The following is a 138,009-nucleotide window of genomic DNA, read 5'->3' as shown; positions in this document are numbered from 1 at the left end:
GGAGTACCGCGTGCTTGAACTCCTGGATCCATATGTGGTTCAGCTCCAGAGCCGCCTCGAACTGGGCGAACCATGCGCCGACGTAGCTGGACGAGAACGGCGGCAGTGGTGGGTCGAACTGCGGCTCCGGCCAGTGAGGTATGGCAGCGTGTCGCTCGGGAAAAGGCGTGCTCCACCGGGTCACCACTACGGCGGCCGTAGGAGCCGTGCCGTCGTTCCCTACTCAGAAGGGCAAAGCGGTGAGCCGAGCGGCGGCTGCGGTGAGCCGAGCGGCGGCTGCGATGACCAGCGTGGCTGGCTTCTAAAACGACACTGCGCATGCCGAGCTTGCGCCTCGATCACGCGCTGTGCATCTTTATTTTTCACTTCTTTGACAGCCGGCGCGAGAGCGCTTACCAAAACGCCCCGCGTTGCGGCCGTCGGTGGGCGCTACAAAGCAGTAATTAAAAAATAGCTAATTGGAATTAATAAACTGTATAGTATCAACATAAAAATTACTGGCAGCTACTCTACTCAACTGTGAACAATATGCATTTGGTTATCGTTGTGTAGAATGGCCTGTCCTTTTTAAACAATGTGATTCATGATAGCTGGGACACCCTGTATATGCCCTCTTACAGCATCCACGGCCACCATTTCGTTGCCACCATGTGGTACTATAGCATGATAGAAATTATTGCAACAATGAAAATACCCTCCCCTTTGCTACGTGCTCATTTGTTGAAAAGGCTTAACCGTCTGTAGCAGACGACATAGCTCGTTCGTTGCTGTATTCCATTTGCTAGGGCCACAAGACACGCAGCTGCCGCGCTATAGCTGCGCTCTGCACTCGCACGTGATGATGAGACTGATTGGCATCCCATCTGAAATGGGGCGGTAACAAATAGTCACCAAGCCTGCTCAATTTTATCAGAGATGCTGTACGTGTTTTTCATTCTAGCATTTTTGTATACATCTCCGTAATTTTTTATTTCTTTTTTCCCCCCATAAGACCTCTTGTACCGCTACCCATGCGTAACCATAGGCGCCGACTACGGGGGGGGCTGAGGGCCCCCCCGCCCCTAAAATGTCATTACCGGAGCTACCCACATACCTTGAGGATTCTCTTGCGGTGCCTCCACATTTTCACTTTTGTTGTGGCTAAAAGCTTACGGCACCATTGTTCGCGCGGACGTGCACGGCTTTTAATTTATACTTTCGCTTTATTTCGGCAAATTCTGACAATAGGAGGACAAGCGCATTAGAATCACCATCGGCGGCTACCTCATCCGTGTTTCCTCACTTTAACATTTTTTTTTAAATTTCCCCTGAGAACACCACGCACAGACACAATATATTTAAATATATACAAAGGACAAAATTTATTATATTTTTTAAAGAGAAGGAGGTATCCAACTAAATGGATAGCCTATACCTAGAAAATGAATATGTTTATGTATGTTCACCTCACTTCAAATTACTTTGCGTGCATTTGACCCTGAATTCACCTGCAGACTTCAGTGACCCCTTCGGTAGAGTCTTCTATCAACGGCGTGTGAAAAGCACGGGAGTGATATGTGTCTCAATGTTGATTCTCTTTCCAGTAGACAATGCTAACGACTGCCGACAAAATAAAAGAAAAAAAAAAAGCTCTTCTAATTATTTACAACTTTTACGCGTTAGGGATGGAAACATCGCTTCTTGCATGCAGAGGCCATAAATACGGGGTGTTTCAGCAAACACTTTCAAAAAAAATTTTAAAGGTTGCCTGTGGCAGATAGCACAATTCTAGTTCATGAGCTGGTCTACTCGAAGAGGTGGACGTTACTTGCACAAAAAATTGAAATGCATAATCGACTAATTAAAAAAATCACCAATTAGGTTTTTAACATAGTAACTTATGGCCCGTGTTGCAATTTACAAATTCTAGCCGTGGAATTCGCAAGGCGGATGCTCTAGGAACTAATTCTCAGGATGGCACCAGTTTCGAGATAATTCCCGAACATTGTGGAGAAATGCATTGGCGTTCCAGTTACTTTTGCGCTTACCCGCCGTGGTTGTTTAGTGGATATATGGTGTTGACTGCTAAGCATGAGGTGGCGGGATCAAATCACGGCCACGGCGGCTGCATTTCGATGGGGCGAAATGCTAGAACACCCGTATACTTAGATTTAGGTGCACCTTAAAGAACCCCAGGTGGTCTAAATTATTCCAGAGTCCTCCACTACGGCATGCCTCATAATCAGATCGTGGTTCTGGCACGTAAAATCCCATAATTTGTTCTTTTCATACTTTTGTGCTTTGATGCATAAAACGACGTTTTGTTGAGAAAGTGACTGGCACGCCAATGTATTTCTCCGCAAAGTTAGAGAATTAATATCTCGACACTGGTGTTTGCCTGAGAATTAGTTCAAAGTGGATCCGCACTCCACGGCTAGAATTTGTAAATTGCAACGTGGGCCATAAGATAATTAGCTAAAAAACTAATTGGTTAATTTTGTATAATTAGTCGATTATTCATTTCATTTTTTTTTGTACAAGTAATGCCCGCCTCTTCGAGTAGACGAGCTCATGAACTAGAATTGTACTATCTGCCACAGGCCACCTTTAAAAATTTTGGAAACTGTTCGCTGAAACACCTTAATTGTATATAGAATTCACTCAGTAACCGAAATGATGCCAAGCCGGATTCACTCAAAATGAGAATAAATAGAAGTCTAGAAGTCGTGCGCAGCAGAGCTTACACTCGGACTCAAAAGTACTAAAAAAATAAAAGAGTGCAGTTTGGCCGGGAAGGCGAAGCAGTATTAGTGATAGCGAAGTAGAAGACAATTACACGAAGGAAGATTCTTACCGTGTAAATCCGTGTAAGGATCGCACCCGTGTAAGCTCCGCACCCATAACTTGACAGCCAATATTAAAAAAAAAAAGACATCCAACTGAGGAGCAATCGCGTCCCGTGCGTTCATTCTGATCGGGCTCAACAGCGAATTGTCGCGCGCAGCGTACTTTCGCGCGTCGCTACTGGATGTCGAGAGGAGGCGATCGCGGAGGTTTACGGCGGATTTCATACGCGTAGTTGGAAAAATGAGGTCACATGGCCCGGTCCCATGAAAGGCTCGTCAAAATCGCGACGGAAAAGTGTGGCCCTTACACGAGTTATAGTGGTCATATAAATTGTAGTAAACATTCACCTAAAGTTAAAATAGTAAGCATAGTGGACATAGTGGACATATGAGCATGGACCATGTAAACCTGTAAATACCTCACTGGATGACCTCGAGCACTCGCTTTTACAAAGCAAGCATTGTGAAGAACGCCGGCAGCGGAGGCAAATGGTTCGTACAGCCGCGCGATTCACTGCAACTCCGAAAATTAGATTCATCATCATTATCTGTCTATTTTTATGTCCTCTACTGACGACCTCTGTGAGTGATCTGCGATGACCTCTGTCTCTTAACTCTGCAACACTAGGGGCGCAGAAAAACAGCCCAGCAAGGAAGACAGCAGGCATGAAGTTAGCAGCCATCCCTGGTTGCCCTTTATCATTGCATCCACCAACGATTACCAACAATTAGATATGGCACGCGGGCCCCATAAGCGTCAGCCGCGCACAGTCATTCACAGCTACGGCAGGGCTAGAGGAGAAGACGCGTGCTCTCCGTCCCATTCGCGTTTGATTACGTGACCTACAACTAACTCGAATATTGAGCGCGTGGGAAATAATGCCCATCAAGCCGCCAACCTTTTCGGCTCCCTGTTACGTGCTTTTTCCCGCACCCACAGGCCCACAGGGTATGGGCCGCTCATGTATATGGCTTTTGGATTTATTGCGGAACATCACGGCGACGATAACCGCGACAATTTGCCTGAAGTGTCGATTTAATTGCTTTCGCCATAAAGCTAGAAACAGAAAATTGTTAGCAGAGGGTGTATATATATATATATATATATATATATATATATATATATATACACATGGGTAGGTTTCAGAAAGCTGGTCGGGCACCAGCCCCCCCCCCCCCCCCCTGGAAAAATGAAAACTTTCCGCCTATGCCTGTAACGGATTCGGTCGTACCCATCTCTTCCACGCTTTTTTTTTTCACCAATACTTTGAACGTTTTTTGCTTATCTCGACTGCTGACCAGTTGATGCTTCTGTCCATTTTAAATCCAAGCACTTCGGGAAGGTCTACGTTACCTACGGATATGACTGGGTGAATCCCTTCGCATTCCATTAGGATGTGCTGAGTGGTCTCCGGTTTTGTGCTACATCATTCACACGCTTCATCTTGTTGCGAATACAGTCAACGTCCGATTTTTCGGACTCCCTAGGGGCCGCGAAAGCGTCCGAAAAATTGGGCAGTCCGAAAAAACGAATGCAGGCAGAGTCAGCGCCGTTGCTAACAGCGGCAAATTGTTTTAATGAAAAACACGGCACCGAACACACAGAAGCTTGGTACCGAACGTCGAAGTAGCTAGGCCTAGCGTTGCCGCGGTGGTGGCTACGGCTGCCAGCGGATCTGCGTGCGACAGCGCCGGTTCGAGGAGGTGAGATAATCAAAATGGCGGTGGTGGTGGCTACTGTCACAAAGAAAAAACGCGTATTCCAAGCGCGCGCCGCGTGTCACGCAAGCCAGCGAAAGAACACGCCGGCCCCGCGGCAACTTCAACAGAGGGGGAGAGCGCATACATCTCAAACAGCAACGCCTAGACGTCTAGAAGAGCATCGACGAAGCGACGTTAACCGGAGAGAGAGAGAGCACGCGCGCGCCGAGACACCTTCTCACCCGGCGAGTCGAGAGAGATTGCTACAGCGTGAGCGTGCGCCAACGGGATGAGCCTTCACCCCCCCTCGACAATGCTTCGACGGCGGCGGTCGAAGGTACGAGAAAACACTAGAAGTTTCCCAGGCTTTGGCCATGCTACGAGATCACGACACCGATAGGAAAGTTCGAGAACGCCTGTGGAAGCTATATAACCGCCGTGCGAGAATCAGGAGTGGAGTTCAGTCCGCACCGGCGAAGTGATGTAACGTGAAGAGCGAGCGTCTGTGGAAGAAGGGGATTCCCCGGCAAGCTAGTCGACGAGTTCATCGAGCGTCTGCATTTCCGGAAGAAGTTCCTTCTTCGAGATTTGCCCCGAGCTACGCCGAGATCGTCTGACCAGACCAACAGGGGTGAATACGATTGGACACTTAGTGTTCCTATTCATTTTGTAATTTACGTGTTGGACTCTTAGTGCTTGTCGTGAATTATTTTCTTGTGTTGGTTAATACCCATCTGAATTGTATTGTGTTGTGTCTAGCCTAAGTGTGCAAGTGTGTGTGTAACTGCCTTGTGTGAACAAAATATTTTGTTGTGTTTTGACAACTTTGGGCTCTGACTCGGTCTTTGGACAGCAACCGGCGTTCTCTGGCGCACCAGAGGGCCCATTCTTAATTGACCTTGCTTTCATGGGATTATTTTCGGAAGCTGATAAATCGGCTTTGGAATTTGGTCCGGCGTCTGCGCCTCGTTCACGGGGTCGGTGACAGCTACGATTAATGCCGTTTCGGACCTGTGGTAATGGCAAAAAGTCCGGTATATCGGACAGCGAAGGTTTCTTGCGCCCGAAATTTCAGACGTTCTCATGCATTGACTCTATGGGGTACGTGCCACGAAGGCGTCCGAATTATCAGGCATGTCCGAAAAATCGGGCGTCCGGAAAATCAGTCGTTGACTCTATTTGCTCCGGTGTGTATTTCTCCTTGGGCAACCAGCTCGAGCCTCGCATATAGCAGGCACTGCCTTTTGTGTTATCGTACAGTGTAGTTTTCATCTACACTACAGCTATAAACATGTCTTCGTTTAGGTGGGTGGAGCTACACTTTTTCTACACCAAGCAAAATAAACACGGCGACTTTCTACGCTAGCCACACTCGTATACGTGTAGCCAGTGTAGGTAAAAGTTGTGGACATCTAAGCACTTCTTAAGAGTTTGAGCGGTACCTCGAGTTTTGCGCTGCAAGTAATGTTTTCGAGTTTTGCTACGGGGTGCGTTATACCGGTCACGTACACGGCACTTTCGATCGCGATTGAGCCTGATCCGGATCGAAAGTCTCGTCCACGATTGGCTCCATTCCGCAGATTAAGCACAGAAGCCAATCGCGACCGAGAATTCGATCCGGATCGATCGCGATCAAAAGAGCGCCGTGAGACACCCGTATTACGGGCGTTACGATTAAATTGACGCAATTTTCTTTGTTCTTTTTTCTTTCTTTTTTTTTCTGCGCGACGAACGGCGCGCGCAGCAATTAAGCCCATTGGGGGTGAGTGAAATACGGACCGCGCATGGTGTACAGACGCTGGCTTTCTCGTGGAATGCGCCATTTGATGCTTTCGCATTAAAAAAAAGCCCTATTGGTTGCATAGAGGTAACTAATACAAGCTGGTAGTCGCAACCTATTGACCCTTTTCGCGGAGCAGTTTGCTCTAGAGGAACGAGATGGCGCCTTCGGCGGCGCGCCATACGTTGCCTCAGCCAATGTGCACGAATACGAAACCACTAGTGCTTCTGCCCTGCTACTCAGTGGCACACCGACGGGGGCGGGGGAGGCGTCGGGTGTTGTAACCCCCCCACGCGTCTAGCCCCAGCAGTCCAACGTGTACCTTCAGTGCTCTGTGTGCATTGTCATGACAATTCAGGAGGTGGCTCGAGGTCGAATTTTCCTGATTAACGAAAACACTATCATTCTCTTGTATTTATTCATTCACTCTTAAATTACTTTGCGGGAAACGCTTAAGAAATAAACATCGTCATCATCCTTGGTGTCATTATTATTATAATCATTAGGCATTTTATTTGTTGTTGGGTTCCTCTGGCTAAAGCAAGGAAATTGCATATTATGCAAAGTGCTTGCTTCCCCCCCCCCCCACAAAAATTCAACCCCCCCTCCCCCCGGCAGAGGTCCTGGGTGCGCTACTGCTGCTACTGTTCGATCAGTTGCTGGAAATGTAAGTGGGTGTTCGCTAATGAGCTGTGCCCAATTCATGCTGCAAAATACGTAACGATAAAGGGAAGACGTGTGTGGTAGTTAGCTGCAAAAATAGTGATTCGCATATTAAGGAATCGAATCAACCTGTGGCGCCGCTGCTACGTAAGGACTAGTACTGCCTCTGTTGCCGGCCCTTTGCGATGAACGGCTTTCCTCGATGTTAAAAAAAGATAATTCATCCGCCAGCACTGTATAGCTAACCTCCAAAGAAAGGACTTCAACTCCGCAACGTCGGCACAAGAGTGAGTACCGCTCGTTATAAAAGGAAGTAACGCCACTTACCTTACTGGCATAGTAAGTTTCTCACACGTTATTTACACACATCTACCCCTACTCGCACGCAAACTTACACCCACCCTGTCGCCAACGTATCAATAATCAGTGAATGGGCGCAGACTTAATGTGCCGAAACATGAGTGACGGCGACTACACCGACAAGACACGAATGTTGGAAGCTGAACGTTTTGTGACGGTCCACAAAGTAAGCGAGGGACTAGCGATAATACGTATTTGCTACAATTAAGCTATCACAAAGTACAGGTACAGAACATTTACATTCCAAGCTTTGTGCGCCGCTAGAAAAAGTCTATCGCAGCAGAGCACACACGCGAGTGATTAGGCTGAAAATAAACACTCAAATAGTGGCCGCACCGAGGAACTTTACTGAGTACATTTCCCCTCTCCACACGAACCACTTACTACTACTTTACTGAGTCAGAAACACGACAAGCCGCTGCTTCAAAATGTTTGCCAAATAAAGAACGAGCACAGTGATCCTGATTTAATTCATAATCGGAATGTTTGGGCAGCTTGGAATACATTTCTAGCCCCGCCCGTCCCAACGTGGGAGCGGCCCGCGGTGGCTACTCCCCCGTAAGGGGTTCTCGGAGTCGCTCCTCAGGACCTAAAATAAAGTTATTTCCCCTTCCCGACAGCGAGCGTCGTGCTGATCAGTAAATGCATGAAAACGCTGTTTTCGCTTTCTGGGTGAATTATTATGCGCCAGTGATGCGACGCTTTCAACCGAAAGCGCAAACCGAATTAACGTTAATAGTGATAATTTACACAAGGCCTTATTTTAGCCTGATGTTGGTGAGTGAAGTCAGCGCGTGTGTGTCTTCCGATGAGGCGATTTACCCTATTCCCGTACTTCCTTTTCTTCTTGTAAAGAAGACCGTAGCATCGGTGATGGCATCGCAGCGACTGGGACAAGGGCAAAATAGCCAGGAGGAATGTCGGTGTCCTCACGCACGACCACATTAGACGGCTGATCAAGAACGTCGTGGGACGGTGCGTCACACAGCGGCAAAAGTTCAACTTCAGCTCGTGCGCAGTCGATTACGGCATTATGACGGGACAAGAAGTCCCACCCAAGGATGACGTCATGTGAGCAGGCAAGAAGAACAATGAACTCGACAATGTACAAAACGCCTTGTAAAATCACACGGGCAGTACAGGCTGCGAGAGGTGTCACGTGCTGCGCGCTTGCCGTGTGAAGCGACAGTCCAGACAGCAGCGTGGTCACCTTGCGCAGCGAACGGCAGAGTTTGGCGGTGATCTACACCACTTTAGAAATTCCTTCGATGTTTCTCAGCTGCAATTGGGCCGAACGTCGGAAGTGCGGCACTACATTGATACCAGCTTACACCAGCTGTTGCGTCAACGACCGTACCGCGTCTCTGCCGACGAGCGTCGCATCATCAACGATCAAGTCGACGATATGCTACGCCGTGGCGTTATTCAGCCATCCCACAGTCCCTGGGCATCTCCTGTCGTTCTCGTTCGCAAGAAGGACGGGTCTATTCGCTTTTGCGTTGACTACCGTCGATTAAATAAAGTCACGCGCAAGGACGTCTATCCTTTGCCGCGCATGGACGACTCCCTTGACAGCCTTCAGGGCGCGGAATTCTTTTCCTCCCTAGACTTGCGTTCTGGCTACTGGAAGGTTGCCATGGCTGAAGCCGATCGCCAGAAAACGGCATTTATTTCACCTGACGGCCTATACGAATTCAACGTGATGCCCTTTGGACTTCGCAACGCGCCTGCAACGTACGTTTGAACGACTCATGGACATACTCTGCGTGGCCTCAAGGGGTCTATGTGTCTTTGTTACCTCGACAATGTCGTGGTTTTCTCGCCTGACTTACCGACCGACCGACCGACCGACCGACCGACCGACCGACCGACCGACCGACCGACCGACGCAAGTGAGTTTTGACTCCTTTAAGTGCACCGCACGGTCCCACACTACGTCGAGATGGTCATGTTCCTTTTGTTCATGACGTTTGCGGCCCGAGCCACCGCTGCAAGCTGCGATGTCGGGTCCGTAGATGAGAGCAGGACCTCCCAGTCCTCCCAGCTTGAGATGGCGGGCTGTCCCTGGATCAGCAGGGCCGCCAAAAAGGATGTGGGAGAGTGTGGCGTGAGGGTCGCCGCATAAGGAGCATGTAGGGGAGGTGCCACAGTAGTGGGATAGCAGCTGAGCGGGTGGGAGAGAGCGGGTCTGGAGGCGTCTCCAGAGGATCTGTTGGGAGTGGGTAAGAGAGGGGTGGGGAGGAGGGTAAGTCCGACGGTCCAAACGGGATACTTGCGTGAGCTCTGCAAAGCTGTGCGCCCGCTCCCTCGAGAAGCCCGGATCGAGGCTGTCCTGAGCCCGGCAAATCAAACCTCGGGCCAATTTATCGGCAGCCGCGTTTCCGGGGTTCCCAGAGTGAGCCGGCACCCACCAGAGCTCTACCCTGCGTGGTAAATTCTGGGTGGGGGTGTTCAACAAGTGCCAGGCAGGGGTGTGAATCCTGCCTCTGGCAAAGTTGGACAGAGCAGTCTTGAAATCGCTAAAGATGTATTCAGCATCCGAATGTGCAAGGGCTAAGGCGATGGCGGTCTCCTCTGCCTCCTCAGGTGTAGAGCCCGAAGGAAGATGGTGAGTTAGTGGTCGGGGCTGGGTTGGGTTGTAAGCAATTGCTACAGCTTCATGCGTTGTACATGCGGCGTCTACCCAAATGGCATTCTCGGCTTGTCCGTAATACTTGTGGAGGGCATTTGCGCGAGCTACGCGGCGAGAGATGTGATGCTGGGAATGGACGTTTCGAGGAAGGGGTTTAACTACGAGGGGGGTATGGATGTGTCGAGGAATGGCTATAAGGGTTGACTGATTAGCGGGTATGTTGATGCGAAGGGAGGCGAGGATATGGCGGCCAGTGGCGCTCGCGGCGAGTCTTAAGTACTGCGTCTGAAGGTGCGCCTCAACTAGTTCAGGAAGCGTGTTATGCATGCCTAGTGCAAGGAGTTTGGCTGTGCTAGTGCTGCGGGGTAGGTTTAGGGCTGCCTTAGTTGCAAGGCGGATCATGGCGTTCACGCGCTCGGTTTCGGTGCGGTTTAGCTTGAGATATGCAGTGGCGTACAGAATGAGGCTAAGCGTAAAAGCATGTACAACTTTCACGTTGTCTGCTTCGTCTAAACCCTTGTGCAGGGAAGATACGCGGCGTAGAAGCTGCAACACTGATTGCGTGGAGGTCTTGAGTGTTTTAAGGGTATGGTCATTGCGTCCAGAATCCTGCAGGTAGAGGCCAAGGATGCGCAGGGTGGGAGTGAGGGGGATAGGGGATCCTTGTAAAGTTATTTGGACGGGCGAGTTAGCGGCAGATTTTGGTCTAAATAGGAGGAGCGCGGACTTAGAGGGGGAGAACTCGAGCCCGATAGATGATGCGTGAGTGGAGATGGTGTTGGCTGCTAATTGTAGAGTTTCCTCAATTTCCCCGTCAGAGCCATGAGTGGTCCATGTGGTAATATCATCAGCGTACAGGGTATGCTTTAGGTGTGGGATGACATTGAGTTTCTGGGCTAAGGGGATGAGAGCAATATTAAATAGAAGTGGGGAGAGAACCGCGCCTTGAGGACTTCCGAACTCGTCGAGTGTATATAAGGGGGTGTGCTGAGCTGATCAATGTGCAAGGACGCAGTTCGACCAGAGAGGAAGGCGCGAACGTAGTTGTAGGTTTTAGGGCCTACCTGTAGTGCCTGCAGTTCCCGTAAGATAAAGCGTGTCGAATTCTGTCAAATGCCTTAGCGAGGTCAACTGCCAGAATAGCTTTAGTGATATGGGGGATGCTATCATCAAGCACGTTGTGCGTAATTTGGAGTAGGGCATCCTGCGCAGATAGATGCGCACGAAAGCCCACTATACTGTGGGAGAAAAGGTGATTCTCTTCCATGTACGTTGTTAGTCGGGCAAGGATAATGTGCTCGAAGGCCTTGCCGAGACAGGATGTAAGAGAAATGGGGCGGATGTTCTCGAGGGTGATGGGCTTGTGGGGTTTTGGGATAAATATGATTTTTCCATGCTTCCAGGAGGCAGGGAGAGTACCTGCCTCCCAGCGCTCGTTAAAGTAAGTGACTAGGTGAGATATGGAGGCATCATCAAGATTTCGGATGGCAGCATTCGTAATTTGATCTTCCCCGGGTGCGGTATTGCGCAATTTTAATAGGTATGCGCGTAATTCCGACTCTGTAATAGGGGCGTCAAGCTGTGGTTGGGGTGAGCCCCTGTACTCGGGATGTTTGCAAGGAAGACCTGGGGTGGTACACATGTTTTGACGTGTCTCATCAACGCTGGCCTGCAACTGAACCTCAAGAAGTGCCGCTTCGCCGCGCGGGAGCTGGGCCATGTCGTGGTTTTAGGCTACACTATCTTAGGCTACACCGTGTCCAAGCACGGCGTTCTACCGGACCCTGCAGAACTTCGTGCAGTCGCTCAGTTCCCGAAGCCAACTAACGTCAAAGAACTTCGAAGTTTTGTGGGCCTGTGCTCATATTTCCGGCGCTTTTTCCGCAATTTCGCATCGATCATGTCGCCCTTGACCCAGATCCTACGCGGTGGCGCGGACCTCTCCTCCTGGTCCCCTGCATGCGACGCCGCGTTTGCTACACTGCGTCGTCTTCTTACCTTTCCACCCATTCTTCGCCATTTCGACCCGACAGCTGCAACTGAGGTACATACAGACGCCAGCGGGGTCGGTCTTGGCGCCGTCCTCGCGCAACGCAAGCCCGGCTACTCGATCCGAATACGTGGTGGCCTATGCGAGTCGTACGCTGACAAAAGCAGAGGCCAATTACAGCGTGACTGAAAAAGAGTGCTTGGCTCAAGTATGGGCGCTTGGCAAGTTCCGCCCATACTTATACGGCCGCCCATTTGTTTAGTAACGGATCACCACGCGCTTTGTTGGCTCGCCACGTTGAAAGATCCCACCGGCCGCTTAGCACGCTGGGCACTCCGAATCCAGGAGTGCGATATTCGCGTCGTCTACCGCTGCGGACGCAAGCACACTGACGCAGACGCCCTGTCCCGTTCACTTCTACCTCCAGACTCGGCCTGCGGAACCACTTGCGCTCACCCACTGTCATCTCTTGATCTTGACTCGATTGGCACCGAACAACGCCGTGACCCATGGATCACTTCTCTTTTCGACTATCTTTCTGGATCATCGACCACCCCTGCATCCCGATCCCTCCGACGCCAAGCTGTTCATTTCGCCATTCGTGATCAGCTGCTCCACCGACGCAACTACGCTCCCGATGGCCGTAGATGGCTACTAGTCATTCCCCGCAGCTTAATATCCCAAATTTGTGCCTCTTTTCACGACGATCCGCTATGTGGCCACGCCGGAGTATTTAAGACTTACGAACGTATAAGCCATATCGCTACTACTGGCGGGGAATGTACACTTTTGTACGAAAGTTTGTTCAGTGCTGCCCGCGGCCTGACTGTCAACGTCGCAAATTACCACCTTTACGTGCGTCTGGCGCCTTGCAGCCGCTTCCGTGCCCTGCCAAACCCTTCGATCGCGTAGGCATTGACCTCTACAGCCCGCTTCCCATGACACCGGATGGCAATCGGTGGATCATAGTTGCTGTGGACCATTTGACACGCTACGCCGAAACTGCTGCTCTACCGAATGCTACAGCGCGGGATATGGCCTCTTTCGTCCTGCATCGCTTCATCCTTCGACGTGGCGCACTCCGAGAACTCCTCAGTGATAGAGGTCACGCCTTCCTCTCCGAAGTCGTCGAAGCTCTGCTTTCGGAATGCCACATTATTCATCGAACGAGCACGGCTTACCATCTGCAAACTAACGGGCTCACGGAACGGTTTAACCGCACTCTCGGTGATATTGTTACGGGGAGAAAATATATGTATTTACAATATATACAGAGGGTTGTAGCTCTGTGGCCAGGGTGACAGCATCTACCGAGCTCCGAGACACTTCAGCCTCTTCTTCCCCAACCAACGTCATTTTGTCCACAGCGGTACAAACTCGTACGTGACATGAACCCCCCGGCGGCAGAAGCATCGTCTCGATGCTTCTTAGGGTGTCGAATCAGCGTGCGAGTTATAGGGCTTTAGTCGCGAAACGTGCACGATATCAGTTCCTGGGGTATCAGTTCCTTGAATTCACAGGTGAGATCTCATATGTGAGGCTGGTGACTTGGCGAAGAACTCGGTATGGCCCGACGTATCGTGGCAGCAGTTTTTCGCAAAGGCCGACGCGACGGGAGGGTACCCAAAGCAGAACAAGGGCCCCAGGGCTGAAATGAGCGTCCCGACGATGACTGTCGTAACGGTGCTTCTGGATAGTCTGAGATGCCAGAAGACGGTCACGGGCAATACGACGTGCTGCGGCCGCGCGAACAATGGCGTCGTGAGCATATAACGTGGTAGTGGTGGCGTCAGAAGGGAGCAGTGAGTCAAGAGGCAGGAGAGGGTGATGGCCATATAGTAGATAGAACGGGGAATAACCAGTAATATCGTGACGCGACGAATTGTATGCAAACGTCACGAAAGGTAAGGTGCAGTCCCAATCCCGGTGATCACTCACGTACATGGAGAGCGTGTCCGTAAGTGTACGGTTGAGACGCTCGGTAAGTCCGTTTGTCTGTGGGTGGTAAGCCGTCGTGAACTTGTGGGACGTTGAGCAAGAACGAAGAAGGTCGTCGACAACCTTAGAAAGAAAACAGGTGCCTCTATCGGTGAGTAGCTGACGTGGGGCACCATGATGTAGGATGACTTCATGGAGGAGAAAATCAGCTACATCAGTTGCGCAGCTTGTAGGGAGGGCCTGCGTTATGGCATAACGCGTGGTATAGTCCGTCGCAACAGCCACCCACTTGTTGCCCGAGGATGAGGTAGGAAATGGGCCAAGGAGGTCCAGGCCGACGCGGAAAAATGGCTCACTGGGGATATCTATAGGCTGAAGGTGGCCAGCGGGAGACAATGGAGGCTTCTTGCGGCGTTGGCAAAGTTCGCAGGCAGCGACGTAGCTTCGAACAGAGCGATATAGCCCAGGCCAGAAAAATCGTCTGCGCACACGGTCATATGTACGGGAGACACCCAAATGACCAGCGGTAGGCGCATCGTGTAACTGCAAGAGAATTGTCGAGCGCAGATGCTGGGGAACGACGAGGAGCAGTTCAGCACCATGAGGATTCATATTGCGTCGATATAAGGTCCCGTCCTGGAGAACAAACATACGGAGAGAAGCGTCCTGTTGCTCCGAGGTAATGCGTTCGATGATGGATCGCGAATATGGGTCACGACGCTGCTCGTCGGCGATGCGTGAGAAGTCGGAGATCGACAAAACGCAGGTATCTGTATCGGTTTCGGTGCCATCCGGTGGGTCGACAGGGTAGCGCGAGAGGCAGTCGGCGTCCTTATGTAACCGCCCAGATTTGTAGGACACGGAAAACGTGTACTCTTGCAGGCGTAAAGCCCAGCGGCCAAGACGGCCTGTCGGGTCTCTGAGTGAGGATAGCCAACATAAGGCATGATGATCTGTCACGACGGTGAAATGTCGACCGAACAGGTAAGGGCGGAACTTAGCAATGGACCCAACAAGGGCCAAGCATTCACGTTCTGTTATCGAGTAGTTTCGCTCTGGTGCAGAAAGAAGACGGCTAGCACACGCGATCACGCGATTGGTGTCCCGCTGTCGTTGGGACAAGATAGCGCCAATGCCATGGCCGCTTGCATCAGTGCGAACTTCGGTGTAGGCATGCGGATCAAAATGACCCAACACGGGTGGATTGGTAAGGCGACTGATAGGCGTTGAAAATGCTTCAGCCTGGTCGGGTCCCCAACGAAAAGTGGTGTCCTTTTTCAGAAGGTCTGTGAGAGGACGAGCGATTTCGGCAAAGTTCTGGATAAATCGCCGAAAATAGGAACACAGCCCTAGAAAACTGCGGACATCGGTAGGAGAACGCGGAAGGGGAAACTCCCCAACGGCACGAACTTTGTCAGGATCAGGCTGGACGCCAGAAGCGTCAACCAAGTGACCAAGTACTCGTATTTGGCGGCGGCCGAAATGGCATTTTGCAGAATTGAGTTGTAGGCCCGCACGTCTAAAAACATCAAGGATAGCTGAGAGTCGGTGAAGGTGGCTCTCAAACGTCGGTGAAAAAACTATGACGTCATCAAGGTAGCAGAGGCATGTGGTCCATTTGAATCCGCGCAGAAGAGAGTCCATCATGCGCTCGAAGGTAGCAGGGGCATTACACAGTCCAAAAGGCATCACTTTAAATTGGTAGAGACCTTCTGGGGTGACGAAGGCGGTCTTTTCGCGATCTCGTTCATCCACTGCGATTTGCCAGTAGCCGGAGCGCAAATAAATCGATGAAAAATAACTGGCACCGTGTAAGCAGTCCAGCGCGTCATCAATACGCGGAAGCGGATACACGTCCTTTTTCGTAATCTTATTCAGGTGACGGTAATCGATACAAAATCTCCAGGTATTGTCCTTCTTTTTAACCAAAACGACAGGTGACGCCCACGGACTGCAGGAAGGCTCGATAATATCTTTGGAGAGCATTTTGTCCACCTCCGTTTGGATCACCTGGCGTTCAGCTGCTGACACACGGTAGGGCCTCCGGTGTATAGGAGGAGCGTCACCAGTGAGGATGGGATGGGTGACGACACGGGTGCGACCTAGCGGGCGATTTCCAAAATCAAAGATCTCTTCATAGGACATCCGAATACGGCGAAGGGCGTCGGCGTAAGCAGGCCGTAGGCCGGTAGCTATCATGGGCGTAAACTTGTCGTTGCTTGAAGTAGGACGGTCGGAAGCTGCAGCAGTGTCGAATCGTGGTTCGGGCGTAAGAGCAGCTACTCCACACTCTTCCAAAGGGGACAGCAAAGCGAGAGATACGCCCTCAGGAAGCACTTGCAGACACGAACCAAAGTTCAGAAGGGGAAGCCACGCTCGATTGTTAACAAGAGTGACAATGGAGCTGGGTAGTGCGATTTGGCGTGCCAGGAGAACGTCGCAAAGTGGGGACACCACGTAAGGACCATCTCGAAGTGGAGGAGAAGGCGACATGAGGACGTAGGTCGCAGCATCAGGTTGCAGGTGAACAAATTCAGCAGAACGAAGTCGGGACTTGTGGTCTTCGGTCGGGTCGGCAAAGTAATGGGGCAGTTCAAGGCGAAGGGTGCCGGTTGCACAGTCAATAAGTGCTGAATGAGCAGTCAGGAAGTCGATTCCAAGAATCACTTCGTGGGGACACTCGGCCAGTACAGTGAACAGGACTAACACAGGACGACCGCCAATGGTAACACGGGCGGCGCACATTGTTGTACTGCCATTAGCCACTCGGACGGCAGGCGACTCGGCAGGTGTCAGGACTTTACGGAGACGGCTACGAAGATCTGATCGCATAACCGACACCTGAGCGCCAGTATCGATGAGGGCTTGAACGGGTACATCATCAACAAAATTTTCAACAAGGTTCGGTCGAGCAGCAGGGGTCAGCAGAGGTTTTGCAGTCCGAGTCGTCAACGCAGCCTCACCTCCGGGGGCTGCATTGCTTAGTTTCCCGAGAAGCGGCCCGCGTAGGACGGGGACGAGGGACGTCGAGGTGTAGGCGAGCGGGACTGACGGCGTTGCGGCGAGGGCGAGCGGCTAGTGGTGTTTCCCCGAGAGGGAAGGCCGGCATGGTATGGTTCAGAAAGGGGCGACAGAGACCGAGGGTCTCGGTTGAAGCGGCGATCAGCGTATGGTCGAGGCGAGGAGTACCAGCGGCTACTACGGCAGTGGCGGGAGATGTGACCGACCCGGGAGCAAGCAAAGCAAATCGGCCTGTCATCCGGTGTTCGCCACTCAGATGGGTTCCGATATCGACTCGTGAACGACTGGCGAGGTGCAGCAGAGGCAATGACAGGAGTGGTAGGGGTGGGACGTGGGCGGACGGCAGACTGGATGTCCATGTTGGCAATTTCTTGGCGGACAACAGCTTGAATGAGCGAGATGGTCATGTTGTCGTGCGTATGGGGACAGTGAGAGCTTGGAGCCATAGCCTCAAGTTCGCGGCGGATGACCTGTGTCAAGCTTGGCGTGGCAGGCGGATGTGATGCCGGAGGGTCGTTGCAGGAGGAAGTGGCAGCCGTATTGGGAAGTCGGTCGAAGCGTTGTACGATGCGTTTGCTCTTCGCTTGCTCAAAATTCCGGCATTCCTTTATGATGGATTCAACCGTTGAGCAGTTCCTGCAAAGCAGGAGGTTGAACGCATCGTCTGCGATGCCCTTCAAGATGTGTCCAACCCTATCGGCCTCTAGCATGTCCGCGTCCGCTTTACGGCAGAGAGCCAGAACGTCTTGAATATACGCGACGTATGATTCGGTTGGTGTCTGGACACGAGACGCTAGCTCTTGCTTGGCCTCCATTTGACGTCCCACAGGCCTTCCGAAAAGATCGCGTAGCTTTTCCTTGCAGGAGTCCCAGCTTGTAATTTCGGTTTCATGCGTCTCGAACCATACCTTCGCGGTTCCTCCCAAGTAAAAGATCAGGTTGGCCAGCAAATGTGTGGCATTCCACTTGTTGTGCTTACCGACGCGCTCATACGACGTCAGCCAGTCTTCGACGTCGACCTTGCCAGTGCCAGTGAAGATTCCCGGGTGACGTAGCTGGGTTAGTACCACTTCCGCCGGTGTCTGAGCGGCGGAGGCAGCGTCAGCGTCGGAGGCAGCGTCAGCGTCGGAGGCAGCGTCAGTAGCCATAACAGCGGAACCGATGTGACGCCCGCTGCGAAGATCCAGGGCCGGCTTGTGGCGAGATTACCCCGCACTTCCACCAAAATGTTACAGGGAGAAAATATATGTATTTACAATATATACAGATGGTTGTAGCTCTGTGGCCAGGGTGACACCATCTACCGAGCTCCGAGACACTTCAGCCTCTTCTTCCCCAACCAACGTCATTTTGTCCACAGCGGTACAAACTCATACGTGACAATATGCTCGCGATGTACGTGGCATCTGATCATGGGAACTGGGACCGCGTACTTCCTTTTGTAACGTTCGCATACAACACAGCGATACAAGCTACTACGGGATTTTCACCTTTCTTCCTCCTATATGGACGGGAGCCATTGCATACCATCGACACTTTCCTTCCATACCGTCCTGACGCTTCCGAGTGCCCACTTGTGTACGAAGCTGCCCGACAAGCCGAAGAGTGCCGCCAGCTCGCGCGCACCTTTACGTCAGAACAACAGCGTCAAAAGGAAGGCCGCGCCGACTCACCGCCCAGTCCCACGAATGCCCCAGGGTCTCTTGTATGGCTTGCTGTTCCTTGACAAACTCTTGGCCTTTCCTCAAAACTCGCTCCAAAGTACGAAGGGCCTTAATTACCGCCTTTTGGAGCGAACGTCCCCGGTGAATTTTCTCATCGAACCACTTTTCCCATCTGACGACATGTGCCGGCGTGGACGTGACCTCGTCCACGTGGCGCGTCTCAAGCCCTACCATGACCCTCTGCCTACAACCTCTTAGGTCGCCAGGATGCAGGATGGCTTTTTTTTTCTTTTCTCTCTCTCTCTCTCTCTCTCTCTCTCTCTTTTTTGCGGGGGCGATTGTGAAGAAGAAGCTGCGCCTCCGTCCAGCGGCATCGCCAACGCTCGGCCCGCTCTGCTCGCGCTGTTGGTCGATGGTGTCTTTGGAGACTGTGCTCCACGCTGCCTCGTCGTTCGTGGAACTCGTAGCGTCTGTTGAAGGACACCGCCAATAAACCCTCATTCTATATATATATTGCGTAACAGCAGATAGCTCTTACCACCTCAGTGCTATGTGATCAGTCTCGACAGTCGTTATGTGCCAGCAATTTCTCTCGATAACGTTGTTGTCAGGGGCGTTAATTGAAAATGTATCTGTTTTTACTGCCTCTCGCAACCATCGATTCATCTGAAAATGCAAGAGATTGATATTCTCCTGAGATGCATAAGGCATGCAGCTATACTGCATGAAGACGTCAGAGCTATATAACATGAAGATCTGCCCACTGAGCTAGCCTAAGTTAGGCAATTTTTATATTACCTTATCGGTAACTGCGTTAGTCAATTCGGATAAAAAATAAGGGGGATAGGAGTAATTAAAATGTTGCATCCAATTGGTACCTTGGTGTTTTGCGCTTCAACGAAACAGCAGTCGGTTGAAGACATATCGCTTTTGCGCTGCGCGGTGCTATATATAGAGTGAGGAATTAGTTCTAAAAGTATAGCAAAGCTTGGGGGGGGGGGGGGGGGGGGGGGGGCTTATGTGCACGTGCCTACCACCCTTTTTCAGAGGGGATACTCATCATCATCGACCTTGTCATATGCTCAATGAATATGCACGCGCGTGGCCGGTGTTGACCAGTGTGGTCATGCAGAGTTTGAGGAGTAAACGCAAAGCAAAATAAACGTACAGCGATTTCAAAGGAACATACCTTGATAATCGCGCACCCTTGCGTTCTACATTGGTGCCCAGACCACATGATGACGGTGGTCTCGGAGGTTGTTGATTTTGGCCTTCAGCTTCCGCCGTCAAGTCGGTAGCATACCCTAGGGACCCCCTTTTATTCAATGGCCGTGCCGGAACGTTGCTGTCGCTCTAGAACCATTTTGTTTGGCCGCTCATGTGCTTCCGTATACCGTAGCATCTTGTGCCTCCATCGATCCTCACTGGCATGAAGGTGCACGTGTTAGCAAGCGTAACGAGGAAGTAATCTATATATTGGCACTTGGCTGTTGGTATAGCTTTTGCCTCGCCTCATTTCAGGAATAATAATAATAATAATAATAATAATAATAATAATAATAATAATAATAATAATAATAATAATAATAATAATAATAATAATAATAATAATAATAATTATTATTATTATTATTATTATTATTATTATATTATTATTATTATTATTATTATTATTATTATTATTATTATTATTATTATTATTATTATTATTATTATTTCAGTGCTTGATGCGCTGGCGGTTTCCGAGGCTAAACCAAGCCTGGGCCTTCCCACCCCCTCTTGCCTTTCCCCTGCCTTTACATACGCGCCTACAAATGTCTAGGTGTTCTGTGTTTAGAACGAGCTCACTTATACATGCAGACGCATATCGATTCCCACAGCGTGTGGGTGCTGCGTAATTTTTCAAAGGCTAAATTCTGGAAGGTACGGTTATGCTCTTTTGTCCTGCTTCCGATCGAGAAGCGTAACGAAATAGAAATAAAGTTCACTTCCACAGCAATGGTGCTTCCATTCGTACAAAAAAAAAAAAAAAAAAAATTAAACAAAGTCCACCTAGCGGACGTCTTGCGTGATATTCCCAAATGGGACGTCCCGCAATGATTTTGGCTATAAAACATAGGACATACCCTAAATATTTGTCTCGTTTTTTTGTTTTTATTTTTACGTTTTAGCGGATGGCTTACGTGCGACTTTCAGTGGTTTCCCGAAGATCTGTTTGAGACGTCCCATATATGTGCGCTGATACATGGTTGGATGGGCATTCTTATGGGAAAAGTCGTACTAAAGTGGCAGACAGCAGCTGTTAAGATGTGCATGACGCCACCTGCGGTACGTTGAGCTGTGAGAAATCCTCAGTGCGCTGACTTTGCCGTGTCTCTGACTCTGGCGCTGACTCTAAAGCCCTTTAGCTGATTGATGACTCTGGTGCGGCGCGCCGCACCGCGGGCGGGCACTGCGCGACCGCAAGCTGCGATACGAGGACGTACGCCGTGCTGGCGATAGCGGTTGTCGTGCTAGCAGAGCCAGCGGTCCGCCCTGCAGAGATAAATGCTAATGGCAAGCGCTATTGCAAGCTCGGCAACGGAATACGCGCTACACACACACATGTCGCATTCGCCGGCGCTCCTAACGTGCAATGCTAAGAGAGAGAGAATAAACATCTTTAATGTGTAAATGCAATGCTAAGCGTGGTTGGTGTAGCACTAAGAGTACTAATAGTACTAATTTAAAGGTCAAAGCTGGCACGCCGTTCCAACTGTAGTCGGCATATTCTGGCATAGGCGGCGCTAGCGGGGTCGAGCTGAAGGCAGAGGCGGGAGCTGGGGCGGTCTGGGAGCGCGCACTAGCCACGGCCGCCACAGCGTCAGAGCGGCCGCAACCCCGCAGCAGCCTAAGGTTCGCGGGGGCCACAGTGGCCGCCAGCGTTGCGCAGGGCAGAGTAGTACGTAGTAAGTACTTTGCAATGTGTGTTGGCTTATACCATAGCTAGTACGGGTAGTACTGGCGTGCATTGTTCATGTGTCGCTGAAAGCTCCTGTGTGGCCACATGCTCTCTGCGTCAGAAGCCGCCAGAAGAAATATTGTGCAGGAAGGACGACTGCGGACATTGTGGTGTGCCTAGACAGCCTTCTTGTACGAATCTACATTGTCCTGGGCAAGTTGTCCGCTGCACTTGCTGGAGTTCCTTGAGTACCAGTCGCTGGATTCAGAGCGCGGAACCATGGCGGAGAGCAGCCAAATGCGGCTTTCTCACGATGAGCTTTTGCAAGTGCACAGGAAGGAACGGAAAGAATTGCAAGGTGAGTGAAATCGTCATCGCCTCATGTTTTCTTTGACATTATAGTAAAGAAGAAATTGAGCGCATGAAGCTGCGCGATTGTCCGCTGTTTGCCGAGCGGTCCGACCCGGCAGTTCTAATTAAACATTTCCTTCGCACGTTCTCCATTGCGAAGACGTTACAAATCCTTGTCGCTATTTGCGTATGAAGTCTTTTCTACTACAATTTGGGCACCATTTGAACGAATTGCAGTAGTGCATGCGGCGCGATTGGTTTTGTTGCCCGAGGGAGAGCTTGAAAAAAAGAGAGAGAGAATTAACAAATTGTCATTTAAGAGCGGCTGTTTCGAGCGTGTTAGACTGCATTTGTGGTGTTTACATATATAAACGAGTGTTTTGTTGCGTTTCAGTTTTTTGTCGACTTTGCTGTTCTAAGATAGGAAGGTGCTGCAAACTTTATTCTTACCCCATACTCTCTCTCTTTTTTTTCAATTTCTCCCTTCCCCATTAGGCGCGGTCAAATGCCAGCAGTACCACCTGAACACCCAGCAGTTTGAAGTCTGCTTCAGGAGACTCCAATCTATCCCATTTCCCGCCAACAACATTGTGTCGCTGCACCTTCATGAGTTTCTTGCCAACTGTGCCATCAAGCATGGCATAGCAGAGGACACTTTACTCCTGTGTCTTGTTACAGCCACATCCCACCTTATGGGTCTTTCATCGTCAACAAAAATTTGTCTGTCATCGGCTTGGCAAGAAAATCCTGTGTTGTGGTCTTCTGTCTTGGTGCCAAGGGAACACAGTTGTCACAATTTTGTCTGGACCCTACAAAAACTTCTTTGTGACTTGCACTCTGAACTGCCTTCAAGGGACATTGCAGCAAAGCCTGTAGTAGTGGATGAAGCATCATGTACTAGCCTTACCAGGTTGCTGACACTGCCACAGGTTGGGCCTGTTATAGGTGCACATACGTCTTTTGAGCAACTAAAATCTGTTTTCTCATCTGTTGGGAAAGGAAAGTTTGAAAGACTTGCCTTGGGTGTGCCCGTGCTGTGGTGTCCGGTAACTTCTGATGTCCCTTTCTTGAGTGAAGTGCGTTTTAATCTTTGCTGTATCACAGACCCATATACTTTTCATTCTGTCCTGTCTTCAAAACTGTATGAAAACTTGGAATTCCAGGAATGCATGTGGCCTAATATTCTTCTTGCTTGTGGTCATGAAAGATCACTGGACCTGGCCACTGCATACGAACAGGTAGCAGATGTGGAGGTAGACAGGTTGAAAGCCTTACTGCTTTCCATTGCAGAAGCACACTGCTTACCTGTGCAGTACAAGTTATCAGAGGAAGCAAGGTGTGTTCTTCCACAACTAATGTCCAAGTTCAAGCAGCTGGCATTAAGTTGGAATTGCCGAGTGGCACTGTTCAAGACAGCCACTAGTCAGATCTTTCGGTTGGCTGCAGCACTGTATGTTTTGGATGGTTGTCTTAGTGCAGTGATTCAGCCTGATATACGCGAGTATGAAATACCTGCAGCACATGTTTGGGAAGCACATGACATAGTGATGCACACACTGCGAATTAAAGCAGAGTTTCTTGAATGTCCGCTTCGAGATGAGTTGTTCCACACTGTTGAGAGTCCCAGAACATCCCATCAGAGCAACAGCTTTCAGCATTGTGCAAATGGAACAGTATCCAATATTTCTGTTTCTTCAGTTTTCTGTGTGGCACCTGATGTACAGATGCAGCCAAACCACGAGCAAGTTCCAGTACCTGTTCCGATTCCTCGTGAGCTTTCTGTGTCTATTGTTCAGTCGCCAGCACGGGACAATGAACTAAGTGGTTCACACATCTCGCTACCAGAACCACAAGAATCCTTCATTTCATTCAGCTCTATTATTCCAGATTCGGAAGAGGAGTTTGTGGACAAATTTCACTACAAAATCAGGCGGCTGCTAATAAGTGGGAAGACTCTGCTCACACCAACATTAGTGGCACAAATGAAGTACGTTTCAGTCACTGATCCAAACATCCCTGGGAAGCCACGCTACCCCACACAACTAGCTGCCCTTTTTCTTGAGCGAGTTGCTGCCTTGGGATTTGGCACCATGCTAACAAGACATGACAGCCACTCCAAAAAGCTGTTGTTTCGGAAAACAGACTATCAGCATCTTGGTCAGGCTCAGTTAAAACTTCTTCAGAACCTTCGTGTGACGAGAGAACAGTATTCACAAGGCTGTCAGCGACCACGTGCAGCTTCATATTGGGAAACTGGATCAGGTGTACCCGTCCGCTTGCCACATTCACCACTGAGCCATTCACAGAGCCTTCCTATCAAGCAAGAGGTCATTGACATAAACTAAAGAACAAAGCATAGTTTTTTATGTGTCACTTATTAAGTGATATGCCCTTTCCAGCTGCACTACTCTAAAGTAGCAGTGTTAGTTTCCAAGCTAAAGCCATGACCTCAACTATTTAGAGACTGCTGCCGCCAAATACTTGATTTTTGTAAACAGTAAGCTCCTCAAGTGTTGGTCATCTGTTGATCCTTCTTAGCAATGATTTCCTAATTTAAGTTTTTTTCTAAGTTTGTGCTTTGCACATTCTAGACCATTTAAACATTTGTACCATTGATTGACATGACTGGCTCATGACGTTTGGATGTTCATCCATCTTGTGATGACTGTGCAGTGCATAAGTTATGCTTTTCATTCCATGAGTAGCTGTAGAAAAACTGGTTTTGACCCATAAATTATCTGTGTGACTTGCAAAGTTAACTTATCCATTGATTGTTTACAATGAAATCTGCTGGTTATGCACCTCAAGTCTATTGGTGACGAGTGATAGTTTTAGTGGAAGGTGTTCTACATAAAAATAAATAAGTAAATATATATATATATATATTCAGCTTCCCTGCGTGGTATGTGCGGCATCGGTACGCGAAGTATGTATGCACGGCGTATGCACACGCGCATTTGCCGGCGCATATAGAGAATATATATATATAGAGAGAATTCACCTTGAGAGCTCTCTGGGAATGCCTTAGAAGGCATTGTATAATGAGTCATTGGCACGTTTTAACTACTTGGAACAGGTTGACAAAAATGGGGCAATTTTATAGTGGAACCAAAATAGATTTTGAAAAATTGTAATTTTAATGGGGTGATTTGCTGTCATGGCTTACTGTGGTCATGTCGAATGTCTTGTGTTTCATAGCATATTAGTTTTTTGCACATACGTGGAAGGTTGTGAAATAGCTAAGACTGGTTATGTAGTGGTATCAAGGATTACATGTTAGGTCAACAGCTGTTGCGATGTTTAGATGACACAGGCAAATATAAAATGGGAGCTAAAACTGTTTTATTGTATTTTATTTGTCAGTTACTCATTTAATTTCTATCCCTTGCACTTTAAAGGCATGATCCTGTGACATAGTTGTATTTTCTGTTAATTTGCAATTCTGCTCTTGCAAATATTTTACTGGAATAAGCAGTCATTTCCTTGTGTAATAAGCAGGTGTATGTGATAATGCTTTCATTACATTGTGTATGTACTGATCATGAAATATGACCCATTGACTGCTGCCCTTTTTTGCATTCTCAGTTTTATACACCCAAGCTATTTTACCAAGCATTGATATGCATGTGGACTAAATTTTAGCACAACATCCAGGCTATCAATATATGTCAGTTGGCATTGGTTGAGGAATAGTTCATCCTGTCTACACAGGGTGCACATAATTTTGCTGCAACTCAGTTTGGTGACGTATTAGTGCAGCTGTAGTTGTAGAGGTGGTTGTGTTTAACAGTAGTCCTACTTTTTGTTCTGGGAATGTTAACATTTTTGTTGCATTGATGGTCTGGAGCTAGACTGCGGGCTATCAAATTCTTCCATTACTTTCTGCATTTGTGATAAGAGATTCGTTAACACATTATACACAAGAATAGCATCAGGCTGTAAGTGTTGCTTTAAAGTGTAATAACATATTTGTGCTATTATGTTCACTTACTTTTGAGCTAAACTCCTGTTTTATCCAGTGCTTCCATTGAAAGGGCTAGTAGCAGAATCATTTATGCCAGCTATCAGAAGTGAAATTGAACAAACAAACAAACTTGAAGACCTGTGTCACAGCAAAAGGAGAACAAAAAGACTGAAATTAAATACTGTAATGTTCCACATATGCTACAAGGTGTTTCCACATTTTGGCTTGTCAAATTTGCTTATTTTATTTGGCTACCAAAGGCTTTAGGGGTCTTATGACTGAAAAACTGAGTGTTTTTTGGTTGTGTTGTATGTGGATAATTTCTTTTCTTGGGCTCCAAAATTGTCTCTTGTATTATGTTGAGTTCATATTATATTTTGGTTAGGCAATGATATGGGAAATATGAGAGCCAGGGTTTCATGGGGTGTAGAGAGTATGCAGACTTGTCAAAATTAATTATTGATTGTGCAAAAATAAAGCTGTTCAAAAGCAGAGATTGCCAACATATTTTTGCATTGGTCACTTGTACAGCCTTTTAATATCGGAAACCGGTGTCATGAAATGTGACAACTCACATAAGGTGCTAATCATGTCAAAATGCGGTAGCAGAAACTGTCTAAATGCCTTACATTTAGTGATATAAATATTGCTCATTCTCGTAAGGTTAAGAAATTCAGTAGTTTCAGTAGTTTCTAAAGCAATTTCATTATTGCTTTAGAAACGATCCAATAGAGAGTGTTGAAACCTTTGAAAAGGGTGCAAAGAACGACAATATCAACAAGGGCTCATATAGCATGCTGTATTGTTTCAAGCCAGCCACTGACTCAATCTGGCGCTTTGTTTTGAAAGCTGTATTCAGACGTAGGAGCCTTTGACGTTTTCAAACTTGTTATTATTTGGACAAGTGTGCAGTCACTGCCATGTTTAAACCACATTTAAGCTTTACTGCTGTGATTATGTTGGGCTGCGACCACTTTATGATTACCAGTGGTGTCTGAATACCAAACATCACACTGAAGTAGCATTATTTGCCATTTTAATAAGTGGAGCTGTTAGCTATGTGCACTTCGCTGCTGTGGTGGTGTCTGTACTGTTGAACCTGTGAACAATTTGAACTACCTCCCAAAATATTGCCTTGTCTCTGTCATTCTTACTTTTTTTAACATGCTAAGCCTGTCACATATGCCAGTTGTGCATTGAAGCATTGACCGGCACATGGTCAGCGCTGTGTCAAGGTGCGTACCTGTGAAAGTAGCGAGGGTCGGCGCATGTGTCCAGAGTGTCCTAGTGTCAGAGCATCGTCTTCCAGGCTATTTCATTGAACCCAGCATAGCCCCTGCTGTTTATGAGCTCGTCTGTCGTTTGCAACCACTTTAACCATTGTGCTTGCAGGAGCACGTGCACATTTATGATTGTGTTGGAAGCGGATAAGCAGCAGGGGCTACATCGAGCTAAACGAAATTCGCTAGCACATGATGCCCAGACAAGAGCTCTGTGTGCAATGCACCTGCTGTCACTACTTCCGTAGCTTTGCTCCGTGACACGGCGTTAGCCATCATGTTGGTCGACGCTCCCCGTGAAATCATTAACATCTTTAACAGCTGTACATAATTTTCCTTGTGCCATGGCAACTCTTTTTTGCAAGCCGCAAATCTATTACTATGACAGTGGTGCACCACTGGTGCAACTCCTGCTTTCTGGTGGTAGCTATTGGTGTATTGCAGGAGGCTATACAGAAATCTGTCCTGATGAAATGTCCATACATGTTGATGAAAAATAATTGGAGGCTCTACTCACACGGAATGAACTGTGTGTTGCTAGCAGTTGTGTATCCTAGTCTGCATTTATCATTGTATCTAATTAATTAAGCAGTCCTAATCAACTGGCATTTAGGAAATCCAAATGATATTTGAATTAATGAGGAGCTAGTGAGGGGGTGTAAGTCTTTGAAAAAATAGATGTGCTGCCTAACAACACATCGGCACCCTGCTTCTGGACACTATGTCCAGTATGCATTCACGTTAAGCAAAAGTGGTTAGCATGTCATAGACACTTCAATTTGCATGCCTCTTGAGGCTTCTCAGTTTTCTTAATGACACATCATCAATAAGTTACGAATTAAAATGTCATTTCATTAGTTTTGATTATTTAATAATGTGCCGTGGACAAAAGTGTGAGCAACTATGGCACATAATTTTTGGCAACAAATTATTCCTCATGAGTAGAGCCTCTCATAATTTTTAGAAATTGTGCAGACAATTTGTATCACCACAATCCACTATTAAAGTATCATCATATTACTTGCCCTTCATACATTTCATCCCATTTCGATCACATGTTTAAAGTTAGTGTTCCATTTTTAACAGCGAAGCTGTTTAAGCTAGCCGTAAAAAGTATGGTGTTTCACAGAAAGCCAGTAGCCATTGCAACCAGTGACACCGCAGCTGCTAGAACACCTGGCACAACCTACTGCCTGTGTACTGAGCATGCGCCGACAGCGAACGCGTTTCCCGCATTTCCTGCGTTCGCGCCAGGGAAACGCGGGCGATGCGGCAGCAGCTCGGAGACACTGCGCGCAACCGGTTTCCGCTGCCGTGCAGAGATCTACGCTTGCGCTGACCTTGAGGCAACAGCTATGTAAACGTGGGCGCCGCGGCGCTTCATCAGTAGAAGCCATGGGACGCCCAAAGGTAGATAGTTCGTACTCCCGAAGAAGAGGCTGCGCTTCGCGATAAATTCCGGAAAATGCTGTGGATGACTTGGTAGTGCTTAGCCTAGCCCAAAAGTCAGGACTAGCTAGGTGTCCATCAGCTCTGCTGTCTCTTTAGCATTGCGCCTCCAGTGCAAGCTACGCTATTTTTTTAGAACAAAAATGTGTCATGGTTCTTTTAATCCCAAGACCAGCGCCAACTGGAACGATCTTCCTCCCTCCATCGCTGCCATTTCTGACGTTGACAATTTCAAGACTACTGTATTTCTGCTGTTTTGTAGAATGCATTATTGTGTAATTATGTACTGTTTATTTTTTTTTGTACTTACCACTCCTTTCTGTAATGCCTTCGGGCCAGGAAAGTATGCGAAATAAATAAATAAGTTTCGACAACTAAAGTCCAAACTTTTAATCATGGCCATTTAGTGCTCATTAATGCCACACAGAAATTACTGCAGAGAAGTGTTGCAATGCTAGTAACTGTGGATCTGATCTTCGTGTTGGATAGTGTAAGTATTATATGCAGAAGGTGGCACAAGCCAAGTGTTTGTTGCATTTAAGAAATAATTGGGTTTATTGGGTTGCACTAGGAATGAGTGAATTGAGCATTTGTTGTGGAAATTACCTGCAACCATCTTTCTGTGCTGACTGTATTGACACTGAATGTTGGGGGCTGCTTGAATGTCATATGTCCATGCACTCTTGCAAAGTGAAAAGGCAGCTCCTTGAGGGCTTGTTGCATTGTTTGTGGCTTTGCAGCAGTATGCTGCTAATATCATCATTTAAGTTTTTTTTTTTTTTTGCTATTCCTTGCGATGAGATACCTAACACACTAATATGACAGTTCTGACATTGTACTCAATGCATTAAGAACTTGCATTTTCATTGATTATTGTTTTTGTGCATGGATGGAGTAATGACAAAAGGCAGCTGTCAGTCGTGAACTTGAGCATATTAAGAATATTGCTGTTATCTTGATTTTTCTAATGTTGGCAAAATCTACAGCGTACCATGAAGGACACTGGCATGCATACAGCAACATAAAACTTCAGATGTTTTCATCTGACCATGTTTCATGAAACAAGTTTATGTATATCTGTCATTTTTTCATGTGTGTTCTGTTCTTGTTTTGATGTAAACTCTGCACTGTCTTGAGCTCTGGAACATAACTTATTTATACATATTTTTTGCTTGTACAGCACACAAGCACTTGAAGCTATGTCACTTTTATTGTGTCTAGTGTAAAAAACATACATAGTTCACTAGGCCAAGTTGAATTGTCAAACCAGAAGTTTGTATTTTGAGCAAATCTTCTTGCTTAGTGGCCAAAAAACACACCTGTGCAGCACATGGAGATGTTTGCAGAGTGTAATCATTTGATGAGCTTGAAAATAAAGCTGTAACTATGTGCTAAGGTTGGTCATGGTACAAAAGATTGTCGCTGTCTTTTGCATGGTGTGCAACTTAAGACTCAGTATGTGCACTGTCCATAGGTTGTTAAAGAATCCCTGAATCACTCCTTGAGCTTGTTGAGAAAAATACATTCTGTCAGTAGAGCATGGAGCTGTGAACATATCAGCCATGTTTTGTAGTTACACGTGGTTTGTGGATTTAGCAAGTGGAATGTAAAGATAGCTCCACCTCTCTTCAAACAGGGCCGGTATTTTGTAGCGATGCCTTTCCGATGCTAATGCCTTTTTTGTGCTTTTCGCGCTTGGTCAGAGCGACGGTCCGCTCACGTTATCAACGGGATCAGCCGGCTGTGAGTGGTGATGATAAGACTAGCATAGCATAAAGCATAATGCATCACTACAAAATACTGGCCCAGAGGGCTCCTCCTCGCCAACTTTGTAACCGCTACCCAGTAGGGGGCAGCAGCCCATAGACACCAGCCATTGGGCTATTATTTTTGATGAGATATTACTGGAACAGACAAGGTTGCACACTCATGCACAACCATCCAGATCTGGCTGCAATAACTGGAAACGGAAGTGGCATTCTTTTCATCAAGTTCCTCACGTCTCGGGACTAGGCCCCTTTAAACGGACACCAAAGAGTAACACAAAGTTGGTTTAGATTGGTAGCGTAGTTGTTCAAAACTTTAAATTTTCATTCGAATACTTAAGTAAAAAAGGGTTGATGACTTGTGGAGGAAAATGAAGGCTGAACTTTATTTTTCTTTATTTCTAAGCTGAAACTTCAGTACCATTATGTCAGTCCGACATAATGAATTTCGAAGTTTTCATATTTGGGGCATATTGGTGCAGGGAGAGATTTTGAAATTTGTTAGGTTGGGTCTCTGGTTCCTTTAAAATGCAATGTAGTCTTTACTGACAAATGATTAATCATCTAGACCTGAGTAGACAATGTCAAAATCCATCACTTCGCAACAAACTGGTGCTTCGCCACTTGAACTATTTCATTTTCCGTCTTTTCTAGCTTACCAAACCTCCTCCCACCATAAGAGTGGTGGTTTTGCTATTGCAGATGATCAATACAGTTTAACTTAATGTTCCTCTTTAGTGTTCCTTTCTAAAGCTTGTGATAGAATGCCCTTTCTTGATGAAATTTGAAGGAACTGCAGAATTTAAGATGGCTACCTCTGGTTTCCAGAAGCAGCTATTATGTTTGCATTTGATTTAATAGATTCAGAATCGACTAGGATCACTTGTTGACGTGATCAGCCACAGTATATCTCTGAGGTGAACACATACTTGGGAAGTGTGTTTGAGTGCACTTTTGTGAAGCTTGAATCAGCTTATTAATTTTCTAAACAGTGATGCTGACAATTTGTCTAGCCTCCAGAATAGCACTTGGGTTATCTAAGTGGTAATGTGTATACATGCATTAAGTTTTCTTATTGTCTTTTGTTGTGTTGGATAAGTGCATTATGCTAAATTGATATATAATCTGCAAACTGTAAATGTTAGTACTAGTGTTTTATATGAAGTCTTGCTTACATGGCACACTTCAAAAGAAAGGAGGGGGCAAATGCGAAAACACCCGTGTACTTACATTTAGGTAGTACGTTAAGAACCACAGGTGGCCCAAATTATTCTGGAGTCCCCCACTATGGCATGCCTCATAATCAGATTGTGGTTTTGGCATGTAAAACCACATAATTTAATTTTTTTCAATAGAAAGGAAAAGGCAGGTAGCTGGACAGGCCATCTTGCTAGATTTCATTATGATAAAGTGCACTGTGTTACTCTTATGGAACATGAAAACAGCACTGATGACATTCTTGTCGCCAGTAGTTTCGCAATACTTTCTCTGTACTTTTTTTTTTCTATGCATGAACATGCGTGTATCATTTATTGTTGTTTTTTAAAGGGGTGACTGTCTAGCAAATTAGCTGGGACTTAATCTTCTAAAGAATTCACGCGCCATATGTCTTAAGTAGCATGTGAGTTGAGGTGAGTTCCATGCATCCAAACAAAATTTGTTTGGTGTGATTAGCAAACTTTCAATCTTGTAGTTCTAGCTTTCACTCTGCGTTGAAAATAGTGTTTTCGCAGCAGTTTTTGTTCTTATATGAGGTTCCGAGTGTAATTACAAAGAGACAGGAGTGGAGATTTTTACTAAATGGAAATGTGTATACTTTTAAGTAGGTAGGAAGGGGAAAATGAAAGGGTATTGTACTTAAAAAAAAAAAATAATGAAGGACCATAGTTGGGTAATTGAGAGTGCTGAACATTTCTGCTACAAAAAGTCGAGTCCTTTTTTTCTTTCTTTGGGCTTTGTTAGCCTTGAGGCATTTTTAAGGGGAACTGTTCACCCAAAATTCTTTTTATTTCTTAATGGCCCACCTTCCTATTTTGAACTAACTTAAAGTATCCCAGAGTGCAGTATTGCCTGTAAATAATAGAATTATTCATGCAGCCTTCCTTAAAGTAGAAACGAATTAGCCATGCAGACTATTTTTCAAAATATTCTATGGACAGCCCACCAAAAAATCAAGGACTGCAGTGTTGATGGCAATGGTTAGTCTTTTTCTTGTGAACAAGTACTACAATAACTGATAAGCATAGCCTTGCCATGCAAATATAATTTTAATTTCGTAAATCACATTAGATCTACTGCTCAACATTTCAGAAGTATTTATTTTTGTCCTGAAAAGGAAATAAAAAGAAAAACTCGCATTGCACTGATATTCGCATAGAAAAAAGAATATGGGGTTGAATGTCTCTAAACTGCACAGTGGGTTATGAGGGATGCTATAGTGGGCTGCTTTGAATTAATGTGTGTTTCTTCAACATGCACCTAAAGCATGGCGCATGACATGCAGAAAAACAGTAGCCACCTGTAGATAGCTTGCTTTAGCAAATCAGGATAGTGGTGAAGCAAAAAAATTATCTTTTTATGCCGAAACACTATATGCATCATGTTAATTGAATAGGATAAATAAAGTAAACTGCATAGTTTTGCATTGATTTATGAAACTGCTGCTATGTTGGTGCTTGGATTTCATGAAGGCAGCAATAAACATCGGTTCCAGAGTAATGTTTTGAATGGTGTGCAAGAACTGTGGCATGAAAGGCAACTGCATCAATTTTATTGACCATGGCTGCTATTGTGGACACTTGTCAAATTCTGCCATGTTGTCAGCTCTAATTGTAAACATGAATGCACATTTTGAAAAGATTTTGTACCTGCCAACTCTCCCGATTTTTTTTTTTTAAGTTTACTAATTTGGGCTTGTTTTACAATTATACTAATGCTGCGTCGAGTTTAAAAAAAAAGTATTCTGTTTGCAAGAAGGTATTGCTCGTTTTGTCCCTGAACCTTCCACTAGATGTCTTCTGATGGGGATGCAAGAGGGGGGGGGGGGGAGGGGGTACTTGCTTCAAGCACGTTTATACAGACAAGTTCCTGAAGCAGGTGAAATTGGTAACGCCAAAGTTGCTGAAAAAAAGTCACTGTTATCTGTAAACATTGGGCTGCTTGCCAACACTTGCTGTGCCAAGTTTGTTGCTGCTTGTCATCTTTAATAAAATGCATGTGTTTCCCTTAAAAGGCATGTGCTCAGGACAAGCTTCCTTAAATAAAATGTGTGCTGCCACCCTGATCGATGTCATGTCCACAGGATTTTATGAATATTGGACATCACAGGTTGATTGGTATGAAATTTCTGCACATTGTCCTCAAAGAATTGTGAATTACACCATATTGATTTCAGACAAACACAGACAATGGCCATGATTTTATCTGGGTCATGAAACAACTTCATATATCGTAACACTGTACTACATAAAGCCGTTGAGTGAGTCTCGAGTTGTGCGAGATTTTGCTCACTTAAGAAATGCATGGCTTCCTGAAATGTAAAATATAACACAAATGTAAGCGCTGTCAGCATTCCTCACCTACTTTTCAGTGACGAGAAGCAAAGCTGGGCTGGAACAGTCTAACCTAGTGTCTGCTTATGGCCATTGACCTTAATGGTGGTGCTAATAATGCACTTGTGTCGCTGAAGCATGTAACGATCTTAAGAAATAGTCCTTAAGGCCTGTGCAAAACTCTCGACTTGAAAAATGCTAATCTACTCACACTAAAGGAATTAGTATGCTTGCTTTATTCTGTGAGCGATTTCCTCCCAATATGAAATCATCAGCCAAGCTCTAGCTGCCGCTGAGTCCTTCAGGATCCCGGCCGACGGATAGAGGCGCTGCGGAGGAAGACCATCTTCTGCGGCGTTAATTGACTGGTGGAAATTAATGTTATTTCTCTCTCCCTCTCCCAATGGTGCTACTGCAGTGGCTTGCAAGGGAAATGGCCACTGCAACTGCCATTAAGCTTTACTGATTGTGCTATTCTAAAAATTTTCCAGTGACTACCACTATCTCCTCACCTATCCTTTTACCTACAGATGGATTCCTCTTGCACAGGTACACTAATCAGACGTAGGCTCATAGCAGTGGTGGGACAGTAACTGCTGCACTGCCCCCCTTAAGCCCGCAATTTTAGCTTTTCCCCTCTCCTCTTGCCAAGTATTTTGAAGTCCTTAACTTTGCCAGATGGTATTATGAAAGTGTCTAATTAAGAAATGACATATTTCACTAAAAATGTGCACGTTTAAGCTGGAAAGTAATTGGAAGTCCATCTTAAAGGTCTAGTCACTTGCTGAAGTTAGTGTAATGATGTTTTTATGGGCTGGGCATGTCAAATCTCATTGTTTCTGTGTTTTTATTGCAGCTAAAATTCAGAGCCTGAAGCACTCGGTACCAAAGGGTGACAAAAAGAGAAAAAAAGATGTTGCAGCTGAGGTAGCCATACTTGAAGCTGAGTTGGAAGAGAAGCATAAGAAAGACTTGGAGGAGTTTGCTGCCTTGCAATGTGACGGTGTAGCCAATGGTGAGCCAGAGGTAACATATCAATTTGGTTGTCCTTTTCGTAGTAACAAAATAGGCATATATAAGTTAACATATCAGAACATGAGTGGTACATGCAGGTGGATGGTGTGACTGATGAACTCGATGCTGCAAGCCTGCATGAACACACTGTGAAGCAAAGTAAAGCCACGAAAGCAGAAAAACGCAGGGTAAGCCTTTCTTAGTTTTGCTTGTATCTGCTGTAAAAATCTCACTAATTTATTCCAACGACCATAGATGCTAGAAACTCCCACTGAATAAGTTAAAGCGGAAAGATGAGCATGAAGACTGCTGAAAATCCAAATGTTTGGTTCGGCACATGTTCTATTTATTTTGATGATTTCGCATTCTACATTGTTACCAAAAAGACTGTCTTATACCTTTAAGGCTAAAACATTCTGTTTGCTGGAAGTTTTGTTTTTACTGCATTTCTTGGTTTATAAAGTACCGTGTCAGAACACGCTGAAAATGTTAATTTTTGTTTGGTATGATTGTGCTCACAAATGTAGACTCAACTCTTGAGCTCCATTAACTTCAGGCAGGGAAATAAAATCTACAACTACACATTTTACATACAGTGTACTTGAAACAGCTATTTCAGGAGTTTGCCTGACAAAATATTACTATCAAAAACAGTGAAAGTAGAGAACCCTCGACATAGTCACGCACGGGCATTGCCAGCAACTGCTCAGGTATCTTTCACTTTTTTACTGACACACTTAAGTCACATTAAAGGCCCACTGCAGTGAAATTGCACTTTGACTTAGTTGGTTATAAGTGAGTAGTATTATATACTATTAGAGCAATCTTGACAAAGCTGCAGGACTGGTAATAGTATAATTTTGTTATTAACAGCTTTTAAATAACTTCTTAGCAGAAGCGTGCACCTGGTGATTAGCGGATTGATGCAACTTCCAAAATATTGCCTCCGAGATTTTCATTGTGCCACGTGCACCATTTGATCTCGGAGGTCATGCTGAGTATAGAGTTATCTAAAAAATTATTAGAGCGAACTCTGGCACTACTTTCTATGGGCGCTGTAAGCATGGCAGTTAAGCCAGCATGGGAATGATGGTTAGTTCATCGATTTGCCTGAACTTCGTCCTTCTTCTTTAAAACGGCTTTGTGTCTGTGAAAATTGATCATTTCTAATAAAACATTGTCATAAACGCCATTTGCAGTGATTATGCATGTTCTCAGTCTTATTTTTTATTTATGTTACCCTCAGGGCCTGAGGGCATTACAGAGGGGAATGGTAAAACGGGAAGCATAACGATGAAATGCGAAAAATAAAATAAACAATGTAACATATTAGTAATTCCTAATTATACAATGTTATGTAATGTTTTGTTGCAAGTACGTCAAATAATGTGAACAAAATAGTATCTTGATAATTCCCGTTAATACAGTCACTGTCTTGCATGCGTAATCGTGCGAATGGCAATTAAACTTCGCAGTTCGATATCTCAAAGCACGGATACGCTAGAAGAATTCTGCCAAGTGGAACTCTGTAGAAACACGACTGCCGCTAACTTTTCAATACAAACTTGCGTGCTTACTGCAGCCAGTGAAAAGTTAATTATTCAATTTTTGTTAATTGCACTGCTAACAGCAATAATTATCTCACTTTGTGTCCCCCTCGCCACATAACCCTACTGTAGAGGTGGTTCTCACGTACGTCTCAGTGTCCAATTAAAAAAAAAAAAACTGTCAACGTAACTTTGATCACCCTGTGGAACGGCAGAAAGAGGAACAGCGTTACGTGAAGCAAACCTAGTGTGTAGTGTTTCCAGTACAGTGGAGTTGCCGCCAGTAATTTTTTCGTTACTGAGATTTGATTAGGTAATTGTAATTAATTATCTAACTCGAGAAGTACTGTCCTAATTATCAAAGTGTCAATGAGAAGATTGTAGGACAGCATGAAAAACTACTGATACAGCTTTCTGTTGCTCAAAACGTGCTACATAAAAGTGTTTTTCCGAGCGTGAAAGAAGCCCACAAATGCATGCAAAGTGCCGCAAGCGGCCAGTCGCACGGCAGTTCTGCGTGTATTCGCGGGCTTCTTTCACACTTGGAAAAACACATTTATGTAGCACATATTGAGCAAAAGAAAGCTGTATCGGGAGTTTTTCATGTTGCTCTACAACTTTCTCATTGACACTTTGATAATTTGGACAGTATTTCTCGAGTTAGATAATTAATTACAATTACCTAATTAAATCTCAGTAACGAATAAATTACTGGTGGCTAGACCACTGTACTGGAAACAATACGCACTAGGTTTGCTTCGCGTAACGCCGTTCCTGTTTTTTTAAATTGTGCTGCATAATTGCTTGGACACCCTGTATGTGTGTGTGTGTATATATATATATATATATATATATATATATATATATATATATATATATATGCAGGGTGTCCCACTTAACTTGGACCAAGATTTAAAAAAAGACCAAGAGCTCTAGAGAAATCGTATCAACTGCATAGTAGCGACAGTCGTCTGTACTTACAGCCAGTATTTTTTTCATCATGAAGTATTAATTAGGTTATTGCTTTTAATTAGTGAACTTTTTAATTATTGCTTGAATCACAAACATGTAAATTACAACGTTGTAGAGCACCTCAAAAAACCTCCGAATCAAGCATTTATTTCGTGCTGAAGTGTGCCTGGCTGTTTTTTCCAAGAAAAAAACAAAAGCCCGTGAAATAAGCAAAATACGAAATAGATGCGCACTCGCATGCTGCTACTCAAGCGCTCCCAAGTGAATAGCCATGGATACACGGCTTTACTAGTGGCGGCAGCTCGATACAGGGCTTCACGCTATTTGATGCTCGCAGCATCATGAGAACATGCCGTTGACACATTGATAAGCATAGCGGAGCCGTAGGGGGGGATTTTGAAGCCGGGAAACTGTGACGGCGCAGATCTGACGCTTATCACACCACGCTAGTTAGGTCGCGATACCTCTCAAGCCATCCTACATGACGAAGCCTTGTACGATGCAGTGATAAACGAATGCATCCGTATATCCTTCAAAAGGTTATATATATATATATTGCCACCTGTAGGTAGTGGGTCGAGGGCAAGAGTGGGTCGAGCCCAAGAGAAGAAGGAAGACCACGCGCTCCTTCTCTGCTCGAGCCACTTCCGACGGTCGCGTCTTCGAAGAGCCAGCTGCTCTACGTTTATTAAACCTTCAGGACTACTTCTCGAGGCTCGTGACAAACTGGTGGAGGTGCGGGGTAAGCGTCTTCACGGATGTTGCAGACCCCTCCAAGGATCCGCGCTATGAATCCAGTGCCTGTCGACACTCCCGTGCATTGGGCCAGCCGCAGGATCAGGGGACTGTCTCCAGAAGTCGTCGACGTTATAGTTCCCACCACATCAACCGGTATGACCAGCGCTTCCCTTCAAACCGCCCCAACCGGTACAGGAAGCACGATGTCGAACCGCTACACACTTGAGAGCCCACGGATCCTGAAGACGTTTCATGGCAAAGTGTTCGAAGACGTCGAATACTGGATGGTCGACTTCGAGCGCGTGGCCTCCGTGAACGAATGGAACGAAACGGAAAAACTAAGCAACGTCTACTTCTACCTGGAGGATGGCGCGCGTACGTGGTTTCAGAACCGCGAGGAGCAACTGACGTCGTGGCGCGAGTTTTGTCGGCAGCTCTTGGAGACCTACACCAGTGCTGATCGCCACGAACGAGCGGAACGAGCGATTCAGGCCCGGGCGTCGAGTTGCCAAACGAAACTGTGACCATGTACGTTGAAGACATGACGCGCCTCTTCCGACGAGCGGATCCAAGGATGACGGAGGAGAAGAAGTTACGTCATCTGATGCGCGGGGTCAAGGAGCAACTCTTCGCTGGCCTCGTACGGAGCCCTCCGAAGACGGTCGCGGAGTTCTTGTCCGAGGCGGTGACCATGGAAAAGATGCTTCTGCATCGCTCGAACCTATATGAGCGGCAAGCGAACAGCATGTCTACTGCTGACATTTTCGCGGCCATAGGAAGCAACGGTGACTCTCTGCGAGAACTCATCCGCTCTGTAGTGCGTAAAGAGTTGCAGAAGGCCGCCGTAACACCGCAACCTACGGTAAGCTCCATAGCAAGCATTATAAAGGACGAACTGCACCAGGAGCTCCGTGACACCTTGCCTCCTGCTAACGCCGCGCCAGTACCTCCCGAGTACCCCCGTGCGACCTATGCGGAAGCCCTGAAGCGCCCTGCTTCCTCTCCGCCGCTGTTCGTTCGTACTCCTCCTACAGTGTCAGTTCAGTCGGCGCAGCCGATACCATACTGCGACGCTGGGTACACGACGCCGCCCGTTGTTCATGCCGCTCTATTTGCCCACCATTCGGAGCAAGCGGTTCACTACGTCGACGACAGACGCCCGCCCCCTCGTAAGTCGGATGTTTGGCGCACACCCGATCATCGGCCTCTGTGCTTCCACTGCGGTGAAGCTGACCACCTGTACCACCAGTGCCCATACCGGCGCCTTGGGATTCGCGGCTTTTCCGCATACTCGCCGCCGCCCCGATACGGCCAGCGACCCCGGGACGTTGAGGACTACCTCTCTCAGCAGCGCCTACCGATCCGACATCACCTGCAGCTGAACGGGACGACCGGCTTTCGCTCGATATGCCAGTGACTATTGACGGTTATGCCGTTAGTGCTTTAGTGGACACCGGCGCAGACTACACGATACTAAGCGGGAAAATAGCAATGCAGCTGAAGAAAGTGATCACGCCCTGGCATAACTCGCAGATTCGGACTGCTGGCGGCCACGTCGTTACTCCACTGGGCGCCTGCACGTCTAGAGTGGAGATTCAAAGATCTACATTCGTAGCGAGCTGCCTTGTCTTACATGAATGCTCCCACGACGTTATTCTTGGGGTTGACTTCCTGCAGGAGTACGGCGCGATTATCGATCTGCAAGAGCGTCGTATCACTTTCTCTGCTGAACGAGCAATCGACGTGCAAGACGGCCAACGGCGCGACGACGTACTTCGTGTTTCGGCAGACAGTGTAACGCTTCCTCCACGAGCCAGTGTCCTCGTCGACGTCACATGCTGTGGCTTACGCGATGGCGAAGCGGTGGCCGAAAGTAACTTGGAACACCTACTGAAGCAAGGTGTTTGTGTGGCTCGAAGTGTTATACAGATTCGTGCTGGTCATTCACAAGTGCTTGTTACCAACTTTAGCTACGAGCACCGACACCTGTTCCGCAGCACTTCGTTAGCGTTTGCAGAGCAGTAGCAAACGTTAACAACTGTTTCACATCAGAAGTAGTGGAGACAGCAGACACGTCTCTGGGCCATCTCGACATCAATTCTGAATTGTCCACCGATAGCCAGACAGCACTGCGCAAGCTCTTGCTTGAATTCAGGACCTGCTTCGCACATTCTTCCAAGGTACGCCAGACTTCCATCACTAAACACAGGATCATCATGTACGAAGACGGACGCCCGATACCCCAGCAGCCTTACCGCGTGTTGGCAAAAGAACGCGAAGCCATACGTGCGCAAGTCCGGGAGATGCTTGACGATGGAGTCATCGAACCTTCCAACAGCCCGTGGTCGTCTCCGGTCGTTCTTGTAAAAAAAATGTCACAGTTTCGCCCTAAGGGCGAAGCAATGAATGCGATAGCAACACAGCAATGTCATACGAAGTAAGGTGAGCGGCTTTGGTAGCAATATGAATTGTAGTAAACATGAGCTGATTAAGTAAGCAGGTGTGCTGCGGCGTAAGTAGACCGACATGAAGAGAGACTCGATGACCGCGAGAAGGCGCGTGTGAAACGGTGGTGTTGATGAGAAGCGCTTCCCGTGGGCAGCGCGTGCGAAGGGACACACCTGTAGTGCTGCACTGCCGATCCGGGCAGCATTGCATGTGTAGCGTGCGTTGGAAAATGTGGCCCGACTATTACTAACTGAATGAACAAGCGTGGTGTGAGCGCGCACAAACAAACATGAATAGATCACACTGAATGACTGCAGACAACGACTGTCAAAACGCTGGCAGCGAGCGCATACGCCGCCGCGGGCGAAGGTACGTGCGGTCTATCACTTCAACGGAAACTGAGCGGCGAATGCACGGCGCATAAAGGTCAGAGCCGTGTGGAGATAAGAGACGGTGCGGGCGAGCGAGCGACGAGCGCGGTTGTTGGCAGAGTAGAAGTGCGCCCGCCCCCTGCGCTCCCTCCGGCGCTGGCTTCCCGCTCCCTTGCTTGCACGTGGGTGATTGAGTGCGTTCGCTCTCCGTGATAGCGCGCGTCCCCGCACGCTTCCGCTCGGGCATACGGCGCGCGGCGAAGATTTTATCTATAGGGAACCTCACGGCGACGGCGATCAGAACAGAAATCCGGTTGAAGTGTCCATATAATTGCTATCGCAATAAAAGAAAGACAGAACGCTACGCTTCTGTGTCGACTACCGCAAGCTCAACAACGTGACTAAAAAGGACGTGTACCCGCTGCCGCGTATCGACGACTTTTTAGATAGACTACAGCGTGCCCGCTATTTTTCTTCTCTCGATTTAAAAAGCGGGTACTGGCAAATCGAGGTAGACGAACGCGACCGCGAGAAAACAGCCTTTGTGACTCCAAATGGGCTCTATGAATTTCGAGTGCTTCCTTTTGGCTTGTGTTCAGCCCCGGCCACTTTCCAGCGAATGATGGACACTGTCCTTACTGCACTAAAGTGGCAGGCCTGTCTTGTGTACCTGGATGATGTGGTCATCTTCTCTGAAACGTTCGAGCAGCATCTTCACCGCCTAAGGAGTGTGCTAGAAGCCATCCGATCGGCAGACCTCACACTTAAGCCCGAAAAGTGCCACTTTGGTTACGCAGAGCTCAAGTTCCTCGGGCATGTAGTAAGCGCCAAAGGGGTCCGACCCGATCCAGACAAGCTTGCCGCTGTGGCCGCGTTTCCAGCTCCTGCCGATAAGAAGGCCATCCGGCGCTTCCTGGGTTTGTGCGCCTACTATCGCCAGTTTATTAAAGGCTTTTCGAAGATTGCGGAACCCCTGACACGCCTTACAAGGGACGATACGCCATTTGTGTGGCATAATGAGCAACAGGCGGCTTTTGCTGAATTACGACAGCGCCTGCAGTCAGCACCCGTTCTTGCACATTTTGATGATGATGCTGATACTGAGGTGCATACCGATGCCAGCAGCATTGGCCTTGGCGCAGTGCTCGTCCAGCTTCAAGATGAAGTGGAAAGAGTTATAGTGTATGCCAGCCGCTCCCTGTCCCGTTCCGAGGCTAATTATTCGACTACGGAGAAAGAGTGCCTCGCGATCGTGTGGGCGATCATAACGTTTCGCCCCTATCTCTATGGTCGTCCCTTCAAAGTAGTGACGGACCACCATGCCCTCTGTTGGTTGGCAAGCATGCGCGACCCTTCAGGACGACTGGCACGGTGGAGCTTGCGGCTACAGGAATTTGACATCACCATCGTTTATAAGTCTGGCCGTAAGCATGAAGACGCTGACACGCTGTCCCGCGCACCCATTGATCCTGCCAGTCAGGAAACAGAGGATGATGACGGCTTCCTGGGCGCCATTAGTTCGTCGGACTTGAGCAGACGGCAGCATGACGACGCTGAGATTAGACCGATCATCGATCATTTAGAGGGCCGCGACACAACCATACCACGCCATCTGTCCCGCTCGCTGACGTCCTTCTGTCTGCGAGACAACGTGCTTTATAAGAAGAATGCTCATTTGACCAGCCGTGCTAACCTCCTGGTGGTTCCAAGGGACATGCGCGACGACATCCTCTTCGCTTGCCATGACGAACCGACATCTGGTCATTTAGGCTTTTCACGAACACTCGCTAGAGTAAGCGAAATGTACTATTGGCCCGGGCTTTCGGCAAGCGTCAAACAGTATGTTAAAGGCTGTCGTGAATGCCAGCGCCGCAAGACACCATCCGTTAAACCGGCTGGCTTACTTCAGCCAATTGAAGCACCTCACACGCCTTTCGACCAAGTCGGCATGGACATTCTCGGACCGTTTCCTCTCTCGGCCGACGGCAACAAATGGGTGATTGTCGGGACTGATTATTTAACGCGCTATGCTGAGACGCAGGCGATACCATGAGCCACAGCCACAGAGGTAGCGCAGTTCTTCATGCGCCACATCGTCTTGCGTCACGGGGCTCCCTCCACTGTAATAACAGACAGAGGGACAGCATTCACAGCGCAGCTTATGGACGAGGTTTTTGAATTGAGCAACACCAGGCATCGCAAGACGACCGCGTACCATCCGCAGACCAACGGACTTACCGAGCGACTGAATAAGACGGTCACAGACATGCTCGCAATGTACATCGACGTTCAACACAAAACATGGGATCGGATCTTGCCTTACGTGACCTTCGCGTATAACACCGCCGTGCAAGAGACGACGCGCTTCACTCCCTTTCGCCTTCTCTACGGTCGCGAAGTCCAGACGATGCTGGACGCTATGCCGCCGTGTCAAGAAGCAGACCTATTGACAACTGACGCCGAGGAATTTGCAGAGTGTGCTGAGGAAGCTCGGCAGCTCGCGTGGCTGCATATCGGCCAGCAGTAGCAGGCAGACGCACGACGCTACAACATCCGCCACAGGGACGTGTCCTACAACCCCGGGGACCAAGTTTGGGTGTGGACCCCCGTTCGCCGTCGTGGCCTCTGTGAAAAGCTGCTGAGCCGGTATTTCGGTCCGTATATTGTGCTCCGCCGCGTCAGTGACGTAAACTACGAAGTTGTTCCGGACACAACATCGCAGACCCGGAGTAGGACACAAAGACATCCGACCTCAGACATAGTTCATGTTGTGCGCATGAAGCCGTACATTGCGCGTCCGTAACTTTTTTTTGTGTTTTCGTTTTTTTTTCTCTCATTCCCTTCTTTGTTTCTACTTTTCATTTATCTTTGGGAGCTTTCTTCTTCGTTCATTGACTGTGCCGGCGTGATGGCTACATTTTTTTGTGTGCTTTCGCTTTGCCTGCCTTCTTCTTCTTTGTCTTCTACGCCTATTTTTTTTAGCATCGAGGCGATGCTTTTGTTCGGAAGGGGGGATATTGCCACCTGTAGGTAGTGGGTCGAGGGCAAGAGTGGGTTGAGCCCAAGAGAAGAAGGAAGACCGCGCGCTCCTTCTCTGCTCTAGCCACCTCCGACGGTCCCGTCCTCGAAGAGCCAGCTGCTCTACGTTTATTAAACCTTCAGGACTACTTCTTGAGGCTCGTGACAATATATATATATATATATATATATATATATATATATATATATATATATATAAAACATCGCTGCTAAAGGTTATGGAAGCTGAGAGGGAATAACTGCCTTTAAACTTCAACTTCCTCGTCACACTGAGAAAGACTTGATTTTCATTGATTTTAGATATTTATTTAACTCGTTCCTTACTGCCCAAAATGTGCACATCTTCAGTAGTTTGATTAATCATTTTATTCCAAGAACTATTGGTTGCAAGGTATGCTGTGATATGTCAAATTGTAGCCTGATCATTGGTGCTTTGAATGGTAGCAAAGCAGAAGTAATTCCTGAGATAGTTTCTGAAAATTGTGAAATTTCAGAGCACTCAAAAATGCTTGAATGGAAGGAATAATTAGGGATCTTACTCATAGGTACTGAAAAAAAGTGATGTTTGGGCCGCCATGGGAGCGGCCCAAACATCACTTTTTTTTGTGCTCACAAGGGTTTTGATGGGAATTTAAGGCGCAGGCTCCTTTCCCAAGTGTATCACCCCTGAAGAAAGCTGAACGCCAGACCGGGGTGCACTTGTGCCCATTTGTACCAGTGGGTGCCCGGCGGCGATGGGAATCGAACCCACAACCTTCCGCAGACGAGGCGGGCGCTTTACAACTAGGCCAACAGCATGCTAAAGAAATTAATGTAGATTTTGCTAAGATTGATGCAAACTGATTACATGGCCATGCTGAGTAAAAAAGTCATTACTCTGTAAATATGAAGAACAGGTATACATAGCTCATCATGGCAGGAACCATTTGTTTTGACTACTTGTAACAAGATCGCTCCTGGCGCCCTAGGTGCCAGTTCAGCACAATTGCACAGTTTTCCTGCATTTCCTTCTTTGGAAGTGCAAGGAGTGCTTGTGTTGTGGAAGCTCTTGGTAGCAGATGACACGGTGGCTTCGCTTAAAATTTCAAACATTTGCTAACTTTTTTATGCTTGCGACACTGCCTGTCGGCTAAGAATGTAAAAAATATGACATTAAATAATTGATTCAAGTATCGCGTAAGCACACCGCATCGTACGTTTATACTTAAAAACTTACAAAACATTTTTTGATACATAAGGAATATTTATCCAGCAATCAGAAACATTCTGCAGTTGGCATATTGGCCTTAACTAGTGTGCAATATGATGATGCGCACTCCAAAGGCTGCATTCTCTCATCTGTTGGCTGCGTCCTCCTCCTCTTTTACCTCTGGCATGAGAGCTGCCCACAGAGTGACGTAAACAGAGAAGCGAACGGTTTAGTTTCCAACCTGTTACAAGGTTGTGCCCCTGCAGTGCCCAGACCCAGAAGCAATCGATGATAGTGCTAGTAGCAATGATAACAGGGCAGAGGGGTGTTGCACTCAGTTGAAATCTGAACTTGTGCTTTATATATAAGGTTGTGCTTTATATTTAGGGTACTGCGTTTTCGAAATAATGCGATAAAATTTGAAAAACACTCATTGCTAAAAAATATTTAGAATTCGGATTTATCCGAAAAACTAGGAATTTAAGGATCATCAGTTGGGGTTATCAGGCGAATGTGCCCTAATGCATTCATAGAAAAGAGTGTGAAAAGCTAAAGGTGTTCATCATGACAACAAACTCTTCACACAACCTACTCATGAACCTGAGGTCCTGGAAAGAAATTTCAAACGAAGTGCTGTCAATAATTATGGAGCTAGAGCCTGAGTTGACCCTTTTGGATGATGTGTACTGCCCTCCTTGCCGTGCACCTACAGGCGCTGCTAAGTCAATGGAATTTGGCAACCTTTGCATGGATGTAGACTGCATGCTTGACATCGTAGACAAGATGGGTTGTGAACAGCTGAGCACGATGATTGCAGAAAAGTGGAACAATTATCTGCAGTGAAACATTCCTCACAATTTGTTCTACAGCAGCGATTTATTGTGGTACTGTGCTTAGATTGTGACCCTAAACATGAAGGCAGAACTGCCAGCAGCGTTCAACACCCATGAGCAATCGTTTTCCGCCGCTTTATCACTGGGACCTGACAGTATACCTTACTGGCCATAAGTTTTCGCAGAATATCAGGTGTGTGTGAAGCAATCGCTGAGCCCTTAGTTTGCGGGAGTATGTATGCCCGCGACTGGCCCATCCTTTCCCACACTACACTTGATACTTAATTTTTCGGTATCTACTGCGAATGCTGAAAAGGCATTCCCGGTGTTTTGTTCTGTAAATTAGAGTGCACTGCAATGATCGATGTTGACTGTCTAATAATAAATAAAAAGTTCCCGCAGCTATGCTGCCTTTTTTTACACAATCAAGGCTGTTTTTGGAGTATGGACGCAACTAAAAGGTGAATAACACTTAAAAGGCTGAAGAACCCTGAATGTCATTGCACCGTAAATGAGAACATCGAGAAAGTCCTATTTTTGTGGGAAAAAAATTGAAGAAAATTAAATAAAAAAACGTCCTCAAATTTAGCCCGCAGTAAACTCTGAAATTTAGCCCATCTTATAAGTAGGGCTCCTACTTATAAGATGGGCTAAGTACGGGTATCTGTGGTGTTATATTTTAACATTTTATTGTTTTGCAAATATGGCCATCCAGATGACACTACTCATAATACAGCCTGAAAGTAAGTTAATATTATTGTGTAAAATGAAAACTCTAGGTTTTCTCATTTCAGATGTTGCTGGAAAATGCAAAATGAGAAAAACAAGTTTTAGCGGTTCGTGTTAAGTGTTTTTTTTTTTTTAATTGGGTCTATGAAACCAACTAAATTTTCATGCATAGTTCATTTCCGAAAAATTGACTTCACCAGGTTCATCTTAATGGTAGTCCACTTACTTCATTACCACAGAACACAAATTATTAATGTAATATCAACTGAGTTTCAACTGTAGCATGGCACATCACTTGGCTGACCAACTGTGTACTTTTGTTTCTTGTCTGTCACAAAGAGCTTATTGCAGTTTGAGGTTATTATTTCGAGAGATTACAAATTTTTGTCTTATGTGGATGCTGTGCCTCACCTAGGAAAAGAAACGACAAAAGGAAGTGCAGCGTGAAAAAGAGATTGCAGAACAGGAAGTAGAAAACCAGTTCCTTCCACGTGCTGTTGAGGAGCGAGAATTACGAGTAATTCTTGGAAAGCTTGGATTGGCTATTTACGAGGTAAGCAACAAGCATTTCGTGTTTGTCAGGCCCGGAGATCAAGCTTTCAGTTTTGAAAGAATAGTATATGTTGTGTGCTAGTCAGTAGCAAGAAATATTTTTAATGTAAAACATGGCTTATATATGGCTGCATTCTGCTTTAACATGTTTTACAATAATTTTGGAGCTTGTCAATAAACATCCATGTTTGGAATAGCTACAAGCAGTGAACTGCCACTTTATAATCTGTTTAAAGAAGAAAAGAAAGAAAGAAAGAAAGAAGAAAGAAAGAAAAAGAATAAAAAAAAAAAGCAAAAGAACAGTTATAGTCTGTCACAATGGTACGAATACTTTAAATGTTTTTTCCATTTTGGTTGTAATGCCACTAGTTGGGCTCTGGTGTACTATGGTACTTGTCTTGAGGTCTGGTGCGTTTATTTTCTTACACTGTGATAATATAACTTTACTAAGTTTTATATTATAAGGCTATCTTTCGGGAAGATGAACATATTTAGTTTTTGTTTTGTGCAATGTTGCTTTCCTTCATAGAATTTCAATATTCAGAAAAAAAGGTTGTCAACTTATATTTCTCAGCACTCAGGAGTGAAGCTTAGACTTTATTTTCATTATATGTGCAAACAAAAGCAATCTAAGTTTTAAGTACATTAGGATAGAAAACTGAGTGAGTTGGTAAGCATTCATGATGTATTTTTGTGCAGCGCTCACAGTTGGATGAAGGACGTAAAAGATACACACAGGACAGGTGCTGACTTTCAACTGACATTTATTTTGGAAAATATGTAGAAAGAAAGCAGTCTGTAGATCTTAAAGCATGTGACGAACCCCCCGGAACGTTGTTGTCTTCTGGGCACATTCTCAAATGTGAAGTGCATCAGTGGCACTTATCTTACGCTGCCACACGTGCTGATCTGATATTAAAATTCTTTGTCCCTTTGCCAATGACGGTTGACTGACACAGCCATCCCTTTTTCTTCTGATGTGAATGGCTTCAATTATTTCACACGCAGACTGGGCTCGGTGCCTCAGTAAGACCGTGGTGTCACTGAAATGTGGAGTACAACTGCATTCTCGGCAATGAACTGCTAGGTGAGACGGCTTGGTATCAGCCAGCGATCGTTTGTGCTCACTCAGCCTCGCGTTGACACACCTTCCGCTTTGCCCTATAGTATATACCTTTTTCCGCAGGAAAGCGGTACCTGATATGCTATGCCAACTCGCAGTCGACATACTTAGCTGCATGCCTAATGCAACAGGCATATTGGAACAATTGTGTTGAACTGCTTAGTTTCTTATTTACTTAAGCACTCGTTGCCAACAATTTATTGGTTGAAGAGAAAACATCTTGTCTTCACGGTAAAAGCACACAAGCCTGAGATGACTTTCAGGGCTCTCGTTACTGAAAAGGGTACTTGGCAGCACTTCGTGTTTGGCTATCTGCAAGATGCAGCTGAACACTTTGAACAAAGATGACCCCTACCAGATAGCGAATTCCTTTGTTCTGACCCAGTTTCTAATTGAAAGCAGCCCAGGAAACTGCAAAGCCATCAGTGGTGATGTGGAAATTTGTTTTACTCACTTCCACATGATGAACTCACGAAAAGTGTAAGAATGTACATGAATGATGAATACGCATTCTATGAAAGTTGTGGCGCGGCATTTCAGTCGAGTCTTTTCTCGAGCTGTTATCTTTTTACCTCAAATCTACAGTTGTTCAACACGACAGTAGCATGTACTAGAGCACTGCACGGGCTCGGGCTTACCCGAAAGCCCGGGCCCGGCCCGGCCCTCGGGCCGGGCCGGGCCGGGTAGAGCAGTTTTTTCACGGGCTCGGGCCGGGCTCGGGCACGGCGTGTGCTTTTTGACCCGGGCCCGGGCCGGGCTCAGGTTTTTTGACGCGGGCCCGGGCCGGGCTCGGGCTTTCTGCGAGTTATTCTCGGGCTTCTCAACTCTGAAAAACATGTATTTTTCGGTCTCGGGCCGGGTTCGGGCCAGTTTCGAGTCGGGCTCGGGCCGGGCTCGGGCTTAAGGTAAAGGGGTGGCGGGCCGGGCCGGGCGGGTAACGTAGATTATTTCCGGGCCCGGGCCGGGCCCGGGTCTCGCCATAAATGTTTTGATCGGGCTCGGGCGGGCCGCCCAATGTAAAAACGGGCCCGGGCCGGGCCCGGGCCGCAAAAATCGGCCCATGCAGTGCTCTAGCATGTACATACAGAAAAGCGGTTTGTGTATACAATCTAGGGTTGCACCAATACTAAGGGAGATGTTTTGTGCCGTGTTGGTAGGCAGTTGGCTGTGGGCCTTGACAGATGGTGAAACATGTGTTTCGGTATGTTGATGATTTCTTGGTAATTTTTTGCAGCCTAGATTGTAGCCGGCAAGGTGTTGAAATTTTCAAAGTGTTTAGAGAATGTGGGCTGGGCCTCCAGTTTGCCGTGGAAATGCTGCAAGAAAGTAAAATTCAGTTCCTGGACTTAAAATTGGAATTCCTACCCACACATGTTTGTTGGCACTACCACCCCAGAACTTTGAAACCGTTGTTGAATTACAGTTCCAGTCACTCTAAGGTAATCAGGCAAGGTATAGCGCTTTCCTGTATCAGATCAGCGTTAAGAAAAATGTGCATAGACATGTTAGTTTTGAAGAGCAGGTAGACAAACTCAGACAGGCAGGCTTCCCGAATCACTTATTTCCAGGGCCTGTGAAGAAATGATTAAATGTACAAAGTCAAAGCAACAAGCGACATGAGATAAAGAAAGCAGTCACAGACTGAGATGCATTGTTATTCTATATGCACACAAGCTTTCGCATGGATTAAAAAATGTTGCCAAGCACTATGGAGTTAACGTCATCGTCTCTTCACCCAATAAATTGTCGGCAATGAATGCTAAAGTAAATGAGAAACTAAGCAGTTCAACACAATTGCTCCAAAATGCCTGCGGCATTAAGCATGCAACTAAGTATGTTGACTGCGAAGTTGACATAGTGTATCAGGTACCGCTTTCCTGCGAAAAAACGTATTTAGGTCAAAACGGAAAAGGTGTCAACATGAGGCTGAGTGAACACAAATGATCGCTGGCTAATACCAAGCTGTCTCACCTAGCAGTTCATTGCCAAGAATGCGGTTTTACTCCACATTTAAGCAACACCATGGTCTTATCGAGGCACTGAGCCAAGCCTGCGTGTGAAATAATTGAAGCCTGTTACATCAGAAGAAAAGGGGATGGCTGTGTCAGTTAACCGTCAATTGGGCTATGGGACAAAGAATTCGAATATCTGATGAGCAGATGCGGTAGCATAAGATATGTGCTGCTGATGCGCTTTACATTTGAGAATGTACCCATAAGACAGCAATGTTTTGGGGGGTTGCTCACATGTTTTAAGATATATATATAGATTGCTTTCTTTCTTTATGTTTTCCAAAATAAATGTCAGTTGAGAGTTCAGCGCCTGTCCTGTGTGTACCTTCTTCGTCCTTCGTTCAATCGTGAGCGCTGCACAAAAATACTTTTGTTATAAGCATGCATTCATTACAGGAAATATATTGGTGCGAGACATTTTAGATTTACTTTGTTATATCAAATAATTCATTATATTCATGTTCGTTATATTTAGGTTCGACTGTACCAAGTTTTGCTTACGTGGGATTGAAGAGTGTAGTTTCGTATTGATTATTGGGTATTCATGGCACAAGGTTGTTTCATGTTGATGTTTAAAAGCGTTTTTTGCTTGTTTTCTCTTTTAGATTCCTTCAGATGGGAACTGGTAAGACTTCATGTTTCGTAGTGATAACCGAATTGATTCAGAATTCTGGGAAGCCTTTAAATTTAGGCCCTTCAAATGTTTTGAATATCAGCCGTACTAAGAGCAGCTGTACTTACTCCATCTATGCTGCTGCATTATTTGCCCAGGCGGGGGACATGAACTGCAAGATATAAATTTTACATTAGTCAGTGCACAGTGTTGTCTCAAGTTTCAACTGTGCCATTCCTGACCAATGTGATGGATGTGGCACATAGTTGGATTGCATGTGCCATGTAAAACATACTCATTGGTTATGACACCAAGACTGCCAGATGCAATAAATTTACATTTACATTAGAGATAAATAAATAAATTAGCCCCATCATTCGACTTGCTGATACAGTACTCCTAAATTAAAAGCCTGTATTAACCAGTTTGCCATTGTTTAAAATTTAGGACATTCTAAGTGGTGCTTGCTGTCCAGTAGAATGCTCCGGATCCGCTACTATAGTAAGCACTTTCACAAGCACTAACGCCAGTGAAAGTTGGCAGCAAGGCAGCCACCACTTTTGCATAAATTGTGGAGAAATGCATAGATGGAGTGATTAGACATGCATGATCTCTAAACGACACTGTGATTGAAAACTGAGGGCATTTATTATATGGAAGTGACTTTATTGGTGAATGAGTGTATTTTACTGTAGTGATGCATTTAGCACCTGGGGAATATACTTCGTGTTGTGGTTGTTATCTACAAAATTATTAGTTCGACTGCTTCAGAGCCCACGGTATATTTCAGAATGTTAAACATAACTTTGTCTAAAGTTATAAAAATGCCCACAATTACCAAAAATTACCAACACGAATTGCTAAGAGCCAGTGGGGCTGCACTAGCCAGTAAACCACAGATGTCTCTGCAGTGCACGGATTACTGTATTTATTTGATTATAAGGTGTTTGCAATTATGGGTTTCCTTTGTAGCTTTATGTTACAAGAAGGATGGTTGACAGTGTTCCCTTTCATGAACTTTCCTCCACCTTGTGGGCTTCCGCAGAACTGATTTGCCATATTCTGTGTCCCTGTACTTCGAGTTGTCGATTAATTCGCCCTCGCTTTGTGATCTGGTAGTGTCCTGGTTTGCTTAGATGTTAGAGCAACTGCCCTAGAAAGGCGTTGGTCCCGGGTTAAAATTTTGGACCAGGACAAATTTTTCTTCAATTGTGAAGCTTTGTTTCTGAGAAATCCATATGGGTTTCCTCTATAGCTTCATGCTTTGAGTCAGGTGGATGAGAGTTTTCTCTTTCATTCTTGTAGCACGATTTCTGCCACTATTTGTTAGTTGTCGGAACGTTCACGTTTATTAAAATGGATAAAAGACATCATCTCATGGATCTGTCTTACGTACAACTAGGAACAACTCATGGATGTTAATGCAACGTATGTGGTTTACTGGGTAGTACTGGTGTAACCAAATTAGGAAGGCCCACTAAACTTCAAAAAGACAATCCCTCACCAGAACAGGAATTGACATTTGTGGAACAGTATTTGGCCACCACCTCCCTCACAAATCTCACAGGAGTCAGCTGACCCAAGACAGACAATGATGATGAAGCAGTTAGTTTAGTGGGAAGTGATGTGTCTCCTATCATTTTAGAGGGTACTGATTTGTCTGATAACTGTTATAGTCAGATGATTCATTCCAACATGAGACATGTGGGCATGGCAAATTCACCATCACATGTGAACATGTAACAGTCTGAAAATGATGACAAGGAAAGCTAGGGATGTCATGAGTGCTGGTGTCAGTCTTACCTTTTCTTGCCCTTATTTTTGTGCTACAACATCATGACTATATTCCAGCTTTCTCAGTTTCCTAGTTCCTTTGCACAGTAGTGTGCTCCAGACTACAGTTGAGGTGTTTTCAGATAACCGTTGGGCTTGGAACGGCTTTCTAGCCACATGGTACTGTGTGGATGGTGGTGAACATTCCATAGTTACAGGGGCTGCTCAAGTCCCATCTCCCTTCTGATTGCCTCTTGTAATTGTAAATGAGACTTTAATTTAGTTAGTTGTATTGTGTAATGAAAATATACTGTTTTCTGTTACCTAAAGTTGACTGTTCCTCTCATACTCTGTTTTCATTTCTTGAATATTGCCTTAATTTGCTAATGTTGTCTGTTAAACTTTTTAGCATGTACAAAGCCATGGAACATCAGCTTGGCCTTTTTGGTGTCATGGTAAGCTTTTTATAGTGCCTTGCTAGTATGATTTAGTGGCCCAGAATGAATGTGTGACTGGTGGTTTTAGGTGGCTTTTATTTGATAGCATGTGGTCTATGTTCATGTTGTAGTGTTCTGTTAAACCTCTTCTGCATGAGCACCCTTTGTAAACCTTTGAAGATAGCTTCCGTGTACAAAAAAACAGCAAAAACATAATAACTAACTAACTAACTAACTAAATAAATAAATAAATAAATAAATAAATAAATAAATAAATAAATAAATAAATAAATAAATAAATAAATAAACAAATAAACAAACAAACAAACAAACAAACACCTTCTTTAGTCTTTGCATTGAGGAAATAGAGGCAATAATTAGGCGCACCACTGGCTTTTTGTAGCACAATGTGAGCACATTGCTGGTCCTCACACACACCTACATGCATTGGCTGGCCACTGCTACAATAATCAGTTAGTCCTTAAAGATGTTAAACAGGTAGCACTCATTTACTACAGTAGAGGTATTCTGTATTCAGTGCACTAAAGAACAGCAATGTGTGCAGAGTTTCTACCCTGAAGACAGGCAGTGACTGCCATAGCAAAGAAGCTTTGCTGTGTATTAAAGCTGTCCAAAAGGCCAATACTACGCGCAAGGTATAGACTTGGCAGATAACTGCAGTGCTACAGAAGTGATTGAGTTATCCAAACAAGGAACTGGCGCTCCTTCAATTAAAAAAAAAAAAAAAAAAAAAAAAAAACTTTCTCTTGGAAAGGTAATAGTCAACTGAGTGGAGTTCATATGTGCAGCCAGGATAACTAGGGGTGTGCGAGTATTCAAAATTTCAAATACGAATCGAGAATATACTATTTGAAATTATTGATTAGTATTCTATTTATTCAAATACTAAGAGAAAATTAAACATTTGCCAAAAGTATTGTAAGACATCAGTCCTACTTGCCATCACAATTCACGCCTGCAACACGATTATCAGCCCCATTGTGGTGTCTGCACTGGCCGCAAGTACAATTGACAATTTCGGGCATCAAAAAGAAAGCTGGAGCGCCGTTGCAAGCTTTGCAGCAAGCAACTTTGGAACACATTTACAACGTCCACAGATTCCGGCAACATGTCTACACAGATGGTTCGGTAAAACTCAACAGCTCTGCTGCTGCAGTCATCATCCTGGCAAAATCTGAAGAAATCAAGTTAAAAACTTCATTTGTTACCATGGTACCTCGATGGGTGCAGAAGTTGCAGCACGGATGGTTTCATTAATCAGGAACCACCGCAACAATGGACAGTTCTTAGTGAATCCAAGGCAGACCTTCAGTGCATAGAAAGCCCAATGCGCCACAGACCCAATGAACAGCTGGCCTCAGAAATACGAGAGATATATCATCACAGCCATGACAAGGGATGCAACATAATCTTTCAATGGCTTCCAGGACATTGCAGCATCAGTGGGAATGACTACGCCGACGAAGCTGCCGAATCTGCACATGAAAGTGGTCAGTGTGTCTTGACTCCACTTTCGCAAACAGACGCTGCGGCTGGGCTGCGATTGATGTCCCGTGAATGTGCTTTGCCACTGTGGGATTGAACACTTTCACCACGTGTCGTTTGCAGTCATTGTCTCCGGATATATGGATGCATCTCCCACCTGGATTACCCGATGAACAGACCATGCTGTACCGTCTGTGGCTAGGCGTTGCATTTGCGAACTCATATGCTTTCCTTATTGGAATGGCCAACAGCCCCACGTGCGACATTTGCAGCAGGGATGAGACGTTCGGACACATTATCTGTGTCTGCCCACGCTGTGGTGCAGAGACAAGTGCTGTGCAGAGTGCTGGACCAATTGGACAATCGTCCACTAATGGAACTAAAAGCTTTAGGTCAGTGCTCTGAAAGAACATCCACGCTGAAGGCCTTACTCGCGCTACTAAGGTTCTTGCGGTCTACGGGCCTTCACGATGGACTTTAAGAACGCCACCCCCTATCGCTCTATAGTGTATGCGGTTTGTGCTCGTTTTTGTCTCTCTCCCCCTTCCACTCTCTTTCTTTTTTTATCCCCCTACTCCTTCCTTCGTGCAGGGTAGCCAACCGGAACTACCTCTGGTTAACCTCCCTGCCTTTCTATGCATCCTTTCTCTCTCTCTCTAAGAGAAAACAAGTTTTTTTAGTCTACAGGGAGAACGACTGATGCAAATCAAGTCTCGTCTGAATGATTCTTCTACAGCAGTACTGCGGTTGTTGTGTACACAATCCAGTTCTTCAATAAACACGTGGAGGAGGTCACTTATGCACTATAGTTGCTAGCCGTTGATAAGCATGTCTCACCGTTGGCAACCTATGAATTCACTGTCTCTACAGAAAGCAATTTATTATTTGGCAATCCCACCATGTTCGGACTCCTTCAAAAAAATGCGTGGTGCTGTAGTGTTGCCATTAGCTCCTTCATCGAGCAGCACTACACTCTACTGCATGCATCTGGGACGTGGTGCTTCTTTTCTTCATTACTGTCATTGTCATCGTGTACCAGATATGATCACACTTTCCTTTGTTTCTCATTTACAAGCTGCTCAGTTGACGTGATATCAAGTTGTGAAAAGCGCTACATGTGTAAAATATTGTAAGAAATTAATTTGTTGTCGAACAGACTCCATGGAACTTTTTATTTCACTTTTTTTAGAAATTAAAAACATTGAATATTCGAAGGTTGTTTTTCTCGAATATTTGTATTCGATTTACATTTTGACATCCCTAATGATAAGGTATTTGTACTTGTTCAGAAGATGCATCAGTGCACATAAAAAAAAGTATGAACGGTCGGGAGACTGCACACACTGTTGGGGACAAGCTGATAACCCTAAATTGAAAACACATTTTAGCTATAATATGTGCTGCCAGAGTAAAGCGTGCTGGCAGAGGTAGCAACTGATAATACAGAGCCCCCCTTTCTACATTTTGGTATAAAGCAGTCTAGTAAAATGGTAAAAAAAATAAAGTCTGTGAAGCATTCCAAATTGAGCAGTCCTTGCTATTCTTGGCTGCCACTTGCAAAGCACATGCAAACTGTTGCAAGATATTTACAGGCTGCTGACAGATGTGACTGTGGCAGTTGCAAGATAAGACTTTTCTGAGGCCAGCTTCCATTCTTTCTGATGAACTGTCAAGATTTCTGTGTAAGGTCTGGTATCGGCCACATGGGCTGTTGCATCAATGACTGAGCACAGGAGCACGAGCAATCTGTGAATAAAGCCAAGTTACATTTACCAACACCGTGCCTGCATTTTCGAGTTTCCAGCATCTTAATTTTTGGGAGCAGTGTTGGCATGCTGGCACATAAAGTTATAGAAGTGGTTACATTAAAAAAGTGACTATGCTTGTATTGGCGAGATCTCTGTCATATTGTGCAGTGAAAAATTTTTAAGAAACTGCTATGATTAGGCTGTTTCGACAAAGGTTAGATGTAATGTAGTTGGTTTTTCTGTTAGTGTGTGGCGTAGACCAGTCAGTGCACAATGCAGATTCCTTTAAATGTGCGTGTTTGCTTTTTAGTTGCAGGTAGCACTTCCTGTGTGTTTCTCTCCTTATCTTTCTTACCTTTTGTCCTCCTTTAAGTGTGAACCAAGTAGCAGAAGCAACATGTATTATTATGCCAGGAGCTCCTGTTATTTTATTATTGTGCATATTTGAACAGATGCTCAACCTCTTGCTTAAATTTGTGGTGAGTTCTTAGTCCTGTGATCAATATAGGATGTTGTAGGCAATAAAGTGTGGGCGTTTTAGACCTTGCAGACTCTGCCACATCCATGCTCTGTGGGGTTGGCAAGCACCTTCAGTGAGAATTTTTTTTCTTTTTACCATGCTTCTAGAAATCCATGAGTGAATTACGGCAAGAAACTGCAAACTACATGTTGTCTCACGCTGAAGAGTTCCTTCCTTTCCTAACAAGCAGAAAGAGTGGAGACATGATGACTGCAGGTGAACGATAAAAAGTGTGCTTGATTATCAAGATGTGTATACAGTTGAACCCACTCATAACGATACCGGCTTTAACAATATGTTGGTTATAAGAATGAGAATCTGTTGCACTGTCAACTTTTGTAAGTTTTCTATGGTGAAATAACCCGCTTACTACAATGCCCCCATGCTGCACTCTCGGTTATAACGCTGAAGCCTGGCTACTGGGTGTCCGTGCCGACTGGGAATGGAATGCGAACTCCTTGAAAGAAAAAAAAGTTTGAGCCGTTGCACGTCGCCGCGCGCTGTTTTTCATCCTTCTCCGTATCGCCAGCCTCGCGGGCCTCTGTCCCGTTGCCCTTCCACCCCTCCGAAGCACGAATGGACCACGCCAACTGCGCTGATAGCGCTGGGGCTGGCGGAGCGCCGCAAATGTGTGACGTAATAGAGCCAAAAACGACGTTAGCGTCCACCGTAACGAAGCGACGGAGTTCGCATCGCCCATAGTCATCAGTGAAAATCGTACTGGAATGACAGCAACGCCGGAACGCTTCGTGCCTATTTGTGCCTTTAAAGTCTGTATTTTTGCGTGTACCGCCGTGCATAGCACCGCGTTGGCCGCGTGCCTTCAGGGGCCGTATTATGAAACGTTCCACTTTGGTGAAATTTCTTTTTCGCTTTCAGGCGCGTGATGATTGGCTGTTTTAGCAAAAATGGATGAGCTGATTGGCTGGTTGAGCCTGACGTCATTCAATTTTGCTCAACCAGCCAATCAGCGCGCGCCTGAAAGCGAAAAAAGAAATTTCGCCGAAGTGGAACGTTTCAGAATACGGCCCGATGACTGCGTGCTCGCCATTCATGATCGCGTTGATAGCGGCCGCGATTTCGTCCGCAGTGGTTGCGGCAAACAGTAGGTTCGTTTTGACTCGGTACGCGCGTCGGCCACGCGCCTTCAGAACCGCAAGGTCGCCGTCCATTATCGCGTCGGCAGCAGCCGCGCTTGTGGCAAACAATAGTTTCGTTTTGACTCAGTGTAAAGCTGTCAAGGATGAAGAGCACCGTCTACATCGCGATGGGCGGCGACCTGGCGACGCGGGCGAAAAAATAATTGGGATAATCGAGTGGAAAGCGCGTCTCAGATGAAGACGGCGCCGCGGCCACGCTGGACAGAAGTCACTTCGCCGCTGCGACTCGCGAGCGCTTATCAGTCACGAGATGACGAGAATTGCAGCTTCCGTGTTGCTTTTGTGCAAAATAAGAACAGGATTCTGCTGATTCATTCAGTAAATAAATGCGTGTTGGCGTAGGAAGTTGTTTATTGCTTTCTTGATACCCTTGATAATTCGTCATTCGGTTAATTCGGACATTTTTTCGGTCCCGTGAAATCCGAATTAACGAGGTTTTATTAGAGCAGTGCCATTCTTGAACGCCGACAGCCGCGAATTGTTACGTGCGATCAGATCACGCAGAAAGCAGAGTTAAACAGTTAAACGAGGCAACACAATCAGCAGCCGGATGGAGGAAGGTGTTGGGGAGGGGCACTGGCCACCCCGCCATTGTAGTTTTCTCACAACAGCTCTGCCATTCCCCTATCTTGGTTTTTTTTCATGCAACTTGGTTATAACAATTATCGGTTATAACAATGAAATTTTCGTGGCACTTGAATATTGTTATAAGTGGGTTCAACTGTATGTGGTCACGACGGACTTTTAAGATTTGACAATAATTGGGTGTAACAGGCTTCTTCCAAACATTTTTGCTCTGTATGGATTTTCTAACTGAAGTCAATGCAATGTTACACTGACTTGTACACTGTGCTAGCCGTAGGCCTATTACTACACACCAATGATGGTAGTTAGCAACACTATGTAGGTCAATAGCATAAACCATCATGGCAACATACTGCCGAGTGCACCTCAATCAGGGGCACTCAGCAGTATGAAGAACGGGTGGCACTTTTGGTGGCACTTACCCACCCTTTGTTCTCGTCGCTTTGCGCTGACATAATTCATGAAACCGGTGCTACTATCACAATTTCATTCCTGGGCGCTTTCGTTTGGGTTGGTAATTTACAGCGAATCATGTCTGCATATGGAAAAAACTGTCACGGTGTTTGTCAAGGCTTTGACACTCTGTGAAGCTTTGGGCGACAATGTGGCGGCCGCATTCTGAAGCAACAAAGGCGCAACAAATGAAGCAACAAATGCGGCAGCCGCATTTTAGATGATGGCGAAAACGCTCGAGGCCCGTTTACTGCACGTTAAAGACACCAGGTGGTCGAAATCTCCGGTATACATTTCCGCCGCTTCCCTTCAGGTGCCGGTTAGGCTGCGCTCGCGCAGGATCTTAGGCTACATTCACACTTGGTCTCGAAGCTGTCGGAAGCGGCAAAATCTTGCAAAAATCCGTTCGCCTAGGCGGAAAAACAGGCAGAAAAACAGGCTGCGAGCCAAATCGGTCTCAGGCCGATTTTTTCACCATGGCGAAGCGGAAACGTGGCGGAAAGTCATTCTGCTTCACTGGAAGCTGCACTAGCATGTAAACAACCGGTCGTAAAATTGAACATGGCACCAAAAGTGTAGGCTGTAATGCTGATCGACGCGATCAAGAACCAGCCCTTGCTCTACGACAAGAGTGGCACTAAAACGTACTGTCAGCAATACTCGCGATAGTATTCAACGTCACGTGACCGGAGGTGCGGCAATGAAGCCTTGGCGTGACCCAACTTCTCGTGCTTTTGCAAAGCCAGGCGAACTCACCACCACCGTTTCCGAGGTGTCCGCATCTTCCGTTTATTCATTGTCCATTTCTAGAAAACAAGTAGGTAGAAGTATAAAAGCCATTTCTTCTTCCACTTCCATGGCAGACAATAGTTAGGCAGAGTCCTCGTTGGAGCTCCATAATTCTCCTCGCACGTGTACGGTATGTTGAAGAAGTCGCGGGGTGCTTTTCTCGTCGCGACGATAGATTGAGAGCATAGGTCTCACGTAGGACGTGCATGCTTTGGCAAGCCCCAACACAAGGGCCAGCCCGGGTTTTAGCTGTGGTGTTCCCGTTGCCCCTTTGGTGTCCTGGAGGCGCCGACAATACGAAATGATGAAATGTTATTACAACTTGTAAAGAAGTCGCGGGGTGCTTTTCTCGTCGCGACGATAGATTGAGAGCATAGGTCTCGCGTAGGACGTGCCTGCTTTGGCGAGCCCCAACACAAGGGCCAGCCCGGGTTTTAGCTGTGGTGTTCCCGTTGCCCCTTTGGTGTCCTGGAGGCGCCGAGCGCCGACAATACGAAATGATGAAATGTTATTACAACTTGTAAATAAAAGCTATTAAAGAAATATTATCACGCCTAGACACCAACCTGTGACTCAGCGCTACCACACCCGTGTGAGGAGAATTACGGAATGCCAACGAGGAATTTACCGAAGGTCGCAGATGACACGTGAAGTTGCGTAAAATGATCACTTTTGATGACGGTACGTGGGTCAATGAATGAACATACCGCTCGAAATAATGCGATAATGAGCGCCACCACGCCAACAAACGTACGCATACTAGATGGATCTGGACGAAAACGGCAGCGGCGGCCGCGGCGGTAGCAAAACAAATGTGAACAACTTGGACAGGCGCGGAAAAAATTTTCTGGCCGCTTTGGCCTTTCTGCCCGCTTGCCACTTCCAAAGTGTGAACGTAGGCTTAGTCTGCGCGAGAAACGTCCCTTGCGTTTGCGATTACGCCCCTACGGAAGGCTGGTAATTACTGTTGTGTTGTTGAATCCCAAACCAGCAATTACGGAAGGCTGGTAGTTGCTGTTTTGTTGTGGAATCCCAAACCAGCAATGTACACACGAAGGGATTGATGACAGCAGTGAAATTCCACCGACTCGCAACAGAATGCACAAAACAGACAGCCGACAAGCATGAATTACTGCTGTGCGCAGTACAGCGTAAGTAAACTCTTGTTGCAGGCGCTGACAGTTCTCATTGGAGTTCACGCGTCCTGAGAAATTGATTATGTGCACTATGCACTCAACAAGACCGGAGTTCATTCCTGCATCACTAGTACACCAATCAGTCGAGATTCTGTGAGGTACAAGGCCGATTCCTGTTTGCACCGGTGTAAGTGAAGCAGAATTAAATGAGTTGCACGCACTACTTAAAATGCATACACATGCCATATCTATGCTGTGCAGCGAAATATTCTGTACAATTCTGAATCATGACGTAAAGGCAAATGACAGCTGCACGCTCGCACACAGCGGAAGACACAGCGGCCCATGCACTTGCTGCAGGAAATGCGACCCTCTCGTATGAGGGAGCAGGGCGACAAAAGCTTCGAAAAAAAAAAAGCCTTACGCGTTTTTGCGCGTATTTAAGTTTTCTAACGCAAATACGCAGCGAACAAGCTATTGCTATGGGAGTAGGTATAGCCTGGTCACACGTGCATTTTCACGCGTATAGCCGTCCTTGACTTGTGAAACGCACTTCGCCCCGACGAGGACGACGCCATCTATGCTTAACGGAAATTAACAATTAATGATGTCTTCTCCGATCGCACGGGTCGTCTCAATGATGTGTATTCGAAGACTGGTCCATTCAGTGGCGGGATGAGAGACCGCTGCTCCTAACGCCCGCTGTACCTGTCGTACTTACTGTATTTTACTGAGCTTACTTTACTTTTTAGTTTCTTCACAAGCACACACACACACGCGAGGGGGGGGGGGGGGGTATATCATGTCTTTGATATACGTGTATAGAGTCTGCTTAAGCTACCGATATTTATTATCGATCACGTCATGTAGAGGAAAGCAGAGGCTTGCCCCCCGGTCGGGAGGTGACTCCCCCCCGAAAAAAATTTCTGGCTATGCCCCTGACCTCAATACCTCTTCTCATGACACTTAAGTTTTGCTGCATATTTTCAATACAAGATTGTAAGAGACACACTAGAAGATGGCACCATTCCATCATTTTATTCCTCATTAGTGCGAGAGTGCACAGTCATATCATCAATATAGACAATGCAACAGTAACCAGTCAAATGTTCCAAAACCCCATTCATCATTTTCTGTAGCCATGCTCCAGAATTCTTCTGAACGCATGGTAGCCTGTTATATTCATATAAAGATAAGGCAATCAACAGATAACCCACTGTTTGTTGTTGGATTGTGCCACTGTAAATTATTTGAGCTTTCATCACATTTATTGGATGTTGCATTCCACAGTGTTATTTTCAGGCCTAACTAGTTCTTATTTTTCTCCCTCATATGCAGAGGAATACGAAGATTACTGCTTAGAAGTTTCAAGCACTACAGCTTGGGGAGGCCAAGTTGAGGTATGATTGACATTTTGCCTTATATCTTTGTGATATGTAGACTGTTCAGCATACACTTCTGCCACAAATATGTTTATGGATATGCTGAACGAATATACTTTTTTTTAAGCTCCTAGCATAAATGTGCACTTCACATTATATTCAGAACTGTGCTATGTATGTAATGCAAGTACTTGCAAGGTGGCTTGTACTAGCTGGTTATGAATTCTATAAAGAACTTGTTGACTGACTTTCCTTACAAGCATTTGCATGCACCGAGTGTTAAGAGGAAGCTATAGCTTGGTGGCTCTTGTCTTAATCCATTAGGGCCCAGCATACTTTTAAATGTACAGTACCATTTTCATTTATAAATAATTCACGAAGAAATATACTGTGTTCCTTAGTACGGGATTTTGCTAAGAACGGGCCTGCCAAGACGACCACATTGTAGTATTTTTTTTCTTCAGCTGCATGATGTATTCGATCTATTCATCGCCAAACTTGGAGAAGTACTGAACATAGCACGTGCTGCTGTACATGCACCTTCTTTATTTTTTTATCAAGCACAGTATATGCTTCTCGAAGCTGAGGTTTGTGTGGAACTTTTAGAAAAGAATGGCATAAATGATGGATGCATGACATTCTATATACAATACATATTTATAGTGTCGCAACAAAATGAATGTAGGTGTACTTTGTAATGTATGTACACTGGGCCTATGCCTATGCTAGAGGGGTGTGCTTGTTCTCAAAGCACACATGACGGTTTCTTTACCTGTATTTTTTGCTGACTATTTTTTGAATATTTTTTGTTGACTACAAACACTTCGGAGACCGTTACAGGTAAAAATATATCAAGGATTACCTCGACATTGCTATTCCTCCCAGTTCCTTTCTGGCAGCCAAGAAAGATAACACTCTTCTCAGTCAATAAAATAGTGAGCAGTGTTACATTAAGTTTAGATAAATAAAAATCTATTTATATATCATATGAAGATTATTTAAAAAGGCTGATTATGTATGCAGGATTTTATGACAAATTGAAACATAGGTGGGAGGAAAAAGAAAACAACAAAGACGATCTATATTCATCTTCCAATTGAGATGAGTTATGCAATGAAAGTATGGAAACCTACATTGGGGAACCGGACGTAGACCCCATCTCTTGAAAGGTCAGATAATTCTAACGAAAATGTTGCCGAGCAAATTATGCAAGACTGCAATGTAAGAACTAACTGTTATTGCAGGAGATGATCTCCCACCAGTCTGTTGAATGTTTCAACTACTACTGAACCAAATGCTGATTGCGTTACTTTTGAATACATGCATTCATCGTGTAATACCATGTCTAGATCTGTATCAATAATATATTTTCATTGTGTGCGCCTCTGAAAGCAACACCAAAGTCCTTCCCCGTTACTTGATGAAATCATGCTACATCCCTTGAATAGTAAAAACGCCTGCCAGGAAAGAATATTTCCCACTAAAGTGCTCATTTTGCTACCTGAAGGTTATGTGGGCTTGCGCAAAGTTTTGTTTGACTCTTCGCTGCAAGTCTTGTTTTTGGAAGCTCCAAAATATAGCATGTACATTTGGTGACCTACATCAGGTTTTGCTCCCAGTGTATTTTATAAAGTACACCATCGTAGCGTTTCAAAGAATAAAGCGGCACTCATGAAACTTTCACAATGTATTTAGAGTGTAAAAATATCTCACAGAAAAAACTACTAAATGTAACTGGTAGATTTTTCTTGGGCCTTGGTGGGTTAATGCATGGGAATGGAGAAATAATTTTTCTTGGCAACCACTGCACAGAATTTGATGTTGTTTGTTCCAATGAAAAGAAAAAGTTAAAATTTAGTGCTTGTGCAAAGCAGATTTTTGTTTACGCCGTTAATTTCAAGCTGCACGGCAGCTTTGCTGGCATGATGAGTTCAAACCCTTTTGTTTTTGCCCTACTGCTCATACCAGTGGGGTACGACGGAAAAGGCCAGCATGTGCCAACGAACTCGACCTATCTTCCAAGATATCTCGGATACCAAGTGCCTACCTCGTCATTCTATCTGGATAGCAATGAACTACACCACCGCTACAGTGTCACGACAACGGTGGATGACGTCACGGACTTCAGCGCCACTACAATGAGACAATAGGCACCACCAACCACAAAAGTAGGAGACAGACTTCGATGGACGACTGAGCACGGCAGCTTTGCTGGCACGATGAGCTCAAACCCTTTTGTTTTTGCCCTACTGCTCATACCAGTAGGGTACGACGGAAAAGGCCAGCATGTGCCAACGAACTCGACCTATCTTCCAAGATATCTCGGAGATCCCAAGTGCCTACCTCGCCATGCTATCTGGATAGCAATGAACTACGGCACCACTACAGTGTCACGACAATGGTGGATGATGTCGCCGACTTCAGCGTCACTACAGCGATACAATGGGCACCACCGACCATAAAAGTAGGAAACAAACTTTGATGGACGACTGGGCAAGGCAGCTTTGCGGGCACGGCAGCTTTGCTGGCACGATGAGCTCAAACCCTTTTGTTTTTGCCATACAGGTGAGCAAACGTTTTGGGAAATGCTTACGATCCAATGAATTGTGCCTTATTGTGCTGTCGTGCCCAAGGCTACAGTTAAATTCGTTGTGACTTTTGCGTGCATGTTTCTAAATTGCTGCTCATAGCAGATGATATCGAAAGTAACCTTGGGCCTGATTATGACCAGTTTTCCAAGCAGCTACATCAAATTGCAGATGACCAATTGCAATGAAGAACTGCAATGATGAATTGCAAAGGAAGAACTTCTAACATCGATCGACTTAAAACTTGACAGTCTAAGCCATCTTGATAGCAAGGTTTCTACATGCACGGAACAAGTTACTAGCCTCCAGAAAGCTCTAATATCCCTTGAACTAAAAATGGATGATCTCGAAAACCGTTCCAGAAGATCAAATTTAATCGTTTACGGTGTTCCCGAGGAAGCTAAATAACACGAAGGCTCACTTAAACACAAAGACCATGAAAACATTCTTAAAAGTGTTCTCAAATTTGAACATGTAACAATGGAAAGGATTCACAGATTGGGCAGGCCGGCAGCTAAAAAAAAACAGACCAGTTATTTTGAAGCTCTTAGACTACCGCGACAAATCGAAAATCCTAAGCTACTGTTATAAGCTAAAGGGGAGCAATTTTTCAATAAGATTTTCATGGCGCGTAAGAAACATCAGAAAAAAACATTGGAACTACTTGAAAACTAGAAGAGAATCTAGGGACAAGGTGTCACTGGTTTATGACAAACTGCGTATTAATAATGATATCTACCAATGGGATGACAAAACAAATGATGTGGCCCTAATCCGACCACATTCAACTACTTTGAGCCAAAAAAAACAGGAAGCAGGAAAGCAGGCGTTGCCCTCGGCACAACGCGCTCGGTCCAAAATAACTTTCTGCAATATTAATTCACGTAGCATAGTAAGGAAAACTGACTTCCTTGAAGCGTTGCTTCTTGGTATCGAACCAGATTATGTTGCTTTAACCGAGACATGGCTAACAATTGATATCAGAGATGCTGAAGTCACACCGCCGAGCTAAGTTATTGTGCGGAAGGACCAACCAACACATGGTGGTGGCGTCGCCTTATTGATTAAAAAGGAAATTTCTTATATCGTGTTACCTGATGTCACAGAAGTGGAAGGAATTTTTTGTAAGCTATCGTTTTCTGGATGCAATATTGTCGTCGGCTGTATTTATCGCAGTACCTCGTACGATGTTGATGTGATGGAAAGACTGTGCTTGTATGTGCAAAATAATGTTTTGGGGGCCAGACTAATACTTCTAGGGGATTTTATTCTGCCTGATGTGAACTGGCAAACATTTCAGCACCGCTCACCAAGTGCTGATATGCTTTTCGATCTCATGTTTTCATTGAATCTCAGCCAAATCGTAACAGAGCCCACACGTGTTCAAGGAACTACTTCCAACACGCTTGATTTAGTTTTTCTGAGCCACCATTTCCCATTAGACCAAACGAAACTCGAATTCATTGATGGCATATCTGATCATAAGATTACTTTATGTGTTGTACCTGTTCAGAATACTACATTTTCTTCCCAACCACGCATCACTTACCTGGACTTCAGTAGAGCAGACAATACCAGTATTACTGACTACTTGTCTTACGAATTTACCGCCGAAGAAATTTCAATACGTCCCACCACAAACATCGAAAGGTTGTTTCATAGTTTCAAAGTTTTAGTGTTTCATTGTGTTTCCAAATGTGTACCTTCTAAAGTTAAAAAAACGAAGCACAACCCCTGGATCTCACGTGACATCATTCATGCCAAATGTAAAGTCAAGCGTCTAAGAAAATCGGCGAAGGTTGCACCTAAGCCTTCATATCGAAGTAATCTTACCCTAGCTATCCAAGACCTGAAATCTAAAATAAAGACAGCGAAGTCGCACTTTTACTCAAACGCACTTCAAGGATTCTCAATAAATGCACCGAGCAAATTCTGGAGCTACCTTAAACCTAAGGCATCAAGTGAACCCTTAGTGTCGCCCGAAATCAACAGAGATAGCGCTAATTCATTAAATAACTATTTTTGTTCTATCTTCACAACTGACGATGGCAAACTACCTCAAATGTACATCACAGTTAAGAGCAGACTAAGCCCTCTTACTGTCATGGAGGCAGGAGTACTGAACCTTCTCTTAAACCTGGACACGAGAAAAGGGAAAAGGGTATTTTGCCCGGACAAAATACCAAATACTTTTTTGAAACGGTACGCAGAATACACGGCGAAGTACCTTTGTATAATATTTAACGAGTAGTTATCATCATCTGTTCTTCCACAGGATAGGAAATCTGCAAAAGTTGTCCCAGTGCATAAATCAGGCAGCAAAAACAACCCGTCCAACTTTCGGCCAATTTCACTTACGAGCACCGTGTGCAAACTTCTTGAACACATACTAAAACATATAACCGTTTTTTTAGAAAATGAGGGAATCATATCACCGTATGGATTTTGCAGAGGGCTTTCTACTATCACTCAACTACTGGAACTAACCCACGACACTTCATTTAATATCGACCAACAGAGACAAACAGACCTCATCCTACTCGATTTCTCGAAGGCATTTGATCGAGTATCACCCAAAAAGCTCATAAGGAAACTTAGGACTATTATTAATAAGTTACATTAGGTTCAGGCCCCATAGTTGACTGGGTTTGCGACTACCTTGCTAACCGTACCCAATTTGTGGAAGTGAACAGGCAGATTTCCCAGACAGCCCATGTAACATCGGGGGCACCCCAAGGAAGCGTTCTGGCTTCCCATTTTATTTTTAATATTTATTAATGCCCTGCCAACAAAAATCACAAGAAACATTAGACTATTTGCAGACGACTGCTATTCTTTATTGAAATATTAACTCGCCTGATGACCACATAACATTAAACGACTTGAATGTGGTGTCTAACTGGTGTGCCGACTGGCAGATGACCATCAATACTAAGAAACCTGCTGTTCTAACAATCGCTAGAAAAAAAACTCGAGCTTTATGTATACCGTTAACGACGCGCCACTGGTACAAGTTTATGAACACAAGTACCTCGGATTAACCTTAACACGTGACTTCAGATGGAACTCCCATATAGTAGACAACGTTACGGCCACTGCAAGAAAATGCCTTTTCTTGGAAGATACCTCCGACTAGCACCACCTGATACAAAACTTCTGGCTTACAAAACTTTTGTCCGATCAGTCTTTTAGTATGCAAATGTTGTCTGGTTTCCATTCACTAAGCATATAATTAAAGAACTAGAAGGTGTACAAAGGAAAGCATTATGGTATATATACAATAAACATAAAATAACATACTCGCCCACCACACTACTTAAAGCCGGAATCCTAACAGTACAACACCGAGCAGCCCTAGCCCATTCTAAGCTGATGTACCAGCTCTTAAACAACCAGTTTAACGTTAATACGTCTAGATACATACATCTCCAGAACTGAAACACAGCCAAGGCCACATAAACACACACAGACACTCAATGAGTATTCTTTTCGTACCGACTGCTTTAAGTCTTTCCTTTAGCGATAAGAGAGTGGAATAATCTGAGTGAATCAATTAGTAACAGCTCCTCCTTAGATACATTTGCTAGTTCAATGGAAGAACATCTACTTACAGCTTTGACTTGTTACTTACTTTGTTACTGATCTTCATACGATAGCACTTTAATCTATAAGTGCTTTTTTTACCAACACTTAGGTTTTGTATGATGCATTATATGCATCACTGAGTCTTGTTTATCATGTTCATCACATATTTTATATCACGAGTGTTTACTAGATTTTCCTTGAATTGCTTTGTTTATCTTCTCAGATTTTTTTAGGTTATCGTAAATTGTACCCATATCTTGAATCGGTGATGGTGTGCTTAATTATGTTGTTTAGTTAAGCAAAACCTTTTGCAATAACACTTTTGTGATTATATAATGCATTTATGTTTGCTCTTTTTTGTTTGCAAATACTACCATTTGTATTTGCCCTTCATGTTATAATCCCATGAGGGATTGACAGTATGTGAAATAAATAAATAAATAAATACAAATAATTGAAAATTCTAAAATTTCAGAAAACGAAACTATGAAGTTTACATCTCTGTAACTCTACAATAAAAATGATATCGCAATTCTGTAAATGCACCTAATATTACATCTAAAATGGACAAAATTGGTATATTATTACACCGCTCTGAAATATACCAGTAATTTGCGAGTAGGACTTTTGCAACAACCTTGTAAGCTTTATAACAAACTCACATAAGCTGTAAATTTATATATCAAATTTGTCCTGTTTGGATTCTAACAGATGTGGTTTACAGAAATGCAATATCTGTTTTCGATGCACAGTTACCAAATTGTAAACATTAGGCTTCTATTTTTTTTTTTCAAGCTTACCGATATTCGGCAATTTTATTGCGATAGCAATTATATGGACACTCCAAAGCAGATTTCTGCCGTCGGCGTCGCCGTCGTCGTTGCCGTCGCCGTGAGGTTCTGTATGACGTCAATGGAGATGAAATCGTCGCCGCGCGCTGCCGAAAGCTGTATGTGCGAGTGAAAGGGCGCGAGGGACGCACGCTTTCACGGGGAGTGAACCCACGGCGGAGAACAAATGCGCGTTCTGCGCCGTGCTACCTTAAGGGCTGCAGAAGTAGGCGTCTCTTTCCTCCTTTACAATCACCATATATGTAGAGCAAACGGCCTTTTGTGCCTTCTTCCGACGCGCGAAAGGCCGTGGGGGGAGGGGGAGGGAAAGGAGGTGACGTTTAGCTGCGGCACCAAGTGCCTATTTATATCAGAGGCTCCGGCAACAATCACCAACGCCGCACGCATTTTGTGCGAACGTGGGCAAAACGCCGACGGCGTCGACAACAGTTCTGCGTGTTGCTGGTGCTGCTGCATGTCCAAGTTTATACAGCTGATAAAGCTACTATCATTACTCCGTATAGCTCTCTACAAATTTGCTATCGCAATTGATGCTTCACCTTTCAGGTGAAACTGCGACAACTTTTTTGTAAAGAATTGCAGGCTTTAAATGAAAATTCTGCTTTCTACTGTCACTAGACTAACTTTTTATTTAACTGCAACAAATTTAATTCAAATCAGTCAGTGTTTTTCTCATAAAAGCTTTCCACATTTTACATGTATTTGAATAAGCTACATCAGAGTTGACCCCAAGAAAGTTTCCTCTTAAATAAAAAAAAATATGCTCATTACAGTCACTAGAATTCTCTCTCGAATGCAACAAATTTCATTCACATTGGTCCAGGGGTTGTCTCATAAAAGCATTTCTGCATTTCACATGCATTTGAATAGGCGGCTCGGAGTTGGCCCTGAGCATCAGATCACCCCAGTGTTCTATTTGTAGTTGCATTATGTACGTTAGGTCAAGGTAGTTGCTTCAAATGAGTTTGTACATGACTATTGTACCAGAAGTAAGAAAAACATAGATGTCAAGCATAGTAGACCCTAGTTAGAATTAAATAACTTTACTTGAAATATGTCACTAAGCTGTTTCTTTCTTTGGTGGTATGACTGAAATAGATGGATGGTTAAGCTCAGATTAATCCATGCACTTATTGGCAAACTCTGCCTTATGCTGAAAAAGGTGAAATACTGTGGCACTCTGTGGAGGAAAAAGATAAACCTTTCCCTCTTGTTTTATTTTGTCCAGGCACGGCCAACAGTGCTACAAAAATCACACATTGCTGCATTAGTTTCTTTCGCTCCAAAACTTTATCAGACAGTAGTAACTATAAGTGGGAGGAGCAGGTGTTGCATTCCAATGCCACCTGCTTTTGATGCCACATAACTAGAGAGAGTGGGTGAAAACAAACAAGAGAGGTATTGGAAAGGTCTGAGGATGAAATGGTGGCAAAGGGGGAAAAAAACAGCTACATGGAAAATTTTGCTGCAGAATGACGAAGGAGGCATATACACACTTCTGTCTAAATCTGTGGACATGCTCTGTTGCACATAAGAAGCATGCACTTGCTGCAATGCTTATTTTAACATATTCGTGGTTCTAGAGTGCATTTCCTTCATTACTAAAGTACTTATTTTAAAGGCTTTTTTACTGTTTCTTTTTTTTAAAATATTTCCGAGGTACCACTAGTAGCAAATACTTTTGTTCTCCCTGTGACTTGGCTATAATAAAGATTCATTGTACACCTATACAAAATGTCACAAATAGTTAAGGGCCTCTTACCAAACCCTGCCACAGATTCTGGCTATATTCTAGAAATAATAAAGCACTGCGCAGACAGCGTTGTACCGCAAGAACTTAAAAAAAAAAGTAATAGTTGCTGAGATAGAAGCAATGAAATATTGAGGGCATGGTGTAAAAAGGTAAACTACCCTCCCCAAAGCAGAGACTCTCATTGCCTTGACCAGCACCAACAAGCGACATTCCTGCCTTCTCCCATATTAGAGCTGAGGGCCCACGTGATGTTTATGTCACAACTCCCACCTTCGTTCCTTGAGAGCAAGGGCACGCTGTTACCTGAATTTTCAGGTGTTTTTGTGGTAGACAGCATGATACTTTGCAGACTTGATTGTCACCACGTGGTTTACGCACCATGCTTGTCTGTAATGCCCAAACCTGGTGAGGGGCCCTTGAATACTTATGCTGCATTTGAAAATTTTTCTATTATACTCATCCTATACAAGACTATGTATCTTATACAAGAATTATTTGGGCATATTGGCAAGTCATGTTCTGCATGTGCCTTGTGTATGACGTGTGCCTTTATGGTTTGAATCCTGCTGAAAGTGGGAAAATGCACTGGCTCTAGTCTGGCATGATGCTCAACTTTCCAAGGAATTAATAAAAGGTGGGGGAAAAAAGGCGAGGGTTTATACTCTCGCTGCCTCATTAAAGATTAGGCTTTGTATGTGAAGGGTACCTCTTGTCCGACCATAGACCAGGCCTTCATAAAGCAACTGCCATGGCTGCGCAACACACTATATCCTCTTAGGCACCGACCAGTTAGTGCATACCAGTAGGGAAGGTACAGGCAAGTCTCCTGGTTAGGTACTTACTCAACTGCCACGAAACTGCAACACTAGATTAAATGACTCCCCCTGTAGAAGAGGCCTCAGATTAGTAGACGCAACCTCAAAATTATGAATGACGTTAACATATGATGTTAACATGACGTCTTTATTGACCCTTTTCGCGGCGATCCCGTGGGCGCTGCCATGTTTGATCACGTGGTGACGCGTCCATTACTTGCCTCAGCTGCATCCATTGCCTAGGTATTTACAATGGGTTTACATGACGCCCGGTGCGGCTCAGGAAACCTGTCTTTCGGGAGATATCGCGGACGCTGACTGCATTGGTGATCGGCACGAAGCTTTGGACACAACTTCAGAGGACATGTAAAAGCGTTTTCGAAGCTCATTAAGCTTTGTCCAAATGGCGCGAGCAGCGTATACGGTGCTTGTTCGAAAAATGAGGCTAAAAATGGATTCCAAGCTTTCCGCTTAGGAAGTGAATCAGGATCAGTGTGTTTTGCTCTTTGTTCTTTGTTTGGCAAATACTTATAAGTAGTGGCTTGTCACGTTTCTGACTCAGTGAAGTTCGTTGGTGCTATCTGATTATTTTCTGCCTAATCGCTCGTGGGTGTGCTCAGTTGCAATAGATTTGTTCTTGCTGCACACAAGACTTGAAACGTAGCTGGTCTGTTCTTTGTTAGCTTGTAGCAAATATGTAGTATCGCTACTAACTCGCTTAACTCCTGTAGACCGTCACGAAACATTCAACTTCGACCATTCGTGTGCTGCCGGTGTAGTCGCTGTTACCCATGCTTTGCCGCAGATTCAAGTGTGCGCCCATTCACATATTCTTAACACATTGACGATAGAGTGTGGGTAAGTTTGGATGCGAGTTGGGTAGATGTGTGTAGGCAACGTGCGCGAAAATTACTATGCCAGGAAGCGGCGCTACTCCCTTTGTCATTGTTTAACGAGCGGTGCTCACTCTTGTCGATGTTCCGGGGTTGAAGTGTTTTCATTGGAGGCTAGCGATACAACGCTGACATGAATTTTTGTGAAAAGTGAACTTTTTTTTTTTCATTCACGAGAAAAGTCGTAAATTGAGAAGGACCGGCAGCAGAGGCTGTCTGTATGGCAACACATATTCTTGGCACACATGTTCATTCCTTTCCTTAATATGCCAGTCACTATTTTTGCAGCCAACTACTGCTCACGTCTTCAATCTACCACTCCCCATTTTGCAGCATGAATGGAGCACAGTGCGTGAGCGAAAACCCAGTTGCATTTCCGTCAGCTGTTCGCGCGGAAACAGGGCAGAAGCGGTAATGGTTTTGTATTCGTTCGCTTTCGCTGAGGCAACGTATGGCGCGCCGCCGAAAGCGCCATCTTGTTTCTCGAGAACGAACTGTTTCGCGAAAAGGGTCAATAGCGTTAATAAAAGGTACACTATGTGAGGAATATAGTGTGTTTTGTCAAGAGTTTGGTGTAAACATTTCACACTAAAGATGACATACATTTTACCAAACTGTTCTACAGTTTGTAATTGAGATGGGGCCTCAGATATTTAAATGTGCATTTTGTTGTGCATCATCTTTCTGATATTGTCGTGTGTAGATATCAGTATGCTCTGTCTCTTTGGCACTCATAGCATTCATCTGGTACAAAAATTTTTAAAATTTTCTCTGCCATGTGAAATGATGATTGCTTCTTAAACAGGAGTGAAAGTGAAAGTAGCAGAGTAAGGTGCTACCATTTTACCCAAAATTCTCAGACGCGCTTGTCCATGTCTGTCCTGGTAATCCCACACCTTGATGCTTGACAATACAGTTGCTAACTGATATTTCGTTCATGGACAAGGCCACAAAAATGTCTGAATAATTATGGCTGTAAAAGGGCACCTGATATTTCGTTCATGGACAAGGCCACAAAAATGTCTTAATAATTATGGCTGTAAAAGGGCACCAGAGAACATGAGGGACAAGCAAGGAGATCAAGATGATCACAAGGCACAATTGCAGTAAAAAAAATACATCAATGGCATCAAATACAGCTCTTGGTAGCGTCCGACTGTGGAGTTCCAGGATGTGGAAGAGAAACCCAGCACCTCCACCAGATGCAATGGGGATGTTTGCAGCACTCGATCTGGCGTTTGAACGGTAGACTGAAACAAGTCAAAAGGGAGCTATGGCGAAGCGGGCGAGCAAGCAAGCGTTGCTTGTCTTCTTCTTCCTTCACCAGCACCATGGCCCAGTCCCTTCAGTACAGTACAATCAATTTAGTTGTTTTTTACAATACCAGCACAGTGGAGAATTCTTTGACAGAATTTTGCTCTGTGTTGTGCCTCATTTAACTAATATCTACTTAGAATTTCATGGTGGTCAAGGCCGCAGGTGCATTTTGCGTTTTATTATAGGCTCCTTGTAGTAAATTTGTTAGCAGCCGATGCAAAATTTGTTCCATCGTTCCTGAAACACTGGGCAGTAAACAAGCTTAGCACGTACTTCAGTGTCAACTTTCCGTATTAGGCAAGAACTTGGAAAGTTAAGCTGTTGGCACATATAACAGCAGTCATGAAATACAGGTTTTTGATAAATCTGTAAATGTCAAGGTTGCTGATATATACATATTATAATCTATGCACTCTAAAAAATAATGTCACTTTTGTCCAGGCATTACTAAAAAAAAAAAAAAAAAAAAAAAAACAAGAAAGACTACACTAATTCCAGAAGCTGGCCATTCATATAGATTGTTGCCTTTGTGAGGTTTCAGCTCCAATAGGAAATTAGTTGTTCAGCTCAGTTATTGACCTAAATAATCTGTCGCAATAAACCTTTACTGCTTTATTCTGCTCATGATATAACATTTTGTTTCATGCAGCTCAAGGCTCTTTCCCATGCTTGTAAGGTGCCCATAACAATTGTTCAAGCAACTGGACCTTCTATTGAGATAGGAACGGAATATAATGCTAAGCCTATCCTTCTAAGGTAAGTTACTTACTGGCACTGCATAACTTCAAACAGATATACTTTATTTTCGATTGTATTATGACCATGGCTGGGTAAATGAACTCTGTGGAACAATGCAGTAGCTTTTTGTTCTGGCTCACATTGGGATAATTATAAATGAGAGATTTTGCTTGTTTTATGCTATATGTTCTTATCACTTTTACTTGGAATGCCTGCAGCCACAGGAAATGACACAAAGAAAAAATGTAACAGATGAGTACTGGTGCTCTTCAACCCTTTGTTATGTGTTTCGGAACACACAGGACGAATGAAGAGGAGGAAGCATGTGTCCACAAAAATATTCTAATAAAAGTTTACATGACAGTAGACGTTCATTGCATCTTATTTGTTTTATGCAATAACTAAGCTAGCTAATCTTCATCTCATTTCCTTTTGCATTGAAGTAGCATGGTATGCATTATAATGCACACGTGTGTAGATACAAATCATTAGAGTAATTCATCCGTGCAAGATATTTGTACAGTGAAGCCTGTTCAACAAGCCGCCACAGTGCCACCAATAAGTGGTCCGATGCAGTTAGAAGGAGAGAGGCAACTGACTGCAGTTTTTCTTTGATGGAACACTAAAGAGAAATACAACACCTGACTGTAATTACATTTATGCAATACCAAATTTGCCATTCTTATTGTGAGCTGATGCTCCCTTCAAGTTTTCAAACCAGCTCTTGGAATCTGCTGAGAATTAGTTGAATGAAGGCTTATTAATAGAAAAGGATTACACTGTACAGTAGGCTCCTGCTAATGTGAAACCAGTTAAGTTGAATTTCTGGGTATGAGGAAAGAATGTGTGAACATTTGGTTGATTTCCCATAGGCCCAATGCAAAAAAAATCTTCAAACAAACCGCTAATTCGGAGTTGAATTTCTACAGCCTTTACCAATGCCTATTGGCCACTTGGCTCGGCAACAAGCCCAGATTAGCAGCACTTGCGAGAACAGCGCTGCATAGGCACTAAAGAAATCTCATCCATGCCTTTCTGGCTGGTAGCAGTCGCATGGTTTGCATGGTCGCTTATTCTTATTGGTCAGCTGTTCCAGTCAAATGTTTTTGTGGCCAAGCCAAGCGCCCTTGTTACTCTTCCAAAGTTGTTATAAAGATGCTGTTGCATTGCTGCTGACTTTCCTTGAAAAAATATGCAGCCAGTTGCATGAAGTGAAATCTGTCAAAACAGTGGAGGTGTGCTCGTTCTGTTTCTGTGATTGTCGCCTATGTTTCTTTTTTTTTTTTTTCGCTGTGGTAGTCTTCGTTTGGTAGTCGTCACTGTCTTGCATGCTACGTCGGGAGGTGGTTCAGCCTTCGCGGCACCGCCACGTGCCCCATGGTCAACGTACAGGAACGTCTGAAATTTCGGACGCAAACAAACCTTTGCTGTCCCAATTTCCGGACATTCTGCCATGACTACGGGTTCGAAATGGCAATAATCGAAGGGCATTAATCGAAGCCACTATCGCCGCCATTTTGATTATCTCGGCGCCTCGAACCGGCGCTCTCACACGCAGATCCACCGCGGTAACGCTAGGCCGAGCTACGTCGACGTTCGCTTCCAAGCTTCTTGCTATTCGCTGCCGTGTTTTTCATTAAAACAATTCGCTGCTGTTAGCCATGGCACTCCGCCTTCGTAACCCTCGCCAATGGCTTTGAAGCTTGGAAAGCACAGCACGTTGCGTAATACCGGTTTCCAAACGTTAGCTTTGACTCGATACAGCAGTGTTACGCTGTGAAGCATGCCAAGTGTGGGAAGGGGCAATTGTCACAGGCCACGGTATGTATTCAATTATACACGTGTGCACCCGCCGTCTCCTATCACAGTCTATAGTACGAGCACCGATACGCCCAATAAGTGTACTGGCAGGCCTTCAGAGCTACTTCGGACGTGCCTGTGGAAATTTGAGCCCTTGGGGGCAGTAAAAGGCAGGCATTCATTTTTTCGAACGTTTTCGCGACCCCTAGGGAGCTCGAACAATCGGACCTTGACTGTATACTTGACAGGAACGTGGCAGAGAGGAAAGGCAACCGGCGAAACTCGTTTAGGCCTTTCCACCGCGTCGCTACAGTGCCCTCTGGAGTGCCTTTGGCATCGCAACAATACCTTCTAGACTGTTGTAATTATCCGTGATGCCCCGCAAAAGCATTGCAGAAACTGCAGCACTTACCTTCGTACTAACATGCAACAGTTCAGAGGGTAGGTAGATAAAATGGTAGAGAGGAGGCAGATAGAATGGTAGAGAGGAGGCAGAGAATGGGTAGAACCGATGCAGTCATTAAACGAGTGAATAACAGCCTTGCCACTTTGCTACAGGCATTTTATGGAGGATGAATTGATTCATGAGATAGTGGAGACATACAGGTTTGCGCATGACAAAAATTTTGGGTCCATCCATGGTTAACAAAACGTTTTACTGAGTGCGTAAAAGTACAGATTTTTTTAAATTGTGGCATTGAAATAGTTCGATAAGGAGTGGCATCAAAGTGGGTAAAAGTGACTGCAAAGGTGAAGACTTCATAAAGCAATGCTTTGTATGATGCATATCTGTAAATATCCAGTTATACATCTGGCTTTTGGCATTAAGGCTGTTTCATTTTTTGTTTTGTGTCACGGATATTTTTGTGCACTAGTATTAGGATGATCTGAGCTTTGTGCATCACATCTGTTGAGACAGACTTCTGACAAGACAGATTTTCATGGTCCGTTTGACTTCACGGTTGTCGAAGATACCTGCTCTAGCTGTTTTAGAAATAACGCTGTTTCTACAGCCTTTTCGAAACATACTTGCCATGTGCGTTGAAAGGTTGTATTAAAGTTTCTTAATGGGAGTCTACCGTTTTAGAAAAATGGTCTTGCAATATTAGTAAATTTTTCCTGCACAAAAATATCTGAAATACTGAAAAATACACTGAAATCTGACATCACATGCTGGCACCATGGTTGGAATGTGAAATTCAAAATGGTGTTTGCTTTCCATTCTCTCTGGAAATGGTCAAAATTTTTGTGATAAAGAAATGCAAATAGTGTTTTGAAGTAATACTTCAGCAATCTGTACGGATGTAATGCCTCTTTGTAGTGTGCCTTTAAAATGTGCACTGTGGTGTTGTAAAAAAAGCACGGGACGTGTACATGCTACTAATTTAAATTTTGCTGCAGCTACCACAGGTGCTTGTACGAAATGGGAGAGCATTACAACTCGCTTGTCCCTAAAAAAAGTGAAGTGGATGAAGGTGACCGTGCAAGTCTGCAGGTCTAGAAAGATGGAATATTTTCTCTAAAAGGTAATGTGGAATAAAGGTGTCAAAAACCATCTTTACTTCATGAAAAATGTTTATTTATTCAAACTTCTTTCATATTCATGAGTATTTGCTCGTCATTTTAACTTGAACATTTGCAAGCATATACATATGCTCTGTAACCCTTAAGTGCACAGAGGACAAGAATTTTGACTGTGAAGAATTACCGCGGTGTTAAAGTGCATCTCATCTTATATTCATGTTATATTTCCGAGTATTTCTTAATTGTGTTCAGTTGCAACTTATGCTAAACTCCTTAGTAAAGGCACTGCATGAAATGTATTCCTAAAGCCGTGTTGGTAGCATTGCAAACTGTTGCACGCGAGCTTCAGCTCTAGTGGACCATCTGAAGGTATTGAAATGATACTCCCACTTCCTGTACAGATTGAAAAACTTCATCTGATCATATGTGGAGCTTGTTTCAAAATTTTTTCTGGCATATACCTAGACTTCCAACTTTTCAGTTTTAAGTTGAAAATGCTGAAGAAAACAAAAATTGGTAAAAGATTGCTCCAATGCATGAATAAGAAAAAAAAAGATGGTTTAGACGCTTTTGTCGTTGAAATTTAATTCAAGAGGATGTTAACTGCAGTGCTGCCACTGCAGCTGCAATGCTTCTGAAGTCAAATATAAATGAGCTGTTCTTATCCAGTTCTGAGAAAGGCTGTGCCAAGGTGCCTTAGTTTAGAGAAGTTATAAAATGTACAACATACCTGAAAATTCCTGCATCTGGGATGGTTGTCTCAGCAATGCTTCTTCCTTTCCATGCTAGGAAGAGCGACTTATGGAACGCATTATTGCATGACCCACTGGTAAATTTTAATCAGTCTAATGCAGTCTTCTCATCTCCATAGAGCTAGTGAAAAAAATTTTCTGACACGCCACTATTATCTCGTTTTCTTTCTTTCCGAGTGTGCCAAGGTGTTTGCGTGGAAAGATACTGCGACTTGTTCCTGTGGCTATCTAAAGCTCGCAAGTACCATGTTTGTGCCACTCGGCTTAAAGCCTACCACACGAGTTACATACCACATAAGCATATACAGTATAGACCACTTATAATGTAACCGCTTATAGTGCGGTGTTTTCAGACTCCCGTTAATTTTCCCATAGCACTCCATGTATACACGTATCGCTTAGAGTGAGTTGCGGAAAACGAAATACTGGCTACAGTGCGGCTGCCTGGGAGTACGGAATTCAACGGAGACGGCGAACGCTCTCCTCAAACGGGCACCCCAAGGAGTGCTTAAGGAAGAAAGAGAGACAAAGTGGAGGAGAAGGGCACGTGGTGCGAACGAACAGCCAGTGAGGCTGAAACCAGAATCTTGAGTGCGAGTCGTGAAATGTCACGGCGCGCATAGCGAGCGAGGGCCACCAAACTGCCAACGCCGGCCAACGCTCGCTTCACGATAACGGCAGTAAATGAAACTTCAGGGAGCGGGCGGCGCCGGCACGGCGAAGGGCACACGTGGAGACCGAGGAATGTGAGGGAGGAGGGCGGCAGAGAAGCGGATTTCGCCTCGGCAACTCCGCCGCTTCGGTGGCTCCCCCCGTGCCCTCCCTCGTAGCTCCCTCACTTTCGACTGTCACCGTGCGCGCCCGCCGCCGTGCAGGCACAGCCCGCTCCAGCCGGCCCGGCGCCAGCTCCCCGAAGTTTCGTTTTCTGCCATTATCGGGAAGCGGGCGCTTGCCGGCGTGGGCAGTTTCGCTGGCCGGCCTAGGACAGCGCCACTGCTTCCCTCTGCGCCGTTGCCGCAGCATGCAAGGTCAACACGTGACTAGAAAGTAGAGGAAGCATAAAGGAGAAGGAAGGGTTCACTGCCATTTTCTATGTGTGGCTACGATAGCGTGGCTGAGACGTCGGCACGACACGCATGTTCCGGCGCAACGCAGAATCGGCGACCTTGCCATTTGAGAGAGGGTGAAATTTCCGCCACGTTTTTTTTTTTCTTTTGTTCGCGCGCGACATTGAGGGGTCTCTCCTAAGCTTTTGCCGGAGCAATGCCGGTCGGAGGCACCGCCGCGTGATTTGGTTCGAATTCACGAGATTCGACTGTACATTGAATGCAAACGTTCTAGCTGCATTCCTCGACTGTCGCATACGCGTGGCAGCTCGGTGCACATGTTTTGCATATGTGCAGGCCTTGAAAATTGTTGCTGTGGTTATAGTGCGGTACCGCTTATAGTGCGGATGTTTGCGACTCCGGCGACTTACGTTATAAGCGGTCTACACTGTATATATGTGTTTATTACTAGCCTTCTGTCATTTAGTGCTACCAAATTTATCTGCTTTTGATCATCGGTTTCTTTTTTACCTTCAGAATGACTCACTTTGCTTTTCTACATGTACTTGCATTATCACATTTGTTTCTACCTTAGTTATTTAAAGAAAAATTTCCAGTTCATCCTTTTCCTTTTTCTTGTGTGCCACATGGTGCGCCTCTTTATGTGTACAATAAAAATCTACAATGTTTTTTCCTGTTTCACAGGGCATCACGCTGAAATATGCTTTTCAAAAAATGAACATAGATGAACACACATTAATTTTTGCTCAAAATAAATGACATAATTGGAAGTCTACTTACACCTACTACCTGAGCTGTTTTTGCTGTGCTCCTGTTGAAAGCAAGTAACTGACTGGAAGGCCTTGCTCCAAGTGCACAGGGAGCTTGGATGAAACTCTTTTTTTTCTGTGGTGCGGGGGACAGCAATGCCAAGAAATTTGACACAAAGAAGTGGAACTGCCATGAGCTCAAGATATAAAATGAAGCCTTAATAAACAGTATCTGCTGTATTCTCGGTGCCTTTCTATCGCAGTGTGTGCAAGGGATGGCCCCATGAGAATGTTATCAAAATCTTATACCAGAAGCTTTTATGATTACTGACTAAATAAGATTGTTTGATCACCTGGGCTGCACAATAAATGTCAAAAAGGCCCTGTAAAGATGCACAGACTGTTATAACATGCCTCTCCATAGATTTAGCAATATTGAGCACTGTATGCTGCTTTCTTCTGTCCATCCAGTGTTATTGAGTTGTATTCTGTATAGTTAACCATGGATATTGACACCCGAGTTCAGAAAGAAGCACAAGGAGCTGAGATTGTAAATGTATTCCTGTGTTTGTATGAGCAGTTCTGTGGTTTTTACATCAAAAGAACACTTAGGAAAGGTTCTTTATTTAGATTACGTTAACTTTGCGGTGATGGGGAAACATTAATTCGCAAATTTAACATTGGGCTAGCTTTCCCATATAAATGCACTATTTCCAAATAAAAACCACTGCAGTGACCAGAATGAAAACTTGAGTCCAAGTCTAAAATGATTAAATGCTTTGTTGATATATTTTACATCCCAAACCTGCAACTGTGGGCTGTTATGAGTACTGTAGTGGAGGAGCTCTGGATTGATTTCGACCACCCGGTTTCGTTAGCTGTGCACCTAAATTCACACAGGCGTTCTTGCATGCTTGCCCCATTGGAATGTGACTAGCAAGGCTGGTGATCAAACCTGCAACTTCACGCTCAACGACAAATGATTAAATATAAAAGAAGCCCCTAAAAGCCCCCTTTGTCAACGTGTAGCACATAATCAACACTGTGGTTTCATGTCGGGCCATTTCATATATAATCATTTTGTAACTGCTAGTTTTGACAAACTTGAAAAAAAAAAGTTTCCTATTATGCAATTTTAACAACTGCTCTCGCTGAATACGAATAAATAAGGTTGCCAAGGTAGTGCTTCAATACTTCCAAATTTAAGATTGAGCATTTTGTCAATGTAAAGATGTGAAGTACACTTTCACTCTAACCTTTTTCTTTTCAGTTCAAGAAAATTCATCAACTGAACAGTTCAGACAAGAAATTAATTAAAAAAAAGGCTTCTCCTCTTGACACATTCAATAAAATTATTCACAAATTTTACTGTGCCTGCCAAAGTAAAGTTGTAAAGTAAAGTAAAATGCAAGAACTTTTCTCTCAGTTTTACATTGGTAACCACCTGCATGTTATCTTTATTTATAATACTTTAATTGTCCTTTATTAGCAGACATTACAAAAGGGGCGACTACAAAAATGGCAGAAATTGTGCTTCAGGTATCATTTCAGTGGTTGGTACCTTCAACGGTAGTACTGAAGCAGGTGTGGTCACTGATTGATGAAAGTTATATGGCTGCAAAGGTCATTCCAGGTGCAAGCAGTGCATGCAAAAATAGACTGCTGAATTATTGTGATGCTTTCCATGTGGTAGTTAGTGTCAGGGTGGCTTGCGCAGGAAATTTGATGTGGATTATTGGGGCACTGCCATGTGGTAAGGAATAAAGAAATAAAAATATGGTAAAGAGACAGTCTGGAGATTATATGCTGGGAAGCAAATGGTGCTCTAGTGAAAATTATGAGTTGTCAGCAGAAATCTGGGGGCACAGTTCTGTACTAAAGAATTTAAAAGGGAACAAAAATAAGATGCTAACAAGACAGGCGACAACGTAGGTGCTTGGCTATTTGCTGTCAAGAAAGTGAAAGTGTCTGTGCTATTGTCTGTTTTGTGCTCTTTCAAATTCTTAAGTATAATAAGCCAACTCACCCAACATATCCGGTTAGGTTCTGAACTGATTCTAGTGTTTCGTATAGCTTCGACTGGTAGGCGACATAGATGGCACTAAAGTTTGGGTTGAACAAAGATGTCATAGGCAAAAAGTTTTATGGAGGAAGGTGCAAAGTTTCATGGAAGTAAATGTCAAAGATTACTATGTAAGGAACCAATGTAAGAAGTGTTAAAGTGTTAGCAAAATTTATGTTGTCAATATAGAGACCAACCGGGATCATGAGCGAAGTAATGAATATATTCAAAAGAATAGGCAAGGGCTATCTGCACTTATGAGTAATTTAAGTGGAGGGAGGGGGATTGTTATGGCAGTGAAAGTTAACTAACGAGGTTGTGTTAACATTGTCATTTTTCACGCGCTTGACTTGTATTATGAAGGTAATGATGAATTTTCGAGGCATCGACTTAGTTTATGGGGTGGTAGACACTGCAATGTTTGTTGAACAAATATAAATTAGGTAAGAGATCAAGAAGCAACTCATTAATGCTATATTTGTAAATCAAGCCCAAAGTTTAAGGATGTGGAAGTATTTGAAACCTTTGAATAATTATTCGAATATTGTCCATTCGATTTGGTCCTTGAATCGAATAGTAACCATTCAAAAATCGAAATATTTTTCTAATAGTTTTTGAATACCTCACGTCGTCAGCCTTGCATGATAAAACATGAAATTGAAGGAAAAAATGCGATAATTTACATCCAATCCAGTGTAGACATTGCGTACCAGAGCACGCTGCATCGTTCAGATAGGCAGATTTTTTGAGCTAAACACAATCACTCGCAGTAAAATATTGTTTAGACACGGTATTCGGCAGTGGGTACAGTTTGGTACTATTTATAAATGCAGCACCTATGTCCTCTCATCAAATTACATGTATACGTTTCATTGTAAAGTACTTGAGAAAATAGTGGCTTCATCTGCCACAACGATTCGCACTAGAAAAAAAAGTTCATTTTTGTTGCTGTGCCATCGCTGCAGACATGCATTTCTGGTTTGGTCACAAAAGTATATAGAGATAATAATTGGCCAACAAGGCTGTCTTTATAAACTACATGAGAATGTACGACTATGTATGCTTCCAGGAACCCAAAGATTACAAACAAAACTGCTCAGGTGTTCCTAATGCTCCCTTTTGAAACGTTTAATACAGCACGCTTTGCACAGTGCAATGATAAGCCTTTTAGTGAGAATATCAGTATGTGAAAATTTATATTAGTGAAATGGCTGTACATTATTTGCAAGCTATTAGAAAAATATCCAATATTCGATTTGTATTCAATTTGGTCTCCCTGGGGGGGGGCATGAAGCAAAACTCGGAAATAAAGGGTTGAGTATATGTTAATGCAGGCAAACTGCTGATGGCCAAAACAAACGACATCAACAGAGATGCTGCAACTGAGGAAAGAGTTCATGCCATGAAGAAACAAAGTGAGCTGCGTATTGAAGAGGAATAGCCTTCATGGATGCGATGGCTTGAGTTTACAATGGACATTGTTTTTGCTAGGTTAGAATTGATTGTGTGTTCCACGTTTTTTCCCATACATACATACTGCCTTCACGCTTCTTGAGTAGACACTTGTGATAGAGACTGGGCAATAATTTATTTAACTTGTTTTTGGGCATTTCTTGGAAAATAGTATGGTCTTACCATTCTGCTACTCTTCTGCCAAGTGGTACAGATCCATTTGAAAAATGTTTGATAGGAGCAGTAGTGTTCTTAAGTTCTTTTGCATTGATGCCATCATTAATCATTCTATAACTTCTATTGTGGGTAAATTAAATGGTTGGCATTTTGAAATGTTCTTCGTTTGTTTGTTTATCCCTTTACCCACAGTGCCGAGTAGCATTACAGTGGGGGGAGACATAATTGATAAATAAATACAAGCAGGTCAAAACCAATCAAAGCGATTGTGACAAACAGCAAACAGTCGCAAAATGCAAAAACATCATCACAGTGACGATGCAAATAGCTCATTAGACATAATAGATAGAACTTCTTTAGGCCATCGGCCCCACTCTCTTATAGGTCTAGGAAAAGAATACATGCTACTGTATGTCTTGCTCAGGAAAGTTGCAACTTATGGAGCCAATGTCTAACAGTTGCAAAGTGGAGGGTCCTCTCAGTGATCAGAACTTAGGATTGCTGCACAGCATAGAAGATAAGCTGAAAGAAAAAAAATGCACTTTATTTGAGCGGTTGTTGATGGTTGTTGACAGCATGATGGTTATTCCATGCTTGCAAAGCACCTGGAAGTTTGGCTGCCCAATTTTTTTGTAGGATGTTTCGAGGAAGAATTGGACAACATGAAAGAAACATATTTAGTTATTGAATAACTAAATCATGGGGAATGGACACATTTGGTAACTGCTATACTAATTGTAGCATTTTGGATTTGGGAAGGAGCCAGTTTGACTCAGCAGGCTGCAAATGAGAGTGGAACTTGTCGAACTTGACCACTGAATTATTCATGCCAGTATATATGACCACTGAAGGCCTGGCTGATAATGCCGTGCTAGCTGATAGTGCACAGGTGCAAATTGGTTCACTTGCTACTGTGTGCAAAAGTGATCTGGAACTACTCTACCAATGTGCCATCAGAGCTAGGGAGATAAAAACACCTGATACTACTTTTGGAAATGTTGCATTGGCACATATCCACAGCATTTTCATGTGTCAACGAGGTTGGCATTTGGTTTAAAAAGAAATGTCACTCATGTGAACCACCATTTCTATTGTTACAAAAACAGCATACAACGAATGCCTCTACAGTGAAATGACCTGTATAATGAAGTAATGATTCTGTCCCAGTTTTATTGGGAGCTGTGCAATGCACAACCTTTACAATGTGCGACCTTCACAACGAAGTGACCTATAACGAATGATTTCTGAGACCCACACACTTTGTTATAAAGGCGTTCAACTGTAATTGGTAAGGGCAGACAGGATTTCCGAGGTGCTGATCAAATAAGCAAGCTACATTTCGGCTGGTGAGATTATATTGGAAGAAAAAGAGCCGGCTTATGAGCGAATCTTGTTTAGGTGCACTATGTATGTCAGTATACAAGAAAGAAAGTAAAGGATATGCATGTGAAGGTGGGTAACCGTGTACTAATTACTAGGTTTTGCATTCGACAACATGGTGGTGTGATCGAATGGTACACACTTTGTTTTCTTTCAAATAAGAGCATGTGAAAATGCTGTTAAAGTTGTGCTTTATGGCTTTATCAAATTCTACAAGATGCTTGTGAGCATATCTCATGCCTTGCTGCAGGAGTCATTCATATTTAAAGGGCCCCTCAGCAGGCCCCATTAGAAATTTTTATCATACACAGCGTCGTGCCTAAAAAACTTTCAAAATGATTCATCATTAGAGGAAATCGGAGCAATTGAAGTGTCGTATTGCCTTGCTGCCTGGAGGTGAACTTCACTGCCAACAAAGACAACCTCTCTTTTTTGCCTCGACTAGCATTTACAAGTGACATTCCTTCTCTGCCTTCTCCCACACTGGAGCCAAGGGACCACGTCACGTTCATGTCATGAGCCTCGCCTTCATGTTTTTAGAGCGCAGCTCTTAGGCGCCTGTTCCTGCGGCGAGCATCGGCGTCGTCCTTGTAGCTGAGCGAACGAACACAGCGAAGGATGAAAGAGCGAATGCAGAGCGCAGACGAAAGACGGCGATACCGAAGAGAGCATGAGGAGGGTATGGCAAAAGTATGAGAACAAAAGCGTAGTGCTGCGCAAGGTGGGCTTTGCAGCGATGACCGCTATGAGATAGTTCCAGAGTAGTGCATCGTCGTCTGTTCACCAATGGCGAGTGCCTCTAGCGATACCATATGTGGAAACGAGCTGCATGAGCAGAGGTCTGTCTGTGAGGTGATCATGTTTGCTATGAATCGCGCCCACGCGTCACCCATGCACTGCCTCTCGCGATCTCCCGATTAGCAAGGCAGTCGCGCCACACTTCGCTCTGTTTGCAACGTGCCGCACAAAACAGATTGTCTGCGCCAGCCAATATATTGCGAAATGAAAACCCGTATAGAGCTGCATTCAAATTTTGCATTAGGGAGTATCGTAATTTTTGGTGAATTTTTTCTCCTCTGTTTCTCATGTGCGGCACACTTTCACTGGTGGTTTTGCAGATTCTGCATTGGACGACTTACTAAAGTCATAAGCATTGACACTGCAGGCAATGTGTCTTAATTTCAGGTGTTTATGTGTGTGACCTTGATTCTCCAGCATGAAGCAGGGCCTCCCGCAAGGGGAAGGATGCACAAACTTTCATTTGAAATTTGAGATGTTTTTGAGCTGTGGAGCAGTCTGATACTTTGCAGACATGATCTTCAGCACATGATCTATGCACCGTGCTTATCTGTCTGCAATGTCCAAACCTGGTGAGGGGCCTTTTAAGGCCAAAGAACACAAGATTGCACCAGTGATATCCGTTTTCAGTGTCAATTAAAAAAAAGCATACAATAATGAAATTTGGGATATGTATTCCGTAGAAGTAGATTGCATGTTTTCTACTGGTAGCTTGACTTTCACGAAAGAAGCGCAGTCGGAGTCTATTTTGGCTAGCGTAGCTTTCAGGGCATCACAGTTGATGGGACTTCTGTAGTACAAGTACAGTAAACCCTTCTTATAACAAAGTGAACATGATCGCAAAAGATTTCAATAAAAGCAGAAGTGCTGTAAAAGCTGTGACAGTAGTGTCCCAGCTGTGTATTTGGAAACTCTGCAGAAGTCAACAAAAAGGCTCGTTCACTTCCTTGGTCATTTAACTTTGTGTTAGTGCACGAGCGCACATGCACTCACAGATACAAATACGAAAAAGGGAAGGGGGAGGGTCGTTTTAGTCTGCCACAAATTTCTGCCAGGTGTGTGCAACACATTTTCCAATTTCTTTAAGCACTGTGTTAAGCTATAGTTCCCAGTTCCCACTGCTGCATTCATAGCTGTTGAAAATCTAATGCAGGCACTCCAGCGCCTGTACCATTTTGGGTACTTCCCGAGGTATCTCTTCTCTTCAAGAGTCTTATACACTTGCGCGAGGATTTCAATAAAGCCATCATGTGGACTAGCAACTATAAATGTCTGAGTGAACTCCTTGCAGATTTTTTGAGAGGGATCACATGACAGAGTGTGCACACTCAGTAGTATTAGCGTGACATGCTTTTGCTAAACCAGAGAAGCCAAAGGTTTGAAGAGGTGCACTGTGCTGGCAGGGCCCCCTAAAGGTAGTTGCTTTTTTGTAGTTTGTCACCTCTAGTGCTTTACCATAGCTTCTAATAGTGGAGGTGCAACACACACACTCAGGAAATTTTGGAGGCCACAAGATAAAGTGTAAATGGCAGGCACCATACTCCTTCTCTAGCCAAAACCATGACACAAAGTTCTAGTGCAATTGGTGGCTAGAGTCAATTGGAAAGCTAGCTCTCTTGTGTTGTGCCATTGGAAAAGGAATGGGAAATGCTTTGGGAGTGGCATGTGAGCACATTTCTCTCTGCGTTGGCGGCTGATGAGGAATGCCCAGGAAGCTGCCTGGGCGCCTTGATTTGAAACATTTTCTGGTTTACTCTTGAGACTAAATGAAACCCACTGCCCAGAGGCTTCGAATATTCTGGTCAAAAATGCATGTATTCAGATAATTTAATTTTCAAGTGATACTTCAATTAAAGCAATTTCATTCATCTATGTTTGGCCAGATTGCAGGTGCTCTGGTGCATTAAACAGTTCGATGTTAATGTTTGGGAGGCTCCTGATTTGCCCTTGCATCACCAGCAGGTAGTAGAAGGTAGTAAAACACGCATGCACCGTCATGTACAGTGGTAAAAAAAAGTGTGCACATTGTAGTGCTAGGAAGGTGCGGTAGCTGGTACAGTACAAAAAAGCAGCAATGGTTCACTGCCTGTAAGACATTGCCACGTAAGCTACGCCTGCTGTGCCTCGTGAGAAATGGTGATTAGCATCTACAAGGGGCGGGCGCTAGCCCGTGTGCTCACTCCCGGAACTCCTGGCTAGACGCATTTGACTAGCTGCCGTTGCTCCTGGCTGCTCCTTGGCAGACATTGCTTCGTATTGAGCTATTGACAACACTTTAAACTGTGCAATTTGGATTTGTCTACTACTATCCCTGCAGGACAAAACCGGTCCGCACCATGCAGCACGGCCAGACTAGATGCACATGAGCACTAGTGCGCACTCCAGCCCTGCTGTGCACGTAGCAAGCGTGCTACAGTTGCACGTAGCTGTGTTTGCTTCCTAGCGTAGATACCGTGGCTGCCATGAGGTGCCGCTATGAGCCCTCTCGCCATCGAGATATGTTGAGAATCGTATGCTTAGAGTGGTCTCTGTGGGTGAAATGGCTCAGGGGTGTGGCAACGCGAACTGGCTTGAATGCCCACGTCAGACTAGGTCTGCTTCCCCGAGTTGCACATCTTCAAGGTGCGTCGCCTCATGTTTGAAGCCTGTTATGTTAGGAATCCTTTCAATGCAAGTCTGGAGTGGGGCATCCATCCATCGTTCAGCCGGTGTGCACGCTGCTGACACACTTGCACGAGCGAACAGGTTTTGTTAAAGCCTCGAAAATAGTGTGATTGCTGTAGAGATAAGTGCAAAAGAAAATGTGCTACTCATGCCACTTGGTACGAGAAAAAACAGCTGCGTGCTGCTATCTAGTACATTGAAGCACTGTAAAGTGATGACTGACGTTACTATAGTAACAGCGACGCGAAGTATGTGTTGCCAACAGCACCCACCAATTTCTGCTGAAAGAAGAAACACAACATTGAAGCCATGTGACGTAACGTCGTAAGTGGGGCACCGCAACCGGCGCTGCCCGTCCTTCTGAATGGAAGACATTGAGGAGGAATGAGAAAGATAAATGTTGTGCTCGTGGAATCTACGCCTCGTGCTCGGTCTTTTTGAACAATTATTTCGGTAATATATTCCTGGAAGGCACATTACTCGTCCCGTGTTTTTGAGGCTTCTAAGAAGGGTGGTTCAGGGCCCCTTTAAAGGGATAGACATCTGGGGACAACACTTACTGAAATTGGATAGAATCCTGCATGTGATAACAGCTGAACAACAAGTTCAAATATTGTAATCACCAATGAAAGCCACACAAAACATGACACCTTGACGGGCAAGTGCACCGATCGCATGACTGAACAGTGTTTTAGTCCAATTCATACCAGCAATTTCTTTTCACTTGTGATACATGAAGTGCATTTTGTGTGCATTATGTGATGACCACATGGTTTCTATGATTTCTGTATGCTTGCATGGATGCTCCCATGCAGCAATGAAAATGCCAGAGGGAACGAAAGAGAAACGGGTACGGCACTTCATATTTTGGTGGCATGAAATTGCTATAATTTTAGTTGTTGGTGTTTTCAGTACCCAACTATAGAGGTCAAAAGAGCCTTCAGTTACAAATATACTGCATTTAAAATTTTGTTGTGATGTCCTCAATGAAATTTGCTTCAAAGTTATATTGTTTTGCCAATAAGCCCTTTATGGCAGTTTAAAAAAAAGAACATATAAAAGGGACTTCAGAGTTCAATTGTTGCTCTCTCAACTTTTAAACTGATATTTACTCATACACCTATTACCACAAGTTTTCGGAATGTGCAGCTCACTAAAAGTCTCAATTTGTTTGTGGCCAGAATATGGAACTTAAAATTTAGTAGAGCACCACTTCCTTCAATTGAAGGGGTTTATGTGAACCCCTCAATTTCGGCTGCATGCTTGGGCACAGAAGAAGTTCAAAATTCAGCTTTTTGGTGGCTTCCCACATTGCAACACATCTGTCAGCAACTATGCATGTTATTTGTGGAGTTAGTTGCAGACTTTTGCAATGGATCATGGAAATATATTCTGCAAGTTTAGTATATAGCTCTGATACTCGCTTCTCGAAACAAAGGCACAAGAACATTACGAACAGCTTTGAAGGCGCGACCTCTTGCACTATGCTCAAAAAGCAGCCACTTCAGCTATATGCTATGAACAGTATTGTATGTTTTTGCTATGAAAGTGAATAAATTGGAGTATTTCAACTGATTGCAACATGAACCATGTAATGCCTGGCCACTGCTTTTTAGAAACTACCACTGCATTTTGCAAATTTTCATGTGTGCATGCAGAAATGCCACGGAAGGAGTCAATATGCTTTAAAATCCTGGAAGAACACTTCTTTTTAATGTTTATTTGAAACACATGTAGTTAAAAGGAAAACAGAAGCTTCCCTTTAATACAAACACCTTAGGTACTAAGTCTCTGGCTTGACCAGTATGATAGTAACATGCCTCCTTTGACATTGCAGCAGCAGTGGAAAGGAGCACACTGTTAGCACAAGGTATACAACCAGAAAAGCTCAAAGAAGTGCAAATGCAACAAGTTTTTCAATGTGTATGTGTACACATGTACATATATGAATGTATATATGTATATATAGTGACGTGTATTGTTATTGTAACAGCTGTAAAAGAAGGTTCTTAGCTTACTGCTGCTTTGTTTTTGCTCAAATACTGCAACACGATTGCATTTCTTGGTCCGCGTCATCCAATAAAACATTTGGCATCATTGTTGCTGGTTTGCCATGACTTTTAGTTGCCTACAGGCAGCGAAACCAGTCCACATCTCTGCAGTGGCTTGCTTCTCCAGCTGCAAGGTGTAGAGCATATAATGGTAGTTTTTTTTATTTTATTTTATTTTTATTTTTTTGAGGGGTGGGGGGGGGGGGGGGGGGGGACGAGGAACCAGTCAAATAAAAATTCCAAGCATTTAGTGAATAATTCAGACTGAAAAATGCTATCTTTCTGAGAAACATGAGCAAAAGCAAAACAGTGGTAAAAGCAAAATCTGCTTTTAAAGTTGATAGAATAAAAACACAGGCCACTGTACATACATGTGTACACATAACAATATCCTGTGAAAAAAAAAAAAAAAAACTTTTATAAGTTAGGTTTACCTGCCACAAGACTGGAAAATAATACACATTTAAACTATATGTGTCCATAACCTATTTGTGAAACAGGATTATGGATCAGTCATGCTGTTATGTACAAGTTCAATGGCACACAAGAATTAAGCAGCGCACACAGACAGCATCGTACTTTGGTACAAGGAAACACCTTTGTCAGCGTTTCTTTTCACACATTCAACACAGCTGGTGTTGCCACTGCTAACCCCATCACAGACGGTAGCCACCTTGTGCCTTTTGTCTATGTGCACCTCCCTGTGACAACCACTTGTCTACAGTTAGGTGATAGATTGGCTTTGCTGCAGACAGCGCCTAACAACTCACTGCTCTGGTTGCATCTTGCTTTTTAGTGTTGCGCAAATTAATTGGCCTCTAGGAACGCCTAGGTTCCTTGACAAAGCTTGAGCGTTTAGTTGAGGCCCAAGCTGGCAGGGCTGTATGCATATGCAGCTACCAATGCTCCAGGGGCTGTTGTCAGTTGAATGTTCTTGTATTGACAAAACAATGCTGATTCTAGACTAGAACGAAAAATCACACACCAACACCCTACATTTTGTTGGCCACTTTCCAGCTTGGCAATCTCCAGCAGTTTCCCATTCATGACAAACATGGAGCTGAAGTTTTGTTGACCTATTGACAAATACACATCCGAGATGATTAGACTAAAATATTGTCAATGCTACAGCCTGCTGTGGTGCGCATTTATGCAAAAATCACACATAGCTTGAGTTCAACAGACAAAGGGTGCACACAACTGCCACACACACATTAAAACTGTAGTAAATAATTTGCATAATATCTATGTTTTCATTTTTTTTTTAGACAGCAGTCATTTCAGAGAGCCCAATAAATATACACAATTAGACTGAAACTGGGAAGTATACCTTAGAAACCAAACCTATCTGTTAAAAAGGGTAGAGGCTTGGGCTAGTTGGCAATTCATCACAAAACAAGCACAGCACAGAAGGCAAGGACAGAGAAAGAAGGACAGACGTAGTGCAGTGCGGTGTCTGTCTTTTTCATGTGTCCCTGTCTTCCATGCTGTGCTCGTTTTGTATATAATGAACTATTGGATGTGTACATGTGAGAACTCATTTTTCTAGCCAAATGGACTGCCTATGCATTGGCTTCAATCATAGCTTGTAACCTGTCAGTAGTTAAATCATCCTTGCATTGTATGTTAAAAATAGTACAGCTGTAAAATGTATTCTCCACTTTTTCCAATGATAAACATAGCTGAATAAAGAAAAAGCTGATCATGAGTGAACAGAGCTCATCAACACATTACATCTTTTTTGGATGTTGATACTTCCAGCAGCAGAGAAGTGCAAAAAAAAGTGTGCAGTGTGAACAGGCTCATGAACTTTCATTCTGCACTGTGATACATACTCTAGTGTGCCTTAATGTCTTAAGTTTTCATTAGCTTAACAAAGAGAACTCATTGGAGTGAGCGAATCATTGTGACACATTGGAATAAAAGTAACCGACTGCCTTTATAAAAATATTATCATAAGAAGCCAATAGACAATGACACCAAAGAAAGCATAGGGAAAATTATTTGAATTTTTAATTTAATTGTAGAAATTTATAAATAAATGGAAATTTAGTTAGTTCTAGTACACACACATATAACTCCAGAAAGTGGACGGGAAAACAGCACCATGGTAGCTCAATAGTTAAGAGAATCGCACATGTAATACGAAGATGTTGGTTCGTATCCCACTTGCGGCCGCGAGATGGCCGCACTGAGCAGTTCTATACAGAGCCCATACCGTTAACCTACACGTACATGCTACAACACTATCGCCTTTCACGAAGAACACTACCACCGCCTCACAATGCTCTGCCACGAGAAAAAGCTGTAATATGGCGAAAACTCCAAACAAACACATATCCACATTTGAGTCTTTACCACGCCATACATCCTGTGCTGTATTCCTATAAATGCCCGCACTACGATCAATGCGCAATGCTTTACCACATGGTATGGGCTTGCGCAAACACACCACAGCTCACACCCATAACACACCCCACCACACGGCAATGGGAGGCAGCGCTGTCCAGCTCTGACTCAACGGATTAGCTCAACCTGGTCAACCGAGCGAGAAGGGCAGCTAAGGCCGCTGGACTCCTGGACAGAGGGGACCAGCCACTGCAGAGCGGAGGAGCTACCTACGCTTGCGTGCTCTTTTGCATAAAGTTTATTCTCTCTCTCTATTGGCTTCTTATGATTGTGACTAAGAAAAATCGAGACCCTCGGTTCCCTTTCTTCTCATTTATTATAACACTATTGTGACATGAAAGAACATGCATGTTTATATTAGCCTGGCAAAAAAAGATGGCACAGTTTTGCCATTGTGATATTTTTACAAACTACAGAAGCAGCTTTTTGTAAATATTGTCATTTCCTGCATTTTTGCTCTCGGCTCGGCCATGCTGTAATTGTAATGTCTCATCTTCATTAAGTGAATGAATGCAGAATACTTAAATTTTCGAGATCACTTAATAAGTGCTTCCACCAGCCACTCGACTAAAATGACTACAATACTGATTGAAATGCCACCCTGAATAGTATTCATCCAAGCCCTTGTGCTAAATAAAACTGCAAATGAAAAAAATTTGTTACGCACTGCCACAGCTGCCAGTCACGGTAAAAAATGAGCAAGTGCCAAGGAAAACACACTAGAGTGCTAGCTAGCACTTCTTTTGGACATTTCTTTTAACACTAACTGGTATTATTACATATCTTGGTCACAAACTTTTAACAACTACATTTAAGGGCAGGTCATGGCCCGAATAATTGGTGCAAAGTTTGTTCTTTCTGTACTGCAAGTGTACCAAGAGAAAATGAAAAGATTTCAGTAGCCAGAATGGCCTCTCACAGTGAAAGTCAGATACCAGACTAACTCAAGCTAAAAAGAGATCAACTGTCCTTTTGGCAATTACGCTACGTCTAGTGTTATCAAGCAAAGCAACACAAGTGATGTTTATGGGCAGAAAATTAACCAAGCCTGTATGTAGTATTGTCTCAATTTCACTGCACTAGCATGAGCCAACTTTTAATGCTTTCATTTGAGTGATTGTCCTTACGAATGTTGGGGAGCCAACATATTACAAAATGAGACATTCCATGAGAGATGCTTGTCATGAAAAATATAAGCTTCCATTAAGACATCAGAAAATTTGATTACATCAAAGGCTACCTCAAAAGTTGTTCCTCTAGCTAAATTCAGTTATTTAAATAGTGGAGTTAGCATAGTTTGCATGTGAGCTCTCCTTGCACTGCCTGCTGAAATAAAGAATGTAAATGACCCTAAAGATAAAAGTAGCATTAAACTTTTCACTAGCACTCATGAAACTGGATTTGAAATAAAACCATATCGCACATAAATGTGCAGTAGACATTTCTTTGGCCTTTAACTCACAGCCTGCATCAAGCATTTGCATCATTCGCACCTCCAACTTAACACCAATATAGGTTCAATCCTGTACGCATTGCATGTTATGCATCAATGCAGTAAGAATGAGAGGCAGTGCAAAAATCAAGTGGCACATTTTTGCACTATCCTCCACTGCTGTGGAACTCTGTTCACAAGCATGTAGCAACAGAACAACTATTTTGAGTCTGTTAACTGCAATAATTAGTGTGATTTTTGCTTGGATGTGTTCCTTATGGCTCGTTTGGCTGTGCTTCATATGTTGGATCTACAGGTTCCAAGGTTTAAAACAATACCTGAGGGGTATCAGAAAGGAAATGATTGCCTTCACCTACCATATGAAGATTTCTTGCATTTTAAGCTATACAATGGGGCAGCTATTTAAATGATGTTTCAGAACTCGTACAGGATCCAGATCGTGGTTACACTTCGGGTTACGGGCACCTTCATTTATCTTAATGGTGATGAAGTCACAATATGTCAATATTCAGTTGTAATTTCACTAAAAAATGAGATCAATATAATAAATAAAGTTTCACTGTAATGCTTGCCTACTCCTAATAAAAAAGAGCAAGGGCATTTCACTTGACAGATAATTTTTTTTCCGGATGAAAAAAAAAAATTTTTTTCTGATGTAGTGGCGAGATTTCAGTATTTTAATTACTCAGCCTAAGTTGCAATCAAATGCCAGGCACCAGTTATGCACTGATGCAGTGAAAGTTAGGATACCTGTAGGAGCTGACTTCTATGCTTCACATAGCAGTTCATTTTGAGTCCACACACCTCAACTCGCACTCAGCCTACTACTAAAGGGCCACATTAAAAAGAAAGAAACATGACGTTGGGTCTTTCTGAAAAGCTCACCTCCCCCAAGAGGCTTCCACCACAATAAGCTGCACTATGAAAGGAATATTTCAATGGCTGACCTGCACAGTTGTCAATAATGTAGATGTGCTTCTTGACTGCTTCTGGGAGAGTACCTTGAGTAGCAGATGCAAGTGCACAAGGGCTCCTGTAAAAGCACCTCTCAATGAGCTTTGCCACCACTTCACATGTGGACAAAATTGGCAGTCTTTAAAAAGACAATGGACAGTTAACCATGCATCAAAATGTTTGCATCATAGAAAGTTTATGTGTAGTAGATGCTAAGGGCAGTTTTTGGATGACTGAAGCTGCAGCATGTTTGGCATTACACAAAGTTGGCAAAGGCTTGAAAGACAAAAGCCACTTGCACAGAACACAGTAATGCTTCTACAGTAGGAATACATCAGCAATGAACCAGTGTGCTTCTCTAAGATAACAACAAAGGCGAGATTCTTGCTCTTCTTATGCTGAAATGAGTCATGCAATGCATATTTTTTTCTGAGCTGCAGACCTGGAACAGTGTTCACAAAACTTATCTTACATAAGTTTTGTATGCAACTGGCTGTCCACATGGCAGTTGTGTCATCATGCAGATTGCTATCATGAATCAAAGGTGCCCAAAAGCCAGCCAAAAAGGAAACACTGTTATGCAACAGAAGTTCTGTGAGTACCGGTCCTGTTTATGTGCCCTGCCTGTTACAAAGTGCATTCATATACATGGTACAGCTGGTTACACAAGCTTCTCGATCACAGAGTCCATGAAAAAGTAAAAAATAGGGAGTTTTAGAAATAGGAAACCCAAAGTTAGGGGGTGCTAATGGCCAGGCATACAAAAGAACGCAAAGAGACTACAAAATAATGCAAGAGGCGCACAAAGAAGTTTGGGTTATTGGGTATGCAAAGCTGCTTGAGGACGCTATATCTAAAACTCCATAATTTCTTGTGACATTGGCATAAAGCCTTAAATTTAAAAGTGCATTTCATGGTTCACACATAGGAGTAGGGTGACCCTTTCAATTTCTGATGCGTGCTTAAAGGGCCCCTCACCAGGTCTGGCCATCTTGAGCTGACAAGCGCAGTAATTATAATATGCACTAATGATCATGTCTGCTAAGTGTTACATCCCAGCCAGATAGTCTACTTATATTGCGCAAGTGTGCCTATATACATGGCAGTGCTGTGACCTCACACATAGTGACACGTGACTTCGAGAATTATTCAAGGCAACATTAGTTATTTGTTTAATCTGTTGCTTCAATATGCGAATTAAAGTTAGAAATAATAAAACATAAAAACCGAATGTCTGCCTGTTTATGTTTCACTTTGTACCATAGGAGAAATGTACAGTCGCGAGCAAAAGTTTGGGGACCAAACGTACCGTAATATTGTTTTTTTTTTTCTTCGCAGCCTGGGCATTCTGGCTGAAATTAAGAGCGTTAGCCTATGTGCGCGTGTTTGACCAATACAATGCATTAAACCAATTCCAATACGCAAAGCTGCGTTTGAAGATATTTAGATTTTTTTGCCGATGCCGTGGTCTCCAAACTTTTGTTCGCGGCTGTATGTCCTTTGCGTCTGCTTGTTTTCACGTTGTGCAGTCGTGCACCCTAACAACAAAACTGTCATTTTCTGCTGTGTTCCAGCGCCGCGATCATGGCTCTTTCATCCTCTCACGCCTGTTTCATTGTTCGTGAATGTGGCACTGATCAGGTGTTCTCATGCAGAGCGTGAAAAATCGTCCGCTGCACAAAACGAGACAAAAGCAACAGCTTGCACGCGATACCGTCACCGGAAGTACGCCACTCAGCAAAAATGCAAGACAGAGAGAGAGAGAGAAAAAAAAAAGACAGAAAAGAGAGAGAACGCGGGGCCCATGACGTATGCGTCAGACAACCCTCCAGCTCTAGTATGAGAGAATGCAGGGAAGGAATTTTGCTTGCAGAGGCTAGACGGGGCAAGTGAAGTGAGTGTCTATGTTCGCGATGACGCTTGCCTCCTGAAATCATGGGTTCGCACCACTTAAATCTCTGCTATTAATGAACTAATTTGAAAAATTGTTCAGTAGAACACTCCTTAGAGGGCATGTAACAACTTCCGGCGTATAACCAAAATTTGCTATGCGGTCTGGTGAGGGGGCCTTTAAACCGCAAATTAACAGAGCTTTTCATAGCTTCTATGCTCTGAAAACTTCTGTGAACAGCTGCACAAGTCACTTTCAATAAATGGCAGAGTTCAAGCCTATCGCATTCGTTCCACAGGTCAAGTAACATACATCTTTCATGTTATTCCAACTTCACACATCATAACACACATGGCACTATAATCCCAAAGCTGGGATGTGCATAATTGCTCTTGGGTAAACAACCAAGCTACCACTGGTGCCTTAATTTATGGGGCTTCTGTGGTATTGATGGCTACAAAAGGCATTTTATAAACAGTAACACTGCATCAACTTGCAATGGAGCTTTAGTAACAAGTTGGTGTTGCTTTGGCATTTTACTAATTGACTACATCTGTGAAACATATTATGGTGTTCTTATTTCTGCCATATAAGCTGTGAAAAGGCAGCTGCTTAAAGAGGTACAGACATATAAACTTTGAAATTAAAATGCTGTGAATTCATTTCATGAGAGAGAATGCTGCTGTTTGCATTTGTATAGCAACATTTCCAGCCACAGAAATTGAAGTGCACTGTTTCAGAATAGGAGGACAAGTTTACTGATTTAGATGAGAGGTACTTGAAGTAGAAGCAATAGTAGTAGCCCATGCCTGAGTACCAATTATATGTAAAAAACGAAGTATACCAGTTGCTGCTTTCTTTTTTTTTTATCAACCTGCAACAGTTGCTGACCAATTTTTCTGACTCGCTTGATTATTTGGACTTTATTGCGGCACTGCCGTGGCCTTCATAGGGGACTGTTGTATAACTGAACATTATTACCACATCATCGTTTGTTCTATTTTCGGGACAAGATCTGAATGTTCCACATTGCAAATACTGCCACTGTGAATGACGGAACTAGCTATAGTTTATGTCGTAGGGTAGTTATCTTTCCGAGTGCTGTTTGGCTGCCAAACCTAATGGTGAAATGATTGAGTGAACACCAAATGAAACTTCCTTTGATCGTCTGCAGTATCAGTCAGTCAAGAACTTTATTAAGGTCCTGAGGAGTTTTAAGCCATTGGAGATTCTACGCGGGGAGCTCCTCTGGCCGAAACCGTAGGCGACGCCCAAGCTATGTGTTGTGACAGTATGAGGTCAATGCCACAATTTTGAAACGACCTCGTCCTTCTCCCATTCATTTCACCCTTTGCCATTGGCATTGCACATCAGACTGTGCATAGAAGACCATGAAACAAGTCTTTAACAAAATCTGAAATAAGTAATGTCATGCCTTACTGCAAGTCGGAGAAAAAAGTGTGTTCGAGATAATTCCAGCTGCTGGCGAAATAAACTGCAATAACATAATTTTCTGCAAATTCATTTTTTCTGACACCATTGTGGTCCCTTTTCATAAAAAAATAAAAATAAAATCAACTACTGCTTAAGCTAAGCCTATAAACTTCAGAATTTACAGCTATTATGCAAACAGCAAACTCGCCAATGTGTGCACTCTCAATGGGAATGAAGCTACTTTTCAACAAACTGTAGGATCAGTAGCTGAACACAAACAACTAAAAAGGATGCGCTTTTGCACGCATGCACATACAGTGAGCACCAAGATATACAGATCTGTCAATATCTTCATGGCAGAGAGTATTTTCATTTATGTACATTCTTTATATTGCAATGTTTCATGCCTCACACAAGAAAATCAAAGCGATTTGCTAAGTACCCCATGTAGGTTTTAATAACTTCACTTTCTCTTCTGTTCAAGCTCTATGTTTCTCTAACTTCCTTGACAAATGTGTTCATTTCAACAATAGAAGGTATTCTTGCTAACCAGCAGCCTTCACCAGCCATTTTTGTAATGTGAAATGTGATCTAAAACTGTGTTTTCCAAGTCTGCTACCGGTGTTGAGATAAATGCTTACTGCTGCGCCACCTGCCGCGGTAGCTTAGAGGCCATGGCGTTGCGCTGCTGAGCTCGAGGTCGTGGGTTTGATCCCTGCTGTGGCAGCTGCATTTCGATGATGGCGAAATGCAAAAACGCTCATTTATACTTTGATTTAGATGCACGCCAAAGCACTCCAGTAGGTCAAAATTAATCAGGAGGCCCCACTACGGCAAACCGTATAATCGTATTACTGTTCAGGCACTCCAGAATCTTTTTTTTGCACTGCTGTGTTTCTTACAAGGGCTTGTGACAGACTTAAATTCTGAAGAAACTTGGGAAGGAAAAACTAGCTGTGGTAACACAGCAGGCTGAATTCCGCTAGGGACACATGCATGTTGGTATGCTTTCATCCAACAAGGTGTGATGCTCCTAATCTATGTACTGTATTTCCACAAATATAATGTGACATTTTGTTGCGAAATTACCAGTCTGAGAAAACGCCTTCCGCCATATTCAGAACCATGCTCTAAATATAATGCGAGATTCACCCTACTCCCCCAATTTCATGGTTAAAAATTTGTCAAACTTTACCACTTGGTGACCAAACTTGATGAAAAAGAGCCAATGTCTCAATGCTGTAGACATAAGATAGATGTGAATGTGCAGGCGAGTGCATGTCAGCAAGAAAGTGAGAGCACAATGAAAGAGTTAGTGGCACAAAGGTGTCCAACGACCCAGTCCATTATTGTCTGCAAGGCCTCATCTATGCAAACACAGCAGCCCCAGTATGGGCGCACCTGGCCCCTCTGAGCAGTGCATCATGATTCTGATAGAACAATCCAGTACAATAGGCAATCTTCTGCAGCGGTGTATGCAATGGGTTCTGTGTGGCAATGCAGCTTTGTAGCACACTGCACATTGTACTATGCTTACGTTCATGGCTACAGTTGCATTACGCATATTTAGACTGCATTATAATTGTAATATATATATTTATATTTTCTTATTTTCCGAGTCGCCAAAAGTCCTCCCTAGCATCATATTTAATAAATACAGTACTTTCCCATCTATCAATTTAAAGTAGATGTCACATCAAAAAAAAATAATAATAACGTGCAGTTTTTGTTGCAGGTTTTCAGACCTTTAAGACGTTGGGTATAGATAACATTTTAAAGATATAATGGAGGCTGAATTTATAAAATACATGACTTGCATACACAGCCTTCCTGAAAAAAGCATATGTCTGTACCTCATTAATGAACCATAATATATTTATCATGCTAATACTGTCTGAGGGATACAGCAGATGTATGCTTTGATTCACATTCATTTAAATATGTGAGCTTTCAAATCTTCAATAGTATCAACTGCTCTGTTGGCAAGGTATGCTGCAGTTATATGCAGTTGGATTGCTTAAGAGCTGGCTGAATCTACACACAAATGGTTCTTGCATAAGGCAAACACTTCTTTAAATGTATCAATATTTACTAGAAATTTTCCATGATCACTGATAGCCTCAGCTTTGCCCTTTCTGTATTCTCACTGCAGACAGCCTACGCAAGTGAGTGTGTTGCATGTTTAGAGGCAGGGTTAGGTTGCACAAAGCCAACTGAAAAAAGATTTTGCTTCACCTGCAGCTCACGTGGCATGGGCAAAAATGCTAGCTGGTGCTAGACAGAAGAAGCTGCACTTGAACAGTAATTTGTTGTCTCTCTCTATCTCTCTCTGGCTAGCACCAGCTGAGCAACCATACCGCTATCATGAGTTGGTAACAGAGGCAGTGGATAAACAGCAGCTCAGCCCTGTTGGCTGACATCAAAGACTTTGCCACAGTTGCTGACGTTGCCATAAGCGTTTGATGCAGGACGAGACTGTGATGGGCTCTGGTCGCCTTCGCCTTCGTGCAGCAGATGACAAAAGACGCGATCGTGTCCTTCCAGCCCCATCACCACTGCTTTTCCATCCAGGGTCAGTTCACAGCAGGTCACAGCCAAATCAGGTGTGAACACTGCCAAACACTCCCCTGCAAATCAAGGTGAATAATTATAGTCAGTCTGTCAGTTTGGTGAAACAATGAAAGTAATTGTAATTCAGATAGGCCAATGTGTCAGGAGTTCATTTGTTCAGTCAGTGAAAATTAATAAATGGGCAATTAGCTTCAATAACCCTTTCATAAGCATGAAATACAGCGCCTTGTCCGTCTACTCACTTTGTACCGTCCTAGCACTGTTTGTTCCCGTCCTAATGATGTACCAACCAGCCCAGACCAGCACACTCCATGAAATACAGGCATATTGCAGTTTGTCACACAAAAATGTAGTTTAAAGAATTTCTATCCAGAAATTAAATGTTTTGAATGAGTAGTGGCACATATGTTATGGCAAGATGTACATATTCCTGTGGCTAGTATGGGTTGAAGTTGTGTAAACTATTTGTATTTGAAAACAAGACTAAGATAAAAAAACAAGACTAACTATTGACACATTGCCAGTGGTCATTAGGCACATAAGGATGAGAAGAAGTATAACTAACAGGGATGTGTGAATAATAAAAAAAAAATTCTATAGCAAATCGAATATCCAGTAATAATTTATGTGGTCATTAAAATTGATAGCTGCTACTCTGAATTTTTAGTAATCCAGAATGACATTGGGATTATTGACAAGTGAATTTGAAACATATAGGTGTCACCTCTTCATTAAACTGCTAGCCAGTGGACCAAAAATATGAAGCCAGTCAGTGTATCGATAAAGCTATCTAAAAAGCTTGCGTGGTATTCATGAACTATTTTAAACTACTCTATTAGATTTCAATACAGTGCTATCACCATTCACATATGTATTCATCAAATATACTCGTCACCATCACTAGGATCATCTTCAGTGTTTGTTTCTTTCGAATAGAGCATTGGGATAATGGCTGCCGCACAAGTGGTGAAGGTGATTTTTGGTCCCTCCATGCTGTATTATTCCAAGCTTCCATGGGGCTTCATGCAGGTCACACCACTTGGTGACCTGCATGACTGTCACCATGCACCAACAGGAGCATGTAGGACCCTCCAACCTTGCCACATCTGCCTAATTGGCCTATCACTCTTGAACTGTCAGTACCTGACAGTGCATTCCACACATTTTGCTGATCTCTTTCGTGATGATACTGAACATTGGCTGGACAACTCTCTCGCAAGCCTTTGAATATCACCTTCTACCTCACCAATTATAGGACCCGATTTCTCAACCACACGCATGCCTCTCCTGACTGGACCACATTAAAACGGCATTTGGCAGGTTTTTGGCACCCCAGCCATTTATTCTGGAGTTGCCAAGAGGAATCTTTATAGACACATGAAACTTCACAAGACGTACACCTCTTACATTGAAGATGTCCCTGCCTTTTGTTGCTCAGCGAAATCAGCCATAAAAGAGTCCGATTGTATTAAATTGCATCTTAAAAGAGACCAGGCCCACCATGTTTAATGCCCTACTGGTCAATAATCTGACCAAAATTGACAATTTCATTGCCACATGCCAACGTCTCAATAAACTGTGGGTAATCAACTTGCAGCCAGACTGTGACACGTATTCCCCTTTGGGTACGGAGCTCTCTATGCTTATTTTGGCTGTCATATGCAAAAAGCAATAGGTACATGGCTTGTCATGTCCTCCTACCACCCAACCCTACTCTTCTAATGCTGGACTGCGTGAGATTACCACAGTGAAGTTGGTATCCGTGACCTGTGCTGTGAACTCTACCGCTCAGGCCTTTCCCCACCGGCCAGATATGCATAAGATGTTGCCATGCAACCTGTCTTCATTATGACAGTGCCTCCTAGTCCTACTCACGACCATTTGTTGTGAGCACTAATCGACCATTTGTCATGAGTGCAGTAGCGCACCCAGGATCTCTGCCGGGTAGGGGGGGGGGGGGTTGACAGTTTGCCTTAGTTTGCCAATACCATCTAAACAGCACTAATTTCAATTTCTTCACGAGAAATTGTCAAAAAACGCGCTTTTTGCACAAGTTTGCGAGTGTGCAGACGATTACACGTCTTACATCTTAGTTACAGTACTCAAAGGCGCAAGGAAAAAAAGGGGTGAAACAAAAGGGGGGGGGGGGGGTTACAACCCGCGACACCTCCCCCCCCCCCGTCGGTGCGCCACTGCATGAGCGCCAGGCGGACTTACTAATCCACCTGGCACTTACCCTGCCTAATTTGTTACTGTTGCAGTATTCACAGAAATATCTTCCGGTTTCATCAAAAAAGCCCACAAGACAAATGCTGCAACTATGACATGCTGTTGCAAGGGACAACCTTCCTCCCCTTGGACACTACCAGCACTGGTCATCACCAATTTCCTTCTTTTTTTTTTCTCTTTGTTCTCCTCTCCCAACGTGCCTTGCAACTACCATCTGGGGCACTGCTGCTCTCCTTCCCCCTCCGCTGCTTCACATCGCCCCTCTAGTCATCCACCCATGGTCCTAATTAATGTTTAGAAATGATGCAGTTTTTGGAGGGAAAGCTGCACTGCAGGCTACAATTCGTCTCGAGCATCCATCCAACACATTACCAGTGTGCATAGAAGCTGTGCCAGTTGAAGCAATGGCTCACACGGGAGCTGCTATTTTCATTATTCATACTGATTTGTGCTTCTGCTTCTGCAAACTTACAACACCTAACCTTGGAGCCTGTCCACGAGGTGCAAATGATGTTATTTGACCATCAATGCAGTGAACCGTATAAGTTTTTTTCAACAGGATCCACGAATATACTCAGTTCATAGTGCTGGTTCCGCGTGCTCACACACTCATTTTAGGCTGAAACATTCTCCCTCTTATGCCTGCTTTCATTCATAGTCTCATTCACTTGACAGAGACTCCGTGATCAACTGACATGTACAAGTACTGCCTTTGCTTACTGACCATCACTAATTGCCTCCAGTGACCTGATCATGAGCAACATTTTGCTATGATTTTCAACATCATTGATGGCAACATTAATTGTTCTGTCTGCCTTGTTCACTTTGCCAGCAGCACTGCCATTCTGGCTGGACTCAAGACAACCACTTAGTTGATTCTGCTTTGTCTCTATTGTTACCTTGCATACTATTTCATCACCACCACTAAGAGGTTTCCACAGAACTGATTTGCCATATATAGTGTCCCTGCGCTTCAGAGTTGTTGATTAATTTGGCCTTGCCCTGCAATGTGCCTGCCTCCTGCTAGTCTCCTTGTTAGCTTAGATGGTAGAGTGATTACCCAAGAGAGATATCAGTCCCATGCTCGATCCTTGAACCAGGACAAATTTTTCTTCAACTGCAAAGCTTTATTTGTGAGAAACTTGTATGGGTTTTCCTTGTAGATTCGTACTACTCACGGGTGGATGTTTCTCTTTCATTTCAACTTTACAGTTGTTGCCGACCATTACTCTTTATGCTGGCTGTCAATGCTCAAGAACTTATCTGGAGGCCTTGGTCACTAGATACTTCAATTGAGAGTATGGCTTTGATGCCACCTACAGATCTACAAAGAAACATCAGGATGACAATGTACTGCCTGACTGCCAACTACCACCACTTGTAATGTCTGCACACCACATACAATGAGCAAGCCTGAGGATGTGCCTTAGGCATAGGTCGGCAGTGTGGGAGAACACTCACTCACGTTCACACTCACCTCCACTCACACTCACAGCACTCACTCGCACTCACTTCCACTCATACTCACTGGCGCTCACTCGCACTGACCTCCACTCACACTCACAGACACTCACTCGCACTCGCACTCATCTCCACTCACACTCACAGGCACTCACTCGCACTCGCATTCACCTGTACTCACACTCACTGGTACTCACTCGCACTCACCTGCACTCACACTCACCTGCACTCACAATCACTGGTACTCACTCGCACTCACCTGCACTCACACTCACTTGCACTCGCACTCACCTGCACTCACAATCACTGGCACTCACTCGCACTCACACTCAATGGCACTCACTCGCACTCACCTGCACTCACACTCACTGGTACACGCTCACACTCGCATTCACTTACACTCACATTCACTGGCACTCAACTGCACTCACACTCACTGGCACTTGCTTGCACTCACCTCCACTCACACTCACTGGCACTCACTCGCACTCACCTGCACTCACACTCACTGGCACTCGCTCGCACTCACTTACACTCACATTCACTCGCACTCACCTCCACTCACACTCACTGGCACTCACTCGCACTCACCTCTTTGAAATGAGTGCGAGTGTGAGTGAGTGCACTCATGAGTCACTGTGCCGATCTATACCACTCACAATTCGTGTATATTCATAACGAAGCTTCCAATTTAGCACCTGTTGCATCGGGAGTGCACCAAGGCAGTGTTTTGGATCCAGGTTTATTTTTAATATACACAAAAGATTTGCCTTCCCGATTACATGGTAACATCCGTCTATTCGTTGACTATTGTATTTTGTACCGCGAAATTAATCACAGTGATAATCACCATATACAAAATTCTGCCTTTTCTTGGTGTCAGGAGTGGCAGATGACTCTAAATGCCGAAAAATCTGTAATGCTAACAGTAAGAAAGAAACAGATATCTGAGTTTACTTACATTATTAATGACACACCTCTCACTTGTGCATTTCAGCGTAAATATTTAGGTGTCACTTTAACATACGCTCTCCGATGGGAAAGCCATGTTAACAAAATAACCTCAACAAGTGGAAATCAATGTACATGCTGAGCACTAAACCGACTCTTTTTTCTGAGAAGACACCTTCGTCTTGCACCCCCAGATAAAATTTGCTGGCCTATAAAATGCTTGTTCGAACAGTGCTGGAGCACGCCAATATTGTTTGGTTTCCGTACACAAAATAACTAATTGCAAGAATGGAAGGGGTGCAGAGGAAGGCAATAAGGTTATGTTTTAATAAATACAAATTAACGGATTCATTGACTAAATTACTAAAGAGAGCTGGTTTATTAACACTGCAAAGTAGAGCAAAACTAGCACGACTAAAGTTTTCGTTTCAATTTATTCATGGTGACGTAAACATTGACGTCAGCCCCAAACTCTCTCTGTCCATCTCTCTGTCATTGACATTAGACGTGTGCATGCTTGCCGCCCATGCTCGCTAAGCTCCCCTTCGGTCGGATTGAGCCAAGAGAGCGGGAAATAGAGGGAGAGATTGACTGTCCGTATACTTAGTCAACCACTTAACGCCGAAACAAACACAAAAGGGAGAACAAAGCGGTATCTATCATTGCATCTTCGCTTTTTCTCCATGTATGCGAGCGTGCGTGTCTGTTACTCTGTGCTAACTTGGCTAGTCCCTCTTCCGCTCTGCCTGTTCATATAAGGAGCCTGTACGTGTACGTTTAAAAGGGAAGCAGGAAGAAAATGAGGAGCCATTCCCGCCCTCTGAAGGCGGATGACCAGCGAAGCTGTAGCAAATCACATGTTATTAAACGTCTTCACTCATTGGAAGTCATGGCAAAATTTGCCGGTCATGATTTGGATATGTCTGCCATCAGCGCTCCAGCCCATACATATTCCCTGGTGTATTAAAGAAAAAAAGCGAAGCTTCGATTGCAATAGGAAATTAGTAGAGAGCTATACGAAGCAAGGATAGTAGTTTAATGGGCCGTATAAACTTGTAAACATTCGCCTACTAACTAAATAGACAAGCACGGTGTCACGCGCAAACAGGTAAACATGAGCGCATCTCGCTCGATGACCGCGGAAACTCGCTGTCAGAACGCTGGAGTAAGGAGGCGCAGCTATAGCCGCGAGCGAATTGACCTTCGTGCCGTCTCTCGCTTCAAAGCGAACTACATAAACGTCGAAAACACGGCGCGTACGAAGTTACCGGCTCTAGTTGAACATAGTTCACGTCGCAAATCGCTGTGAAGAGGAGGCGCGCGCGCGCGCCCTTTTTCGACGTCACAGATCGCTTTCGAGATACGACACCTACGCGGCCACCGCTGGAGCAAGACGACCCCCCCCCCCCCCCGATGCCTGACGCCACGGTGCTCTTACACCGTGGCCTGACACGCGACAGAAGCAGCGTGCTTCCGCCCCGCCTTTTCCCTCGCGCGCGCGAGATTCAGCAGCAAGTGTCGGCTGACCCTCGCAAGGTTTCACTCGCACACGCAGCGTACCGCCGGCACGCTGCGACGATTTTACCGTGTTTGGACTTTATACGGAACCTCACAACGACGTCCACGACCACGGCAGAAGTTCGCTTGGAGTGTCCATATAATTGCTATCACAATATAATATATCCGCTCATCTCATTATACATTGTCTCACTCATGCCTGATCCTTGGATTATTACGACCTTAGTGAGTGGTTTCTATCTTGGTGTGTACAATCTGCTAGTGCGATAAGTCATCACCGCGAGTGAGCTTGTGCACACAACGTGCCTCCATTTTTCCGCAAGCAAGGTGAACCGATATCACCTCTGCTTATCGTTCAAGCACTCACCACGTTCACACTCACTTCCACTCACAACCACTCACTCATGTTCACACTCACCTGCACTCACACTCACGTTCACACTCACCTCTACACACCCAGAAGCACTCACCCCATTCACACTCATCTCCACTCACCCTCACTTCCACTCACACTCATTGGCTCTCACCTCCACTGACACTCACTGGCACTCACCTCCACTCACTCACACTCACTGGCACTCACTCTCACTCGCACTCACTTCCCCTCGCACTCACTGGCACTCACTCTCACTCACACTCACGCGCACTCACTTCCACTCACACTCACTGGCACTCACTCTCACTCGCACTCACTTCCCCTCGCACTCACTCTCACTCCCACTCACACTCACTCGCACTCACTGGCACTCACTCTCACTCGCACTCCCACGCACTCGCACTCACTTCCACTCAAAGTCACTGGCACTCACTCGCACTCACACTCACTGACACTCACTCCCACTCACCTGCACTCCCACTCACTGGCACTCACCTCCACTCACACTCACAGGCACTCACTCGCACTCACCTGCACTCACACTCACTGGCACTTGCTTGCACTCACCTCCACTCACACTCACTGGCACTCACTCGCACTGGCACTCACCTGCACTCACACTCACTGGCACTCACTCGCACTCGCACTCACCTGCACTCACACTCCGTGGCACTCACTCGCACTCACACTCACGCCTTTGAAATGAGTGCGAGTGAGTGTGAGTGAGTGCACTCATGAGTGAGTGCGCCGACCTATGGCCTTAGGCAGTTCTTGTACTCGCAGTTCTTGACATGCTTCCTTATCACCACCCTCATACACTTGCATATTGTTGACGTGCTGACTCGTACTGCTGTGCTATTTTACCAAACCAACTGTCTTCATCTTTTGCGTTGTCCTAATGCCAGAGGCTCTATTGGCAATTGAAAAATTTCAAGCTTGTAAAATTATATACTCAAACAGTACATGTTAAATCCCAAAGTACACTGCTGAGTTTTTCTCGTTCCCTGCTCACTTTGTGCCCAGATCCTGGAAAGTTCACAATGATCCCATGGCTGGTCATTTTGGCTTCCATAAAAACAATTTACTGCATCCACAGATGCTTTTTCTCACCTGATCTTGCTACCAGCATAGCCAAATATGCTACTTATTACATGCTTTGCTGACAGACCTCAACTCTGGCTGGATTACTTTAACCTGTCTTGTGTCCTGACGCTGTTTTCGCTGTCACTGCTATTGACATGTGCAGACCTATACACACCTGTGTTAGTGGTAATCAATGTATAGTAACTGCAGTTGACCTTATTTTAGAAGACATATTTCTCAACCAAATCCTTTGGGCATCCAACACCATACCCAAGATGACTTCAAGCTACTACCCTCAGACTAATGGCTACCCAGAGCACTTTCAACATACAATGCACATCATAGCAATGTAAATTGACCTGACCACACCAATTTGAGATGCCATTCTGCCATTTGTGAAACACTGCTGTTCAATGCACTACAGGCTATTCACCATTTTTTTCCTAATTAACAACCAGTTACTAATCTCTTTCCTTGACATCTGCTCTGCCCCCATGGCCTTTTTGGCATCTTTGTGACAACAATGTTGACAACATGCCTAACCTCAACACTGAAGCAAGTCAACAAGACCACAAAAATCAAATTATCATTATGCATCTCACTGTGCTGCTTTGTTACATCCTGGCAACAATGTTTTGCTATTTAGTCTGAGCTCCCAGACTAAATCAATTCAACCCTTTTTATAGGCTTCTACACTGCGCAGGAACAAACATTGCCGGTGAACTATTGCATCAGTCCTGTTGCCCTTTCAGAAAGTTGTTGCCGTGGTGCTGAGATTCTCTCATTTCAAGGGATTCCTCTGGAAGCCATAACTAGCATAACTGCCATGACTAGCAGCTAGGCTGACTGCTTTCACAAGCAAAGGAAAATAGTGCAAGCACTTCAGTCATCTTTATCTTCTTCATCTGTACATACACTCTAAGAAAAGGTTACACCCCTTTGAAGCTTACCTTATCCTCCAATAACAATCACTATCTTACGTGGCTTTCCCTTTTTCTCTTTAAAGACGAGACATAAATACCCGAAAAAAAAAAGTTTATTTTTTACCTAAAAATTTTGAAGAACACTGAGAATGGGCATAATCAAAGAAAAAAATACATATATATTTTGCGGAAGCTTTATCAGCAATAGGCGAAAAGCACCGGGCAGAAAACTGTATGTGGGCTTCTTCACCCCAAGCCACCTATGACTTTGTTTGGAATTTTTACAGACAGCTCTCATCATATGTGAACCACAGGTATACATTTCACTGCTTTATATCACGTGTGTGATACCACTGCAGCCGAAGATCTTGCATCGGTCTGTCTCCTCTGACCGTGTTTTCAAAATACTGTGAGTAGCATGCCTAACTTCTTTCTCAAACTGTGTTTCTGCTCAAAAACCAACAACTGAACTTTGCTGCCATTCAGTGTTGGCTGAATGGCATTTAGCCAGAAACTTCATACTCAATAATGAAACTTAGCAAGAAAAAAGTTTTCTTCTGGTATATTGCCTGTATGCAATACTTGTCCATAAAGGGTGAACACTGCGTGCCCGGTACACTTCCATGTCACGAACAACAGGCACGTTATCAGCAAGACGTAGCATGCTTGACAAGAATGTAGCGAGTAGTTTTCAAGAAAGGAAACGCAAGCAAGACAGGTGACGATTATTGTTTAGGGACAAGATGCGTCCCACAGGGCATAAACTTTCTTTACAGTGTACTCTTTGTTTGTGGTGTTGCTATCAGCATGCTTTCCTTCCAAACAAAATGTCGGGATTATGACTGCCTTACAATATTTGATTTAGTGCCATTATTATTCATATTTGAGTTAAGTTCAAAAATCATTAGTTTCACACTTGTGAATTAATTCGCTTCACATGATGCACCCTCAAACATAGATCAGAATGAACCTTGAAAATGTCAGATATTGTTTCTTCTGCTGGTTCCTTACTGCAATGTTAAATGTAACCTTTTTTGTAAGAAGTGCACTTATTCAAGTCAAAATAGATGTGACAACTAAACTTGATGAACGTTATGAGAGCACAAGTGCACATGAATAAAAGTTATAGGGCACATGTGTCAAGACAGTGCTTGGAAAATCAAGCAACAAGCAGAAATCCATTCCTTGATGTACTGCTGTCTGAGTAATTCCCTTGATTTATAAAAATAATTTTAGTTGCTGTCAGCTGTCAGCAGGTTCCAAAGAAAGTGAAACCACTCACAGCACACCATTAGGGAAATTTACACAAGCTGGAAAACTTGTGTAAAACAGCACATTTTTATAAACTCTGGACATTTTCCCCCAAACTTTCACGAACTTTCCTAGAGATATGGATAATACTCCTACGGCATAAAAAATTATTTCTGCAAGATCAGTGGCATTCAAAGCATGGTGGAGATTATCTTACCTGCTGCTAAAAGGTTAACTTCAGTTTAACATACAGTTTCTGTTCTACATGATAGCAGAAAGCATATTACATTTAGCTGTTTTCTCAGGGCAAAATATTTTTACGATTAATTTTACATTCTGTCCACCCTTCGTCACTGGCTCAAACGTGTGGCCAATCTAACAAAGAAACTGAATAGAAACAAAACTGTTGCAAAATATGACCCCTACTTTTTCTCAGTTGTTTTCTGAACTTGGTGGAAATAACACATTTTTAAGAAACAATGCTTGCTCTCAACATCTTGAACCAATAACTAAAGCCTGCCACTGCTATCGACATGCTATAAGTCTTTAACAGTTAAGTGCCGATATAACCAACTTCAATGTAATGAAATTGTCTATGCAGTAAATCATTTTACTTTTCATAGCCTGATGTCTATAGACCGCCATGTATTTTAGCCTCAATATAACAAAGCGTGTTTAGCCAAGATTTTAATGTGCTGAAATATCCCCACAGCCGTGAAGGAAGACTGGAATTAAAATTAAAACTCTACTGCACACACCAGTGGCCAAATGGCTGAATTATGCATGGTTCTTTGCAGATTCATGACAATGGTGTTACAAGGTAAAGCCATCCCCAGATGCAGGCTCAGATGTTGCACTGCATGTAAGGTTGCGTGATGAAAAGCTACCAGCGTGTTCACATGAAATGAGAACAGAGTGTTTCAGTTGATAGAACCCATGTACATTTAGGAAAGTGTGGAAGCATTGAAACCTTACTACACAAGCGTATACAGTACATACAAAGCGTGGAGCTCGTGCATGGATGTGCAGCAGCAGGCCTTATCTACAGAAAGCAATGTGCTATCGACCCGAAAAGTTTACGGACCAAGAAATCTGACAAAAAGCTGAATATCTCTGCAGCCTCAAAACGCAGCCTGGTATTCCCACTTCCAGCCTCTACTGGTATATGCGAGCAACATTGTGATGTACGGTTTTACTGGCTACTTTTAAAGGCTGCTTGGATATTTAGCGTTTTCTGAGATCCCGTGGTCCATAAACTTTTTTGGTCGACAGTACATACGCTGCATGAATGTGCATGTGCAGTAAAACAGGACAAGCCATTGCCATGGACGAAGGAAAAAGACTGGGAGCATGAAATCAGGCAGATAACCTTGGCAGGCCAACTTCCTACATGCCTATCTCCCTCTTTCTCCTTCCCTTCATGGCCCATTGGACAGCTGACTCTTGGGCAAGAGGTCTACATACACTTGCCAGACCTCTCATGGCATTCTTTGGTTCATGGTAGCTTTTAGTGAAGCCTATATCATGATAGGCCTGTGGAAGCTACCGCGTACCTATCACGTGGTGCAGTCTAATTTTCGATGAGCCTTCCTTTATATTTTTATGACTAGGCTTCAAATAGCCATGTGACACTCCATCTTAGCCTACTGCTTCCTCCATGGCTGTAGCGTGCCAGGATAAGCATTTCGCCGATGCTTAGTCGATGAGCTTCCCTCTAACAATCAAATGCGGAAACAACTAAAGAGAAAACTGAAATGTATCTATGCACCACGCCGATACCACGCTGTTCAAAGGTACAGCTGTCCTCAGGCGTTACACCACGTGTGAAATGGCATGACAAAGAGAAAGAAAAGATGAAGCTACTGAAGTTCTCAAGCGAAACATGTATAGAATGGGAATGTAGCAGTCAAAAACACTTGCTAAATTTTCATGCGGCGCAGGAGCAACGAAAGCTTACTGCAAAAACATACGCATAAAGCATGGAAAGCCGTGGTACACAGAGTGCATGCGCTGTCTACGAAAAATTACACGGGTGGAAAGTGTGACAGGGCAAGGCATCGGGCACCAGGAAACTAATTTTGTAATAACGCCAATGCTTAAGTCGACAAGTTTCCCACTAAAGACTATCAACTGTGGAGACTGATACACATTTGTGCACTTCATTGATACTGCACAAAGATTGTGCAGTACGTGCTACATAGCCACAGTTGAGGAGTGAGCTTGGTGCAGCTGTCCTCAGGCGTTACACCACGTGTGAAATGGCGTGACAAAGAGAAAGAAAGAAAAGATGAAGCTACTAAAGTTTTTAAGTGAAACATGTATAGAATAGGAATGTAGCAGTCAAAAACACTTGCTAAATTTTCATGCAGCGCAGGAGCAACGAAAGCTTACTGCACAAACATACGCATAAAGCATGGAAAGCTGTGCTACACAGAGTGCATGCGCTGTCTACGAAAAATTACACAGGTGGAAAGTGTGACAGGGTAAGGCATCGGGCACCAGGAAACTAATTTTGTAATAATGCACTAGGTAACTAAAGACTATCAACTGTGAAGACAACCAAATAGGAGACTGATACACCTTTTTGCACTGCATTGATACTGCACAAAGATTGTGCAGTACGTGCTACATAGCCACAGTTGAGGTGTGAGCTTGGAAAAGAGGGCTGCAGCACATGCATAGGTGGTTGGTTGGTTGGTCACAACTTTATTGAGATCCTGCAGAGCTTTTGCCGACCGGTGACTTCCCCGATATTTTCTTTTTCTTAATTACTCAATCCAATATTTTGGAGTACGGCTCTTACACAAGAATGCTATATGGTACTTCAATGTAATGAAATTTCGGGGTAATGAAGTGCTAATTTCTGTCCCTTCGTTATACAGTTAAACCTCGATATAGTGCAGTCCACTTGTAATGATACCACATATAACGATATATCGGTTATAATGATGAGTCGACTTAAAAATATCAACTTATGCATTAGGGCTATGAGAAAAAAAAAAAAAAAAACATATACAGGGTGTCCCACCTAAAAGTAGCCAATGTTTTAAAAACGACGGAGTGTGCTAGGAGGCTCAAACCAATCAGTGGTGTTGAGGTTCGCGTGTCCTAGTCTGCGGTATTTTTTTCGTTTTGCAAATCCAATTAATTAGTATAAACTAATTGCCTAACTTTTTAAATATTGGCCTCACCAAGAAAGTGCCAATACGAAAGTTGTAGATCACATTTAAAAATGACCCGACTGAAGTGTTTGCAACTAAGTACTATTGATGGAGCTTCTTGTAATTGCCTTTAAAGAAAGCCTGCGAAATACAAAAACAACCACATGATCGTGCCAGTATTTCAGCGCCCCCAGGCAACCGATCATTAAAGGACATTGTTTGTATGCTTTTTTCGAGAGTCACTTGCGTGCCCTGTCGTGATCGGGCGCACAGAGCGAGCGGCGGTGATGAAGGTGGGTCGCGCTTCGACGTGACGTGGCATAAACATATCATTCGCTCCACTTGTGGGTGAAGGCCGAACACACAAGGCAAGAAAAAAAAAAGAAGAAAAAAAAGAAGAAAAGAAAATAAGCTCAGGCTTGAGTAAATGTTGACTGCAGAACTATTTAATCAGGAAGGAAAATGCAATTGTCATGTTCTTCTTTTCGTTCGCAATCATATCTTACTTGCGAGAGTTGTTGGTGTGTACCTTGCGGCCACCTGAAACACCAAGCCCATCCCGGAACCGCTGTACAGATATTCGAATTTCGTTTCTTGATTGATCGTCTGGGAGCACTGAAATAGTGGCGCTATCATGCGGTTGTTTCTGTATTTCGCGGGCTTTCTTTAAAGATCATTACAAGAAGCTCTATCAATGGTACTTAGTTGCGAACACTTCAGTCCAGTAGCGCACCCAGGATCTCTGCCAGGGGGGGGTTGACAGTTTGCCAATACCATCTAAACAGCAATAATTTCGATTTCTTCACGGGAAATTGTCAAAAAATGCGCTTTTTGCGAGTGTGCAGACGATTGCGCGTCTTTCATCTTAGTTGCAGTACTCAAATGCGTAAGGAAAGAAAAGGGGTTAAACAAAAGGTGGGGTTAAGTCGGCCTCAGGGGGGGGGGGGGTTACAACCCCCGAATCCCCCCCCGTCGGTGCGCCACTGCTTCAGTCGGCCATTTTTAAATATGATCTACAACTTTCGTATTGGCACTTTCTTGCTGAAGCCAACATTTAAAAAGTTAGGCAATTAGTTTATACTAATTAATTGCCTTTGCAAGACGAAAAAATTATTGCAGACTAGGACACACGATCCTCAAGACCACTGAGTTGGTTTGAGCCTCCTAGCACGCTCCATCATTTTTAAAACATTGGCTACTTTTAGCTGGGACACTCTGTATAACGATATGTTATTCACCGCATATCAGATATAATGATCGAAAATTTTGCTTCTTGGGGGAGTTTTTTATGCAGAATAATGGTGAAATTTGCGTTCCTAAGTTGCCCTTAAACCGAGACGGGGCGAAAAGTTTGCTTTCGCGAGTTCGTATCTGTCGCCATTACCACACAGCGCGTCCCGCCAAACATTACTAGAACCAACTCAGTTTCACAGCTCTGCATATTGGCAAGCGCAAGCATGTGGCCCACGCGGTGGTCGCGCGAACTAACGGCGCTGCGGGCGAGTCCGGTTACCGGTTGTCCATGTCGGCTGCTGCTGCAGCGGCACGGCAGCTTGGTATTGCACACGCGTTTGCTCATCTGTGTTGATTTATTACTCCACTGAAAAGCTATAAATACTGCCTTCGTGATTAGAGTTTATGGTTTTCACTATGGCTGACAGCTTCACAAGCGCAGTACAAATCCTAAGGGCGAAGTGAACGCTTCGATTTCAATGGCTATGCTATACTGCGAAGGTAATCCGACATCAATTGTGACTGGATGTGCCCGCCACATAAGGCAGTTCATAATCGATTATGCGGGAGGGGGATAAAAGCAGGATAGCTAATGAGGGAAGAAGAAAAAAAAGATAGAAAACTACCAGATAGCGTAAAAAAGCTTTAAAAATTGTTTATTCGGTCATCTGCAAATGGAGAGAGTTCTTTTACATCCTATACAGGGTGTCCCAACTATAATGCACCAATATTTAAAGATATGCACATGGGACAGAACCAAGGTAATGTTGTTTGCCGTCGCTCGGAGACACTCAGATTATTTTGTGCATTCCGCCTAAATACATAATTAGTCTTATCATTTATGTTTACACATCAAAAGTAGCACTTAGCTGACTACTTATAGCCGCTTGTTCAACCTTGTGGGGATGCGCGACTCTCACGCGTCTCCTGTAATCCGGCTTCACCGCGTGGCTAAGTGCCAGCGGCGGTCGTAGTGGTTGCGGCGCACTGCGAGAGATGGCGCGAGGGTCGCGATGCTAACGCCACCGATTGGCAGGGTGACTTAGGAGAAAAAGGTCAAAGGCGCTTCCTCTTTGGGTTGGGATCGGTGAGCGACGCGGACGTCCCGTACGTGCGCCGATCCACGCTTCGCGAGACGTCTCGCGTGGCTCGGAGCGGGGCACCGGTATGGACGAACACGGATCGTTCGAACGCGCCACCGTTCGCGTGACCGTACACGTGAACGACTAGGCGATGGTGTCATTGCATGGGGCGAAAGTATTCGCTCGCTATCGGGTCGCGGTGAGTCGGACTTACTTGATTTGTCGTGCGCTCATGTGAATGTTCTATTGGTTGTAATTCGGCTAGTGTGCATTAGTGTATGAAAGGTGCAATAAATGCCCTTTTGATTGTTTGCACTACTGTGTTGTCGTTCCTTTATCCCAAGAGCATGTGTGAGACCCCACAACCTGGTGCAAAACACGTCAGCATATCGCATGCTCGACACAAGCCAGGCTTCACACCTCTGCAGACCAGTGCGAGCACTCAAACCTCCGAACAAACTTCTGCAGGATGCAACAAATACGCAGCAAACATAACAACCACACGAGACGCAGCCGCAGCGAAGAAAGCGCCCAACCGGAAGTGCTACCAGTGGCGCGACTCGATCACAGCGCTGTTAGTTCTCGTGACCGCCACGAAGCCCATGTTTTCAGCAGAGGTGTGAAACAGAGTTAGTTCTATTAACGTTGGTCCCGCCCGCGCACCGATTGCGAAAGCCACGGAGAGCATCGCAAGTTGGCGCAGCGTGCACAAGATGGCGCCAGCTGCTTCGCGTCCGCGTTGCCGACGGTCGTGCGAGCGTCCATAGAAGAGGAAAGGGGGGGGGGGCGAAGGGGGCTGCGCTTTCTTCCTACAATCTCACTCTCAGCGAGCACGGAAATGCGCAAGGGAAGCAATGGGAGGTGCGCCGACAAAGCGCAAAGCTGCATCACTAGAGACGAAGCTGCAAATCTTGCAAGACTTAAAGAAGTACGAGTTCGCACAGTCGATGATATCGACGATTATGAAAACCGGGAACGCCACAATCATGAAGGCTTGAACTAGTGGCCATGCCAATCAACGGAAAAGGCGTGCTTTGTGCGCCAGGATGAAGCCCCCATGGGTGAAACTAACATGGGGGGAGCATGTCGCTACTGACGATGAAATAGGTGGTGCTTCGATGGAGGAGTTTCTGAGTGCAGATAGTGCTGCCTAGTTCTACGAAGAGTTCTCCGACGGGCCGTTGGTTGTCGTGACAGTAAGTGGCGTTGTGCGACAGAGGCGATGACGAGATTGATAATGGCCCGTCTTTGACAGCGACCCCAAAGTGCAATGTTGTCGATCGAGTCACTCATTGATTTCATGCACGCTAAATTATAGCCGCCAGTTTTCGCGCAGTAGCTGGATGCGATGCACACCGCGGTTGTGAACCTGAAAGTTCCGCGAAAGCAAGTGCAGATTTCTAACTATTTCAGTGCGTCTAACGATTGAAACACTATTTAGAGGAAATAGGTATAAATAAACGTTTTATTTTTCACAGCCTACTTTCTACAACGTAATTTTTTATCGCAAGTGGCAAATTTGGTTTTGGGACTACAGAGGTATATTGTTTTTTTGCCGGCAGTCCAGATATAGTGATGATTGGTTATAACGATCGAATTTTTCAATCTTGATATCGTTATAAGTGGACTGCACTGAAATTCTCGGCTTAACAAAATTCTCGGCATAACGAAATATTTAACTTTTTATAACTTCTTGTCAATAGAACACCATGCATTTAGAACCTCAATATAACGAAGTGCATTTATACACAATTTCAATATAACGAAATTTCAGTGCCACCGCGAAGGAATACTGAGACAATAAATAGAAACTTCTGTGGACGCAGATGTTCATAGGGAAGAATTACAAGCAGCTGCTAGCGAACACGCTTCTAAAATTGTGCACGTACCCGCCATGGTGGTGTAGTGGTTTTGGCGTTGCGCTGCTAAGCCAAAGGCATGGGACCAAATTCTGGCCGCAGAAGCTGCATTTCAATGGGGGCGAAATGCAAAAACTCCTGCGTCCCATTCATTGGGTACCCCAGGGGGTCAAAATTAATCTGGAGTCTTCTGCTAAGGCGTGCTTTATAATCATATTTTGGTTTTGGTGTGTTAAACTCAAGAATTGAATTTTTAATTTAAATTGCGCATTGCATGACCAAGAGCGAGCCTTGAAACGGAGCGTCATGTTCTGCATAAACCCCAAGCGCAATAAGATCCTATTGCGCCCCACGCGCTGTATGCTTTAAGTGTGAGTGAAAGTGAGCGAGGGTGAGCCCAGAAGGATGGTGGCTTGATGAGTGCAGTCTTTCCGTGCAAGCAAGGGGAAAGGGATGGGGGGCAGGTTGGCGCACGTCTCCTTTTTTAGCGCGGCCGTGACTGCGCATGGCTGTCAATGTGACTGATCGCATGTGTAGTCCACATGCCCTGTTTTAGAGGTAATCTGCCGCGCGTGCAAAAAGTGGGCGTGCCGAGATGACTTGGAATCATGTGTGCCATCTTCCTGTGCGTTTAGTACTGGAGGTTCCGTAATCTTGAGTTTCGGAGCCACGCTAAAGCAAGACGCAGACGAAGCATTCACTTGCCGCTGCCGGCGTTTCTTACGATTGCACTGTCCTACTGCGGGCGACACTATCAGTCGTAGGGGCGAAGCGCACGCGAAAGCATTTTAGTTCACTTCGTAGTGCCGATTTGAAGATATTGTTGACATGGCAGGAAACCATGTTTCATTGCCGACTCTGAAATTCAACAAAATTAACTTTTTTCTGATTCAAATTTGCCTTTTCCGATTTCTCACTAATTCTGAAAATATTGCAGCCATTTCCGTGTTAAAAAAATCCATTGGCGACTGTACTTATTTGCATAAATGGTCGAATTTCTATATAACAAAGCTGATATTATGAAGCAAATTGCTGATTTTAGTGACTTCGTTATATCAAATGTTACAAAAAGGGATAAGGTGCCTCAGAAAGGCTCGAATCGTCAGAAAGAAAGGCCAGCCTTTCTGAGGCACCTTATCCCTGTTTATAACATTTATATCATGTGTACTACTCCATCTGTCAGCCACCTCTTTTGATTCTGGATTTCGTTATATCAAGGTTTAACTGTACTGAGGTTTAACTGTATACATTTTTGGTACGCAGTGATGAGAAAGAATGGGTGATGTTAGTAAAACTTGCCTTTCATGACGTCCCAGACACGAACACTTCGATCAATGCCATCCGAGTTGTAAGTGAGTGACTTGAAGCCAGATTCATCAAGCCGAATTTGATCCACGGGAGCATTGTGACCTTTTAATGTGTACCTGCATGGCAATGAGAGACAGGAGGATGCAACAATAAAAGCTCACAAATTCAAATTTTACTGGGATGCCCAAAAAAGCTTTAATTAAAAAGAATTCAAATTAATGAAAGTTACAAGAAAAATAGCCTAAAATGTGACCTAGACCTAGGTTTCAGCTCTTGGAGTTCAGGTTAAGCAACTGAAAAAAAGTATGCCAAACTTGTTTTCCGATTCAGTTTTAACTGAAGAAGATTAATAGCCAAAGCCAATATTGTTGTGTAGAAGCAACATGCTGCTGCCTTTCAACTACAGATGTATTACCACTCCAGAGCTTGCAAGGAATTGTCTTTTCAAGGACTCACTGTCTGTTCTGCATCCAGCTGAGGAGCTAGGGGATATCGGGTTCTCCCGACCTCCCAACGAGCAAGGCCGCAGCAATGTGACCACTTTTGTCACTAATAGTTCTTCCTAAAAATTGCAGAATTTTACACTCAAAGGTCAAACAAAAGTGTTTTCTTGTAAAGAGATAAAATTGTTTATTAGTGGTTCCAATATGCGAGCCTTGACTTCATCATGCGAGCCTTCATCATCAAGATCAAGAATTCCTTTGATGCAGTTTGTTAAGGATTTCTAGAGTTGTGGCTCAGCACCCCAATGGAGTGCTGACTGACTTTCAGCTTGAAGAACTACACAACATATTGTCGTTAATCAATAATGCTTTTTTGCAATTACTGATAAGCTGTGAGAGAAAATGTAAAAAAGTTGGTCTTTTTTATCGGATGACAGCTACCCACGATGGCTGCGGTGCAGTGGGCAGCGGTCAATGGGTGGATGTGGGCAACTTGTGCAAATTTTCTTACAGTTGTAGAAGCTAACTACATCATTGAGAAGCTGCATGACCACTAAAAAACATTGAAAGGCTCTGATATTATTAGAGAGCTTACCTTCAGACTGATATGTTGCTACAGCATAAACTATCAGTCTTCACAATTGTGTTGATTTCTTCACGCTCCTCTAGCTCAAATGCACGCACCTGTCACTTACTGAGCTCTCCTCTCATGGCTACACAAAATGACAAGTCTGATGTTCTCAACTGGGTCGTTATCATCTGAACTGCCACTGACTGGTGATTATAAAAAATAGCTAGTGCACATATTTATTTAACCAAAACCTACAATGCACTTTCAAGAGCTTGTTGAAGCTACAAAGATAGTTCATTTGAATAACTGTTTTTAACATTTACTTTAGATTCATTTGTTTTACTTCCACCACAGTGAACCAGGTTCACAGCAGTGCACAAGAACCTCAGGAAATTATGCACCATGAGTTCAGAGGTGCAAACACAGTGCGACAGCAAAGCTGCTCAGTAAGAAATCCCAAAAAGCAGGTGCAGTGCAGGCCTTCTACTTGTTCGTTGCATGCGTTCTGTTTGAGGCCATATGCCATATCATTGGTGGTAACACAGCCCAAACTGCAGGTATGGCTGGTACAGTTGGCTTCTTAGGTGTTTGGCTTTAAAAAAAAAAACAGACACCACTGTCCCATTTGTGCAAGAAGCAATAAGTAACTGATGTACACGAATGCGTGAAAGCCTGGCACTGGCCATAGCTGTTAATCAGAATAAAAGTACTGAATATTTGCTATCTTATCAGTTGGTAATGCTGTCCTTATGTTGGAAACAAACACACAGCATAATTCTAAAAAATGCACATTGCAAAATCCCACTGTGCCTTTGCCGGCCAACAGGCAAGCTGCGTAGAGATGTCTGCTACATAGTTAAATAATAGACATAGCAGATGAGTGTAAGTGTGTTTCCATAGTACTTATGCCCATCTACTGTGTCCTCCATTGTTTTGCTGCTTGCACAATTGCACCAAGTAGCACTACCAGTAGGTAAGAGTCACAAAAATTATGAAATGGGCTTGCACCTTTCCTGCACTTTTTGAAATAAACAGCAGACTGCAGCACCATTAGAACTCCAGCAAGTGGCACAGGCAGATCAAGCAAACCTTATGGAACCAAAGCTATCACTGCCCATACATTATAGCGTTATTTGACATTTGATACCTGCTAATAAGAACAAGGCAGGTATAATGCCTAACAGTCAACTTGCTATACCCTTGAGACATTAACAGCTGCAATGGAGAATAAAAATGCAGAGAAAAGGAACTTATGTAGTTTCACACTGCTGAAGACTAAGTGGCATTACCTTCTTGCTCCTGTAGCAAGGTCCCACACGAGGACAAAGCAATTGTCAAGCCCATTGACAACACAACCACCCTGTGAGGAAATGGCAATGCTGCAGCTGTTTCGTTCAGGCTTCCATTTCTTGAACAATGTCCCACTTTGCAGGTCATAGACAATGATGAAATTTGGTGCACTGTCACTCAGCTCCTGCAATGTACAGTACGCCCCACTGAAAATTTGACACGCATAAAGCATAAAAAACTGTAATTTGTTTTGGTTTTGCATAAAGCCCGGTCAGCAATGCATATGCAACTTTATGGTAACAGCGACATGAGCAACTAATAAAGTTTACCATAATGTTTAAATATTGTTATATTTGGCTACCACTATATTTATAGTGCCCTTGCATATGTTTTTGTACAATTTGACTGCAAAAAAAAAAAAAAAATCTATGGGGGCACCTAAGCAATTCTTATCACATGCGAATGCGAGAGCATTACTTGTTGCCGAATGTGTCACTGAGTTTAGTGTTGCGGCGAAATGATGCCAAGTTTGTTGCTGCTGTGTTGAATGTGCATCTTGACTGAAGTCTCCTACGACAAGCATGGATGTGCCACAGCATAGAGCCGAAGGCAGATTCCTGTACACGAATGCTGCCGCTTCCGTTTGAGACAGATTTCGTGCCACGTATATACGCACAACCACAAGTCCCGTTTCGACAAACTGCACAGCGCACATCTCTCCTTCTGCACTGAAGCAGTCTCCGAGCTGGACGGGTCGTAGTCGAAGTCCTGGCTTGGTGTATATGGCGACGCCAGCAGCAATGTTGTTGGGTGCTGAGCGGTGCACACGAACGAGTATCCCGTGATCTCTCTCGTCATCCGGCCTCATCCATGTCTCCGGCAGGCAAAGTATGTCGCCTCTGTTGATGTTCACATCGTGCGCCACATCGTCCATGTGTTTCGGTAGAGAACACACGTTGAGACATGTGACAAGGCATGAAGCCCGATCCGCCGTGAGCTTGCACTGCGCTCTGCGCCATCTAGGGAATCGCCCGCCAGGCAGAGTCCAACCATGTGCACAGCCTCGAAGAAATTCATCACTGTCGCCTGTTGCAACGGTGGCATGATGCAACGATGGCGCGGTGGTAACCGCGCTCGGCTACGAAGTGGTAGCAGTGGTGGTGGGGCAAAGAATCAAATCCTCACCATGGCCACCTTTTTTTTTTTTTTTTTAGTTCGATGAGATGACGTAATTTGTGTGCTGTTTTTCTGCCACGGCTTTCTGATGACGACAGGGTCACATAATGAGCCAAGTAATGCTCTTGCATTAATAACAACCAGTCGGCTAATTTATCATGACACTCAATGGTAAAAAACATTTTTCATTGGCGCTGACTATAAAAATGCAAGTAGTACATATTAAAATGATGTTTGAGAATACTATTATTTATTATGCTCATGTGGCGGGGTTTTAGGTGTTTGCATTAATATTTAATTTTAACATACTTGCATAAGTGCATATTTGCACATTATATGTTCCACTGCTTGGAAGACGCATTGAACAAGTTTACTGAATGTGACCTGTCACTCTGCTGACCTCTACTGAAACTGTGGAAATGCTGGTACCAACATCAACTAAACACGTTCAACTAAAATATATTGGTCGACTCCCATGCTGCCAATTATCTTTCAGAATGTAAAAATGGCAACAAAACATCAACAGAAATCAATGTAGCCTTGATGTAACAGCAAGTGCAACAAAAACAAGCATCAAACTGTGCTAGCCAACAAGTGTTGCTGTATCTAGTGGCCATATATTTTAGTGTGATAGCAGTTAAGAGCTTGAAACTGGGTTTGCTGCATCCATACTTTTGCCATTTCAATTACACCGTCATCGTCATGCTTCCACCGTTCTCCTGAGCTTCACATTTGCTATAGGGCAAAAAGCAAAAAATGTTGCCCATAAAGACACAGGAGAGTGATGGCAAATTAAGAGCTGCATGCTCTAACCGCCAGGCTGCAACACAACTTTCGCACTCACTAATTTGTGCGGAGTTTCATGTGTGATGCAGGCGCTGAGAGTGTTCGCATCTATGTATATACCGGGTGCGCGAGGCATTTGAGAAAACTATTCCTTATCACCATAGACACCAGCAGGCTCATCATATCTATCTAGGCGTGCGGCTTCTTGTTGGTTGACCCCTTATCATTCATACTGCGCAGTTTGTTCAGAGATGGAAGCGTACAGATTGACACAGGAAATGAAACTCCATACAGTCTTCGTCGCCCTGGCCGCACACCACAGCGACTTAAATTGCCACCTTTCTGAACGTAGCGAAGTCTTTCGTTTACAAGGTGCGGACAGAACCGATATCTTCTGGCGGTGACGTGGCATCTGTGGCAGAAAGAAAAAAGCACAGTCAGCAGTCAGACATCGTCAGAACCCCAGATTTTCTCCGGCGGCTGCAAGTCATCGTGAGTGATGTCAATGCGGGCCATTGCAAAGGAGCTCCAAGTCGCAGAGTTGACTGTCAGGTTCAATGTGCACGAGGACTTGAGGTACCATTCCTATGTCATTAAGAGGGGGCAAATCATGTGCAATAAAACTCGGGAGAATGTGCAATAAAACTCGGGAGAAAGTGAGCTGAAGAGACCTGAGGAGCCTGGAATGCTCTGCTTTTTTTTTCAGATGAAAAGAACTTTGACCAAGACCAAAAAGTTAACCGCCGTAACGACAGGTGGCTTTGCACAAGCACTGATGAGGTGCCTACAGTAATGTACACAAAATTTACGTCGTCTGTGATGGTGTTAGCCATCGTCAGCAACAAGGGTGACGTTATGTTGCCACACTTTTTTTGCAGAAGGGCTGCGCATTAATGCTGCCGCGTATGTGGAGGTGCTTGCCATCGTTGTAAAGGCCTGGATAGAGACTGTTTCGAAAGGAAGACCTTATGTCTTTCAGCAAGATTCGGCTCCTGTCCACACCGCCTGCGTCATCCAGGACTGGCTGGCTGACAACTTCTACGACCACATCACTCCCAACTTGTGGCCTCCAAGTACTCCAAATTTAAATCCGCTTGACTACTATGTCTGGGGCATCATTGAGAGAGAGGCCAACAAACAGCCACATAACACAAAAGACTCGCTGAAGGCTGCCATTGCTGACTCAATGGCCAACCTCTCTAAGGACCACCTGATCCGTACATGCAGCTGTTTCCGAAGCCGAATTGAATCGGTTATTGCTGCGGACGGCGGATTCATTGAGTAATTGTGTAAATAAGCCATAAGAGAAGTATTTCCCAAAGTTTGGTGAAAATATGTCGATTTTTGTTGCGGATATTCTTCTCTGCCTGAAGCCAACATTGTGTTCTCAAATACCTCGCGCACCCGGTATATCAGAGCCCACAGCAGGCAATATTGTAGCAGACGAAGATGACATGTGTATTGCAAATAAGAAGTTCTTGAGAAGATGATGGTGCCTGCTGTGACAGCCGGCTGCTGTCAAAATAAATATGAGTCCAGGGCTAAGGAATCGCAGAAAGTCAGACTTAAGGAATGTTTTTTTCGTCATTCTTTCTTTTTCTTATACATGAAATGTGATTACAGTAATACCGTATTTACTTGCATAATGAACGCACCCCCCCCACTTTTCTGATCAAGAAGTGTGTTTTTTCTTTTCCTCGCATAATGAACGCACCCCGTGAAGGAGGAGAGACACGGTACGATTCGGTGTCTGATATGGCGTCCAGCAGGTATGATTGTATCGGACGCCACATTGGATGCCGAATCATACCATGTGTCTCCTACTTTTATTGTGATAGCAATTATATGGACACTCCAGGTGCATTTTTGTCGTCGGCGCAGATGATCGTACCTCAATCTCCCGTGTTCGAAGGGAAGAAAGTGGGGAGGAAACGTGCCGTATTCCAGTCGCGCACATGATTCCAGGGTAGAGGGGAGGGAGGGGGGCGGCGCAGCAACTGCGCATTGCGCGGCCACACGTGCCTTATCTTGAAATCAATCTGCGTTGGGGGGCTGAGTCTAGGTGCGACAGCAGCCTATACCTTTGTGCGTGATGCATTCTCGCTGCTCAGTTTCCGCTGAAGCAATACAGAGAACAAAGGTCATTTTGCTCGCTGTTGCTGCTGTGCTTCCTCACGCCAAGATTTTGACAGCGTTCGTCTGCAGTCATCAAGTGTCATATGTTCATGTTTGCCAGTGCCCGCTGACACCATGTTTGTTAATTTACATAGTTAGCGAATGTTTTCAAGTTTATACGGCCAATAAAACTATTATCCCTACTTCGTGTAGCTGTCTATGATAGATGTCTATCACAATCGCCTTTCGGGCGAAACTACAACTTTTTTAAAAGGTGGCTGTGGAAAAAAAATAATGAACGCATAATGAACGCACTCCCCAAATTTGCACATATTTTTCGGCAAAAAAAAGTGGGTTCATTATGCAAGTAAACACTGTACATTCCACTTCATTTGGGTTGATAAAACACTGGCCAGAATTTCATAGTGGCAGAACAAAATTCAACACATGTAGTTGAATTATGTAGGAATTATAGCTTTTCACTAAGACTTTGACATTTGAAAGCACTGGATATAGTGGTCTTTAAGTCACTGTATACAGAGACGCATTCTACTCCATGAAAGGCACACGTCATAAACATAAAGAAAGCCACGCTTTAAAGTGGAATAGCGATAGCAGGAGGCAATGTGAGGGCTGTCAGCTTTCTTGTTGGCAACTGTGATAGGCCGCACTGTAGTCTGACTTCAGTACGTCCTCCAGTATACTATTAACATTGCTTAACATTAGTAAAAATTATTTTGACTTAGAACTGCCTGTGTTGAGCAGGCAAGCAATGACTACTCTTCTAGATTTATGGGCCATGTGATATTCCCATTGTCCTCACATGACTTCTTGCTTAAGAACTACTAAATGTGTATGAAAACATAATAACAATCATGGGTCACAAGGATGTGAAAAGACCTCTGTACTAACCCTGCAGACACAAACAACGTAGTGTCCATCACCACTTATGGCTGAAAGGCGGGTAATAAATTCATGGTGTGGAATACGAAGGTCATAGAGTAGTTTTCGATTGGCCAGGTCCCAAACAAGTAATGGGAATGGCTTTTGTGTCTCATCCCCACATACACATATCTTGCCATTGCCGCTGACCAGAAGACTGTTGAGAAACCTACAAGTGAGGGCAATTAAGAAAGGAAAGCACAAATTATCAACCACTAAAAAAAAAAAAAAAAAATACAGGAAGCAAAGGGACACCTTAATTGCACGAAAAAGGCAGTGTTAATGAATAGTTTAATCAGATGAGGTATATTCTAAAGAACGAATGGAAATTGATTGTCAACAAAAAATAGGTGTCCCATTTCCATGGTATATCTTTACTAATTTTTCTGCCCCTTTACTGGGCTATGATAATGACAGCTACTGGCAAATAAAATTAAGCAAATGAGTACTACCTTACAAAACACATACAAAGTACAGTCGAACCCACTTATAACGATACCGGGTTTAACAATATATAACAATGAGAAGCTGCTGCACCGTCAACATATGTATGTTTTCTATGGTGAAATAACCTGCTTACTACGATGCCCCCATGCCACATTATCGGTTATAATGATGAATTTTGGCTACTGCATGTCCTTACCGAAAGGGAATGGAATGCGAGCTCCTTTAGAAGAAAAAAAAATTTGAGCCATTGCACGCTGCCGCGCGCTGTTTTCCATACTTCTCTGCATCGCGAGCATCGCGCGCCTCTGTCCCGTTGCCCTTCCACCCCTCCGAACACGAATGGGCTGCGCCCATAGCTCTACACCGTGCAACATTACAAAACACGATTGCACCGTGCCAACTGCGCTGATAGCGCTGGGCTGGCGGAGCGGCGCAAATGTGCGACGCAATGTGGACGCTATCGCCAAACGAAGTGACGAAGTTCGCATCGCCATGGGCGTCTTGCGCTGGAGTTGGAGGTATAGTAGTGGCGCCTGGTGGCGGCGGGAAAAGTTATCTGGGTAGTACCAGCTTGGGTAGTATTGAGCTCTGGCTGTGGCGAAGCACGTTTCTAGTCCGAGTTTTACGTCGATTCGCACTTTTTTTCTGCCCTGTTGCGAGTGCGAAAAGGCTCGTCACTTCTCAGAGACCACTCTGACCACGCTGCGAGCTGGACGCAGCTTAGTTTAACGAAAACGGACTCTCCACATGCCGTGCGACGTAATGCTGGAAGCAGAAGGAATCGGTGACGCCGATCCGGAGAGACCGAGCTCAGCCCCTAAAAAGCGTCACCGTCGTTACTGCTGCGTCATGGGCTGCTACGAGCAAGAAGGCCTGAATCCCAACATAAGATTCTACCGTTTTCCTTCAAGGCCTCACGAAGCGGAGCGTCGGGCGCGCTGCATAACTTCACTACCCCACTACGAGCAGCACAGATTTGAGAGTTAAATGTGCTCATCCTTCACCTCAAGCCGGCACGATGAGGCAGCGCAGTAAGGCAGTATTGATTACAGCACATTGATGTTCAAGCGCTGTCATTAAAAGCTACATCAAGCGAGCAGCGCACGAGCTCGCGCTGCAGCGCGATTTGCACGTACGTTACTGCAAGCTCATATGCATTGCATCATTTATTTATCAGTTGCTAAAGGGACAGATGACCGCTACTACAGCGCAGGCATAACTAGTTGTCTAGCAGCATGCAGTCAACAAAGAGTGCAGGAGGCCTGCCGTTTCGCAGCATGCTGAAAGACCCCTGCCGTTGCGGCGCGCACCCATCGTGCGCTCAAATACTTCCGTACAAATGATGTCTGCTTATCGCTGCTGTGAATTCATTTATGGCAAGCATTTCCTCGCGTTTGTGCGCCTGAATCTAGCAGCGTGCAAACCTTACCTGAAGTTCAACTTCGTACGCTACTCACTTCAGATGCGATTGACACCGCGCTAAACCTTCGCCGCTTATTTCTTGAACGGCGTACACGTATTCGGCATTGCATAATTTCTTGCCTTTATGCAGCGTGCCACTCCTGAAAAAATCTTCGGCGCCCGATATTCGTTGCAGGCTGTGGTACAACACAACCGAAAGTGGTGGGTCCTTATTGTAAACGTGCTTACCGAAGCAGACGACCGAGCTTGGTACTACCCAGTTCAGGACAGAGGGCGCTCTTTAGCACCATTTTTGCAGCGCCCCCTAGTGACAGCAACGCCGGAATGCTTTGTGCGTATTTGTACCTTCAAAGCCTTTATTCTTGCGTTTACCACCGCGCAAAGCACCGCGTTGGCCGCGTGTCTTCATGACTGCGTAGTCACCATCCATGATCGCGTCGACAGTGGACGCGATTTCGTCCGCAGCGGTTGCGCCAAACAGTAGTTTCGTTTTGATTCGGTACACGCGTCGGCCGTGTGCCTTCATAACTCAGTAGTCACCATCCATGATCATGTCGATAGCGACCGCGGTTTCGTCCGCAGTTGCAGCAAACAGTAGTTTCGTTTTGACTCAGTGCGTGCATCGGCCGCGCGCCTTCAGAACCGCAAGGTCGCTGTCCATGATCGCGTCGACAACGACCGTGGCAAACAATAGTTTCGTTTTTACTCAGTACAAAGCTGTCGAGGATGATCGAAGAGCACCGTCTACATTGTGATGGGCGGCGACCTGGCGACACAGGCGAAAAAATTATCGGGACGTGCACGTGGTAGTGAAAAGCCTCTCTCGGAAGAAGACGCGCGCCGCCGCCACGCTGTGACAGAAGTCGCGAGGCCTTAGCCACTGCGAGCAGTAATCATCACGAGATTACGAGAATTGCAGCTTCTGCACTGCTTTTATGCAAAATAGAAACAGGATTCTGCTGATTCATTCAGTAAATAAAAGCGTGTTGACGTAGAAAGCATTTGTTTGTTATTTTCTTGATACCCTTGATAATTCGACATTCGGTTAATTTGGACATTTTTCCGGTCCCGTGAAATCCGAATTAACGAGGTTTTACTACAGCAGTGCTATCCTTGAACGCCGACAGTCGCGACTTGTTACTTGCGATCGGAGCGCGCAGGAAGCAGGGTTGAACAGTTAAACGAGTCAACACAATGGTGGAACGTGGTGGGTGGGGCACTGGCCTCCCCGCCATTGTAGTTTTTTCACAACAGCTCTGCCATTCCCATATCTTGTTTTTTTTCATGGAACCCAGTTATAACAATTATCGGTTATAACAATGGAATTTTCGTGGCACTTGAATATTGTTATAAGTGGGTTCGACTGTATAAGGTCTAAGTTGTTTGTACTCTTGCAGCACCAATTTCAGTACCATGAGCATGTTAAATAACCTGAGCCACCATGCCCGAGACAACACTGTTATATCGCCAAACAGTAAGCTGCACATGCTGCATGATTTGTGTAGGAGCAGTGTCTTGTCCACGGAAGTCTAGCTATTGCACAATTGTCTGAATGAATTGTTGACACATAGCCAACCTGCTTATACACAAAGATTCCTTCAATATACCAGCATGTTTGTATAGTCAAACCTATGTGCAAAGGCTTTTGCTAATTCTTCAATATATGTGGGTTCATTGAAGGGTGGGGAGGAAGGAACAGACGATGGCTCTAAGCATGTACTGTTGCAAGCAGTATATCTATAACTAATTGGTAGCCTTGGCTTTGGCCCGAGTTGATATGTTAGGTATTTGTGATCATCAACGGGCAAATTTAGGTGCTCTGCCTAAACCGTGTAATTTAACATTATGTTTTAAACAATTGTATTGCTACAGATCACAGTGGCATCACTCCACAAATTTTCTTTCGCCTCTGCCCATTCTACAAAGAATGGATGTGTGATGTCACTCGGAAGAGAGATCTGATCGGCTTCCCACGTGACATCATTTCGTATATCGGGTGTTTCAAATTAGGCTTTACGGAATTTTTAAAAATCGCCTGTGGCACATAGCATAATTCTTACCGTTGAGCTAGGTTATTTGATGAGGCGGACATTAGTAGCACGAGAAATCGAAACACATATTCAACTAATCAACAAAAATTCAGTAATTAATTTCTAAGTTAATACTTTATGACACATATTGCAATTTACGAATTGTAGCCGGTAAGCTTGTCCGGCGTATCCACTTCGAATGAATTTCCAGAATGACACCAGTTTGGAAATATGCGCCATCAAACTCGCCGTAAAATGCACTGTTGTTCCACTTACTTTTTTACCAAAATGCCGTTTTTACATTGAAGCACAAAAGTAACTGGAACGTCCATGTATTTCATCCCACACTTTGGAGAATAATATCTCGAAACTGGTGTCATCCTGGAAATTAATTGCAAGTGCATCGTCCTGCCAACTCACCGGCTACAATTAGTAAATTACAATATGTGTCGTAAACCAATTAACTAAGTTAATTAGTGAATTTTTGTTAATTAGTTGAATATGTGTTTCAATTTCTCGTGCTACTAATGTCCGCTTCATCGAATAAACCAGCTCAATGATAAGAATTATGCTACCTGCCACAGGCGATCTTTAAAAATTCCTTAAGGTTTAATTTTGAACACCCTGTATATTAAGCATGCAGCGACAATGAGCTTCTCTTTAATAGCCTATGTATACATATTAATTTGCGTACCTGCAGATATAAAAATGTAAATGCAATTAAATGAAAACACGAATCATCGGCTTCAGCTGTTGTCTGTACATGGGCATTTGTGTGCATGCATGAGTAAAGCAGTAGAGTAAATAATTTCTTCCCACAAAATCTGCACTCTGTGGTAGACTTGTGAGGCTGCATGGAGTAAGGGGAGGGGTGAGGAGGAATGTGACAAAGGTTAACAATAGTGTAGTGTTAACAACCGGCGGTGGAACGTGGAGGTGTAGCGGCAGAGGCATGAATGCTACCAGTGCTGGTATTCTCTTGTAAACCAGTGCTTGCTTTCTTGCACTGAAGGTGTGTGCAGAGAGGGAAGTGCAGCGACTGCACGCTGTAGAAGATGTGAGCACTGTAGATACACTTAGAGGCAACCATTGCCACAGTAATGAGAAAAACTCGTGTCAGAAAGAGACCTGGGAACAGACTTGGTTCAAATCAACCGGAAGTAGAGAACACTTGCGTCACTGCATGACATTGTATCCAAGGAGGGGGGGGGGGGGGACATAGCCATGCCCGCATGAAATACGAGTTGAGAGGGCGTGCTGCGGCTTGTGTGGACGACAATGTTTAACTAGTAGATATTTTAAAATGATGCGCTGACATAAAATTCTTGCAAGAAAACATTCCATTAAAGGCTATGTCCAGGCAGTCTTCTTAGGCAAGACAAAAATTGTTTCAGGGACCCCCTAAATGCAGAAAAAAAAAAGTGTTTTCCGCACATTACTTTAACATATGGATAGTGCAGATGCCTACAGCATGCTGAAAACTACTATTTGCAGCAACCCGGGTTACACTTTACACCTGCATAGGCTATAAAAATATTTAGAAGCAGAGAAGCCAAGAAAGGTTTCTGCGCACTTTTGTTCCCACTTCGTGCACTCCAGTTAAACTTCAACACCACACCAAAAAACTACATTTTTGCTGCATTGTCCTGCTTAAAATATACAAATAAGTCTTTCAGTATATACTGCCAGTAAAAATAATTGCACAATGGCTTAATGAAATGAAATATGTTTGTTTGGCATCAGTAGCCCACAATAACCCCTGCTAGGTCAACAAAAGCCATGATTAGCAAGCATTATTAGGCCTTATTTTCTGGTCACAACATGCTTTCCTTATTTCTTCAGTCCAAATACCATCAAAACATGCAAACTTTAACTGTTGTTTGCTAGCACTAAACGGGATCTATAAAATTTTCACAAGCTCACCTGTCCTCGCCCACCTTGAAGGTAGTCTCCAAGTCTCCACTGCTGAGGTTGAGCATATTTACGTACATACGATTCCTGGAGAGTGCCACCACATAGTCCTGGCTGTGCAAACCAAAGTATGCCATCTTCTGGTTCATAACCCCTTTCAATTTCACCAGGAGGCGTCCTTCATCTAGCGAATATACCTGTGAGAAATGGCAGTCCAAAGGAAAATGCATTCATTGTTACAAATGAACACACCTTTCAAAGAAGCGTAAACAAATTTCAACTTTCATTTTCTTTACTTGGATATATATGTTATCACTAATTTACCTGCACATAAAACAACATTTTATTGCATCCTATGATTTAATAAAAAAAATTAATTATGGGGTTTTACATGCCAAAACCATGATACGATTATGAAACATGCCGTAGTGGCAGACTCCATATCAATCTTGACCACCTGGGGTTCTTTAACGTGCACCCAATGCACAGCACACAGGTGTTATTGCATTTTGATGCCATCAAAATGCGACCGCGGCGGCTGGAATTTGATCCCGCGACTTCTTGTTTAGCAGCGCAATGGCCTAGCCACTATAAGCAATCATGGTGAGTCGCTATGATTTGTGCCTGCTGTGCATACACAGGTGTGTAAGGTACAGCCAGCAGCAATGTGAACAACTGAACGATCCCCTTGAAATGCACAGTGCACACAGCTGCCACCAGAAATGTGCCACAGAGAAAGAGAGAGAAAGGGTAGGGGATAAAAAGAAAGGAGGAAGGGCTTGTGATATAAGCAATATTTTATTTACTTCTATCTCCATTATTACCAAACTTCATTAAAAAAATTTGTGCAGTAGAATGCTTCTTGAACAGCACACTTTACAACTTTCAGTGTACTATAGCCAAAACTTCTGATGGGGCCTGGTAAGGGTACCTTTACAGGGACACTAAAGAGAAATGCTAATTTAAACTTATACTGATAAAGCATTCTTTGAAAACTATATTTTTGTTGATTTTGCAGTAATGGCTTGATTCTCAGTAAAAGAAAACGAAGGCCAAAGTTAAATTTTCTTTTTATTTCACAACATAACCCTAGTGCCACTATGTCACTGGGGTGTCACGGATTTCAAAGTAGTTTTTCCATATTTGGGCTCTTGTGGCACAGTAAAGGTTCTCAAAACATACGAAGCTCAGTATTTGCCTCTTTTAGAACACAATGCAGTCCATCTTTACTGATAAAAATTTAATTTAGCTGGGCCCAAACAGATGCAGTCGAAATCCATGATGTCACGGCAAGCTGGTATGGGAACTTCAAGGCGGTGTTGCCACTGGTCTTTCGTTCTTGCATCTTTTTTTGGCTTACGAAACCTCCTCTTGAGGTAAGACTTACTTTTTTGCTGTTAAAGAAGGGTAATTTAGCAATAGAGGAGAGGCTGGAAGACTGGGACGGTTGGAGGAGTGGGACAGTCAACATAATTTTGTTTTCATCTCATTCCAGTTTTCAATACTGTCTACAGGTGGCGTAAGTGTACTGGCACCTTCCAATATAATGACTAACTGGTACGGTGCTTTCACGTGCTATTACCAAAAAAAAAAAAAAAGTCATCTTTTCAGCTACAGCAAGTAAGCATTCACGAACCTGTTTTCTTGATTCTAAAGTTTGAGCAGCAGGCAAAACGCGGGAAACAAATAACATGAAAAATCTTTATTTCCAGAGCGTTTCATCCCACTACAGTTTTAAGCCTAATTTGCAAGTGATCAACGTGAAAAATGAATTTAGTCCGTGTAGCCCGCATTGGGAGGCGTGGGAAAGCTGAACAGACGAATGGGATAGTGTCCCATTCCTCTGTTCAGCTGTTCTACTCCCATCTCTGTTCAGCTGTTCCACTCCTGGGACACTCCTGCTAATAGACTGCTCTGTTGTTTCGTATGCTGATATTCTGAATTGAGGACTTTGGTGTAGGCTTTATTCAGAGTAGAAGTGTCAAGTTTTTCATGCTTTGCTCGTGGTGCGAAAAGTTACTTAGGCTGTATTCGCTGTTCAAACATTTTAAGGTAGCACGTTGGGAAAACAGTTAACACATAGCATTGTGCTGCTTACGAGTCTATTAGAAGTTATCAATCTGCCACCGTTTCACTTAACTTGCAGAAAATGCAAAGATTATGAAAAACACCCCAACAGGCCTCAAGCTTCAAATAGTGTGGAACTTGAAGCAGTTCAGCCAGTGTGTACAGAAAACAGAAGCATACGAGACATGGCACAAGCTCTGAAATTATCCAAATCCTCAATTGCTCAATATGTGAAGAAATACAGGTCAAGAGGAGAGAGCAGTGACGAAGTTTTTAGAATGAACCTAGTTTGCAGCATGGTATTCACAACAGAGAACAAAAACCAACTGAATGAGTACTTGTGGAAGGTGAGCAAGATGCACTATGGACTCGCATGCATGAAGTCCGTTCACTGGCGCCCGAGATGGAAAAGCACTAAGTCACAGATGTCTGCCATCATGGGAAAGTAACAAATCCGCTGGAAAGGAATGGTTCCTGGGCTTCATGGACCGGCACACGGAGCTCTTGCTTTGGTTCCCAGAAGCTACTAGTCTTGGATGAGCCACAAGCTTCAACAAGATCAATATAAATGCTTTCCTCTCAAACCTCAAAAGCGTTTACGATTGCTTTCAGTTCACCCCTGGACGCATCTATAATTGTGATGAGACTGGAGTCACCAGGGTACAGAGTCCACCCAAGATTCTCGCACCTCGTGGGGAAAAGCAAGTCGGTCAAGTAACATTGGCGGAGCAAGGTGAACTCATCATGGTTTTTTGCATCATGAACGCCATTGGAAATACCGTACCTCCAATATTAATCTTATCAAGGGTCAGATATAGTATAGACCACTTTATAACGTAACCACTTATAGTGCAGGACCGGATATAGTACGATCTTTTCAGACTCCCATTAATTTTCCGATAGCACTCCATATATACTCATACCGCTTACAGTGCAGCCGCGTGAGACGAAATACCGGTTATAATGCAGCTTCCGCAGGAAAATCTCGCCGACAAGGGTGGTAGTGAGCACGCTTCTCAACGAGGTGCACCCACGGATGGGAGAGGAGATCAACGAGGGTGATGCGGAGGAGTAGCATGAGACATGGCGATAAAATCGCGCCGTATGCGCGAGTGAAAGCGCTTGGGGGACGCGCGCCTTCACGGAGAGCGAACGCACAGCGGAGAGCAAACGCGACTTCCATCGTGCGAAAGGCCGTGGGGGTAAGGGAGGGAGGGAGGGGGGGGCAACGCTGTGCTGCGGCACCAAATGCGTATCTTGCAACCGGGCGCAAGGGGAACTGGAGATGCAATCTCCCACGTGAAAGGAGCAAAGCGAGAAGGCAGCACGGGAGGGAGGGAGGGAGGCGGCTTGTACTCTGCCAACAAATGCGTTCGCGCCTGAGCCGGCTGTCGGTGTTCTCGCGCGCACCGCACCGTAACTTGAAGGCGATCTCCACACGGCTCTGACCTTTGTATGCGTTGTGCTTACGCCGCTCAGTTTCCGTTGAAGCGATAGACCGCACGAAACATTGCTCGCTGCGGCGGCCGCGTTTCCCCACGCCCGCGTTTTGACAGTGGTTGTCTGCGGTCATCAAGTCTATTCATGTTTGCTTGTGCGCGTTGACACCACGCTTGTTAATTCACTTAGTAAGCGAATGTGTCAAGTTTATGCAGCCGATAAAACTACTATCACTACTCCTTATAGCTCTCTACTAATTTGCTATCGCAACTGATGCTTCGCCTTTCAGGCGAAACTGAGACATTAAAAAAAAATTATTACTTTGTCTGCTTCATGCGAAGATCGTAGGTAGGTACTTGGACATTATCCTTTCAACACTCGTAAATTTAAAAGGATGCAAAACTCCCAGTCGCATGCTCCGATTCTCGGATACGCGCGGTCTACATGTTTTGCATACATGCAGGGCTTCAAAATCGTTGTTTTGGTTATAGTGCGGTACTGCTTATAGTGCAGATATTCACGACTCCGGCGACTTACGTTATAAGCTGTCTACACTGTACAAGGTCATTTTCTTAAATGAAGCACCAGCTGGAAGTTTGGAATTGACCATTCGATTAGGGTGGATGACCACAGGTCCTTTCTGTGTGCCCTCGAACATATA

At 44.4% G+C, this 138,009-nt stretch overlaps 3 protein-coding genes across 14 annotated transcripts in view; 2 read left to right on the top strand and 1 right to left on the bottom strand.

Moving 5' to 3' along the window:
* Positions 1-21,263: 21,263 nt before the first annotated feature.
* On the top strand, positions 21,264-81,217 carry LOC119434471 (deubiquitinase OTUD6B). 4 transcript variants are annotated; one of them, XM_049672019.1, is made up of 12 exons: positions 21,268-21,873; positions 22,362-22,811; positions 34,733-34,902; positions 34,989-35,078; positions 47,172-47,309; positions 51,049-51,068; positions 53,239-53,284; positions 57,148-57,256; positions 62,502-62,563; positions 74,997-75,103; positions 78,287-78,411; positions 80,913-81,217. In XM_049672019.1, exons 1-11 carry the CDS (start codon positions 21,795-21,797, stop codon positions 78,384-78,386), a joined length of 1,371 nt encoding a protein of 456 aa, XP_049527976.1. In that variant the 5' UTR covers positions 21,268-21,794; the 3' UTR covers positions 78,387-78,411; positions 80,913-81,217. The 4 variants fall into 4 exon arrangements, with proteins under 4 accessions (XP_049527982.1, XP_049527976.1, XP_049527968.1 ...); XM_049672011.1 differs by having other exon boundaries at positions 78,287-78,412; positions 81,126-81,217; XM_049672025.1 differs by lacking the exons at positions 78,287-78,411; positions 80,913-81,217 and adding an exon at positions 75,304-75,453 and having other exon boundaries at positions 21,264-21,873.
* On the top strand, positions 22,818-28,921 carry LOC125947397 (uncharacterized). Its single transcript, XM_049672047.1, has 2 exons — positions 22,818-25,146; positions 25,180-28,921. The coding sequence occupies exon 1, from the start codon at positions 23,036-23,038 to the stop codon at positions 24,209-24,211; it is 1,176 nt and encodes a 391-aa protein (XP_049528004.1). The 5' UTR covers positions 22,818-23,035; the 3' UTR covers positions 24,212-25,146; positions 25,180-28,921.
* A 9,974-nt stretch (positions 81,218-91,191) lies between the features above and the next one.
* Positions 91,192-138,009, bottom strand: part of LOC119434441 (NACHT and WD repeat domain-containing protein 2) — a 118,624-nt gene continuing 71,806 nt past the window's right edge. For 4 of the 9 annotated variants that reach the window (XM_049671956.1, XM_049671960.1, XM_049671944.1 and 1 more), the window contains exons 11-15: positions 133,854-134,038; positions 128,002-128,200; positions 123,012-123,196; positions 120,700-120,824; positions 91,192-102,329 (exon numbers count right to left, since the gene is read on the bottom strand). In XM_049671956.1, the coding sequence (XP_049527913.1) occupies positions 102,103-102,329; positions 120,700-120,824; positions 123,012-123,196; positions 128,002-128,200; positions 133,854-134,038 (921 nt within the window). In that variant the 3' untranslated portion in view covers positions 91,192-102,102. The remainder of the gene's footprint in view (positions 102,330-120,699; positions 120,825-123,011; positions 123,197-128,001; positions 128,201-133,853; positions 134,039-138,009) is intronic. The other 5 variants (XR_007468247.1, XR_007468248.1, XR_007468243.1 and 2 more) reach the window with 5 other exon arrangements.

This window comes from Dermacentor silvarum, chromosome 1 (genome assembly GCF_013339745.2).
Source record: "Dermacentor silvarum isolate Dsil-2018 chromosome 1, BIME_Dsil_1.4, whole genome shotgun sequence".
In the NCBI taxonomy this organism is placed as follows: Eukaryota; Metazoa; Arthropoda; class Arachnida; order Ixodida; family Ixodidae; genus Dermacentor; species Dermacentor silvarum.
Note: the sequence above shows the minus strand (reverse complement) of the source record. Positions and strands in the feature narration are given on the sequence as shown.

Coding starts and splice junctions, on each gene's coding strand:
- LOC119434471 (XM_049672019.1), top strand. CDS start 21,795: ATGGCGGAGAGCAGCCAAATGCGGCTTTCTCACGATGAGCTTTTGCAA. Junction 35,079..47,171: donor CGAAAGCAGAAAAACGCAGG/GTAAGCCTTTCT, acceptor TGCCTCACCTAG/GAAAAGAAACGACAAAAGGA. Junction 57,257..62,501: donor TGGAGACATGATGACTGCAG/GTGAACGATAAA, acceptor CCTCATATGCAG/AGGAATACGAAGATTACTGC.
- LOC125947397 (XM_049672047.1), top strand. CDS start 23,036: ATGTGGCCTAATATTCTTCTTGCTTGTGGTCATGAAAGATCACTGGAC.